Below are 127,936 nucleotides of genomic sequence, written 5' to 3'. Positions count from 1 at the left end.
CATCTGGCCTAATGATTCTTAATAGCTATCTAAAGGGCCATTTTCCTTGTTTTTTGCCCCTTGAACATGTCCACCAAAGAGTCCAGGCCAGTTGTCATGTTTTTTCAATTTTCTTGAAGGATGTGTCCCAAGTTTTATACCCTTTTGTAACAAATGGCTTACAACTCAAATGTGCACCAAAAAATAAACAATTCTCAAACAATTCTCAGTACTTGCACATGTAGCCACATGTCACACTACTGTGATAAAGACAAGAGAAGGAAGATCCATATTTGGCAGCATTAAATGTTCATCTATCGACGCTGCTCCTCTTTTTTCCCGATAAAGTTAATACCAGATTTTCGTCGCGGGTTACATGTACATTGACGTTTGCTACGGGTAAACATTCCGTCTGGACGGTCGATAAAACAGATTCAATGTTGGATGATGATTCATTGGTTGACGGGTTGTTTGGTATATCGCCGCCGGAAGACTTTTTGAAGAAGTCACTCACTTTCGTAAGGCCTTTCCTATCTTTTTTGTCAGTCTTTTGACATAATACTTCGTGTTGTGCGACTCTTGTTTACATGATCTTAAACTTTCAAGCGCTTGTCATAGCATATGTGAGACACGTGTGCGATTAAAACACTCGATCGACACAGACTTTCGCGGTGCGCTCGATTTGAAACATTGAGGAAAACGACATCGTTTCAGACACGGAAACAGAAAGCACGGGAATTTGCGTTATCGAACGCGACCAACATAGAACGAGAACACCGGCGTTGAAAATTTCTTGTGAAATACATTGTGGTCGGCATTTCTTTATACCAATTAATATGAAGGGATATTTTCTGAATGGGAAAATATGAGCAAGAAATTGGGAAAATACAACAAAATTTCTCTAGGGGAAGGGGCCGAAATTCGGCCCCAAATCGACCCTAAAAAAATCACTGCATATTGTTCGTACTAATCATCGGTCGCATCACATGTCTGATATCACACATTACTAATGTTTACATATAACAAGTCACGTGATAGCGCTTAAAGTTAAAATCTTGATAACAATACAGACTATACACACGTAGATTAGCCATTGTTTTCACCCAAAATGTTTATACCCCCCGAAGGAGTGAACGGATTCCAAAAGAACTTTTACGTGGCACAACCAAAACCTAAAGCCAAAACGGCTGTATACAAGACACCCGAAACTGATTTCCCGTGCGAAATTCATTCCACACACAAGGTTTACATTTACTGCATACTCTAAACAAAAGCTGTGTGTTAGGTGTAAGGAGGAACTGCACGTGGACCATGATGTGGAATACATCTCGGTTGCCTCCGAGAGGGAAAGGCTCAAAATGGCAGAGGTAGCTAAAAATGCCCAAGAATTCCTCGGATCTGTTGAGGAAACACTGGCTATAATGCTCACACTGAATATTCACGGATGACTTAAGAAATAACATCGCTAAAACTATCGGCGCGTGACTATGCTGAGAAAATGAAGAATGCAATTGATAAAGACGTTCTTGCATTGGGAAAGCATCTTGATTCCGAAAGAAGAGCAAGGAAGAAAAATCTGCAACAATTCGCTTTAGAAATGGACGACAAGAGGAAATCAGTCGCCAGCGTCATTCAAAAAAGCAGTGCAACTGTCAAACTGTTATGAATGAATCAGAGATCGATATACTAGATAACAGTCGTTCTGTCATGAATCGATTTCTTAGCCTCGTTCGGGAACGCATAGAATATCCTCGCGAGGAATATTCCTTCAAACCACGTGAAATACCAAATCTTGGAAGAAGGGCTATTGGTGATATGGTAAACCAATCTATGTCGGCTATAAGTGTTTCGATTTCGAAACGAGTCCTTTACGTTCCTATGTTCGAGGTTAAGGCCATATCTTCATTGAAGACCTTGAGCGGTGAGAATAAGGTGACGAGTATTGCGCCAATTTCTAGTACGCTAGCATGGATCTGTTACAATAACGGTAAAACAATTTACCTGTGCAACAAGGATGGCGTCGAAAGGAAACGAATAGCACTTCCAGGAAAAGTAGCGGATATTTCTGTCAGTCGCGAAGGAAATCTGACCATAACAAGTCACAAGTTGACAAGACATACTCGGGAATAGTTCGCGAAGACACATTTCCTCATAAACCGCGAGATACATTTGTATATGCTCGAGCACCAATGGTTTATACGCTACATTCATTGTATCTACGAATCTTTTGAACTTTGATATGAAAGCAAAACTCGTTAAGTTCGACGGAGATATGTCGAGTGAAAAAGAAATCCCCATCACAGAAAAGGATGACAGCATCCTCAAATCTCCCAGGGGGATATCCGAACATGCGAATGGAGATTTTTTGATAGCCAATTATTGTGGAAACAACTACTACGAGATCGTTGTATTTTCGCCAAGCTTGCGGATTCTTGGGAAATTTAAGTGCGAGACCTTGGAGACGACGGAGGTTTTGAAGTCGGCAGCGATTTGTTGCGACGTGTTCGGGTAAAGGTAGGGAAGTTCGGACACTTCATCCATGCCTGCATCCTTCTCGTCTGTATCGATGCCAACTTCCTCGCCATTAGTGCCCTTTCCAATGACAACTTCATCTCTTGTAGTTCCACTTGGCTGAACATCTACACAATGATTTTGTATTGTCGGAAGATTTTGTACCACCAAAATCCTACACAGCTCAGATCTTTGAGTCATCCCCTTCTACTGTCACATGTGCAGAAGAATCGGAACACGATAAAATGCAGACCAGTGCTGACCCCATGTTATCTGAAAGTATACTGAAAATATACTTTCAGATATGGATGCTGCAACCATTCTGGCTGGTTTAGTTGAAGGCGGGATAGAGTTGGACTCCTTTGTTCCATCAGCAAATGTTTGTGAAGTGCCATCCGAAACAATGGAACGAGGAATTAGACAACTTATTTCAAATACCAAGTCCTCTTCCAAAATCTACGACAAAAAAAGGAAAGCGATTAACATCGCATAGATTGCTTACCAATCATGAGATCATCAACATCAAAAGAAAGCAAAAAGAAAAGAAAGATGAAAAACTGTTGAAAAAAATGTGAGAAAAAGAGAAACCAAAAAGCAGGCAAACATACGCAAACAATAGTGTGAACAAGAAATGTGTGCAATGTCTGATATAGAATCCGAGAATATTTATTTAACATAGTTATGATTATGACTTATCATAATTATTCACGGCGTAGACTTGCTCAAGTTTACACTTAGCTTTACTACAGAGGAAATATATACATTTGAGAGGTGACGCTTATCAATACATGTATTAAGCAATTAGCAAAAAAAACACGCTAGAATTTCAGCCAATTATATCGATTGATATTGACGAAAAAACCCGATGTATGGAGCACACACACCATTCAGTATCTTGTGTCCGAACTTACCTACCACATGACCGAACTTACCTCCCCTGTCCGAAAAACGGAAAGCTCGATGTAGGTAACTTTAACTGGATATATTTCGCGTCTAAATCGAAATATTTTTAAAGAACCCTATCAAAAAGTTGGATTTAATCGACACTTTTTGATATTACTCCAATAATATTAGAGGTTTACACGACAGGAAACTTTTGACAGGCTGTCATGTGTAACCTCTAATCACCACCGCACATAAAACCTGTTGCTGTGACCCACCTAATTAAAGTCGTTTAAAAGTTACTTTACTCACATTTCATATGATCTGACCTACCTTATTCTATTTATCGATCATAAATACACAAAGTCACACAACGTGTGTCCATATCTATATCAAAGACCAGTGACTGTTAGCCTCTTTTGTCGTTTAAGCGTAGGTCCCATTTGTATATACCGCCATACTTGTTTTGATTGTGACCTCTCGAGGTTATTTCCGGTTTATCCAAATTTGGAGTTGAAATAGACGAAACAAACGAAACGCTGGGAAAATATTACGCTACGTTTTCCGTTTTATTTGCATTCCGTATTTTATAATAACCGGAACAGCAAAGTTGTTTTAGTGACCTTATATTTTAACACAGTAGCTGGTTGCAAGTGGATTTATTGTGGATATAATTATATTTAAGAGGTGTCCATCAACAGTTTGTGCATAAATGGATTGATATTTCTGTAGTCGAGTCGGGTAATAGATGTGTTTATACGTAGCTAGTTCAGGGGATTTATTACAACAGAATAGCGGTAATATGATTGTTTGATAGAACTACCAGCTTGAGAAGCGTTGTATGCAGTTTTTACGACGGCGTTCGCTGTTACAGGATAGATATAGCGCCTCTGTTATTCCGTTATCGTATTTTCTCAGGCAGCCATGTTGGAACGCGTGTCGGGATGTAAACATAGTGCGGATTTCTCATTGGCTGAGCTCAGCACCAGTAGCCAATCAAAATGGACCGCGGCTTATACATATGTAAAAGCCGGTGTTCCCGTATAGACACAGACCGGGCTGGACAGCTCGTTAACAGTAACCTATATATGTCCAGGTAAGGATGGGTTAGCTGCCACTTTAGTATAGGGCCGGATGGCTCGAGAGACCCAGTATAGGAGTATGGATAGTGTTAGCACGTGCCGACGAGTTTATGGCTTGGTAGCCAACTTATAGTACCAAAGATATTTACAGCAGAACAGTTGATTGAGGGGTGTTTACATGTTTATAAACAATAGGTCCATAGTTACCATAGTATTGAGGGAGCACAGGACTGGGTAAAGTTCATATATTTCCCCTGTGTAGAAATGTAATAGACCGTTTAACACTAGAGACAGCTAGCAGTCTCACTGTGGCTAGGTGGTAGTTTTATGGGAGAAATATATGAATATTAAATTTCTACAGTAGAATTATGTATAGCTGTGGACGCAGCTATTCGGGGAAGTTAATATATAGGAACTATTTAGGTAGTATTTACTGGTTTACTATCACATTCTGTCTAATTACAAGTTAAACACTAGTCTCTGTGATAAAGTTTTTGATACTACTGCTGTCCATATTTTACAATGGCAACAACCTTTACAATTGTTATGTTTTCAGATGATGATTTGCTATGTTATTAAATACTGGAACTGTTATTTCTTACTCAAGTTTCATTTCTCTTATCTCCCGCCTGATATAAAAGAACATTGTGGAAGAGGGATATTGAGGAATGGGTGTCTGACATATGAGATCACAAAATTAAACACAACGCGAAGTACAAAATCATACCCGCTATATCCGGGATTGACACCTATCGACAGAAATCCCTTTTCTACTACACTTCATCAACAAGTAAGCGTACACATATTTATTAACATGAATTATCGTTTTAGATGGTTTATGACACTTTCGTCGCGGCCCAGAATCAGGGCGCTGGCAGCTACAAGAAAAACACGCCGAGTGGATATGAGGTCGCAATATTTGATATATGACATACATCCCGTTTCTGAATATTTTCTCGGTTAATGACTTTATTTGTGATTTTACTGCACAAGTGTCTGAACTTCCCTACCTATACCCTACCTTCGGCCACGTGGTCGACTTTGCAACAGATGCATTTCCCTGTGAAGCCATCGCGAGACACCTGATGATAACGTTTATGCCACCGGCCCCGTTTATTAACCTAGAACGCATAGCATGAGGGTACCTGATTTCGTACACTTTTCACACATATTAGCAGTTTTTTCCTCAAATGCATCTATAAGACGATTTTATCTACATCGACCTAAAAGATGTACACAATCTGCGATATTTTTGGTAATGTGACGTCATATGCGCAGAAATGCACTGCGCAGGGGAGCTTTCCTTTACCATTCTTTACTTCCTTGTTTAGCGGCAGTTGGGAACGTGATTTCGTACACCCTTCAAATGTGTGATTCTTTGTAAATATGGCAACACAAGTATATGCAGATTTAATTCAGCGTATTTCAATAAGGTCTGCCGATTTTCAAACAACAGAAATGTTTTTTGGAAGAAATATGAACTTTTTAAAAAAACGTTTAACTTTTTTGGGATGCCATGGACCCATTCTGTGGGAATATAGCAACTACAATATAGATATTTTATAGGATTATCTGGTTGGAATTGTAATAAACAATTTTAACCTCCACACAGTTTTTAAGACCAAAAAACAAACAATTATGTCTATCATTTTCGGAATAATGAATGCTCCCTACGATTTATGCCCTGTCGATGATTGGGCTTGTTACGTCAATATACGGTGTTATTTAAATTATTGGAGGTTCTTATTAAAACAATTTTGATGAAAATGGTAAAGTATTATCTTATTTCAATTATCTCAAAATTATCATAGGTCAGCTGGCTAGATTATATTTCAAATCATGTTTTTAAGCTACCTTGGTCCCATTCTGCAGACGACAAAATGCAAATTCTAGTTTCGTTTTGAAACCGAGGTTATTCTGAAATTCTATAATTAGCATCACCGAAGAGGGACTATGGCGGTGGTTTGCTGTTGGAACGATTTCAAGCCTCTATCGCAGGCGATCGATTGAAAAATAAGAAAAAATAATTTATTGTACGAAATCACGTACCCTTACTCTATATATGTGACACTTGCAGCGGATGGTCGATCACAAGCGTACAGATTCTGTGATTTTACATACGACCCCGCAATACATAATTTATCACAATAATAACTGAAATACAACGGTATCGATTTGTTGTGGTTTCGCGCACTATTTATATTGACCAATCAAACAGCGAAGAATACTTTACTCCGTAAGCGGCCTCCGTAAGATGTAAACAAATGTTCCTTTGTAGGCTGGACCGAAAGTGTAAACATGCATGTGCGTTGTGTTTCAAAACTGTGTAGCCGCAGGCTGAAGAATGTTCTAAAATTAGAACTATGGCAGCAAAACAGATTTATGTCAGCAACTTTGAGTAACAGAGAGGCGATTTACAGTACAGAACATCTGCAGATGAAAGAATCCCTCAAAAAGGTTGGTTGTAACTTATGTGACTTACACACCAAAGTCCAAAGTTCGAGATATGGTCTCAATACAAGTGTATTATTTTCAATAAAAACTTTTTTTCGACATAGCCATCTAATTTTGTTTTGGCCCCGGATATGACGCGACAGGTGGCGTTACTGGTCAAGATGAAGTACGTGATTGGTCAATGTAGCGGTCAATGCAAAATGCAGATGGCCTCAGACCACAATTATACTTCCGGGTCGTTGTACACGAATGTGGTACATATTGAAATTTCAGGACTGTTGCTAAATATGTTTTCTTGACTTAGCTGTTACAGATATGGACATAATTTTAGCACAGATTTATAGTGCAATATTTAATCTAGTGGCAGAATTTTGCTTTGACACCATTTCCATGTTTGTAAGGCAGGACACGGGGAGTTATAAGGCTTGAGTAGTAATATTTTGTGATTTTCCGGATTTTCCTACAATATAGTAGACCTTGAACGAAAAAATATATTTTAATATGTTATTGGTGTTGATTAATAAACAAGAATGCAGAAAACCGCATCAAAATCGGCCGACCCATTACCGAGTAATTGCGATTTTCTCGAAAACACACCTGAAGCCCAAAGCCGAATACCTCGTTTTGGTGACCTCTGACCTGTGACGTCACAGGTTGAACACGATCGGAGCCGCCATATAGGAAATATATAGAAACAAACGTGAACACGTGCCTGTAATTTATGCGAATAAGACAACAAAAATGAAAGTGCTGAATAAACTCTCTTGAGTTCTATTTGTGAATTAGTTAATAACAAGTGCTACCGAAACCAGGGACATATATAATTACAATTAAGTGTCAACAAAGCAAATAGCATGGTTGGATTGATACGGAGATCATTTGTGTATTTAGATGAATCAATGTTTACATTACTATTTAAAGCACTAGTAAGGCCCCATCTTGAATATGCTGCGAGCGTCTGGAACCCTTTCAGAATTAACGATATTGATCTGATTGAAAATGTGCAGAGGAGGGCAACTAAACTCATCACAGGACTTAAAACGCTATCGTATTCGGAACGTTTGGAAAGATTAAATCTTCCAACACTTTCACATCGGAGAACTAGAGGAGATGTCATCAATGTTTTTAAAATAATGAACAATATATATGATAGTCGAGTAACGAATTTTTTTTCCAAATGGACAATAACAACAGAACTAGAGGTCACTCCCAGAAAATTTTCAAAAAACGATGTCGACGGGATGCAAGGACACACTTCTTTAGCTATCGAATTGTTGATCTCTGGAACAGTCTTCCCCAACATGTCATAAATGCAGAAACTGTTTACCAGTTTGAAATCCTGTTGGACAATTATTGGAAAAATAACCGGTTTATATATAAAGAACAATAATCTCCAAATGCTACATGTACATTGCACCGGACTGATATTATTTAATTATTATTTCTTTGTAATTTACTGGATATGGATATAGAGGCTTTGAGCCTGCGTCCATAAGGTTTCCTAATAAATCCTAATAAATAATTTTCTTTTTAAACGGGCCATTTTCCGTCATAACGAGCCATATACAACATGTAACATCTTACTAATTTTCTATTCTAACGGGCCAAATACAACGTGTATCATCTTATTTATTTTCTATTATAACAGCTGGTCGTATATATTATAACAGGTCGTATATAACATGTATATTTAAATATATATTTTTTTATTTTAACGAGTCGTTGTAACATGTATGACATTTGAATAACGGGCCGTTTAAAATGACTTACATCGATCATATAGCCTTTATTATGAGGGCATGACCGGTTTGTTACATACAAATGTACCTGTATTGATTTCGGTTATAATACTTCAAGTAATACAAGTTTAAAATGCAATTCATACAAGATGTGAAATAAATGCTAATCATTTTGAATTTTTTATTAGCCAAAACAGCAATGATACCGTTATTTGTGATTTTTGGGTAATTGTCCGCAATTGATAAAACGTGTCCATGAAAGATTATTAACTCAAAGACAAGATTCATAGAGTAAATTTTCAACATCATGGGTATATATATGAATGAGGTAACTTAGGTTAATTAATCTATAGACAAACCTTTGAGATATGAATTTTTTCGTTTGTAAGGAAAACGAAACTCACTGCATTCCAAAAATAACGTGTTTGATTTCAACAACTTGAAAATGTATTCCCTATACAGGGTTTTTGCCAGCTATTTTGGGAAAAGGTCCCTGAACAAAAATTGGGAAAATATCATCGGTATTTTCCACAAATTGGGAAAATACCATCGGTGTTTCATCAAATTTGGGAATATATTATAAAATTGGAAAAATATATGAATTATACAAGCTTAGCTGTTTCTTTTCATAATATTTGTACAAATGAATACAAGTCAGCATCTCTTTTCAGGATATTTGTTTTAATCAATCAGAGAATGTTTAATTTTCTGTCTTTAGTGTGCTTAAACTCATTAACAAGCTTGTCAAGAGGGAAATCAGTCAGGTTGGAGATCGTTTGAAGCAGCTGCCTGACTTTCAGATTGGGAATTTCCAGTATTTCGTTTGAAAAAGCTCGTAACTTTCATTAAATCTTTCGTATCTTTGAGCAAAATCTTCTTTGCGTAATATTTGGAATTGTGTGACATCGTCCCGAGTCCAGTACTTGATTTGACCTCGGTAAATAGAACGAGTCAATGTACGTAAACGCTTTGCATTAAACTCCCCTTTAAATGGGCGATTCAAACGCAGATATGATATGAATTCAATAAGACTATCCAAGCGCATGCGCGAATTGCAAAACCAACAACAACACGATGACTCACGGTAACATTTTAACGTTGACAAAATAATGACTGGAAGCTCGTATAAATCCAAATTTTTAGGTTGTCTTATGTTAACAGCGATTGGGAAAATACAGACCGGAATTGGGAAAATATAGACCGAAATTGGGAAAATACATGCCAATTTTCAATTGGGAATGGGTCCGTGTACCGGACCCAAAATATGCCTGGCAAAAACCCTGACTATATAGCATAAACGCAATTTTTAATAAAATTCAAGCTCAATTTATGTACAACCTGTAAAAGGGGGTCTTCCCCGAGGCTGATTCCCTGAACGCCTACATTTTGAAATAACACCCTACTGAGTATGTTTGTACAGTAATTATAGTCTGTTCTGGTGAAGTCAATTTCAATTTCAATTTCTTTATTGACTGTGGGCCATATTGCCCATTAGCACATATTTCAATATACAAAGTCATAATATACGTGAACAGCAATAGAAATTACAAAGTGGAGAACGAGTTCAGAGTTTGTACATATAGCCAGGATCTTATTGGCTTCGAAAATAAGATTTGCATATACAATTCACTGACATAAGTTATATTAAATATAAAAGTCTATACTTAGTCAAATCATGTACTATTGGTTACATATAATATTGATATAATAACAGTATATTAAAAGCTATGTATTTGATCCAAATGAATGATCTCAACGGTGAGGGAGATGCGAGAGTGGTTGGGGATACCCCTACCAGAAACTCGCACATCCCCCGTTGAGATCAGGCAGATCTGATTGTATGGTGAAATACTTATGTGTATCAAGTTAAAATATATGGAGCGAATGTAGGGGAAAGTGAAGAAGTTAAAGACATGCGGCTCGAATCTTATTAGCTTCGAAAATAAATTTGCCTAAACGAGTTAGCTGTTTGATATTATTTACATTCAATAGCTGTATCAATTTAAACATTGAAGGTTTCTGCCAGTAATATTTTTTAATGAGACGACGTCTTAAGTTATTGTACATGTTACATTTCAATATAAAATGGTATTCATCCTCTACTTCAGTCGTTGAATTACAAATTATACAATATCTCTTATGTCGATCAATATTCTTGTAGCGGCCGGTTTCGATTGCTAAAGAATGCGCAGACATACGAATTTTCGATAAACATATTCTGTAATTCATAGGTATATATTTTGTTAAGTAAAATTGAATGGAAAAATTGTCCACAATATACTGATATAAAAAGCATTTAGAAGACTTTTCTAAGAGATCTCTTAAATATTGCCTAGCTTGATCAAAATTCTTTGACGTATACAAGATAAAGTAGCTTTAGAATTATGTGATGATTGGCAGAGCCATACATCACCAAAACCTAAGGAGCAAAGCAGATCCTTTACACATTGTACCCAATTAAAACATGACCCAGTGTTCTTAGTTAACAAAAAGTTGTACGCAGTATTTAAAATACAATTTTTCGTGTCAAGTAGTTTGAACCAGTATTTTATTATCCTATATCTCCTTGTGTATTCTAAAGGGAAACGGCCAAGTTCCCAGTATACCATTGCATTATTTGTAGATTTTTTAACTTTAAGTAATCTCTTACAAAAATGTAAATGGACCTGTTCAATATCTAACCCTTTGGTCGACCCCCAAACTTCACATGAATAGAATAAAATGCTACTTACATAGGTGTCAAACATACTCAGCATGGTTTTACAATTTAGATTCATGTTTACACATTTAGAAAACAAAGCAAACATAGCTTTACGTCCTTGGTCAGACAATTTTTTTTGTACATTCGTGAATTTATTATTGTATCTAAAGTTTACGCCAAGATAGGAGAAATCGTCAACACAATCAAGTTTTTTCTCGCGGTAAGACCATATTTCACAGTTACGGATTTTCCCGCCTTTACGGAAAACCATAACTTTTGTTTTCTCAATATTAACTGTTAGTTTCCATTTGTCACAATAAGTTGCGAGATTATTTAATAATTCCTGTAAGCCTTCGACAGTTTCAGAGAACAAGACTAAATCGTCAGCATACAGCATCAGAAATAAGCTTAATTCGCCAAAATCGTAATTTTGGTTACATTTCGATATAAAAAAAGATTCAAAATCATTTACGTACATGGAAAATAATATCGGCGACAAAGTTTCGCCTTGCATTAAACCAATATCGTTTGAGAAAAAATCAGATAAACAACCTTTAAATTTGACACAAGATTTAACATTGTTATAAATTGATTTAATTATTTGAAGAAGCTTGCCCCTGACACCTAATTTCGAGAGTTTATACCATAAATTAATTCTGTTCACATAGTCAAACGCCTTGCGAAAGTCGACAAAGCAACAATACAAACGTTTATTTTCACTTAAGGATTTAGTAATAATAGAGTGTAAGGCAAAAATCGCATCTACAGTGCTTAATCCACTACGAAATCCAAATTGTGCATCTGTAATTGTCTCATAAGTTTCGGACCAACGTATCAATCTTAAATTCAGAATGGACGTAAATAGTTTGCCCAAACAACTTAGCAAGCTGATACCTCTAAAATTGTTGGGATCAGTTTTTACACCTTTTTTATGAACAGGAGTTATTATTGCCACAGACCACTCGGTTGGGAAGTAACCAGAGTTCAAAATTGAATTAAAAAGTGTACATAAAACAGGCATAATTATTTCTTTTCCAACTAAAAAACATTCGTTCAAAATTCCATCTATTCCATGTGACTTGCCATGATTTAAATTATTAATAGCCTTCTTAATTTCATCAATACTAATTGGACTGTCTAATTCCTCATATAATGGGACAGTATTTTCTTCAGAATCGTGATTACAAAAGGTACCAGTTTCATCACCATCATTGGTGGCTAAACCTTTGAAATGTTCAAACAACGTACTGATATTCATTTCTGGACCTGATGACTTGGAAGATGAAAACTTTTTATAGAACTGTTTTGGGTTGTACTTCCTTAGGTATTCAAGCATATCCCCTTCAAATCTAATATACATCCTTTTCTTTGTAAGTTCGGCTAATTTATATAACCTTTTCTTATCAATTAATATTTTATGATTATTTATGGATTTACATCTATTGAAAATATTCAATGCGTTTTTATAATTGTAAAACATTTTTTTTAACTCTGTGTCAAACCAGGGTTTGTCCTCGCACACGTGTGAACCTCTAGTTCGGTTCGTCTGGTCATGCCCTGTTGCACTTTTGGTGTGTGTATCGCACGTACGAGTAGTCAGAGTAAACGGGCGCATCGTCCGGGTGAATTCGTCGGTAAAGCGACTTACACAGGAATCGATTGAATGTTGAGTGACCTCACCCGAAATTACAACGGACGCGTTAATATTATCAAGATTACTAGTAAGGTTATCTAAGAACTGACCACTATGTTCCTCATTCCAGCGATAATTCGGGATTTTTTTGTGTTCGGTTGATTCCGCATACGCGGTGTCGCGCTCGTCCAATGAGAATCGTGTAGACAATTCCAGGTGCAAGGGGGCGTGGTCAGACAAAACATTGAAATTACACACTATGAATTTTTTAACTAAGTTTATAAGGCATGGGTTTAAAATCAAATAGTCAATAACACTCATACCATTATGACCACAATATGTATAATCATTAGAATAACCGTCTACATCTCTACCGTTAAATATGCGTATTCCAGTAGATTTACATAAATCAATTAACCGATTGCCAAACTGGTTAACAGTGTCGTCAGGGTTGGACCGTGTACAATATTCATCGTCAGGGATGTAGTGGAACATATTAGAGAGTTGCCTCTCTAAACTGACATGGATATTATCATTTTGAACAAAATCAGATTTTGTGCCAGTGCGGCTATTAAAGTCGCCGATTAACATAAGTTTACCTTCGCTACTATAGCGATTAATACAAGCTTCAAGCTCGAAAAATAAATCACAGTTATATTTGCTGTAAAAAATAGAATTTGCGGGTGGTATGTACACGCCCGCTAAATAGACATCCTCAGTTTCTAGTAATAAACATTTATCTATCTTCAGCCATACAATCGAATCGTGAATTATGTCACAAACAGAAATATGTTGTTTCAATTTAGAATCAATTAAGACTACAATACCGCCACCTTGAGTAGTATTGGTAAGTTTCCTAGGTACCACATGGGAGTCGAAACCATCAATATCAACTTGATAATCGTTTGGGATCCAACATTCAGTAAGGATGATTATATCATATGTTTTCAAAAATAATTGTAAACTAATAGATTGTAATTTTCTGTCCAAACCACCATTTATGTTCCATGATAACAGGCTAATACCGGTACATAATGACTGTGATATAGAGTCTGGGTTTGACTCATACTCCACGTTGTCCTATTTACGAACGTTTTTGGGGGCACCCTTGGTAGGTACACGGACGGACTGGACGGACGAATCGGGATCCTTGTAAAGGTCACCATTTATGTACAATTTGTCTTTCACAAACACTGCCCTTTTCTTTTCGCCACGTGCTTGTTTCCAGATTGGCCATAGTTTCTTCCTGGTTTCCTGGATCTCCTTGGGATACTGGTCCGATATGAAAACGTCACTCCCCTTCAATTTTTTAGAGTTTTTTTTCACTCTCTCTTTCTGCTGAAACTGATTGAATTTGGCTACTATGGGTCTGATCTTACCCGTCGTCTTAGGACCAATCCTGTGCGCCCTGTCAATGAGTAGATCTTCAGTAAAGTCCATCTTATCAACCGCTAAGGATTTGATTTTTTGGATACAATCCTCATTTGGTTCACGTACTTGAGCCCCTGTAACAACATCCGTTCGATCAACATAATCAGGACCATCTTCTTCCTTAACACCAAAAAATAGCAAGTTGTCCCTCATTGAACGACATTTAAGATCCATGATGTCATCATTTGCACGGTCAAGACTCCGTTGAATTTGGCCGAGGTCGGCATAATTTTGACGATTATCTTCAAACTGTTTGTTGATAAAAGCTTGAGAACCCTCAATGTCGTCCAATCGTACCTTAAAGTTTTTAACATCCTCGTGGAGTTCACGGAAAACTTTCTCAAGAGAGTCCAGCTTAGATAATTTGCCTGTCAATGCATCCACTTTCGATATTAAAGGTGTAATAAGAGAAAGTGCCCAAGCGGGGGGGTTGTCCATAGATGGCGGCGGGGTGTGGGGTTGACTGGCCGGAGTCATCGGTGTAGGAGACGCCATATTGTTATAAAACATGTTCTGAGGCTGGCCGTTATTCATATAGGGTTGTCCATTATACCATTGGTTACTTTGTGGTTGAAACATAGGGCCCGGGCTGGGAGCCGGAGGTGGACACGACATATTGGTATTACACGTGTACACGTTAGCACTGTTCATGCATGGATTACCACTATATGCAGTACTGCTCACCTGTGGGTCGTCACTTTCGCTGGCTTTTTTAGTATTTGTACCCTTGACACGTTTCTTCGGAGGCATAGTAATTAGTTACAGATTTATATCTACTCCAACATGGTATACAACACCAAAAAACGTTCATAACTCGTAGAATAAGACCGTGCATATCGGAGCTCCGACATGCACGTCCGCACTGTCTCACGCCGGAAGCGTTATCCACTTAAGTCACCATTTTTTTTTTTTACCTGTGTGTGTTACCTGTAGATTTTATAGTATTTCTCATCAAAATCAAAGGTCAATATTCAATGAATAAATACTGGACAAAAATATGATATTTTAGAATTACCTATAGCACATGATATTTGTCAATACTTATTTAAACAAATAAGAAATGATCAAATTATTAAATATCAATAATTATCAAATTAATATTAATTAATAATTCATTGCATAAAATATAAATTAATAATTCATTGAAATTAATATTGTAAAATGTTCATTAATAATTCTTTAATTATCAATTTCATCAAACCAAAACGTAAATCAAATACTTTGCTTTGTTCTTAATTACGAGTTATACTCAAACGGCTCTCTGGCTACGGGATGGCATAACACTTGAAGATGAATACCGAAGCTACATGTATGTATCTATATAAACTTCAAAATTATCATCAGTTTGCACTCCTCACCATCATCCCGTGGACCAACATCAAGGGATGCTTTTCCATTTCACCCAATACAACGACGACACTAGGAGACTGGTTCGCCCCGCAGCTGTATTGCCACTTGTACCACTACCCCAATGAAAAGACGTAAGGTTCCGAGCACATACGTATAGAGGGAGACAGAACCGTTTAAAACCACTACGACAACGACCAAAGACGACCAACCACTTAGAAGCCTGGCACAGGAAATTCAAAAAGATCGTACACCATGCATGTACATCCCAACATCTTCACCATTATACGGACATTAAAGGACATACAGGCTACTAATGAGATAACTAGAATTCAACGTCGCGCTGAAGGTACAGAAACATCGACACTCGCCTTGTCCTTAAACAGAGACTGGATAACCAAACTATTGATATCATATCTTACGCCGATGCAGCCTCCGAACTCCATTTAAGTAAAATGTATGTAGTGATGTAACATATGGACATTGCTTTATCGTGTATGGATCAAAGACGCTGTCAACAATATGCGATTTTCATGCACGTCGCCTCTCTGCAAGTAAATTATGCCATTGGTACAATGTGTTTTGCATCTATATCTTAATGTATTTTATTACACTGTGAAAATGTATTTGTTAATTTGTTCCAACTGCGTACATGTATATTTACATGCCTGTTACAGTTTTCTGTGTCTATTTGTTGATTTTAATTTTGTCCGTTCTGTAACGCTACATTATGTCAGAGACCTATATAGTATATAGGTCTCTGATTATGTTTCTAATAGTGTTATTCCTATCAAAATATGTTATAGTATAAAAAATGTAACATTCTAAGATTATAATAGTGATATTCCAAAATGTATTAGCATATATGTACATGTACATTTCAAGTGCTCAATATATTATTAAGACTCTCATAGTGTTGTTTTCAAAATAAGGTATAAAGATACATGTATATTAACTTGCAGAATTCTAATGCTCTTATAACTTATATATCAATGTGATTAATACTATACTATAAATTTCACAATTCTATTTAAATAAAATGTTGAAATTTATATGCTAGTGTCTTGGTTTTCTTTAGTTGTCAAGTGATTTCTACAGGTAAAATACAGGTAAAATATCTCAGGTAAATACAGAACATATATGAAACAGACTATAATTACCCTTCCTTTGATGACTCTGTCTATTGTTCTAAATATGTAGGCGTTCGGGGAACACACCTTCCCCGAACACCAACTCTGGTTAGGGTGGGGTGTTTACATAGGGGTTAAGGTGTGTTGATAGGGAGTTATAGTCTGTGACAGAAATTTCCTCAGTGTAAGAACACAGGTAAATCAACTCACCTGTTAGGTGATCAGAAAATCATTAGCTGTAACATTACTGTACACTTGTTTGACCTCTTGTTACTCACTCTCAAGTGTGTCAGAGAGTAATACAAATCTTGAAACCAAACTGTTTCAGAAAAAGTGCATAAAACTGAAGCACACTTTGGAAAATCATCATATTTTGCTTTGATATTTGAGTTATCAACATCTGGGCATACATACGTACTTACTGAATCTTGACTTGTAAAACAACTGCATCATTGAATACTTTTGAATCTTATTTTCAGTAAAAAGTTGGATCAAACTTTAATATTTTGTTAAGTTTTGTGTCATATTGCTTTAATTTGTGCTTGTTTTCAGATTTAGTGTGAATACTTACTACTAAATAATTACTTTAAAACGATTGTTTAATTTACATTGTTCTAAATTACTTCTGCAAATTCAACCTTGTATAATCTTTTATTGATAGTGTAAATATATATCTGATTATCAACATTTAAAGGTTTAATCAGTAGTGTTTTATCTTACGTAGCATAGCTATACATATATTGTATTTTTTTTTATCATATTTGTTATTAAATGTATAACACTATATAGATCAGTTACTGCAGAAGTAGTATAATATTCTTGTAAAGTTGTATCTGTTTCAGGTTAAATTATTACAGGTTTTCTTTAAATAGCGCATATATTGCTTTTTTTCCAGATTTGTTTAGATTATCATATAATTACTTTATAGATCTGTTCTTGTAGAACAATTGTAATATTCTTTTTAAGAGCGTGTATCTGTTTCAGGTTTAGTTAGTAGTAATAATTTCTTTTTTTATCTATATATTTTAATCAAATATTGTCATTATCAATTGTCAAATATATAATTAGACATAGTGCTTTGAAAATTTGATTTTCTATTTATTTTATATATATTCAATTTAGAAAACTTTATCTGATTAATATACCTGAGTTGACACTATTTTTTACCTGAGTTGGTATTCCATATTGAAACAGACTATAACTAAACTTCAAAGAACTTCCTACGAAAACACCTTCCTTTGTCTTTACCAGAGTTGGTGTTCGGGGAATGAGCCGTGACACGTGAACTCACAAGCAATTATCGGCGTGTGCCGATTAGGACACCAGAAATCACAGACACCTGTGGTGCAGTGACAGGTGTGACGAGCTTGTGGACCGTAATTTCACACCTGGTAATTGTTTAGTGGTATACTAACCCATTCAAACATGTTTATACATCTTTTAAAAGTCCCTTTTTAAGTGAAGATATGACTTGCGACACGAATGGAAAGCAAAACCACAATGAACTCGATCACTTCATAATAATGACACAATTAAAAAAATAATAGCAAAAAATACATAAAATTTGAAAAAAATCATACACGAAAATCATTGCGAGTTTTTAAGTTTTAGTATTAATAATGATTAGTCACGATGAAATAAGTTGTATGTGTTTTATCATAAAAAACGGAGCTAAAATGATGGTTTTAATAAGTACCTACATATGTATGCTTTATACCTGTGCAGAAAGTATCAATTATATTATAATTGTTGCGAATCACTTTTATCTAATTTCAATGACAACGATCGTATATCAAGCATTTAATCGTCCTTAATCCCTGAGACCATGGCATGTAAAAAAAGGGATAAAATCTGTATATGTAGAAGTTTGTTGTAGACTTCAACACTGGTATTCATACGGGAGAGATTTAGTCTATTGAAGATCATGATGATTATAATATATTACAAATGTACTTTCTAAATTAAGTGTCCTTCGTGACTAGAAGCGGGTTTTGTATAGAATATATATAACGCATGAATTTACTGTACGTGTGTTCGTCTTTTCTCACAAACCAGACTATCAAGAACTGTTGTATTGTTGGTATGTTTATTTGAATATTAATTTGCGAATGAAATGGCACATTATTTTATTTAAAAATGTTGATTCTGTGTCCTTTCTTTGGTAATGAGTAAGAAATGGTAAACACATAACTAATATACATTTATTGGTGATCGGCCGATTATTACACCAGTCTGTGTTAGCCTAACCAAGCGGTCATTTTCAGAGTCAATTTCACTGTTTATTCATATTTTTTTTTAAACTCAAACTTATATTGTTGAATTCCGACTTCTTGTCGGCTCGGCAATATTCGGCAAATTCAACAACTTCAAATCTCATGTCCAGATCGTATTCAGACATGTTTGTGCTGCTACTGGCCACCTAGTCCGAATTTTCTGACGATCTTACTATGTAGACAAGGCAGCTTTAACATCAGAACCCTTCGGATTACTGGCTACCATAACAGTCACTCCGTTCAACCTGTGACGTCATAGACCGAAGAGTTCCAAATCAGCGTGACTGATCATGACCGATACGCTGATTAGCAGTCGACCGATAGGTGCAAATCGCGTACTTCGATGTGCGATATCTCGGCACTCGCCAAACCGATTTTGATGCGGTTTGCGACATTCTTCTTTGGTGGTTACAAAGAATAACATATTTGATTATCGTTTTTCGTTCAGGGTACACTTTAGATATAAATATCTTTCTTAAATGCCGGTCATGGGGGTACTTTCCAGCTCACAGTATGTTCAGTTTGAACAGTTCTACAAGTGATGTGAAAACCAGATTTTTTGCAAAATTCTGAAATATTTTAATTTCGAAATTAATTGTGGTCTGAGGCCTGCATATACAGTTAAAAACGAAACAAAGTTAAAGGGACCTCACGGTAAACCAATATTTATTTTGTATTTTTTATCATATTATTGGGTATATCTTTTAAAAAAATAACCTTCTGAACAATAACCATTCGAATTTGATGATGTATGTACATAAAAAACATCAATTATCAATTATTAAAAGGTTATCACTCTGAATATGCAAATATTGTGACATATACGATAAACGCATGTGTACAACAAACTAAAACACATGGAAACAAAAATGGCTTCCAATGTGAATCGACTGCGGTTGAAAACGATAACAGCTTCCGCAATGAAGAGAATAATAGGAAAATGGGTCAAACACAATCCTAGAATTAAACTTGGGAAGCAGTACAATAGATTGTAACAGTTTAAACATGAAAACAGCAGTAATACGGACGACGCTCGTATTCTACTTGATTGTTTGATAGTAGGTCATGACAATCTCAGTAATATTTACACAAACTCGGTAATATTAACACAAACTCGGTAATATTAACACAAACTCGGTAATAGTTCCACAAACTCGGTAATATTTATACAGTCTGTGCCAGTACATCGCCACTGTTACTATACTATATGAACAGTGTTTACACTTATAATTTACACATAAATATGTGTGCTGTAATATATACCGAACGTGTTATTTAACATTTAAACCACTGTATAATATCGTTATCCAACTAACCCAGATGGAATATAGATATCGCCTTGTAAACTATCATGTGTTTGTGTTGCCACGATTTCAAAACAGTCACGTAATGATTTAAAAATAATTTCCGAGCTAAATTTAGGTGGGGATTCCCAACTAAATTGAGTGGTCAAGCTGGACATTGGGATTGACTGTGACCATTGGGACAGCACAGAAACATAACTGGAAAGGAAAAAAACACGTGCATTCAGTGAAAATTGCAACGTTTTTACCTTGATGTCCCTTTTAAATTGAATGCAAGCTGAATAAGTGGATGCATCTATTCAAATGACACATTTGCAGTCTTATTATCACCAAAAATGATTCAAACTGATATAATTTTGTTATCCGTGCTGAAACTGCGCATTTATTAATAACAATGTAGTTCGTTAATTTATTTCACCAGTAGTTTTACATTATAACCACCAGCATTACAACTATGCCGTTTATCTTTTTTAAAGATATTTCATGTTATCATTGTTTTAGAATGAATAGACAACTTTATATTGACTTTTCGGAAAATGCTTATAGTACAGGGGAGGTAACTCATACACGAAGTATGGTTGTTGCAGAGGTCATCCAGTTAGACCTAGCCAGATTCTAGAAGTGAAATAAATATTTTTCAGCTGAATATAGTAAGTGTGATGTGAATTACTAATGCCTATAAATTAAAGTTAAAATCATTTCCTGTCAAACGTCTTCAAAAATATATGCACAGTTCTTAATTATATAAGCTCTCCCAGCTAGGTCAAGGTCATGGTCAAGGATCCTAGCCTGTAGAGGGAGGGAAAGATTGTGGCGAAAATGAGCTGGGCTGAACCCCAGTGGCTAGGTATACAAATGGTTAGATTGATTGTCTGTCTGGAGTTATATGGGGTCCTGGTCTGAATCTGATCATTGCATTTTGCCACTCCAAATGCATTTAGCAACTGAATTTTTGTATTTCTATTTTAACTAATTACCATTGTTTGCATTAATTTACACTATATATATTTGAATCAATTTTGTTTCTGTATTGATACAGATCATTGAAAGAGACATCAATCCAAATGTTGATCAGTGGGAGGCAGATGGACAATTTCCTGCTAAACCGATTTTCAAAACTCTCGGAGATGCAGGCCTACTGGGCGTTACCAAGCCAACAGGTATTTTCTTAACATGTACATATATATATAGTGAGGCGCAAATTATAGCTTATGTCGTAATGATGCAACTAGATTTAAAATGCTAATTAAAGATATAGCTTTGTAGTATTGTATTTTGTAACCGGCCATTTTTATCGAAAACATTTGTAAGATAGCCCAACTCATTATAATCAGATAGCCCCTGCTGAAGTTGATAGGCATTTTTTAATGTTTTAAATGGTAAATTCCATGTGTAATATTACACAGTATATTATGGTTTGGTATACTTCTGACTGTGGAATCTTTGTTGACAGAGTATGGTGGGTTAGGATTGGATTTTACCTACAATGTGGCAGTGGCCGAGGAGCTAGGTTCCATCAACTGCGGAGCGATACCAATGGCGATAGGTGTACAGATCGCCATGGCTACTCCTGCCTTGGCGAGGTAAAGTATAGTGCTGGTGTAGATGTGACCGGGTGGGTGTGCTGCTGGGTGTCTTCGGCAGTATGCTTCAGTGAGGTAGCACTATAAATCGGCAAAAGTTCCGGCCTATCACAAGGAGACTTAACCTGAACATACTGCAGCCTCCCAAAACATGCATATGCACTCACCACACACTTGCACATCACACGCCCGGGAGGCTGTCCTTAAATTACCTTAGCTGTTGATAGGATGTTAAACAAATATAACCAAGCCAAACTGAGCTTCAAATAACCATCAAATCTCCAATTTTGGGCTGTACCTCCTCTTTCCCCAGAAGCATTACATTCCCGTTGTATTGACCCCTTGCCAGATATATCGGAGCTCCATCTTTCATCTGGAACTTTTTTGAATATTAAGATATAATTATAAATATAAGCTTAAAAATATTTTGTATATCTTCTATATATAGTCATATTCATGTGTTCAAATTATTTGAAATAGGGTCAGTTATAAATAATCAGAGTTTGAACAAACACTAGCTAGAAAATTGTTGTTTGTATTGAAAAAAAAACATCGTCTTTAAACTATCCGTCGATTCAAACTTACCAGAGGTTTAATGGAATTTAGCAGAGGGAAACTGTTTTTGTATGTACATGCATGAAGTTATGATGAAGGAAGACAATTTGATTATGACTCATGCCCTGACCTGGTCTCAAACTCACAATCAACAGCACCTACAAATTGTAATTGCCTAGCAAGAAATATACCTGCAGCTTATACCACTGTGCCACATCCACGTAATATAATGTATTTATATAGAGCTATGACATATACCTGACTTCACAAAACCTTTGTAGAAGATGTCTTCATCACATTAACTGACCTGTATATGTTCTACCATATATGTTTGAATACCTCTCTATCATATGTCATAGTATAAGACACTTGTAATAATGTTGATTGTAATGTCACTAATAATGATTGTAATGTCACATATAATGATTGTAATGTCACTAATATTTTATTTTCAAAAAAATGAATATATGACGTCATGACCCCATTTCTCTGTTGTGAAAAAGAAATACTGTTCAAGTCAAAATTAGCCTGTTTTATAGAAGTTAATTTGAAAATGTTTACTTCAATTCTCATGAATTGGCATTGTGATTGACAAAACACACTCTTGGCTCTATAATTATATGGAGTTTTTAATGGCATTCACCAAAAAGCTTGTAGGGTATCAAATTATTAATCTCATTTAGGAAATCCTGTAATACATATGAATCCACTCATGTAAAATCCTCTATTTATATAATAATTACTTACTGGTTTCTTCCTGACAATTTTTTGTTTTTGTTTAGATTTGGAAGTGATGAGCTAAAGAAGGAATTCCTAGCACCATCCGTGTCAGGTGACAGAGTGGCCTGTCTAGGAGTTAGTGAGGTCGGCTCCGGTTCAGATGTAGCAAGTTAGTATGATATTATGGACCTCAATGGGTCTGGCAGTTAGTGAGGTAGGTTCTGGCTCAGATGTAGCTAGTTAGTATGATATTATGAACATCCAAAGTTCGAGCAGATATATATGACGTTAGGTTGGCTCTGGTTCAGATGTAGCAAGTTAGTATGATATCATATACCTCCAAGGGTCTAGCAGATAGTGAGTGTCGGCTCTGGTTCAGATGTAGCAAGTTAGTATGATATTATGGACCTCAATGGGTCTGGCAGTTAGTGAGGTAGGTTCTGGCTCAGATGTAGCTAGTTAGTATGATATATGAACATCCAAAGTTCGAGCAGATATATATGACGTTTAGGTTGGCTCTGGTTCAGATGTAGCAAGTTAGTATGATATCATATATACCTCCAAGGGTCTAGCAGATAGTGAGTGTTGGCTCTGGTTCAGATGTAGCAAGTTAGTATGATATTATGTATCTCCAGGGACGAGCAGTTAGGGAGGTAGGTCAAGTTGTAATGGGTCAAGCAGATACATATGATGGTAGGTTAACTCTGGTTCACAGGGCTCAAAGTGGCACCAATTTTAGTGGCCATGGCACCTTAACTTCACAATTGGCGACCAGTTATTCACGTATAAGGCGCCTGCATGGCCACTAAAAAAATTGTGTAAATTTGCAATTTGGTTAATCTTTCAAAGGTTGCAGTCAATGCTAAAATGATGTTCACAATCGAAAAAAATTACAAAGAGATGTTATACTCATCTGAAGAATTAAAAGAGTTATTTTTCAAATTTAAGACAACTAGGTCAGGTGACCAACTTTTCCAATTTGCGCCTAGATTTACATGACTTGGTAGCCAAATAGGCCACCTGGGAAAAATATCCACTTTGAGCCCTGGTTCAGATGTAGCAAGTTAATATGATATTATGAACCTCCATAGGTCGAGCAGATACATATGACATTAGGTTGGCTCTGGTTCAGATGTAGCTAATTAGTATATTATGAACCCCCTGGGGTCTAGCAGATATATATGACGTTAGGTCGGCTCTGGTTCAGATGGATAGAGTGAGTGATCATTAATCATACTATTCCAGAGTCTAGCAGATACAGTATATTCATTCTAGTTCAGATTATCTTACATGTTAATGAAAGTTTTGATGTTTTCCTTTACTGATCAATAATTTATCATTTTAGAAATTGTGATAATCATGCATGACTTTTAAAGTGATTCTCAACACGAGGGAACCAAGAGAAAACTTAGTATTCATCATATAGTTAGGATATGAATTGTCTTTCCCTGAAAAGAATTCCGATATGACAAAAGTTATTCCCATTTCTTTATTTCAATATTCATTGTTGTTTTTTTTTAAAGATTGTCATATTATTCGACTGATTTCTTGAAACTTGATAGACTTTATACTCATGATATTTAGTTTTATCGCACCGCTGACAAATTTGTTGTATTTGAATGGTTAAAATTAGGTCAAATTGTGACCAACTATAACACTGCAGGGGCCAGGTCAATAAAATTTCTTAAGGGGAATATATCCTGGCTCATGCCCGTCATTTTGAAATCGCTATAAAGCATGGAAAGGTATGGGGTCACCTGCCTGACCACATGACTTTTCGCTTGTGACCCTAGCCTGGTTTCTTCCTATAGTATAAGACCCATCACGTTCAGCAAGAGTAATTAGCATAAAATGAAATAATCCTTTTTAGGTCTAATCTAATCCCCTTTTGTCCGTCGTCGTCCGTCATGCGTCCGTAAACAATTTACATTTTCGACTTTTCCCCAAAACTCCTAAACCAAATTCCCTAAAAAATTTGGCAGGAAGCTTCTATGGGTAATGGGTAAAGGTCAACCAAAATTGTAAATTATATAGTCCCCCCCCCCCCCCCCCCCCCCCCCCCCCCCCCCCCCCCCCGGGGCCTGTCATGAGGGACGGGTACCAAAATTGTGAATTTCATGACAGTTTGATGGCATGCACATGTTGGCCCTGACTGACCCCCAGAGGCTGATGGGCGGGGCTAAAAAGGGCCAAATTGACGGAAATTTCAAAAATCTTCTTCTCTACTCTCAGATATGATGGAATCAAATACTCTTCATAGATAGAAGAATCCTAAGGTGCTTTACCAAAATTGTGAATTTCATGACCCTGGGGTCTCAAGTTTGCCCCTGGGGAGGGGGTAAACTTTACTATAGTTTATATAGGGAAATCACATTTTTGACATTTATTTGTTTGATTTCTATTGGAATTCATTATAATTTGGTAAACATTATCAGCATGGGATGACAGTTTGATGGCATGCACATGTTGGCCCTGACTGACCCCCAGGGGCTGATGGGCGGGGCTAAAAAGGTTCAAATTGACTGAAATTTCAAAAATCTACTTCTCATGTCAGAAATAAGGTAGAATCAAATGCTCTTCATAGGTGGAAGGGTCTTATGGTGTTTTACTAAATTCATGAATTTCATGACCTTGGGGTCATATTTTTGCCCCTGGGGAGGGGGGGTAAATTTTACTATAGTTTATATAGGGAAATCACATTTTTGACTATGATTTGTTTGATTTCTATTGGAATTCCTTCTAACTTGGTTAACATTTTCAGCATGGGATGAAAGTTTGATAATATGCATATGTTGGCCCTGACTGACTCCTAGGGGCTGATGGACGGGGCTAAAAAGGGTCAATTAAATTAACTGAAATATTTCAAATCTCAGGTGACCGTTAAGGCCCATGGGCCTCTTGTTTGTAAAATATAAGCATAAATTGAAATAATCTTTTTTTTTGTAAAATATTAGCATAAATTGAAATAGTCTTTTAAGAATTGTTGTAAAATATGTTAAGGTTTTTAATAATGTACATCATATTAAAATATTCTTTATCATGGCAGATATTTTTGTTGTACCTAAAGCTATCAGTTTTAAATGTTTCCCTGTTGTTTCAGGTATACAAACTAAAGCTGTTAAACGTGGAGATGACCTGGTCATTAACGGGGGTAAAATGTGGATCACAAATGCATTCCAGGCAGACTGGATGTGTCTTCTGGCCAATACTTCTGAGGGACCTGTCTATGGCAACAAGTCACTCATCTGTCTCCCCATGGACTTACCAGGTAAAAAAAAAACACTCATCTGTCTCTCCATGGACTTACCATGTAAATAAACACTCATCTGTCCCCATGGACTTACCAGGTAAATAAACACTCATCTGTCTCCCCATGGACTTACCAGGTAAATAAACACTCATCTGTCTCCCCATGGACTTACCAGGTAAATAAACACTCATCTGTCTCCCCATGGACTTACCAGGTAAATAAACACTTATCTGTCCCCATGGACTTACCAGGTAAATAAACACTCGTCTGTCTCCATGGACTTACCAGGTAAATAAACACTCATCTGTCTCCCCATGGACTTACCAGGTAAATAAACACTCATCTGTCTCCCCATGGACTTACCAGGTAACTAAACACTTATCTGTCTCTCCATGGACTTACCAGGTAAATAAACACTCATCTGTCTCCCCATAGACTTACCAGGTAAATAAACACTCATCTGTCACTCCATGGACTTACCAGGTAAATAAACACTCACCTGTCACTCCATGGACTTACCATGTAAATAAACACTCGTCTGTCTCCATGGACTTACCAGGTAAATAAACACTCGTCTGTCACTCCATGGACTTACCATGTAAATAAACACTCGTCTGTCTCCATGGACTTACCAGGTAAATAAACACTCATCTGTCTCCCCATGGACTTACCAGGAAAATAAACACTCATCTCTCTCCCCATGGACTTACCAGGTAAATAAACACTCATCTGTCTCCCCATAGACTTACCAGGTAAATAAACACTCATCTGTCTCCCCATGGACTTACCAGGTAAATAAACACTCATCTGTCTCCCCATGGACTTACCAGGTAAATAAACACTCATCTATCTCCCCATGGACTTACCAGGTAAATAAACACTCGTCTGTCTCCATGGACTTACCAGGTAAATAAACACTCATCTGTCTCCCTATGAACTTACCAGGTAAATAAACACTCGTCTGTCTCCATGGACTTACCAGGTAAATAAACACTCATCTGTCTCCCCATGGACTTACCAGGTAAATAAACACTCATCTGTCCCCCCATAGACTTACCAGGTAAATAAACACTCATCTGTCTCCCCATACACTTACCAGGTAAATAAACACTTATCTGTCTCCCCATAGACTTACCAGGTAAATAAACACTCATCTGTCTCCATGGACTTACCAGGTAAATAAACACTTGTCTGTCTCCATGGACTTTCCATGTGAATAAACAAATCACTCATCTTTCTCCCCTTGAACTTAACGGGTAAATGAATCAATGCAATCAGTATTTTAGCCAAGGGTGTTGGTGTCATAACATGCATTTTTATTGCTGGTAAACTTATTACATCCCAACAAGGTCTTATGCTAGTTTGTCAGCAATAGCAGTACATGTTGTTATAGGATAATAAAACCATTTATCAAAACCATTAATTAATCAATATGCTTACATTTTAGTAAAGTGTATCATAATTGATAGTTAATCTTTGTTTGCGATATTTTAATGCCAGTTTGTGAAGTTCTGGGTACAGCAGAAATTTAATGTTGTCAAAATGAGATTGAAGATGTCATATGATACTTGTCTTTTAACCTCACAACAACCATTCCTCTATACTAACACTTGTCAAGTTTTGTCACTATTCAACATTACCAGATGTTATTGTTTACCATTCTGTCATGGAAACATTGACATTTGAACTTGAGCATGAACATGTTACAGTACAGGAACTACTTTTGTTTATAGAAATTCTCATGCAAAAAACACAGTGTTTTTTGTCTTCTAATGTCAATACAGAAAAAGTGAATATTGAGAAAAAATTTTCTTAATATCTCTTAAAGCTTGTGTTATTTTTGGTTGTTTCCCACATAAAAAAGAGATCTATTTGTCACAGCGTAAGAAAGTTTCACGTTTCATTGACTTTTCTATGTGTTGTAATTCCCCCACCAGTTACTAACTTTTATGGGCTTACGATATCACCCCCACCAGTTACTAACTTTTATGGGCTTACGATATCACCCCCACCAGTTACTAACTTTTATGGGGTTACGATATCACCCCCACCAGTTACTAACTTTTATTGGGTTACGATATCACCCCCACCAGTTACTAACTTTGATGGGGTTACGATATCACCCCCACCAGTTACTAACTTTGATGGGGTTACGATATCACCCCCACCAGTTACTAACTTTTATGGGGTTACGATATCACCCCCACCAGTTACTAACTTTTATGGGGTTACGATATCACCCCCACCAGTTACTAACTTTTATGGGGTTACGATATCACCCCCACCAGTTACTAACTTTTTATGGGGTTACGATATCACCCCCACCAGTTACTAACTTTTATGGGGTTACGATATCACCCCCACCAGTTACTAACTTTAATTGGGTTACGATATCACCCCCACCAGTTACTAACTTTTATGGGGTTACGATATCACCCCCACCAGTTACTAACTTTTATGGGGTTACGATATCACCCCCACCAGTTACTAACTTTTATGGGCTTACGATATCACCCCCACCAGTTACTAACTTTTATGGGCTTACGATATCACCCCCACCAGTTACTAACTTTTATGGGCTTACGATATCACCCCCACCAGTTACTAACTTTTATTGGGTTACGATATCACCCTCACCATTTACTAACTTTTATGGGCTTACGATATCACCCCCACCAGTTACTAACTTTTATGGGCTTACGAAATCACCTTCACCAGTTACTAACTTTTATGGGCTTACGATATCACCCCCACCAGTTACTAACTTTTATGGGGTTACGATATCACCCCCACCAGTTACTAACTTTTATGGGGTTACGATATCACCCCCACCAGTTACTAACTTTTATGGAGTTACGATATCACCCCCACCAGTTACTAACTTTCATGGGGTTACGATATCACCCCCACCAGTTACTAACTTTCATGGGGTTACGATATCACCCCCACCAGTTACTAACTTTTATGGGGTTACGATATCACCCCCACTAGTTACTTACTTTTATGGGGTTACGATATCACCCCCAACAGTTACTAACTTTTATGGGGTTACGATATCACCCCCACCAGTTACTAACTTTTATGGGGTTACGATATCACCCCCACCAGTTACTAACTTTTATGGGGTTACGATATCACCCCCACCAGTTACTAACTTTTATGGGGTTACGATATCACCCTCACCATTTACTAACTTTTATTGGGTTACGATATCACCCCCACCAATTACTAACTTTTATGGGGTTACGATATCACCCCCACCAGTTACTAACTTTTATGGAGTTACGATATCACCCCCACCAGTTACTAACTTTGATGGGCTTACGATATCACCCCCACCAGTTACTAACTTTTATGGGGTTACGATATCACCCCCACCAGTTACTAACTTTTATTGGGTTACGATATCACCCTCACCATTTACTAACTTTTATGGGCTTACGATATCACCCCCACCAGTTACTAACTTTTATGGGGTTACGATATCACCCCCACCAGTTACTAACTTTTTTGGGGTTACGATATCACCCCCACCAGTTACTAACTTTTATGGGGTTACGATATCACCCCCATCAGTTACTAACTTTTATGGAGTTACGATATCACCCCCACCAGTTACTTACTTTTATGAGGTTACGATATCACCCCCACCAGTTACTAACTTTTATGGGGTTACGATATCACCCCGACCAGTTACTAACTTTTATGGGGTTACGATATCACCCCCACCAGTTACTAACTTTGATGGGGTTACGATATCACCCCCACCAGTTACTTACTTTTATGGGGTTACGATATCACCCCCACCAGTTACTAACTTTTATGGGGTTATGATATCACCCCCACCAGTTACTAACTTTTATGGGGTTACGATATCACCCCCACCAGTTACTTACTTTTATGAGGTTATGATATCACCCCCACCAGTTACTAACTTTTATGGGGTTACGATATCACCCCGACCAGTTACTAACTTTTATGGGGTTACGATATCACCCCCACCAGTTACTAACTTTGATGGGGTTACGATATCACCCCCACCAGTTACTTACTTTTATGGGGTTACGATATCACCCCCACCAGTTACTAACTTTTATGGGGTTATGATATCACCCCCACCAGTTACTAACTTTTATGGGGTTACGATATCACCCCCACCAGTTACTAACTTTTATGGGGTTACGATATCACCCCCACCAGTTACTAACTTTTATGGGGTTACGATATCATGCATGTACACATGAGGATTGGTTTACATAAAAAAATATAATATAAAATTCACGTAAGTATTAATAATTAGATAGTGATTGGATTTCACTTTTATACTAACCATGCTTTTACGCAATTCCTCTAAGAATATATTCTAAATGGATCACTACCACAAAGCATATAATGTTTATTCCCAGAGGAATTGCTCCATAAAAGCACAGTTAACATAAAATTGGAATCCAGTCACTCATTACAATAGGAGGTTACAAAGTGAAATGTGAATGTGTTTGTATTGGGCCATTTTGAAATTTGCCATCTTCCTTTTGAAATTAAATACTTTGCCTCTAGAACTACTGACACATGTACTTGTCCTAGAGGGAATTAGTTCATATATAGGGATTGGATTTCACTTTTATGTTAACCATCCTTGTATGGAGCAATTCCTCTAAGAATATATTCTATGGGGCGCACTAGCGCCCCATTTAGAATATATTCTTAGAGGAATTGCTCCATAAAAGCATGCTTAACATAAAAGTGAAATCCAATCCCTATATTTACACTTACGGATGTTGTTTCTATAAGTCTTTGTGATTACAATATTTTTTCTTTGTAAATAAAAAAAATTATATAAAAGTCGGACACAGTGGGAGTAGTCAATTATTAGAACAGCCAATGGTGAAGCTTCACAACAAATTGAGACTTTTTTTCCGCGGTAAAAAATAGTTCTGTTTTTTATTATGATATTAACATAAAAAACAAAAACATTTTGATAGATTATCATATTTAATATTGTCAAACATGTTATTTTTATACATTTAACAATGGTAAACAAAGCGTAACTTAAATTGTAAATGTAAACAAAGCCATGTGCTTGGCGAAAGTAGTTCCCGTACCCTGTCATATTTTCATACGCAAGTTCAAAGGTCAATGTTTCCATGCAAGAATGGTAAACAAATCGGTCTGGTATTGTTATATAGTGACAAAACTTTGCAAGTGTAAATATAACTATAACACTGCATCATAAAGCTTTTCCGTCCTTCTAGGACCGGTCAGTAGTTCTTCTATCAGTGACACTTATATATATATTATTCATATCAATACTGGGCTAATCACTTGTGTATGTTTTATATAACCCTTTAAGGAGTGAAGTTAGCGAGTTAGATCTAGTATTAGTTATAATAATATATATTATTCATATCAATACTGGGCTAATCACTTGTGTACATTAAGTGAAGTTAGCGAGTTAGTTCTAGTATTAGTTATAAAAATATATATTATTTCATATACCATAGTACGCTAATCGCTTGTGTACATTTTATATAATCCTTTAAGGAGTGAAGTTAGCGAGGAAAATAGACAAGATGGGGATGAGGAGCTCAGATACCGGTCAGGTTTTCTTGCAGGATGTACGAGTACCAGCCAAGTATATCATCGGTGACGAGGGAATGGGATTCACGTACCAAATGTTGCAGTTCCAGGAGGAACGATTGTTTGCTATCGCGGCAGGTATATGTTTGTCATAAGTTAGAGCGACTATAACACTGTAAAAATCACTGTGGGAAAATGTTATCAGGCGTAGTAATTTCAAAAAGTATTTTATATAAATAAGATCTTCCCTTAATTATGAAAATTAAAAGTGTCTGCAACCATAATTTGTAAATACCTAAATCAGTAAGAAATAACAACATTACAATTTGGTAGGTTCTACAAGAATACATTCATGGCTGCTCATCGGACTTGTCATAAGCACCCACGTGACTCAATTCGGCTTCGTCCGGGTAGCATTCTTTATAAACTTCAACTGAGGTAAACGATGTTTCAAAACTTGTAAACATAATTATGATTTAAAGAACATGTTTTATCATATAGACTTGTGTATCGCTATATCTTTATCTTTAATGCTTAATCTTGCCTACACCTACCATCAAAATTTTGCTGTGGATAGAAAATTTTTATTTTAATTTCTTTGATCATCTAGACCATGCTGAGTCAAAGTTTGAAAGAAAAAAGATAATTGGTCTAATAGATTATTTTACAAAAATTCCCAAATATGCTCAAATGTGACCCTGTCTGAAAAAATATTAAAAATGGTACTTTAAAAATGTCATTGTTTGTGGCATGTTAATTCTTTACACAAAGAAAATAACACTCTCATTAGATTCCATCTAAGTGTTCAAAGAAACTTTTGTGAGTTCCATCAAGAAAGATAACTCTTTTGAAAAAGCATGTGCAGATGTAGGCAACCATCTTATACCCATTTCAGTATGAAGAAATCATCATTTAATGATATGTAAAGATAAAGTCACTGTACATAAGGAATGGAATGAAATAATATAATTAAATACTTACTGTTTTAATACCTAATTTCATGCAGTTTCTGTGTATACTGTGAGGCAGAGTGTAATATTTACAATGGATCACAGGTGCCTGACTCGTTTTATAAAATAGTAACATATAGAGTACATATAAATGAGACTTATATGTACTCTATATGTTATTATTTTATAAAACGAGTCAGGCACCTGTGAATTCATTAAGGGGTCCGTAAACAGCAAAAATGATTTTACTAGTAAGTTTTCCACACGTTGATTTGACTCCTCTGACTCAGATATTGATAGTTGATGGTAAGATGTATGACATCTCAACTTTTAAAGAATACGTCATTAACGTCATTTATGGAGCTTTCAATTATAGATCAAGTGGGAAATCATTTTTAGAAGTTTTACTTTTCCTTTTACATGAATTACAATTTCGCATAATAGAGTATTTCCTACTATTTCATTGTATAAAAAGATTGTAGTGGTGGACCATATTATAGAGTATTCTGTAAATACTTAACCTGTGCAAATATCACCATACATATTAAACTTCAGAACTCATTTGTGTGAAACATATTTTGTGGGATCCCTGTCATGCAGAAGCTGCCACAAAATGTACAACATATGTACGTGGTACACAATGTATACTGGTCTATGATATAAACGGATAAATACAATTCTTTGTTTTTTTATTTTCATAAAAGTGGCAATGTCTGGTTTTTAAATGCCTTTAGAATTACGTGCCAGGTATTTGAAACAGGATTTTTTTTTTTACTATTGAAAGGTAATCCGTGAAGACCGATCTTACTTTAAATAGTCAAACCAAAACTTAATCAGTCAAATTTCCAAAAGAAATCTTTTTCGGGAAACAAGAAAAAGTGTACCAATCATCCTACGGTCTGTGAGCGTCAGGGCCGTGGGTTACGGATGGTGAAACTTACTCAGCTAGGATTAACTGAAAGTCCATGACTGGTTTTAAAAGGACTCCACTCCCTATCAATGTGCCAGTTAATCATTGTGCTTATTGGTTTAAACAAGGTTATACACTCCAATTTGAAAGTGTCAAAATCAGCTCGTTTACTGCAGTATGTGCATGTACTGTATATGCTACAAAATGTTGGTTGAAATAAGATACAAAAAGAGTTTTTATCTCAATTTTGAATTCTTTCCTCATTTTAAGCTGTTTTGCCCCTGGAGAAGTGCATTGCTTTGACAACAGAGTATACAAGCCAAAGAAAGGCGTTTGGACAGCCCATCCTTAACAACCAGGTTGTCCACTTTCGTCTTGCTGAGCTAGCCACAGAAGTGGAGGCTCTCCGGTCAATGCTGTATCGTGCAGTTGGTAAGTATATGTTTCACAAAAATGTAAAACAAGATTATTTTTCATGAGCACAAAGTTTGAATTTTTTTTTAAAAAATCATATAAATTTTACAGTGTTCTGATAATCATTTTTATGTGCTAATTTTAACCCATCATCAGATGGTGGGCTATTCAAATTACCTTGTACATGTGTCCATAGTCTGTTGTCTGTCCGTCGGTTGTCCATTCATAACAATCGCGATTTCCCAAAGCTTTTACAGATCTTTCTCTTATTTCATAATTAGGTTCTCCTTGGTCCTTAGTTATGCATTATAAATTGTAAGACTGATTGGGAAATTAAATGGCTGACAATGGCAGATTTTTTATGATTTTGACAGTTTATGTTTCCTTATCGCTATTTCTTACAAAGTTCTTCATGGATCTTTCTCAAATTTTACCTGTTGGTTCTTCTTTTTCACTAGTTCTGAATGATACATTTTGAGACCATTTGGAAAACACGATCTCAGAAAGCTTTTCTGTATCATTGACCTTTCTCAAATTTCACAGGTAAATTCTCCATGGTTTCTAGTTGTGTTTGAATAATTTGGCCAACAGACAGTCATTTTGACTTTTGACAGCTGACGTTTGTTATGACTATAATCTCTGAAATTCTTCCTGTCTTGGGTCTTTCTCACATTTTGCATTTGGTTTCCGCTTTCCCCCGGTCAGTTGTGTATATGTTTCATATTGATACTGATTGGAAAATAAAATGCCCAACAGGTGGCCATTTTGAATTTTTGTTCAGTTTAAGTTTGTGAATGCTACATCTTAGAAAGTTATTCATGAATAATTTAATTTTGCTTGTAACAAGCATTTTCATTGGCTCAAAAAAATTATGTTATCTCATAACATAAAAAAAAAAAACTGTGACGTCAGCGGAGTTATCGTTGTTCACCCAAGTTTTTTTGTGTTATTGCTCAATAACGTAAAAAAATATATTACAGTTAACCCTTAAATATTTCTTGATTTTCATTTAGATTTCTCTTGTATAATTAGTAGGAGTTTAACTACATAACCATAACTACATATTTCTCAGAAAGTTCTTGATAGATTTTTCAGATTTGTTATGTTGACTCCACTTGTTTTCAAATGAATAAGAGAAAGAAGAGATAAGCAGAGAAAAGATCAGTCTTACATCCAATAAAAAGTCATCCAATGGTGGGAGCCAAGATCCCTCTGGAATCTCTTGTTTAAATAATTAGATTGGTTATGATCAGTCAAAGGCATTTCACTAAATGGAAGACTATCTTATCTTTGCTATAAGTTGTCAGTGATATTGTGCATTCCTTGGTTTTTCCAGGTCAATACATTGAAGGTAACGATGTGACAATGCTGGCCTCCATGTGTAAGCTGAAGAGTGGACGACTGGCCCGAGAAGTCACTGATGGGTGTCTACTGTATTGGGGAGGCATGGGCTTCACTAACGAAGTTCCAATTAGCCGATTTTTCAGGTTTGTGTCAGAATGATATTTAGCCAAATTTGTGCTCCAGAAATAAATCATACATGTATATATGTGGTAACCAAAAATAAAGAATTTCTATCCATAGTAGGTGCTGGAGAAAATACAGCTTATGCACAGTTTTGAATTAAATCACTTATCTTTGGGAGGTTCCTGTCGGACAAACCTTGATTCCTTCTATAGGGTAGATATTTTGCTGCAAAATTAAGCCCTTGACACACAAGTATATAAGCTAAATATGGTTATATTACACAGTAAGCAAGTTGATTACATAATGAGTTAAAACTTACACTAGCTTATTAAACATAAAACCAGGTTTCATTGTCACGTGTATAAGAATAGGAATTATTTAAATATGAATTAGTCCAGTCCGTCATCAGTCCTGTCCAATTTATCCTGCTTCCACTGATCAGATTTTGGGATAGGAACGTGTGCAGTGGTAAATCTGTCGATAGATTTAAAGCCTAAATTAGAATATTGTTAGTTTGGTTTTGACTTACTGACCAAAAAATGATCCTTCGACTGAAATTAATTAAGAAGTAATTAACGACGATTTGTGTATTGTTGCAGGATATACAACTACGAAGAGAATATTTTGCAATTAAATTAATAACGAAGGCCATTTGCATAGCAAACGTGGTAGAATTTGAAATAAATCTCTTAGTTTATATATATAATTATCTCTCATACACTGTGTAAGATATAAAATCTCTAAATAGTGATATCCATTGTATGTCTCATTTTAATTAATAATTAATATACATGTAATAAATAATTGATATGCTGATGTATGTTCAAGATATTTAGTGTTTATATTCTACTATGTTGTCATATAAACAGGTCGTTAATTTCACTATGTTGGTATGTAAACAGGTCGTTAATTTCACTTTGTTGTTATGTAAACAGGTCGTTAATTTCACTATGTTGTTATATAAACAGGTCGTTAATTTCACTATGTTGGTATGTCAACAGGTTGTTAATTTCACTATGTTGTTATGTAAACAGGTTGTTAATTTCACTATGTTGTATGTCAACAGGTTGTTAATTTCACTATGTTGTTATGTAAACAGGTTGTTAATTTCACTATGTTGTCATGTAAACAGGTTGTTAATTTCACTATGTTGTATGTCAACAAGTTGTTAATTTCACTATGTTGTTATGTAAACAGGTTGTTAATTTCACTATGTTGTTATGTAAACAGGTCGTTAATTTCACTATGTTATATAAACAGGTTGTTAATTTCACTATATTGTTATGTCAACAGGTTGTTAATTTCACTATGTTATGTAAACAGGTTGTTAATTTCACTATGTTGTCATGTCAACAGGTTGTTAATTTCACTATGTTGTTATGTAAACAGGTCGTTAATTTCACTATGTTATATAAACAGGTTGTTAATTTCACTATATTGTTATGTAAACAGGTTGTTAATTTCACTATGTTATGTAAACAGGTTGTTAATTTCACTATGTTGTCATGTCAACAGGTTGTTAATTTCACTATGTTATGTAAACAGGTTGTTTATTTCACTATGTTATGTAAACAGGTTGTTAATTTCACTATATTGTTATGTAAACAGGTCGTTAATTTCACTATGTTGTTATGTAAACAGGTTGTTAATTTCACTATGTTATGTAAACAGGTTGTTAATTTCACTATGTTGGTATGTAAACAGGTCGTTAATTTCACTATGTTGTCATGTAAACAGGTTGTTAATTTCACTATGTTATGTAAACAGGTCGTTAATTTCACTATGTTATGTAAACAGGTTGTTAATTTCACTATGTTGGTATGTAAACAGGTCGTTAATTTCATTATGTTGTCATGTAAACAAGTTGTTAATTTCACTATGTTATATAAACAGGTTGTTAATTTCACTATATTGTTATGTAAACAGGTTGTTAATTTCACTATGTTGTATGTCAACAGGTTGTTAATTTCACTATGTTGTTATGTAAACAGGTTGTTAATTTCACTATGTTGTTATATAAACAGGTTGTTAATTTCACTATGTTGTCATGTAAACAGGTTGTTAATTTCACTATGTTGTCATGTAAACAGGTCGTTAATTTCACTATGTTGTTATGTAAACAGGTTGTTAATTTCACTATGTTATATAAACAGGTTGTTAATTTCACTATGTTGTTATGTAAACAGGTTGTTAATTTCACTATATTGTTATGTAAACAGGTTGTTAATTTCACTGTGTTGTTATGCAAACAAGCTGTTAATTTCACTGTGTTGTCATGTAAACAGGTTGTTAATTTCACTATGTTGTATGTCAACAGGTTGTTAATTTCACTATGTTGTCATGTAAACAGGTTGTTAATTTCACTGTGTTGTTATGCAAACAAGCTGTTAATTTCACTATGTTGTTATGTAAACAGGTTGTTAATTTCACTATGTTGTTATGTAAACAGGTCGTTAATTTCACTCTGTTGTTATGTAAACAGGTTGTTAATTTCACTATGTTGTTATGTAAACAGGTTGTTAATTTCACTTTGTTGTATGTCAACAGGTTGTTAATTTTAACTATGTTGGTATGTAAACAGGTTGTTAATTTCACTATATTGTTATGTAAACAGGTTGTTAATTTCACTATGTTGTATAAACAGGTTGTTAATTTCACTATGTTGGTATGTCAACAGGTTGTTAATTTCACTATGTTGTATGTCAACAGGTTGTTAATTTCACTATGTTGTATGTCAACAGGTTGTTAATTTCACTATATTGTTATGTAAACAGGTTGTTAATTTCACTATGTTGGTATGTTAACAGGTTGTTAATTTCACTATGTTGTATGTCAACAGGCTGTTAATTTCACTTTGGTTAATTTTCATTGCAGGGATTTCCGACTGCTGTCCATCGGGGCAGGGGCCGATGAAGTAATGCTCTCAGTCATATGTAAATACATGGACACTTTACCAAAAAATCCAAGCAAGTCCAAATGATCACAATGACTGTGGATTCCATTAAAAGAAGGAATATTGGCAAACTGTGATTTATTGAGTAAGGTACTTCCTGCTGAGAAACTGTTATGTGTCTAATACATGTTTGTGTTGTTGATTTCATTCTGTTATTTGATTGTCCACAAACAAAACTCAATCTAACTTGTGATATTAAACAGTTATCAATGTCTTATTTATATAAAAACTTTAACAATTATAGAAAGTTAATGATTAATGGCGCATTTGGTTCATGCAATATTAGGTTAACATTCGTTTTCTAGCTGTCTTAACTCTTTCCGTATTTTGTGTTCTTTCTGGATTCCATACTGGAAGTAGTTATTAGGCTTGCCCCCGGAAGTTGAACCAAAATGGCAGAGACTACATGTGCATTTTTGGTGTATTGTTTTTTTCATATAGAAACTGGGCCGCGGTGGCCGAGTGGTAAGGTGTACTGATACTTTAACACTAGCCCTCCACCACTGGGTTGCGAGTTCGAAACCTACGTGGGGCAGTTGCCAAGTACTGACCGTAGGCCGGTGGTTTTTCTCCGGGTACTCCGGCTTTCCTCCACCTCCAAAACCTGGCACGTCCTTAAATGACCCTGGCCGTTAATAGGACAATAAACAAAAACAAACCAAACCAAACCAAACCAAATCATATAGAAACACAAAAAAGATAGTGTTGTCATTTAAGGATTGAATCTTGATTTTTTTGATTTTTTTCGAATAAAATGTCGGTCTAGATATTAATGTCTGGAAGCTTGTGCAAGTCAAAATGCGGAAAAGCCCGAGGAGTTCCGGATTGTGCATGTCTAGTCGGTCGAGTAAAATAGTCCGCAATATAAGGATTAAAAACAGCATTATTTTGTCAAAATAGAAGTATTAAGCATATCTGGTCTTTCATAAAATACAAGAATACATTATCAATTTGATAACTTGAATAATTATTCCATGTTGATAACAACAATGTAGAAAAGGTGAAATATTTCCGCGGAAGGATTTTAACCTTGTATTCATACGCACTGATCAGTGTTAATCTGGTCAAATTCATGAGCAAATGAAACAGATTAAGTTTGGTAGTTTCATTGAGCCCAACTTGAGTAGAAATTGAAATATTGTACTTTGAGAAATTTTTAATTGAATTAAATCCAGATGTCCCATTGACCAATATGCAATGTACTGGATAATGACTCCTGAAGTGAAAATGTAGCAAAACACCATATTGTTAACATTAACAACATATGAAGAAAATATCATCTATTACTCTGATGGAAAACAATAATGTAACCTGAATTTAATGAACACAAATTAACAACTAAAATATTTGTTTTGAAAGTCCTGAACACCTTTTATATGCACCATTGTATTGGAAAATTGTATGTGTCGGGCGCTGTTTTCAACAAATCAACTCTTAAATGACGTCAGCTTTGCCTGACAACTATAGTCAACAGTGGGGAAGAGGGAGAGAAGCAGAGCTTGAAATTATTTTGATTTTAGTTGACATCGATTAAGAGGGAGCACATTTTGCTGTTGACGTTATGGAAAGTGTTAAACATCTAATGCTTTGACAGGAAGTAAAATAGTCTTGTGTGCATTATGGGAGGTTTTTGGTAGCATGCTGTAAGTAAAATCATTGTTATTTTAAATACTCAACAATTGGCGAAATCTGAGATGACCAAATGTAATCTTATTTTTCACATAGCAGTTTGACTTATGCCTCTCCACAGTTCTTGTTCTGATTGTAGATGAAATATTGAGTAAGACTGAGTGAGATCAAATACTGTACTCAACCATATATAGAGTTATCGCCCTTTATTCTGCGATATTGGGCTGAATCCTTTTCTGTCATTCTTCCAACTGTTGTGCTCTGAGCAGTGTCTTCTGAAAAATTATAACTGGTAAAATTTGGGTCCTTAACAACAAATACATACATTGTATATCTGGGATATAGAATTTCTTTTATTATTTTAAATTTTAATGCATGATTTTGACTTACTTCCTAATTCAAAGAAGTCAAATAAGTAAAAAAAAAAGTTCAAACAGCATTATTTACTCTGTAAAACAATGAAGTCTATCCCAATTTTTCTTCAAGTTTTTCTTACCAAATTCGATTACATTTCACACAACAGTTATGGAACTGTTAAAATAAAAGTGCCAGGAAAAAAGCGCACAATCAACCATCCCAGGTGCTCTGAAATACATATATAAATAAAAATGTAGGCTGGTTATGGCTTTCATAGCAACATACATGTACACTGTCAATCCAAAATTCGGTTGTTCAGTAAGTACTTGTATAACATTTTATCATCACTTGAATTATCCATGACTAAAGGATTATTACAATGTATTTGAAACCATAAGTCCAAGAACATGATTTCTTTCATGTAATGCACGAACATCTTTGTGACAGGACAGGACTGTCCACCATTTGTACAAAATTGTAACATTGATGCATACAATCATGAAAATTGTATACAGTATTATTTATTAATATGATACCAGATAATTGTAACTATAGCCAAGAACTTTTTTAAGAAGAATGTTTTTGAGTATCACAAATCTAAGAAATAAAATACATGTGATGCATTTTAATGCATGTTGATGATGTATTTGTCAGTATGAATAAACTGTTGACAAAGAAAACGTAATTGATTACTTTCTGATATTGATGACTTCTGTTTTAAAATATCTGACCCAAAGATAAAAATAAGTTCACATGGATCAACGTTTACTCAGTCAAGAATACCGAAGAAATGGAGAATCTCGTCGCCAAATGTTTCAGTGTTGCATTTTACAGAAGACTCGCTGTGTTCTCCTGCCGTGTGAACCTTCATTCACAATTTACTTCAATAATTTTAGCTCACGTGATTCAAATGATCAAATTGAGCTCATGCCATGTCTTGGCGTAAGTCTTGTCCATCATCTATGCGTCATTAATTTCTTAAAACGGCTTTCAGTAGAAGCACCATAACAGGGAAGGGAAATCAAATTGATGCAAATAATGGGCCTGGAATGGGTTTGTATAAGTTTGAAAACTTGTGCCCAATCCATTTGTGTATATTTATATCGGGTAGATCCACAGGTACCCATTTCAAAATGAAAAGCGTTCTGGGCCATTTAATATCCTGTATGACCCCAGGCCCATGAGCCGCTGCATTGGTTGCACACTCTCTTGTACATTGCATTGATCAGGATATCGGCCCACCTTGTTGGTATATAAAATGTTTCATTCTTCATCTAGCACCAACATGAGCTGATCTCTAGTTTTGATTGAAGAGTTGGCCAACATATGCACCCTCCTATCTAGAATGAATGGTCATACGTATCCTGCCTACACTGCTCGACAATGTCAGAAACTGTTCGTCCGTCGTCCAGAGCTACGTTATCGCAGCTACCTCCTATTACTCTTTCATAAATGCTCTAGATTTACCAGGGACATGTCGGATCAACTGGAACTTATAAGACTCGATCTATGACATTTTTTTTTTATTTCCGTAAAACGGACAATTTCTTATTGCGTTTCATTTGACCTTTTCAGTTTATTCTGCTAAAATATTACTTTGTACATCTAAATACGTACATGTTCATGTATTATATGATACATCTATAAATAGTACATGTATTATATGATACATCTATATACGTACATGTTCATGTATTATATGATACATCTATAAATAGTACATGTATTATATGATACATCTATATACGTACATGTTCATGTATTATATGATACATCTATAAATAGTACATGTATTATATGATACATCTATATACGTACATGTATTATATGATACATCTATATACGTACATGTATTATAGGATACATCTATATACGTACATGTATTATATGATACATCTAAATACGTACATGTATTATATGATACATCTATATACGTACATGTATTATAGGATACATCTATATACGTACATGTATTATAGGATACATCTAAATACGTACATGTATTATAGGATACATCTAAATACGTACATGTATTATAGGATACATCTATATACGTACATGTATTATATGATACATCTATATACGTACATGTATTATATGATACATCTAAATACGTACATGTATTATAGGATACATCTAAATACCTACATGTATTATAGGATACATCTATATACGTACATGTATAATATCATACATCTAAATACGTACATGTATTATATGATACATCTAAATACGTACATGTATTATAGGATACATCTAAATATGTACATGTATTATATGATACATCTATATACGTACATGTATTATATGATACATCTAAATACGTACATGTATTATAGGATACATCTAAATACGTACATGTATTATTGGATACATCTAAATACGTACATGTATTATAGGATACATCTATATACGTACATGTATTATATGATACATCTAAATACGTACATGTATTATAGGATACATCTATATACGTACCTGTATTATATGATACATCTAAATACGTACATGTATTATAGGATACATCTATATACGTACATGTATTATATGATACATCTAAATACGTACATGTATTATATGATACATCTATATACGTACATGTATTATAGGATACATCTAAATACGTACATGTATTATATGATACATCTATATACGTACATGTATTATATGATACATCTAAATACGTACATGTATTATATGATACATCTATATACGTACGTGTATTATATGATACATCTAAATACGTACATGTATTATATGATACATCTATTTACGTACATGTATTATAGGATACATCTAAATACGTACATGTATTATAGGATACATCTAAATATGTACATGTATTATAGGATACATCTAAATACGTACATGTATTATAGGATACATCTAAATACGTACATGTATTATATGATACATCTAAATACGTACATGTATTATTGGATACATCTAAATACGTACATGTATTATAGGATACATCTAAATACGTACATGTATACATGTACATGTATTATATGATACATCAATATACGTACATGTATTATATGATACATCTAAATACGTACATGCATAATATGATAAATTATGTTCCTCTAGCAATTTTGTAGCACGTACGTGTTTTGGACGAAATTTCTTAATTGTATCTGTTCCATAAAAAGTACCCTATACCAGAGACATGTACATATATATATCTATATATGTCTCTGCCTATACCCGTATACGCGTAGTATTATCTGTAGTTGTGATCATGGCCAGCGTCATTTCAATTTGTGGGATTTACATATAAAAAGTTTTTGTAGCGTAGCAATTTACAAGTGTTTGTTTGCAGTTATTGTAACAGAGGGGACGAAGGGAGGTAACTCCGTCAAAGATTTACTCCCGGCAGATCAGAAGCACAGGCGCTTGCATAGGAAATGTGATTTAAAAAAAAAAAATGATTTGACAATGGTATGTGTAATCTGTTAACAGTACACATACCACTGATATCATTTTTTTTAATTCTCATTTTCTATGTAAGCGCCTGTGATCAGAAGGTGTAAATTATAACGCGCATTTTAATATGAAGTTACAGTGTTTAATGATACGTCGGGAACATTGGAGTGAGTGAATAATATATAAAAATGACGTTGCCTTATCTATCGGATAACATTAATTATGCCTGCAAGTAAAAAATAAAGGTAATTTTAATGAGCATAAAAGGATTCCAAGTGATTGTACAAAAAAATGCACACAATTTCAACAGATGACCGCGCAAACAGCTTCAAGCTAGTTATACTGATTTCTATGCTTGTAACTAAGCGCTTTTTATTATTTTTTATTTTTTTTTATTATTTTTTTTCCTCATTTAAATATATATGATGTATTGTATCTAGCCTTTTCGAAATTCAGCTATACAACATATATGAAGGTACTTGTGATTATTAGGAATTTATCAGGAATGTTGAACAACAGTCACTAAAATTTAGTTTCACGATCAGACACGAGAATAATACATTTTACATCGCCATGTATATCTCACCATTCTCTCGAAGTCCCTTCACAACTCGCAGTTGATCATAAACGTACTTTCTCATATTACACTTAAAACTACTGAGAGACGTTTCAGGGTTCCTGTGTATTCACCAAGATATCGTATAATTCTCATCCCATATTGGTGTTAAATACATAACATTCATGCATTTACAGCATAAACATTTGCCAAAATTCAAAATAATTAGTTTTAGATTAAATTAACACCATATTGAAGAAATCACAGGGACCTGTCAAGAATGATCAATCACGGTCTCTCTGAATAAAGTATAATTTATAATATGTATGTACATTGTAGACCGTGAGATTGGAATTCGTGCCGGCCCTTGTGATCCAAAATCAGTGAGACCCGCCGTGACCTGAATCGAGACACGTCAGTCATTTTGACAAATTACCCTTGGTCACGTGCACCTTGGCTTAACCCGGAATTGACAGAATCGAGAACATGACATGACATAAGTTTAGTTAGGGGTTTGAAATTGATGAAAGTTAAATGCAACATATTTCGCCTGTGGTCTACTGGCTAAATTGAAGGAGACCGAGTAACATATTGTTCGTACTAATCATCGGTTGCATCACATGTCCGATATCACACAATACTAATGTTTACATATAACAGGTCACGTGATAGCGCTTCAAGTTAAAATCTTGATAACAATACAGACTATACATATGTACGTAGATTAGCCATTGTTTTCACCCAAATTTATCTGTATCCTGATGGCTATTTGTGGATTTAACGCATTCAGATATCTTAAATAGGAACGTATACTTTTAAAACTAGAAATCCGAAACCGCTAGTAATCTTTCTAGACCCAAATCATCGGTGACTGTGAATGGATACAGAAATGTATCTAAACGAACTACAACCACTTCACACAAAGATCCTGGTCAACAATACAAGCGTGTGATGTATGTTAATTGGTACTGCTGCTGACAATATCATCGAGATGTCTCAACACTCGGCCACATTGGAATGTAGTATTTGTATGTCGGATTTCAACGAACCTCGATTTCTCAGTTGTTTTCACTCTTTCTGCACTCCCTGTCTGGAACCCATACTACGGAAGTGGTCTAGGAAAGGAAGCTTTCCTTGCCCAATGTGTAGAGCCGAAATAGTTATACCTCCCGAAGGAGTGAATGGATTCCAAAAGAACTTTTACGTGGCACAACCAAAACCTAAAGCCAAAACGACTGTGTACAAGACACCAGAAACTGATTTCCCGTGCGAAATTCATTCCACGCACACGGTTTACATTTACTGCATACCATGTAAACAAAAATTGTGTGTTAGGTGTAAGGAGGAACAGCACGTGGACCATGATGTGGAATATATCTCGGTTGCTTCCGAGAGGGAAAGGCTCAAAATGGCAGAGGTAACTAAAAATGCCCAGGAATTCCTCGGATCTGTTGAGGAAACACTGGCTAATGCTCACACTGAATATTCTCGGATGACTAAAGAAATAACATCGCTGAAACTATCGGCGCGTGACCATGCTGAGAAAATGAAGAATGCAATTGATAAAGACCTTCTTGCGTTAGGAAAGCATCTTGATTCCGAAAGAAGAGCAAGGAAGAAAAAACTGCAGCAATTCGCTTTAGAAATGGACGACAAGAGGAAATCAGTCGCCAGTGTCATTCAAAAAAGCAGTGCAACTGTCATGAACGAATCAGAGATCGATATTCTAGATAACAGTCGTTCTATCATGAATCGATTCCTTAGCCTCGTTCGAGAACGCATAGAATATCCTCGCGAGGAATACTCCTTCCAACCACGTGAAATACCAAATCTTGGAAGCAGGGCTATTGGTGATGTGTTAAACCAATCTATGTCGGCTATAAGTGTTTCGATTCCAAAACGAGTCCTTTACGTTCCTATGTTCGAGGTCAAGGCCATATCTTCATTTAAGACCTTGAGCGGTGAGAACAAGGTGACGAGTATTGCGCCCATTTCCAGCACGCTAGCATGGATCTGTTACAATAACGGTAAAACAATTTACCTGTGCAACAAGGATGGCGTCGAAAGGAAACGAATAGCACTTCCAGGAAAAGTAGCGGATATTTCTGTCAGTCGCGAAGGAAATCTAACGATAACTAGTCACAATGGCAACTTCATTTGGCAAGTTGACAAGACATACACGGGAATAGTTCGCGAAGACACATTTCCTCATAAACCGCGAGATATATGCTCGAGCACCAATGGTTTATACGCTACATTCATTGTATCTGCGAATCTTCTGAACTTTGATATGAAAGCAAAACTCGTAAAGTTCGACGGAGATATGTCAAGTGAAAAGGAAATCCCCATCACAGAAAAGGATGACAACATCCTCAAATCTCCCAGGGGGATATCCGAACATGCGAATGGAGATTTGTTGATAGCCAATTATTGTGGAAACAACTACTATGAGATCGTTGTATTTTCGCCTAGCTTGCAGATTCTTGGGAAATTTAAGTGCGAGACATCGGAGACGACGGATGTTTTGAAGCCGGCAGCTATTTGTTGTGACGTGTTCGGAAATACATTTGTGTCCGATTCAGATAAAGGGAGAATATTTCTAATGGACAAGCAACGAGATCGATTTCGACCATTTCTTGGACCAGAACATGGTATAACATGTCCAGGAGCAATCGCCGTTGATGGAACGGACCATCTGTGGGCGAGCAATTCCGATACGGGGACAGTAACAGTGTTTAGGTACATGAAATGACTCGATAGCAGTACATGTGTCAATAACTGTTACTTTTATGTACGGACGGTTGGACGCAGGGCTACATGTACGTGCCCAATTGGTCACTAGCTGGAGCCCTGGCACTGTGCTGTTTCCTTGAACATGGTACCTGAACTTCACTCTGTTTTGTTCCATAAAACTCAGAAGTTAGTGCATGGTAGGACAGTGCAAGAAATGTATGTTAGCTGTTGTCACCAAAAGAAATGGCAGCTCCGGCTGAGACAGTATGCACCTCAGGGAGTTGAGAAAGACATGCATTAGCTGGTTGCGAAAGGCCCAATAACCGCCGATAATAATTTGTGAACTGTTTTAAGACGGCTTTGATTCTGTGATATAGCGGTGTATGAAACCTCAAATTATTATTGATTATATTATGTCGCAGCTGACACGCTATATTTTGTACATACAAATGTAGAGAAGATCTTGCATGTATTGTGTTGTGGTGCGTGGAATAGGTTTTTGAAGTGGTTAATATATGAAGAATGGTAAACAGAATCCTGATAATTAATCACCGGTAGTAGCTTATTTTCTGCTCAATATTCAATTTTATAATCGGCTCAATTTTGGGTTTACAAAATGCTTACAGAATTGAACGGAGTTCTGAATATTAATCTTTATCATAATATTGCTGATAATTTCAGTGACAAATTTTAATTAGAAAAATAACACAGACACAATGTTTGTGTTTAAATCACCCTTGATTGATCGTCTTGAATTTGATGTGTTTTATTATTATTATTATTACAAGCTTACCGGTTATAAGTATTTATATATCAAAGTATTTAAAATGCTGAAGTATCCATCCACGTAAATATGGTATATCATATACACGTCTCTTTCAGAAGGTAGAAAGTTGTAGTAATCCAAACGAATCAGTCATGGATATATTTATTATGAAGTGTTTACAAAGGGATACGATAGTAACGTGACCCTGGGGTCAGGGTCTGCTGAGAGTAGCCAGATCACACCAGCAGACCAGTCAACTTTAAACAAAGATGCACCCTGTACATGAGAAGTGAAAATATACTTGACCGAACTATCCCGTGAAGCAATTAGACTATGGTTGAGAAGATGAATTATTTATATGACCATGCTTAGGGCCGTTCTCAAATATCGGCCCATTCTCAACTTAAAATCTGAGAATTGAGAATTAAGAAGTTTTGAGAAAGCCGAATTTTGAGCATATGCTTGAATTTAAGCATGAATTTTAAGAAGTTTCGTGAAAGCGGGGCCATATCCGTAAACTGTAAAACGAAAGTAGGTCTTGTCCAACTACATATAGATTACGATACGATAGCTATGAATTAAATCAGTGCTACTTTCCATTGTAATTTAGCACAATCGTGTCTCAAAAATTGCGAAAATAATCCGGTAATGTTCAATGGTCTTCTGTTTTTATTATCGTCGCGTTTTCTGGGTCACGTTATATTAACCGACGCCACGAAATGTCATACAGCTAATGGGCCGAAGCGTTATCCACTCCAAACCTCCACTTATCGACTATAGATGCCTGATTCTATAGCATGTGGGCTTTCTACGTCATCAAATTCATTTCCCGCGAAATTACTGAGAAATCTAAAACAATTCTTTAAATGAAATGAAGCGAAATAAATAAAAAACGTCTAAATAAAAGCATCGTGATCAGTATTGAGTACAACGTTAAAGTTCATTGTAAATAATTGCTTCTATTTGCTAACCTAAAGCATAAGTAATTTAAATCAAAATATTTTAAAATCCATATTTCGTTTCTATTATAATCTTAAAATTTGTATCACAAGATCATTTAGAGGCTTTGCAGTACTTACTCTTCCAAACGCACAAATGCTTTGATTTTAACAAAGATGGCGACCTGAAGCTGCGAGGCGGTTTGGATTGGAATTAAATTGCGTATATTTCGGCAAGTAAACATCGTACAATGTTCCCGTATGGTCAGATCATCTAATTTTGTCATTATGTATTTTGAACAGTTGTTGTTTAGTCGCTACGGTCATTAACATAAAAATTCGGATTATTATATAAATACTTATTTAATTATCATTATCGATATTTGTTTTTATTAAAGCTGACAAATTTAAACATTACACGTTTATCGGTAGTTTCTATGAAACTAGTGGTAATGATAGACGTGAATTACCCCGATTGACCTCATGTCGTCATGAAAATGAAGTCATGAACAGTGACATATACCAATTGTTATGAACTTCCGCCTCTCCACTGGTTAAATCGAGACATATATGTATTATATAGCCACCTACACTGAAGTTAACAAGTGCATTGTTCTAAGTCTAATGTGTTTGTGACTGATAAAAAGTTAGTACACACACACACATATATATACATGTTTATATACATTATCACTTACATGGCCCCGAAATAAAATGATGAATATTCTTCGCATGATTTTGTTCTGGTTATTTATTTGTTTATTTATCTACATTTATAGTATATTCAGTCATTTATTTTGTTTTATGGTTTTATTATCATTATTATCAAACGACGATGTTTAGTGAAGTCTAAATTCCACACAGTGAAATACCTCCTTATGTGTACAACGTTATATACGTATGTATGACAGATATGATAAACTATGCTAGCTACAATGTACATTGTAGTCACAAGTCACCCACACTAATATCAAGATAACACTTGAATGCACATACTAGTATAGTACTTGGAGTTTCCGTCTATCAAGAAAGAATCTAGTGCACAGGTCACTGTACCGTTGACAGACGATGAATGAAAGCCAAGAGAAGAAAATTTCGTCACCATCCGTAGGGCGTCGCAGATGGAGGGGCTATATCGTCATAGTGGGAGGTATACTGGTACACCTGTCCCTCGGAACGGTCTACACGTTTGGTAAGTGTTACAGTAAACTGTCTACCTCGGCATGTATGTCTCATCTTAAATTTCATTGGGCTTACTTACAACCGATTGGTGACTGAGGCAACTTTTATATTGAAGCGACTGTTATACACATATATTTACATTTGCTCCGCATTTCCCCATTTACACAATGCTAAGAGGCAGTTGCCACCATACGCCTATAACACCCAGTGCCTCAGGCTATAACACCCAGTGGGTCATGTGACATTAAAAAAGGCGGGATTTTTGTTTTTGTTGATTCAGTTTTTTTCAAAGTTGACGGAAATGGTAAGACAATGTAAATATAAGTATTGAACAGTGGTTTTAAAACCGCTGTTCATTGCTTAAATGGCGTTTATATGATGACTGTGTGGCATACAGAAACTCATGTGACATTTTTGCATTTTTTTGACGACCTTTGACGAATTATAAAAGATGCGTTTTTAAAGCGTATTAATGACTGCTGTCCGACAAATATTCCGACCGCGATTATTCTGTGATCCGACTTATAGGGACAAAAAGAGAATACCAGACGACTTGTTCCAACGGTCTTAGGCAAAGTCGATACGAAAATAAGCATGAATTAATTTGCTTACTAGTCTTCATAATCTTCTATTGGTTGCTATGTATTTGTCAGGCCTTCGATCGCATTTTTCAAGTCTGCTAATAAGACCTTTCAAGTGGGCTGTTGAAGACTGGCAATTGAAAAATTCTTGTTAGAGAATAGGCAAAGACCGAACATATATAATTGTGTAACAAGCTGTAAAGTTCAAATTATGAAGTCTGGCCAAGAATCGCAATGATTGGCCTTTCGGTCGTTTGGTAAGAGACCAGCTTAATGAAACTGAATGGTATGCTCATCTCAATTTACATATTTGCCATTTTGTGAATGAACCTGTAACACCAAATATTTATTTTGACTTTTTTAATCTGATCCTGAAATGAAACTTCTGATGCTTATATGATTTGATAAAATAAAACATAAGTGAAAATGAGATGTTTATGTATTTTGATTAGGTAGAATAGTTCTTATTATTCTTAGCTGTGGTTACACTTATATTGGCCAGACTTAGTTTATAAAAAGTGATGACTCTGTCTATAGGCAGGCTGATGCATCTAATGAAACTGCAAAGATATCAAACAAGAAATAATTTTAATCCTTACTTTGTTTCGGTTTTAATTACATATCTGCATTTTGCATTTACCGCTACACTGACCAATCACATACTTCATCTTGACAAAAAACGCCACCTGTCGCGTCATATCGGGGCAAAAAGAATATTATACGGCTATGCCGAAAAAAGTTCTTACGTATTCATAACCCACGATCCTTAGGAATGGATAATCGTCACTACTGTCGAAGATCTTAATAAGGAAAACTTATTCTCAGCAAACGTGTGGATGATATCATCATGACGTGTAAAGTTATTCTTTATCGCAAATCCATACTCGTGTTATCGAAAGGAGACGGCATGCTCTCCACTTTCACACTACAAAGCTATCGCGCTCACCAAAGACAACTACAACCCAGACAACTATAGCCTAGGTTATTTGTCTCCAATCTTTCAGACTCGTATAACTTACACTTCGGTGGCCATGACAACATTTTAAGTTAGAGAAATGAAAATAATTTCTGCCTGCGCTGGGGCTTGAACGAAAAACCTCTGGTTCTTTTTAGTGAGCATCATGTTGCTGAGCTAAAGGAACCACGGAACCAAATGATTTCCCATAGACGATAATGTTAACGTTTACCACTGTCCTGCCCAAATGGAGTTTCCAACGATGGTCTACTAGCCAAGACCGTCATCTCGGAAACCTGTAAATGGAATGATTTAAAATTCTACCAACTTTTTTTTATATGGGGGCCACCATCTTGTATTGAATTCAGCACCAAAACTTCACCTAAATTTACAACAAAATACACCCTTACATGTAATTTACTCCCCCTGAAAAAACAGACTAGAAAAAAATTAACTTTTTTTCTATATATTTACATCTACATGTATTGCCCAGCCCACTCATAAAACTTTGGAAACTTCTCTCACCTAAATATCCAATCAGTAGGCCCCGATGCATTCATCTTCGTATTAAATCTTCCGCCCAAACGGGGAAAACCAAGAATCTAATTTTTATTTGGTTCTGTGGTCCCTATAGGGAACATCCCACCAACCTGAAAAAGCTTACAATTGTACATACCCCGGTATAATTGTATGATAACTGCAATATGAAATTCTTTTGATCTAGGAAATATGACCCCTTACATGACGTCCTACATGAGGAAAAAGAATGTGTCTGCTGAGTTGACGTATGCGGACAGTCTATGGATTTCGGCAGTTGCCACAATGGGACAGGGAGCTAGTGTTTTCATTGGCGGGATTCTACAGAGAAAACTGGGAACAAGATTGACTACACTGCTTGGCGGATGGATATCAAGGTAAACGCCTGATATACACTTCATGATCCAAAATTAAAGTATAGTCTCTATGATAAAGACTTTAATAGGAATTTGAATATCGTTTGCTTTCAAATACCTATTTGTTTTTTTTATCTCAGTCACTGTCATGTAGGACAGGCATGTCCTGTAGAAATCACAGGTAAAATGATGCATGTGCATTTCATTAATGTTTACCTTCAGACGGCATTGGTGGCTTAGGGCTTCGATCTGACATAATCAATATTGTCATTCTGAGTAAAGCATTACAGTTTTCATTTCATTTTTATTTTACAAAGCATTGATACTTGAGGACAGCAGTTAAGCGTATAGCTTCTTTTATTCCATGATTAGTAATATTAAGGATACTGTTTAGCCAGATGAGCTTAATGTCACTTTACAGATTAAGCCATTGTCTTGCGTTTCACCGCTGACGTAATTTACGTTACATATTTTTGATACATATTTTATCCTGCAACTGCCACCGCATTGTCGGAATACATCCACCATATATATTTTTGCTGTATACGTATTCGGCAGTGACGGGAAACAGCTGTATTTCGGAATCTTAGCACGTGCATCATTTCGACTGACCTTCTTCAAGTGAAATAACATATTTGGATTATTGTTGATACCGTTTCACTTCAAAATGCTGTTTTTTTTTATTTTATTTTTTTTTGTGACTATTGGAGGATAAATAGAATACATGGCCAGTGTCTTAGAATATAAGCTGTATCATTGGCTCGGGACATGATACAGCTTATATTTTAAGACACTGACCATGTACTCTCTATAAACATGTAGCTGCTTGCTCATCCTTTCTTGCTTAGATAAGACATGCCATTCTCATAGCAGAGCCACACTGCGACGGGGCAAATGCTAGATACAGATGCATTATACCTGATGGCTCCATATGGTTGCGTCTCTTCTTTAGCTTATATATCTATACTCCTCCTTTTTTATTTCAAATTAGCGCCGGTGTGTTATTGACCTACTTTACCATAAAGTCCTCCTTTGGTCTGACGGCTCTCACATATGGCGGCCTGTTTGGCTTTGGAGTAGGCATCGCTTACGCTTCCCCTATGGGATGCGGGATGAAGGTATAGTGAAATACATTGGTTTGTGAAGATTGATTTCTCATTAGTAATTAAAGTCAAATCATCCTCCAGGGAAGACATTGTGTTTCATTGTGCCACTTGTGTATTTACGAGGGTTGATTGATATGTTGTGAGCCTTGTATTGAAGGAGGTACTCAAGGATGTTCTTTTTAAGTCCTACCATTCTCTGACCATATAGTGCCGTGTACCCAAGGACTGGTCTAATTTGGTTAGTCTATATCGACGAGGTTTCACTCTAAAGTAAACAAGACAAGCGGCTTTTGCAAAATGGAAAAAAATTGGTTAGGGTCAATCAGCCCTCGTTCTAAGTGGCTTTTGCACTGAACATCAGACGAAAATCCCATCGCATACAGTAACATTCAATGGTCATAAACTACATTGTACACGTGTAACTATGACGTAACGTATTCGTATGCGTGTGCAGTGTATATGAAATATTATACGAGTCTTCATTACATTCGGTGCATGTACTCATGAAAGAGCTAAAATAACAAAATTTAGACCAGCCTCCATGGGTTTCTTGTTTAACTTTATTTTTTGAAAAAAAAAGTCATGCAGCTGGAGAGTCGTTGCCAGGTACTGACCGTAGGCCGGTGGTTTTTCTCCGGGTACTCCGGCTTTCCTCCACCTCCAAAACCTGGCACATCCTTAAATGACCCTTGCTGTTAATATGACGTTAAACAAAATAAACTCAAACCAAACCATAAACCAAACTATTGAAAAACTCCAAAATTTTCTATTTAAATTCATTCTAAATCTGAATCTAAAATGATAAGCCGTTTATTCTGTGTCAGTGGTTGCCTGATAAAAAGGGGCTGGTGAATGGCCTGGTGGTGGCTGGGTTCGGTGGTGGAGCATTTGTATTTGATCAGGTACAGACAGCTTACCTCAATCCGTCCAACTTGGTGGCGAATAAGGCAGCTGGTCATGACAAGTGAGTATGAAAATACAGAGGAATATATTAATTGTCGCCATGTTTAAAATATGTTTTTAAATAAAGACTTAGCTATATAACATGTATAAGGGATGATTTTATAAAACTCTAAATACAAATCAAATGGTGAATGGGTAAATTATAGATGTACAATTCAATAGACCTTGTGTTAAAGTTAAAATTTGACTGAACCGTTTAAAGTGCAAAAGCACTGGTTTTTTTCTGAAACACGGAATTTAAAGAATGCGATACTTAGAGAAGACATTAAACTCATAATTGTGGAATTAAGGTATTTGTGATTCAGAAATGTAAAATTCAGAAGTGTTAGAGTCACAGAAAACATTCGATGACGAAACATTCGGAGAAAAAGATAAGAGATTTTCCGAGATGTGCATTATTACGGTTTTAGATTCAGAGATGTAGGAGTTTACCTGTTAATAGATGACTTTCTGCTGTACAGATATTTTGACCAGGACAGCATACTAGACAGGGTACCCTCAATGTTTCTAATACTGGGAGGATGTTACGCCGCCATGCAGCTTATCGGGGTCATCTTGTTAAAGGATCCACCGGAGGGAGTGAGTAATCCTTGCAGGATAAAAAAAGGGATATTGAACGGTTTCCCGTTTAATTTAACATATATTTCACGAGTATGACAGAATATCGATATTTTCACGAGTGCGAAGCCCGAGTGAAAAATATCGAAATATTCTGTCATACGAGTGAAATATATGCTATATTAAACGGGAAACCATTCAATTTTCTTTTTATTGCATTTCCTATACTTAATCAGTAATGACATCATTTTGAATGGACTGATCAACGTGATTTAAGCGTTTTATGCTGTTATCGGAGAATCCGTGCAGGATAGCGTCAAGTGAATATTTTGTCAAAAACTTGTATGAATATTTCAGAAACACAGCAAAATAACCAATTAATCTATCTTCGCTTCGATTGGAAAAATGGGCAGGTCTCAATGAGTTGAATACAAAGGTTCGCTCTGATTGGTCAAAAACGAAAAACTTATATTGTCACTGCACAATCTTATGTTTTCACTGCTCATCGCTGCAGTGAAAATATAACTTTTATTAGTTTGATAAATTTCTATATTTCACTGTCAAAAACGCAATAAATCATTATATACAAATATATACAGCTAAATTAACATTAAAGTCGTTACAAATGCATACTACTCAAAATGATTAGTAACAAACGCATTAATATCCAGGGCTGAAATCGAAACAAATGTACAATTGTATTTATATCAAAGATTAAAATTTGTTGTAAATTGCAATGACAATGAGGAATTGAACTAGTAACATTTGTATTAATATTAACCATATAAATTGGAACAAAGACATCAGTTATATTATAAATGCTTGTATTGATTTATTGATAAAATGGATAACCCTGTGTCTATTATTCATGTGATATGCATATCTTTTCATATTTAGTATTATATCTGTCTCGATTTTTTTGGTGTATTTTAAGCTTAACGAACAGATCAATCGCAACGACGAGGAAACACGACTGATATCGTCGATGTAAGTAGACTAACTGATGCAGTATAGTATAATGTGATTCAGTCATATTCTATTTAGGCTTGTCATCACCAATTAATTTTATGTATGATCTGAATACATGCAGGTGTGATAGGGAATGATACTGGTGATGGCGACATTGATGCAGTTTTACTTAAGACACCACTCACACTGTGTCAGTGTTTAACAAGAAAATATATATATATATAATAACATTACTTCTAAAATAAGATCACCAATGAAATCAGGTTACTGTTGAAATTCGGTTACCGCTTAAGTCTAAACGCAAGATAAAGTAAACGAGTGACAAAGTCACTGTTGAAGTAAAGTTACCGCTAAAATAAGATCACCACTAAATTAAGGTTACCCTTGAAATATGATTACCGTTTAAGTAAGGTTACCACTAAAATAAGGTAATCGCTAAAATGAAGTTATAACTAAATAGAATATATAGTGCTAATAACTTATAATGCGAACTTAGGATGGTAAGGTGTTAATCAGTATGTGTGTGTATTATGCGTGTGTGTGTATATATAAAGGAGATGGTGTTGCGGGGCAAGGGGACCGTGCAACAGGACAGAAGTCTACGTAGTTGTGATGGTCAGACAATCGATAATGTTCACGCGCACAGCACTAGCAAGGTTAGAGGTCGGGATGATGGCTAATTAAACTACCTATAAATACAAAGTGCTGTTTTGAACAGTTTTAGAGTTTTACAATAGTTGTATAGCTTCAGTTTGGGAGTTTACCTGTAGTTTAGAGTTTTATTCCGTGCCTAATTTGAGGATTTACATAGAATCAGATAGCTCCTAACTTGAATGGATACTGTACGTGTATTTTGTTGTGTGAATGATTTCGGACGGTTGTGTGAATTATGGAGTAAAGGACCTTGGATTTTTTACACGTTGTGGATTATCTTTATCAAGCCGTGGACATAATAGATGTGAAAACTTATTTCCTTTTTGTATGTTGTTTATCGTACCACATTTTCATCCTAACGAATCGTCACGTTCCGTCAGTACGTACGGAGAGGGCGTTACAAATGCAAGATAGGGAAACCGATAAAATTGCCGCTACAATAAGATCATCGCTAAAATATAGTTACCGCTGAAATAAGGTTTTCATTAAAATAAGATAAACTCTGTAAGAAGATAATCGCTGTTACCATTACGTTTAATCTTGAGCATTTTTTACATAGTTTGATGAGATGTACCACAAGTAGCCACGTGTCATTTCGAACTAGATATTATATTATACCAAGTTCGTTAAGTTGTGAGCGTGTGATTTTCTGATATAATCTTTGTATATATTGGTACATGTACAACAGAGCAAGTGTAGATGTGAAGAATACCGACTTGGCCCCAAGACAGGTCCTGAAGAAGAAGGCTTTCTATATGCTTTGGTTTCTCTATTTGTTCAATGGACAGGGTATCCAGTTTATATCGTCTCTGTATAAGGTGAGTATAGGGACAGGTTGTACAGTGGGGGTGCTTTATTATACAAAATAGTGATGCAGCTAAATTATTGGGAAATACTGAAATAGTTGGCTGGCTAAAGGAAGCCAAACCTTGTGATGAACGCCGTATCACTTTCACCATATCGTCTTGTTGGAATAGTATAAACCTTGTCTGGAGGTTGGTGATAAGAACAAGTCGTTATTGTAACGAATAATAATTTTGAAGGCAAAGTCTCAAAAATGTAGACTTCGATAGAAACCACCTTTAAAAATAAGTTAGGAAATAAGAAGGTATGGAGTATCCCGCTTTAACGACTACAACCGCCATACCAAATTCTTTAAATGTCACGTTCTCAAAAATAGAAGCGGGAATGGTGACAACTCATGGTTTGGTTTGATCATCACTTTACAGTGTTGTACCACAATGTCGCATATTCTTATTTTCACACCCGTATTATTGTCTATAATTATATCACTTGATTCCTTATACAATTTAATGAGAATTTGAATTTGAAATCAATTACAGCAAAGACAAGCGCTTCTTATTTTATGATGTGTTAACACATATTTCACTGTTAACATATATTTCAGTTAAAATATAGTTCAATGTTAACATATATTTCACTGTTAACATATATTTAACTGTCAACATATATTTTATTGTTAACATATATTTCACTATTAACATATTTTCACTGTTAACATATATTTCACCGTTAACATATATTTCACCGTTAACGTATATTTCACTTTTAACATATTTTTGATTTTCAACATATTAAGGTATATTTCACTCTTAACATATATTTCACAGTAATGTTTTGTAATATAGTTTTCTATGATAGTTACATTCCTTGAAATTAAAAACAAGACATTTCAAAATCATAAATCTTCAATTTCATCTGTTGGTCTGTACGGCAAACATATGATTAACGTCAAATTTATTCTTGAAATATCAAATAAATCTGCAATGATATATACATATAATCAGATTTTAGATCTATATATTGGAAAGAATTGAATTATGTAACCAGTCTTAGCGGCTTTAGTGATACGATATTTCGATATACGATATTTATCCAATGAACATATTTTACGTGACTACTGTCAATATTTCAGACATATGGACAAACGTTTATTAAGGACGACCGTTTCCTGGCCATTGTTGGTTCATTGGCTGCTGTATGTAATGGCGGAGGACGGATACTTTGGGGCTACCTGGCAGATAAGTTCTGTTTCAAGGTTAGATACTCTGCCGATACTGCATAAGTATCGAATTGTTATATTCTGTGAATATTGTCAACTATTGACGAGTTGTGTACATGGAGTGAACCACTAAGTAAACAATGATTTATGTCTCTTTATAACTTAACATTAAAAGTAGCCTCTATGACGTCCTGTGTGATGATCTATGACATTACATTACATGTAGCCTCTATGACGTCCTACATGGTGATCTATGACTTTACATTACAGGTAACATATATGACGTCATGTGTGATGATCTATGACTTTACATCACATGTAGCCTCTATGACGTCCTACATGATGATCTATGACTTTACATCACATGTAGCCTCTATGACGTCATAGATGATGATATATGACTTTACATTGCAGGTACCGTCTATGACGTCATGTGTGATGATCTATGACTTTACATTACAGGTACCTTCTATGACATTACATCACATGTAGCCTCTATGACGTCCTACATGATGATATATGACTTTACATTGCAGGTACCGTCTATGACGTCATGTGTGATGATCTATGACTTTACATTACAGGTACCTTCTATGAGATGATCTATGACTTTACATTACAGGTAGCCTCAATGATGTCCTGCGGATTATTTTGCGTTTGTATACTTACATTTTCCCTGACAGAAAGAGCTGGTTCCGCTCTATACCTTGTTTACGTATGCGTCCTTTTTCTCTCATTCTCCGGGAATTTCTCACTACTACCAACAGCCACAGCAAAATGTTTTGGACAAAAATACTACGTCATCAACTATGGATTTGTTTTCACAGCAACGGTATGTATATGTTGTTTTGTCTGTATTGAATGAGGGACACAAGGTGTTATTTTTACATATTACCCTCAATTCTAGTAAAAAGATATAAATCATTGCAAAGCATGTGCTTGACGTTCTTCGGGATTCAATGTTGTTTATTTTGACCTTTTGTGAGTTTTCTTAGTCACCTCAAATGTATTAAGACTTTAGTCCCCTAGACTGACTAGTATATTTAATTCCTTTTGGTAGTACTGTATATCACTCTCGATTTGCATTGTATTGTGCTATTATCATGTGGAGCTTTTTCTACTTCTACCATCCGTATTTTAAGGGGCATCTAAATAGCAGATCCAGAGATATTAATGATATTTTAAAAGCCTTCTATGACAGTCACTATACTTATAGATATTTCACCGTTAACATGTGAGCAAAACAGCTTGGCTATTTTCAAGGTTAGATTATTTATTTGTGTGACTGAGAATTATTACCTGCTACATCTTACCACAAAATAACTATACGGACACAATAAATATTATTCTTCTGTATAGATTACCATCAAGTTGACTGGATTAATTTCTCCATTCCCTACACTGACACGAAGCAAGCCTTTCTGTCCCTTTTGCTTTAATGTTCAAGCAAATATGAGATCATGTTGAAATGAGCCGTTAGAAATACCTGCCTATAACACGCAGAACACTTTCAGCAACTGAAAATATTTTAATTAAATAAAATAGGGTGTTATGTATTCATGATATCTATAAACTACTTTTCACTTCCAGATTGTTACTAGTCCTATTGGCGTAGTACTTACATCAAGTTTACAAACTTCATTAGGCTGGTATGGACTCTTCTTCATGGTAGCAGCATTTTCCTTCACAAGTGAGTAGAACAGTATTTTTTCAATAGAGTGCAGAAACAATTGAAGATACTTTTATTTTCGTTCTGGAAGGATGGGATACAAAGGTTTGCACAGCCTTCCCCTACGACAAAATGTGTTATTTTACACTTATAATCCAGTAATCCAATATGAATAACTATTTCTGAAACTCAATCCACCTATATCCTTCATTGTTATATTACATTATAACATTTAAAAAAAAATACAATGTATGTGTAATTTACGAATTGATTCAACAAGTACAAAAAGAGATGAGGTACTGGTAAAAGAAAATTCGAGGACAAATTTAAACTCTGAAAAAGCATGTTGGGTGGAAGAAACAGAAATAATGTCACCATTGCATAAAAGGCAAGCAGATGTCTATAATATTACATAAATATTATGTTTATTACCAGCTTCATTTGACGTGACATAAACATGCTGTACTTGCTTGGCCGTACTTTTATAACTATGCTATTAAATAAAAATATCCGTGTTTTTTTTCTAATTTTTGTGGTTACTTCGTTATCACAAAACAGATATGCCCAGGAATATGTAATATGCATGACAAGGATTTTTAGTAGTAATGGATTCCATGGACACTAATAGTTTACGGAATAAATTTTCATTTAACAGTTAATTAATCAATTTAATTATTCAGTGCTTTTAATAAAACCGGATGGTATAATTTACTTTACAGCATTCACATCACCTAATGCAATATGTCCCAGGGTTCTATGCGCAAGTTAATTAATGGAAAGGACCGTATTGCTCTCTTGGAGTGATTACACCTAATGGCTTGTTCGATCATTTTGATCACTATAATCTTCTCCATCATTTTCTTACCTTTAATATAACTGATATGTTTTTGCTATTTATAATCCTCCCAGGTCCCCATATCACTGCATTTTGATTAGTGTAATTCTTTTATAACCTTTTTGCACTTTCTTTAATCACAGTATCGCGCCCCATATCCTAATGCGTCTGTATTTCAGAATAATGTTTTGATTATTCCTAGAACATTGGAAGGTTTTACCTCACGTTGATAAAGTCAGCACGTCAATGTAAAACGAATGCATACGTGTTCTGAAACACAGACAGAATAAATCCGGTAATATATGGAGGTACCGGTGGGACAACATGTGACCTTGCATAATTCCAGACGTCTGAGCCATTTATACATCCCAGCACCTACCTCCATTATTTATAAAGCTATGGGTGGGTTCCCTACATAAAACAATTATCTTCACATGAAAAAGTCCCAGTATTGGCCAAATTGCTGATACATGACGAGGCTATAAAACTCTGGTTGAGGCCAACAAGGCACGCCAAGTGTTATTTTTTTCTCTATTTTCTCTCTCTATTTTTTTATTCATATTAGTCTACCAGTTGTATAATACATTTTTAGTATCAGCACAAAACTCTGGATATACTTGTGTTCCTTCACTTCTTATCTGATTCTCCTTGTCTGTCTGGAATTATAGCAAGTTGAGCTTTTGCACATGGATCCACATACCGGAAGCGCCGCCGATGCAAACAGGAAATTGAATCGGTGATAAAATTTTACAGACTATTCACATATATGGCTTTGAAAATAATGTTAGATTGCAATATATCAAACTCATCCGGCTAAGATCTATTTTTCATAGACATCCTAATGAATCGTACATATTTGCAATGCCAGAATGCCCAAAACCTGGATAACATGCCTTTTCGCTAATATTTAAGTCATGAACTGCATGAGTATGGAGTTTCCCAGAGTGTCCATTGTTGCTTCGGATCATTTCATTGGTCACAGTCTTAAGTAACTGGTAGCTAGTGCTCTATTGATATTCGTTTAGTTCAATATCATATGGTCCTTTCGAACAGGCCATTCTCTTTGAATGCTATGTCTTTCGAGTTGAAGTAATTGGTGCAGGGCTCAAAGACAGATATACGACCGTTGATAAGCAGCTGGATCTTGTTGACATTTACCATCTCGGATATATATTATCTCCCTGCCTGGTCCTCCAATACGTATCAACTAAAGTCTAGCTGCCATGCGAAGGTGGAGTATATATATACGTACCTGGGGCCAAAACCTTTATCCAGCACCCTTAAGTGCATCAACCGTGTCCCTACTAATAAGGACATTCGCGTCTTTATGGTAACAGGTAACAAGGGGTTCTGCGCGCTTTGTTTATCAAGTGGGGTAGTGTTCAGTAAAATCTGGTAGGGGTTTCTTCTCCGTTGTTTTGATATGCCGTTGTTTTTGACAATATAGCCCCAGCTCTTTTACAAAACTGTTGAAGAACTCTGAACAGTTGACACTGTATTGCCACTTTCACCCATATATTGGCATATATTCTGGTATAGCAGGGGCGTGGTCAGTAAAGGTCCAGCTGAGGTAGGCATGGAGCGAATTCGAAAGCATCGCGTCGTAACTGTGTTTTTTAAAGCAATACTTTTGGAGAATATCACTCATGACGCTAACTATTAAAATCCGATGTTCCCTAGGGGTGAGGTCTGTGGTGGAGCTTAAGACATAATAAAATTGGTTGGGTTTTTTGTCAGAATTTGCTTTGGCTCTGTACGAAATCATCCACCTTCCTGTGTTGTGAAAGCTCTTACAATGTAGGAGGGTTCCTGACAAGGTTTCAGGTTCATCGTAATTAGCTCGATAGCTCGAATCCTTGCTTGAGCCCTTGTGTATTTCCCCTCGGATCTGATGCGTAAGATTTGCCCACATTTTCACAATCTCATGAGCCAGACTCTAGCAGTCCGGCTTTTAGAAAATTTAAAGTGACAGAACAATTGTAAGCTCCGGCTCCGACTACAGAAGATCATATAGAATGTTCATATTGTGAAAAATATTCATTTGTCAATAATAATTATTCTTCATTCTGTATTCATAAAAAAACATATCACTGCAGATCTTACTATGATGTATATGCATAGCAATAATTTCGTCTTTTATTTATAGATGGCTGAACATGCTAAGTTCTATGTCAATTATTCCTTTCAGGTTTTCTCATTTCATTATTTTTCAACGAAAAGCGAGGAGATGGAAGAGACATATAAAGGCAAGGCTGACAGGACAGACGAATACAGAACTGACTCTGAAGTTTTTATATAACACATGTGTTGGAAATAGAAGTTTCCGAGTCTACTGTAGACGTGGTTATTTCCGTGGTGGTTTAATTTCGCGATTTCACCAAAGTAAACCTTACTGGTGGGGTTTAATTTCGTTTTACACCTGTCCCATAAATACCACATACACCACAAATAACTACGCATGGGATTTCTTTTTTTGCAACTGAATAGCCTTGGTGTATTTGGAGTAAATTCCTTCCTCTCTTTCAAACTCCCTTCCACGTTTGCAGTAATAGAGCCCTGTCCAAACCTTGTTTCGCCCTACCTGTGCATTATGTGGTGAGGGGCCGCGGTGGCCGAGTGGTTAAGGTGTACCGACACTTTATAACTAGCTCTTCACCACTTGGTTGCGAGTTCGAAACCTACGTGGAGCAGTTGCCAGGTACTGACCGAAGGCCGGTGGTGTTTCTCCGGGTACTCCGGCTTTCCCCCACCTCCAAAACCTGGCACGTCCTTAAATGACCCTGGCTGTTAATAGGATGTTAAACAAAAACAAACAAACATTATGCGGTGAAGTAGCCAAGCCATTTTGATTATGATGTGCTTTTTTGTCTGTAACATGTGCGACGGTGCCAATATTTATCAGCTATGCTTCGATGACTAGATATGAATTTAGCATTTTCTTCAGGGAGAGTGACAACTAACATTAGTTTCCAAAGTGCATCAAACACTTATATCTAGACATCGTGGTTTTCTCGCTGGGAAACATGAATTTTAATGATCAAGTTTATGACCTGTGACGTAAAACGTGTCTGTGAATTTGTCTGTCATTATGCCCTGATGTCCAGAAGAGTCCCGATGAATACATGTGCGATATGTGCGATTTTTTTTGTTCTTTGTATTTTATTGACATGCCTGTACATATTGTATCTTTAAACCTAGTTTTTATTTCAAAAATGATATTTCATTTTCTGAAACAAATATTTCTAAAGAGTCTGTGATTTTATAGTATACTTGCTTTTATTTAGCAATATTACTATGTACAGAGATGACCTCGTCATTTATGTTTTATTTATATAAATGTATTAAAACGTTATGAACTTTCTTAGGTTGCGTCATATCTTGTTTATATCTAGGTTGTCCTTGTTAACTGTAAAATGTTTGCAGTAATGCGGATGGATAGAGTTTATGCTTGGAACACTATTCCGGAATCAAGTGTTTCTCATCAACTTCCCGATTTCCTGGCTGCATAGTAAGATTTTTATATTTTTTTCCTTGTGTAACGTAACAACTGTAGCATTTACAAACTTAAGTTTGTGACTTTTGGGACATGGTGAAAATTTGTTCATAATTGCTAGAGACGGATTTTATATAAACTTCACAAACTTGTTTTCGAATTTCTCGAAATTCTCAATTTATATTGTAATTGTTATATATTGTACTTCACGAAATGAAGTTAATGTTTAGATTTTTGTTCTCCAAATTTGATTCTAATATACTCCTCCGATAGAGAATATCTATTAGTCTCGATCCGTGGCAATGTTTCGGTATATGTTCTTTCAAAAAGGAACGTTAGATTATGGAACCAAAACTAATGTTGTTCGGATGGACCATGTGTCTAGATTCTGAGGCATTTTTACAATTTATGCATTATTCCCCCGTGAAACTAAGAACCCAATGACCTATTCCTTCAAAACGTATATACCATTATCCAGCCGTTATAAAATACTTTTGCAAAACTTAACACACACGACTGTTCTTTGAATGTGAGATCGTTTGTACCTTTGCTGTTAAAAGAAGATATCCATGCACTTTGGGCAATTTCATTTGATTATCTTGTCTTTTCATTCTAATAGTACGTCCCCATAGAAAAAAAGATACTTATTTTTCAACAATAAGTTTTAAAGTCCAAGCCCCCTTTGTATCTACATGTAACCGGAGCCATAGCTTTGTTCACACAACAATTATATACCTTACTGCCTTACAGGAGATGTAATTACGAAATATATAGGTTAGAATATTCTGGTTGTTAGGGATACCGCTCACTAGGAAATATCTTACACTTTAAGTCGAAAAAGCATCGATTTTAAAAATGACTAATAAATAATAGTATATGATATATTAATATTAATTTATTTATATCATACAAATAATCATATATAATGAATAATATAACTTTAAACAAAAAAAACTATCAGTGGTTTCTATGGCTGGGCCAGTACAACATAGTGATTAAAAACAAAAGCTAATTTAAAATCAACAAAACGATAACAAATACGAACATAGAATAAAGATATGCATGTAGACCCTTGAAAAACAAGACTAAGTAAGTATCCTTCTTTTTATCACTGCGTTAATGTCTGAAGTTGAACACAGATACAAAAATAAGAATACTTCTATATCAGTACACAATACCTGGCTGCTTATGATTTTTTTTTCTTCTAAATAAAGTTTTATCAAGCATTGATATAAGATTTCGACCGATGATATGCTCCGGCCATGATATTCTCCCGGCCATGATATCCTCCCGGCCATAATATCCTCCCGGCCATGATATCCTCCCGGCATCATATCATCCCGCCGTGATATCCTCACGACATGATATCCTCCCGGTCATGATATCCTCCCGACCATGATATCATCCCGGCCATGATATCCACCCGGCATGATATCCTCCCGCCGTGATATCCTCCCGGCCATGATATCCTCCCGACCATAATATCCTCCCGGCCATGATATCCTCCCGGCCATGATATCCTCCCGGTCATGATATCCTCCCGACCATGATATCCTCCCGACCATGATATCCTCCCGGCCATGATATCCTCCCGCCATGATATCCTCCCGGGCCATGATATCCTCCCGGCCATGATATCCTCCCGCCATGATATCCTCCCGGGCCATGATATCCTCCCGGCCATGATATCCTCCCGCCATGATATCCTCCCGACCATGATATCCTCCCGGGCCAGGATATCCTCCTTGTAGTGCGAACAGTTCTCACAAGCAAACATTATGCAGTGCTATAAGGGTTGTCTCTCTTGTACCGTTTAGAAGGGTTTTCCGTCTTAACGTCAGCAACATTGTATTTGACCTCAGTCTCAGAAGTTCTCCTCAATCTAAGGAAATTCTTTAATGCGTTTATTCTCGATAGAAAAGCATTACAGAATCTAAAGAAACATCCTTAACTAAGAAATTCTCTTCGACTTTAAGGAACATTGATGAAATCGGGGTTTGGAAACTTTAAACACGGTAGTATATAATTGATCTGCAAACACGACAGGAAATGTATATCCTATATAATATTACTGTTTTAGACAGAGGGAAACCTCTTTATGGATATACCCTCCAAATATATTTTATATAGTGGATAATTACTCTTTAACCACGCAAAGATTTTAAGGATATTATTATATTTTATATAATTATTAGTAAATATTTCCTGTTGACTTATATGGTTTATTATAGAAATCAGAGCTGATTCTGTTAACCATGCTGTGTTTGATGTAATTCTGAACAGGTTACTTACCGTCTTTTATTAGGATGTCGACGTCGCTATGCCAGATGTCAAATGATCCGTTATCAATAGTTTGGGTGGGAATATTGCTCAGGGAGTTGACTTGGAGTGTGTAGTGGCAGAAGAAACAATGCTTATTTTAACAACTATCGTCACTGTCATAGAGCATTTAGGTTCTTGGGGCCTCATCTGTGTCCCGGTATGCTTGCTTCAACTCTTTAAATCAAGATACTGAAAGTTTGTGATTTATGTTTGGCTGACATTTTCCTGGTGAAGGTGTTGCATGGCTTTAAATGTCAGCGATTTTGCTGAATCAAAACGGAATGCTAGACTATACGAATGGAAGAAGGATGATTGAGATGTTTTGTGTAATAATTTTCTAAAGAAAGCAGTCGGTGTTGGATGTACATAGAGTTATATACAGTCCCTCTCAATTAGCTCATGGAGTATGCTTGATTAACTCGCCAAAGACTCCGGCTCGATTCCCGTCGGGGAAATTGGCCTGCAATGTCTTCATTTTTGCTCTTTTTTAAAGACGGAGTCCAACAAATTCCCACGATAGTGATAGAAACAGATGACAATATCCTAGAGCAGTTTTTTTTGTTTTTGTTTTTTTTTTTAATTTTTTGACTGTAACATCTATGCTAGAGTCATTTAAGGCGGACCCTGTGTGCGAGATACCCGCGTGTAAAGACGTGTCTATATGCTTTTGGAGGTTGCGATATGGACGTATTTGTCTCCATGTGATAGCGTGGAACTATTGTCGACTTTATAGTGCTACCCCAATGAAGCATACTGCCGAAGCCGCCTAACAGGACCCCGCATCCGGTAATATTACACTGCCAACAGGCGAACCAGTCGTCCCATTCCTTAAATGCTTAGCGTTTAGTAGGAGTGGCAACTACCATTTTATCGACTCTGGTATATCTCGGCTAGGGGACAGAACCCAAACCCTTCCTCACAGGGGCGATCGCTCGAATTAAGGCCTTAAGTGAGACAGCGTCAGGGGAGACATTGAAACAGTTGTTAGAAAGAAGAGAAAAGATAACAAATCATTTAGGCGCCTCTTACGATAATGCAAGTCTGGCAGCATGTACCATTCTTACGGCCTTGCAGGGCAGCAGTTGATAAAGTAGAACATACTACTTTGACTAAATGGGTTAGGTCAGGAGATTTAAATCCAAGATACTCTCCCTACCCATGTTGCTTTGCGCTTCTCGGGAAGCTGAGAAACGGATCGGTCTATGCTGTCGTCTTTGTATTCTTAGGTAAACTCTCAACCCTAAATTGCTCTGGAAGACATGCGACGGGCCTCCCATATGTTGTTTAGTAAGGTAGCAACCAACTATCAAGGATACACCGCCTCAATTGCTGTTTATTGGGTAATTTACCCAGAAAACAAACAAATAAACTAACACACAATCTGCGTGCCTCTTAAGGACTGAGATCAAAACCCCATAGTAATATTTACCATACGGAGAGACACAAGACCTGGCTCTAAATTTCAACATATCCATCAAGAGTCGGGATTAAGAACCCCGTGTATTCGCTATTTCTCCGTGTTGTATGTCCAATGTTCGGTTTAACCGGAACAATGACGTCAAGCCCTATCAATCAATCTGTAAATCTTTGCATTCATTACATCCAAGATATAAAAAATGTTCTTGCATGAAAATAACACTTCATAGATTTAATAATAGCAAGGTAGGAAATCGTATCTTATGTCTGAAAATCTAGTGAGAATATGTAAGCTGTATGTCTGATAATCTAGTGAGAATATGTAAGCTGTATGTCTGATAATCTAGTGAGAATATGTAAGATGTATGTCTGATAATCTAGTGAGAATATGTAAGCTGTATGTTTGATATCTAGTGAGAATATGTAAGCTGTATGTTTGATATCTAGTGAGAATATGTAAGATGTATGTCTGATAATCTAGTGAGAATATGTAAGCTGTATGTCTGATAATCTAGTGAGAATATGTAAGCTGTATGTTTGATATCTAGTGAGAATATGTAAGCTGTATGCCTGATAATCTAGTGAGAATATGTAAGCTGTATATTTGATATCTAGTGAGAATATATAAGATGTATATTTGATATCTAGTGAGAATATGTAAGCTGTATGCCTGATAATCTAGTGAGAATATGTAAGCTGTATGTTTGATATCTAGTGAGAATATGTAAGATGCATGTCTGATAATCTAGTGAGAATATGTAAGCTGAATGTCTGATATCTAGTGAGAATATGTAAGCTGTATGTCTGATATCTAGTGAGAATATGTAAGCTGTATGTCTGATAATCTAGTGAGAATATGTAAGCTGTATGTCTGATAATCTAGTGAGAATATGTAAGATGTATGTCTGATATCTAGTGAGAATATGTAAGCTGTATGTCTGATATCTAGTGAGAATATGTAAGATGTATGTCTGAATATCTAGTGAGAATATGTAAGATGTATGTCTGATAATCTAGTGAGAATATGTAAGCTGTATGTCTGATATCTAGTGAGAATATGTAAGATGTATGTTTGATATCTAGTGAGAATATGTAAGATGTATGTCTGATAATCTAGTGAGAATATGTAAGATGTATGTCTGATATCTAGTGAGAATATGTAAGCTGTATGTCTGATAATCTAGTGAGAATATGTAAGCTGTATGTCTGATATCTAGTGAGAATATGTAAGCTGTATGTCTGATATCTAGTGAGAATATGTAAGCTGTATGTCTGATATCTAGTGAGAATATGTAAGATGTATGTCTGATATCTAGTGAGAATATGTAAGATGTATGTTTGATATCTAGTGAAATAAGTATTTCTGCTAGTGAGAATATGTAAGATGCATGTCTGATATCTAGTGAGAATATGTAAGCTGTATGTCTGATAATCTAGTGAGAATCTGTAAGCTGTATGTCTGATATCTAGTGAGAATATGTAAGCTGTATGTCTGATATCTAGTGAGAATATGTAAGCTGTATGTCTGATATCTAGTGAGAATATGTAAGCTGTATGTTTGATATCTAGTGAGAATATGTAAGCTGTATGTCTGAAAATCTAGGTTGAACAAGTGAGCTGTGTGTCTGAAAATGTAGTAAGAATATTTAAGTTGTATTTTGAAAATCTTGGGAGAATAATTAACTCAACCAAGAGTTCCGCCTATAAAACGATATATTTATTTGTTTGAGTGGTTTGTTTGTTTGTTTTTCTTTTGTCATTCTTTTGTTTTGCTGAAGGTCTCGTTTATTGCGCAGATGAATACCTTAATATCTTGTTAGAATCCTTTTGTAAATATATCCAAAAGCACGAAGTCGACCTATACACAAAGGTCCTATGCTGGTGTGTGTGTCAAGTGACCACAGGTGTTGTGTTGAACCCCAAGAAAAACATAGATTCTTGTGTGTTTATTACTGGCTGGTATCGTGGAAATCTACATATTGGAAGTGTAAGAGACATATGCACTCATGTAAACCTTTGGAGAGATCAAAGTGACATTATTTATGTGATATTTCACCAAAAACGTATGAACAATATGCTGTGATGGCTGAACAAGTAGTGGAGGTTCCCAACGGGGATGACGAAGAAGGTGAGCTTTCATTCACAGCTTCACAAAAGCAAACAAATGAAGAAGTTTATGTTAATTTGAGAGATACTGTTGGTAATCTTGATAAGGTCAAGTTTAAACAATCGCTCTGTAGCATCTATAAAGGATCTGATGATGGGTTGACACACGTTAGACAATCGATATACGAGTATCTTGTCTCAGAAAACGAACTTACTCCGCAAGGTGTACTTATCAAACGAACAAATCATGGCAATAGTAGGGCGGAAGATAAAATATTAGAAGATATCTATACTCTATTTTCCTGTATAGAAGGAACTTATGACGTTGCAGAAATAAAAAGTATTCTTTCAAAGAAATCCCAAAGGAGCCTTGCACCCGGTGACATTACCTCAGGTAATACAGGTAACGACACAGGTATGAACGCACGCGTGTGCTTAGCGAATACAGGTGTTAGCGTAGACGTGCACGATAGGGCGGACTTGTTTACGCTAATCATAAACATGAGAGACGATATGAAATCACAACTAGAAGCTTTAACAGCGAAACAAGACAAAGAAATTAAAATTTTAAAATTGGAATTAAAGGAACTAAAAACCGAACTCTCGGAAACAAATAGCCAGCTTAGTAATACGAAAATCGAGCTGGAACGCGCAAACGGCGAAAAAATGCGCTTAAGACATGAACTTAGGATACATAATGAACAATTAAAAGGCAAGGATAATGAAATTATAGTACAAGGAGACGATCATGAAAAACACATGAAAGACATTAAAAGAGATTTAAAAGGCTTAAATGCGAAAATTGACAATATCAAAAACAACATGAAAACTCTGCCTGAAATAAAAGAGAGAAACAAGGGAGACAAAGCATATTGTATTCCATCTGTAGCTTCGTTCACAGTTACTGATAATCATGACATGGGAAATGTGACGGACGTAATCTCGAGCAACGATAACACTAAAGATTCTTCCGACGTCTTTAACGAACACCATGACACGCGTCAACAGCAACAAACTACTAATGTTATCGACAATAGCAATGCACAGCAGATGTACTCGGATGTAACGCGGAGTAAAAGCGCATATAACGACAAAAACTCTGCTGGTGTGACGTCATTCGCACAATATAAGGACGACGGCTGTGAGAATATACGACACGCGAAAGACACTTCTGATAACACGGTTTATAATATAGAAACGATCACTACTGGGTATCAATTCTCGGGTGTTAACCGCAAGCCAAGAACCAAACGAATCGTTATGTCGAGAGTAAGAGGAGACACGACAGATGAAAACGTCATTGAAAAGGTAAAGGAGTATGCACTTCACCGAGGCGTTAAACTGACTTTTGTACGCGTTTTAAAGAAATGGCCCGCCAGGAACGGAAATACGCCAACATTCACACTACGGGTGAATGTTGTAAATGATCACTATGACAAAGTAATCGGCCAAGGATTCTGGCCAAGCAATGTTCTTGTAAGGCCTTGGATTCCAAACAGCGAAAGAGAGGAACGCGGTGAAAACGGGTTTAACAGTAGATCCTACCAAACATTCGATTAATATGGTCAGTTGTTTTCTAATACTTTCCATTCTAATGTCACTTCTTCGTACAGAGACTTGGAATGCCAGAGGGATAATGTATAATACTACATACCTTTGTCAGCGTATAAAAAATCTTGATGTGATGTTTCTATGTGAAACATGGCTGTTACCAGAGCATATATCTTACCTTGATAGTGTAGATAAATCCTTTGTTTCATATGCTCGGGTTGATAGACGAATTCCTGCGGATGTGACGAGTAGAGCAAGTTCGCGAGGATGTGGCGGAACCGCGTTTATTTGGAGACGGGATATTGACGTTATACCGTTAATAAATGAAGGGAACGATCGTGTTATGATGATACGCGTCCGAACTAAGGATTCACAAGATCTGTATATGATCGGAGTGTTAATGCCGTCTACCAACTTTAGCTTGGACGCTTATCGGGACACATTAGAAATTGTAGAATCGCTCTACGATAAGTACACGGAGACTGGAACGGTCTTTATTCTAGGAGATATGAATGGGACGTTATCTACTGATTATGGCAGTAAAAACTGTGTAACTTCCAACATTAGAGGTGATATATTAGGACATTTCATGACAGAAAGACAACTAATATCAATTAATAGTCAAAATTGGGCAACAGGACCAGACTATACATTTTGTAATGGAGCCTTTAAATCATTAATTGACCATATTTTAGTTCCACATAATAAGGTCGATCTCGTAGGACAATGTTCTATCACTGACGATGAGTTGAATAATATGTCCGATCATTTGCCTGTGAGATTTGATTACAAAAGAAGACCCGTTGGCTCCTATGAACGCGAAAGTCCTTTTGCGATCTTCAACTGGAGGAAAGCTACTGACAAGCAACTTAATAAGTATAAAACAGACGTGAATCACGCGATTACCGAAATGAGAATAAATCCTGAAAACTGTACAATAGAGGAGATTAACGACTGCCTAAAGTCATGTGCAGATATCCTTATCAATGCCTCTATAAAATCTTTAACAGGAAAGACGTTCAAAAGTCAGTTAAAACCATACTGGAACTATGGTAACTTGAAGGATCTACACTCCGCCATGAGACGACATCGGAACGTGTGGCTAGTAAACGGGAAACCTCGCGATAGCCATGCTGAGTCCTATAGAAATTATAAACTATCTAAATGTGACTTCCGACGGGAACAGCGAAAAGCAAGACAGGCATACGAACAGAAACAGTTTCGCGAATTACAAGAAAACGCATGCGTAGATGTAGGCACATTCTATCGATTCGTTCGGAGACGTCGCTCTATCCGAGAGACATGTCAGGAATTACAAGTTGACGGCAATGTCATACGAGACTCAAATGAAATCCACCGTGTATGGTATAATCACTATGCTGCATTAGCGAAACCTTGCAATAACGATGCATTTGATGACGATTTCAAAGCAGACATCGAGGGTCGATTGGCACAAATTGTTGAAAATGCTGAGGAAAAAGACTGTGAACTACTGAAAGATAAAGTAACGGATGATGAAGTGAAACAAGCTATCAAAGGCATGAAAGCGGGAAAGTCTCCCGGACACGACAGTGTTGTTAGCGAACACTGCCAATACGCGGGTGAAGGACTTATTTCGTTCTTAACTACAATTTTCAACGCCATTGTAAAAGTGGAAAAATATCCAGCGTATTTTAAACAAGGAGTTGTAATCAGTCTATTTAAAGGTGGCAAGAAAAATAAAATGGATGTTAATAGTTATCGTGACATCACACTCACATCCGTATTACAGAAAGTATTTGAGAAAATACTATTTAGCCGAATTTTGCGAAGATCCGACGACATTGGATTTCCTTCGCCGCTACAACAAGGATTCAGATCTGAATGTGGTAGTTTGACAGCCGGGTTTGCAATTAAAGAAAGTATCCTTCACTATACAGATCGCGGATCAAGGGTATTGGTCGCTTTCCTCGACAACCAAAAAGCATTTAACTCCGTATGGATTGATGGATTACTCTATAAGCTATCACAACTCGGCTTTTCCGGTAAGATATGGCGTTTACTACGTGATTCATTTAGTTTGGTAACTTCGCGTGTTCTTTATAGAGGACGCCTATCAGAACCCTATGACGTCTTGCAAGGTGTCGGTCAAGGCCGAGTGATATCTGCGTGGCTATTTTTAGTAATGATTAACGACCTCGCCATAGAACTTGACCGTGGCATGAACGGTTTACGTGTAGGTGATATTCATGTACCGGGACTCTTTTTAGCTGATGATACTCTTGTTGCTGCTGCCTCTGCAAGTCACTTGCAGCGTGAACTAGACATTGTCTATGAATATTCTTTGAAATGGCGAATGACCTATAACAGCGACAAAAGTGGAATTGTTATTTTTGAAAAATCGAAGAAAAGGCAAAAATTTGTACCCAAAACCCCCTTCTACATTGGGCACAATCAGCTCCAATATAAAAATGGCGTTACCTATGCTGGACTTCTTCTGACTACAATGCTCAATAGTGACGAATGTGTGTGTCAGCAAATGGAAAAGGTTAAAAAGCTTTTTAACTCGATGATCGGTTTAGGCATACACAAAAATGGAATGTCCCCAGCGCTTAGTGTAATTATCTGGAAGAATATCCTACTACCGTCTCTAACATACGGGTGCGAACTGTGGAACAATATTTGTCGGTCAACAACATGGACAGATGTTGAAATACTACAACGGAAAGTGGCAAGGCGATGTCAAGGCTTCGAGTTCGACTCTCCCACATGTGTGACAATCAACTGCTTGGGATTATGGGAAATACAATCACATGTTGACAAATGTAAATTGCTGTTTTGGAATCGCTTAAGTAGGGGGAATCCCAATTTTATCTGGAAAAGGATCTTTAATGCCCGCTTGTGTGACTTCATAGTAGATGAAACCATTACGACAGGTTTTATTCCCGATGTCGTCAGGATACATCGCAAATATCAACTAAGTAGTTTATTTGAGGATTTTTTCTTCTATGGAGACACAATCGGTAAAACCAGCTGGAAAAAATTCATAACAAATGTTATCCACTTTCATCAAGAAACCAAATGGAAAGAAGTTCTAACTGAAAGACAAGAGCTAAGCATATATTCGGACATCCACACGAGCCTGACGTTACATCCGCTTTATATATTAGGAGAAAAACACCCAGCATATACTTGGAAACTAGCCGAGATGATTAAACTCTCATATCTCCATGTTAAAGAAATAGTTGTATGCAAATTGTGTGGACAGCGTGGCAGTAACGTTATAGCTCATTTTATTATTCAGTGCTGTAAACTACAGGAAACTAGAGATTCGCTACTAGACAACGTCGTCAATGTCCTGGGAACTGCAAACTATGTCATGTTTGCCGACCTCGACGAGAATAGCATGACAAAGGTGATCCTAGGAAGCCGGGATACTATTGAAATAGACGATGATGTGTGGGAACAATTTATGTTGCTGAATTCCATCAGTATCGCCAAAATGACCAAATATTTATTTGAAATACTATAATATATAAATGTAAATGTAAAAGAAACGCTCAACGGAATAGATTTATTAGGCTATCGCAATACTTAAGCGATGGCGGATTCAATTTCTTTCATATCAATTATTCATTTCTTAATTTATTGTTTTCCTGTTTATATGTTCTGTAATCTTCATGCAATTGGAGGAAATAAAGATATCTATCTCTATCTATACATATTGATGTTTTAAGTATCAACATAAGTTTTCGTATAACTATACATATGTGCAGCTAGAATGAAAGCTATTTCAGAAGGACTCTCCAAATCCATGCATGCACTGTACATATACATGTACTTTAATATAATTGTATGCAGATAAACTAAACACCGATTTCTGCCGTTCATTGACTTTCTCAACTTTACCCTTAAATGAGACTTAACTGCCACGGTATATCACCATAAAGAATCCGCTCCCACAATCCTGATCGGCGTGGACCCTCTGACGTACTTAAATGTGCATTTCCCCGAATGTGACGAAGTCATGCCATCTGTACTCGCATCATTTCGGACGACGATCAATCAGTCGTGGTTCCTTTAAGTCTTAGACACACAATCTTAACTACCTTCCTGAAGTGTAATAAAACACATTTTAGTGTCCGATAGGAAAACCCTATTGTGGTCTCCCACTCTCCTGGGTATATAGATATATTGTCTTATTTCAAGTTCTTTTATGCCAAAAATTGATCCGTCAACATGTATAGAAAACATTTTGAAAAGATTAAATGTTTTCGCGGTTTTCGAAAAAAAAATCTTTCGATATTATGTATCTACTGTAAATAAAATCAATACTTGGTATGTTTATCACGTGCTTGGGTCTGACTTTGTTCTGGCGTTGTCTTGGATATGAGCCAATATCCGAAGTTTTAAAACACTTCGCTCCAATTCGCACGTGCTTGGCTGAGTTTGGTGAAAACAAGTTCAGTCAGCAGATATCAATATTATCATATATATATATTCATTGGAAGACGAAAAAAAAAACAGAATACAAACGAAGCGTTTAATTAAGTGCCCTACAATCGTCGTTAGTTTATAGTACTGTAGATATCGTGATAAAAATTTGGCGAAAAAATGAACCGAATAAGTCATTATATGTAGGGTATGTAAAGAAAACATAAACTTACATCAATCTATTGTCCTATCATGGCAAAATGCCAAAATTGTTCAAGAATCTTAATATATAACCTAAATGAGATTTATTTTTCATATGATATTTCATGAAATGGGTCTTAGGTTTAAGCATTTGCGACCAAAAATTAGAACTTCGGGACGAGTTTCATCAAATGAAATGGAAACAAATTTAAGATAACATTTTTTCACGTAACTTAATAAAATTAAAACCGTACATTCTGACAAACGGGAATAACTTCTCATCTATGTACGTTTAGTAGGGCCGCGGTGGCCGAGTGGTTAAGATGTCCTAACACTTTATCACTAGCCCTCCACCTCTGGGTCGCGAATTCGAAACCTACGTGGGGCGTTTGCCAGGTGCTGACCGTAGGCCGGTGATTTTTTCTCCGGGTACTCCGGCTTTCCTCCACCTCAAAAACCTGGCACGTCCTTAAATGACCCTGGCTGTTAACAGGACGTTAACCAAACAAACCAAACCAAAGTGTAGAAATCTCGTCAAATTTCTGTTTGATCCAAGATGTACCCCTCTCAAAATGAATAGCGTTCTCGGCCGAACAATATCGATTCGAACACGCAGTAATTTTTTTCCCAATTTAATTTTTATGAGCTATCCCTATTGTTTAGATGCTTCCTATCATTCTTAGAAATCTCAGTAACTGCCGTGAATAATTGATGTCATGGGATCCAAAGTGACGCGGAAACTATCTTCCAACGGGAATATTTGCGAAAGAGACACATTGTAAATATCTGGAATAGAAGTCGTAGCACTACAAAAAAAAAAAAAAAAAAAAACGCATATGAGAAATCTAACATTGACGACGTTCTGCTAAGGAACTGGTATCTGAAATGTTTCTGACTAATCTTGACATGTGTAGAGGCCACTACACCACACTTGGATAACAATGCTGAAACGAATCAATTGTTTGGTATGACAGTGTTGTGTCGATGTGACGTGTACTTTTAGAACTATTTCGGACTGCGAAATATCATCAGATCTCCCCAATGATTTGTGATTATGACACTCCGTTCCTTATCTGAAAATTGCTTTTGGGGAAGCGTTGGAATTATTGAAACTAGACTATTTACAGAAATATGGCGTTTTTATAACCAATGACAAATATTGTAAGCTTAAAAATTTGGCCGATCAATCAGCGTTATTGTCTGTTTTTAGTGTGCTATTATTTTAATGTTTCGATCCTAGCAGAACAATCACGTGTTTTTGTTATGCAATCCTGTCCAAACTGCCGAAAATGGAACCAGCAGTTATGCTGGACTGACACTTCACCATGATGTCAACGATGCCATCCACGATCCAAACAAATCGTGAAGCTCCACAATTCAGCACAGGGAATTTCCCTTTCCTAGTCTCTCGTAGGCTCTCAATTTGTTCTATTTCTACCTGAAGCGTTTGTGGTATACGAACACGATCCTGTTCAGAATTTGTCACGATTTCCGTTATGTTTCCAAGTTCACTAAGACCCCCTACGCAAGTGCATCAAGGTCTGTTGCCCATTGTTTAGGTATTTTAAGTCCTAGAACACTCATCTACGATTACCATGCTCTCGTGAGATTTGCCATCGAAGGGGGTATAATTTTGGCAAAGGTTTTGAGAATCAAAATTTGTCGCTATTCTCACAATCACCACGATCCACTACTTTCCCTTACGCTCACCATGATTTCACCCTGCGAACCCCCACCCTTGTCACACCTTGCCATAACTCTGGGTGTACACTTTGCCACGATTCATGTATCTACTATCTCCACAATTTGAATGAAGCGTGGTAAGGGAAGTGATCGTGGGATATAATCGTGGTGATCTTGACGGACTGTAGTGAAATCGTGTTAAACATGGCAAACTGTTTGACTTACAAATATTTTGCTACGATTATTATACGATAACGAATCATATGAGAGCTTGATAGAACGTGCCAATCGTGGAGGAGTGATGAAGAGCTTATCATACCTAACGAAACACAATAGAACTTGGTGCTAATGCATGGGGGGGGGGGGGGGGGGGGGGGGGGGAGGTATTGATGAACGAGAATTACGATTTATTCAGATTTTACGAAGGTTACACCAACGTGAAAATGTATGATTATTTATGATTACTTAAAGGATAAAGGCAATACTAGGAAAATAGAAGACAATAATTATAATTAAAGACAGGACAACACGAACTGATATAAAACAAGAGGCTCGAAGGGGATGTAAGCGAAGTGTGAAAAACGCTGTTGAATAATACCTATAATAATAGCAATATATCTGGACCGAACGGCAAGGTTAAGCGTGGCCATCTTGCTATACTTAACTGTACTTGCTGATCACAAGGGATCTGTTAATATTAATGTGACTGATCTTGAACATGATCGTGTTGGCTTCGTTACATAACGCACCAGGTAGTAACGGCGTATGACAGCGTTGAAAATGGAAAATTTCACGCAATTAAATGTGGAACTCTACGGAATAAGTATTAACATCTGTCTCGTTGAGTACACGCGAACCAGCTGTCACGACCGCTGCTTCGTACTTCTAAAACGGTTATGCAACCCAATCTAAATTCGGAACAAGGCTGTATTGCCCTTTTCGTTAATACAAAACCATAACAGTTGAATTTGTTTACGAAACATCGAAATTTCTACTTTCTGACCTAGTCTGTCAAGAAGAAGCTCTTGCTCATTTCGCACCACGAGATCTTTTCCGTCTACTCCAGGTCAAGTAAGATTTAGAACCATTCGCTTGTGTCAGGAATCCACTATCTTTGTGACAATCATGTTGCTTGCTTTCTTTCTGAAAAAGCAAAAATAAAAGAATAAGTGTTGTGTCGCAATTGTTTTATTATTATTTTGAAGTATTTTTTATTTTTTGTACTTATCATTAAATGATGGTTAACTGGAGAAAGTGCATAACTTTTAGCAAACGTTCAAATGTTATCATGCATCTTATCGGTGATGAGATTGGGCCACTAGTTGGTTAGAGAAATTGTTTCCTTTTGGTTTATAGCCTTCATGGCTCTGCCTACTGATAAGGTTTGTTTCACCATTTGATGTCAATATTCTGTTGGCTTTAGTTAGTTACTGGTTTATCGCCTTCATGACTCCGCCTACTGATAAGATTCGTCTGACCGGCTCGACTGTAGTCAGTGTTCAGTAGTTACTGGTTTATCGCCTTCATGACTCCGCCTACTGATAAGATTCGTCTGACCGGCTCGACTGTAGTCAGTGTTCAGTAGTTACTGGTTTATCGCCTTCATGACTCCGCCTACTGATAAGGTTTGTTTCACCATTTGAAGTCAATATTCTGTTGGCTTTAGTTAGTTACTGGTTTATCGCCTTCATGACTCCGCCTACTGATAAGATTCGTCTGACCGGCTCGACTGTAGTCAGTGTTCAGTAGTTACTGGTTTATCGCCTTCATGACTCCGCCTACTGATACGATTCGTCTGACCGGCTCGACTGTAGTCAGTGTTCAGTAGTTACTGGTTTATCGCCTTCATGACTCCGCCTACTGATAAGATTCGTCTGACCGGCTCGACTGTAGTCAGTGTTCAGTAGTTACTGGTTTATCGCCTTCATGACTCCGCCTACTGATAAGATTCGTCTGACCGGCTCGACTGTAGTCAGTGTTCAGTAGTTACTGGTTTATCGCCTTCATGACTCCGCCTACTGATAAGATTCGTCTGACCGGCTCGACTGTAGTCAGTGTTCAGTAGTTACTGGTTTATCGCCTTCATGACTCCGCCTACTGATAAGATTCGTCTGACCGGCTCGACTGTAGTCAGTGTTCAGTAGTTACTGGTTTATCGCCTACATGACTCCGCCTGCTGATACGTTTCGTTTCGCCGACTAAGCCAGTGTTCAGCCGGTTTACTAAGTTGCTGTTTCACCTGTGTGATTGGATCTTCTCTTTAAAGATGCGACATCAGCTACAGTTGACCTACTGTTTCTAAAACAAAACAAAAAACAAAAAAACAAACAAACAAACAAACAAACAAAGTACATAAAAGGGTACAAAATGTGTAGAAATAGTTTTAATGAACTACACGTGCTACAACTAAAACAAAGTAATATCAATGTGCCTATAGTGAGTGGTCATAAGGCAGAAAGTCACAAACAAAGCAAAGATGCATGATATAATTTCTTCTCGAGGTAATTGATTATTCATCAGATTTAAAAGGTAAAATTAAAAAGCTCAAACTTTTTGAGTGTGTTATAATCTATTTAATGGTGGTATTGCATAATAATATACAACAATCTATTGCTGTCAGCATCCTTATGAGTATCTAACACCTAGGTGGTATTCTTTCACGCTATGTGTATTTATCAACGACAGCATCGGCATATACTCCGTGACAGTCAAATTAACCAGATCTATTAACAATGTACAGCTCGAATTGTTTACATGTTTACACCAGACATCAATTGTTAAATCTCCGCCTACGTCATAACACGCCATAAAACGGAAATTCGAAAAACATGTCTTCATTTGGTTTCCTTTTCAGGCAGCATTTGGCTCGTGGCCGAAGTTCAAGGCCACTAGGTCAAAAGTCAAGGGTATTTTGTAATGAAAGGAAAGAGATCAAAATATTTAATAAAATCACCTGACTTAAAAGTTCAAGGCCACTGGGTCAAAGGTAAAGGATAGTATTGTCAGATATTGGGGTCATATCTGAGAAAGATGTTTGACGTCGTAAACAAGAAGGGCTTGGATGGACTTATTGTCTCCAGAGGTTGCACTGCCGTTATGCACGTCACAATAGCCGGGCATTTACCGGAAACGCAAAAAAAAAAAAAAAAAAGAAGAAGAAAGGAATTCACGACATTCTCTTTAAAACCATATTGATCGGTGTTTTTTAACTTCGTCACTCTGTACATGTACGTAATACCCCATACAAAACAGAAATTATGTTTGTCTGAAATGAAAGTTTTGTTTAAGATATAATTAGTTTTGAGTTTGAGACCTGGTGATGGTATCCGCTGGAGAACATTTGCCTAACTCCGGTCAGGTTCCTAAATCGATTTCCCATCAAACAGCGTGTCATCGATAACGACCTCGGCTCCCGCTTAGTCAGCTAACAGTTCTGACATTTTGTTCGGAAATATTTCCGGCACCGGTGTGATGCCGAATGGTCCCCTCCGGAAACGGGATCGCCCAAATGGCGTAATGATCCTAGTTATTTTTTTCATTATCTCCGTTGAGAGGTATTTGGTAAGATCCAATGTCCCCGTAATCGGTCGCGTCGACCACCGAGGCTTGTCGTCACACTGAATGTCACGTATTCATGTTTTAAATGGCGACACCGGTTCCCAATATACCTGTACATACACATTCCTTGTTCTTTTAGAGATTTTCTAATATAGTGATTGAAGTAGGGAGTTATCATCTTCTATGTACTGTTTACGACCATTCTGGTTTTCTAATTGTCTTTCGCAGTGGATTCGCACACGTCTATCCCCAAACTTCACTGACGAAAACTATATATAGATTTTAATTTCTTGTCGTAGTTGTATTGTGTTGAATATATGTAATTTGTGTCTATTTCGCATCCATGAATATATATACATATATTGCGATCCAGGTTTTTCAGAACGTGGATGTGGTGCAATGGTACAAATTGCGGGTAATTCTGGCTAGGCAATTAGGTGTCTTAGATCGTGAGTTCAAGGCCACATTATAAAAATTGTCTTCCCTCTTCATCTGTGTTACTATCTATATATATATCTATACTGTAAATATGCATATTTTAACGGTTACCTTATTTTAACGGTTACCTTCTTTTAACGGTCACATTGTTTTAGCAATTTCTCCATTGAATGCCTTCCGCTAAATTATGATCGTTCTGCATATTGCTTTCTTTGAAAAGTACTGTTGGTGTGCATTAAGTAAAGTCTGGGGCGCTAAAATTTAAAGATTACCAAAATGATTAGGTTTACAGTATATTGTATCTATTGCTAAATACATATAACGTCAGTGACGTTTATCTTTGCTGAAACCATAATATAACGCAATGTCTCTTTTACTGTGTTTAACGTCATATTAACAGGCCAGAAGACTCGGAGAAAAACCACTAGCCTACGGTCAGTACCAAGCAACTGCTCCACGTGAGTTTCAAACTCGCAACCAAGAGGTGCCTCAGAGGGACACCTTAACCACTCAGCAACCGCGGCCCTCTTGACTGCTTACCATTCCGATGATAATTCAGCGCTATTTCTGCCAGCATGTCCTGTTTGACTTCTGCAAGTAACGAATAAGCGGCTTTTAAGGAAAATACCGACGAAATTTGCAACAATATAATTCTGAATGGTATTTTGACAAGATCACAATTTAGTAGTTGCTTTTGCTGCCTCAATTTCCTCGGTAGTGCCTAATTGCGGATGCACAACGCGTTTGCTAAATCATGCATGGAAATGGTAGAGATATATGTTCTCTTAAAACATTTTCTGGCATGTAATTTACATGTAATTTAGCTCCTTCATTCAAGCATATAACCAACACTTCCTTCACGGAATCAATCATTCATGTATGTAGCCCCTGAAACACCGCTTATATCGGCATTCGTTTGGGCATTTAAAGCTTTTTAACCCATCTCCCAACTTGCACACATAATCAAAGATAGGGTTATATTACACACGCAGATGAATTTTAGCATTTTAATCGGCCTTTGCGAAAGGCAAATGAGCTTACGAAAGTCCTCTGTCAGTCCTCTGTCCGTCGAAGTTTTCGATCCTTCGCCCGCCGCGTGTATTTTCTCGTTGAACGTCTTCTTCGCAATGCCAAAAGGGCATGCAGTCATTAAATTGGGCCAGTATATCACTGGGAGGACTGGTTATCAATATTCTTAAATTAAAAACAAAGTGGTAAACTGTGTTAAAATCTTTAAACGACACCTTGATAATCTGGATCATACATGTAATTATATGCAATAATTATGCATAAATGGCAGGTTATCAGGTCTGTTGAAATTAATGACTTTATCTCTCATTTCCAAGTCATAAAAGCCAACTGTGACGACTTGTAATTAACGACAAAATGTGTCCATGAGAAATGACAGTTGACAGGCTATATACTGAAATGAAAGATTCCCTAGTTACAGATCAAAATAAAATATTTTGGGTCGACTTTGAAAACTGCGATAATAAAATTTCCAAGCCAATCATTTCGACAGACCCATCCTGTAACGATATTGCTCAGTATATAATAAAATTTGTGGAAATAAAACGACACTTTCTCATAGAGTTCTTTATTTGATGAAATTATAGCTCTTTCCGAATAAGTAATTAAGAACAAATTCATCTGTGTTTAATATTTGTCTGCAAAAAGTCGAGGAGGCAAAGTTATGGTAATACTTTTTCGTTGGCGAAGGCGGCGTTGTTGTCTCCATTTCGCTAGTTTTGCTTTCAAATCCGTTGCTTAAATTGTTGAAGTCAAATATGTACACAGTCTTATCACATATTGGGAACACACCCATCATGTGTGGGATGTCATACAGTTTGTATTGTTAAGTGACTTTGGAAATTTAGGATGATGACAATCCTTGAAGTTTTGCGTTTATCGCAGGAAGTTCTAAATACAGAGATATTCCAATCAAATCTGGAATGTAGTAATATTAATGTAGGCACATCGCAACACACACTCTATATGAATTCATTTTTTGTTTGTTTGTATGATTTAGAGACAGTAATATTATAATTAAAAGCTTCTCCCCTTGACTGAAAGATTATTTATAGTCAAACTCAAACAGGTTCTGTAATATATAATTAATACGGAATCGATCCTTCTTTATTATAGCAATTAAGACTTGGTACGCAACACCTACAACTAGATGAGCATTACGGTTAATTGTGTACTTATCAAGATTAACTGACAAGAGAAACCCGTGAAAATCACCATGCATTATCGAAGTGGTGATACAGCTAGAAAGCCGGAGTTTCGCATCTTATTTGCATGAGGCCCCGAACGGTATATTGTTGCAGGGGACAAATTTGCTTACGATATGAAAAATAATACATGGATCAGGTTTCATTTTAAAATGCAGGATCGAAATTCTGAATAAGGTTAGTAGAAACTGGCTAATGTTTGAAATTATTGATCTTATTTTTATTTGTTAAAAATTCTAGCTTTGAATGAAATAATGACTCTTTATCGGGCGTCTTAATCACAGAAAGGTAGTGACAGGCCGGATGCAAGTCAGCATCGATGACAGCATTGTTGAATAACACGTGAAATGATATAATCATGGCATACGTTTACAATCAGTCATACAAACTTATGTAATTATTTTAATTGGTATTAATTCTGCGGTTTATGTATTCATTAACTTACATAATATCAACACTGCTTAAAAGATAAAAAGAGCCATTCGGTCAATATTTTTTCCCGGATCCTGACCGGTAAAAATGAATCATTTCTCCAAACCGAACCCTCTCAAATCCGGCTTAATTAGGGATGTTCCACTGTATATGCAAGTATACGTTGTATAGTATTGTAAATATCCATTGATTATTGCCATACCTTGTATGCCGTTCTCTGATGCAGTTTCCAAATGAAAATTTTGTTAGTTTGTTTGTTTAGGTTTTACGCCCCATCGACAGCTTTGGTCATTAAGGGCCAAACGAAATACTATCATTTTATTTTATTTCAGTTTAAAATCAGATAGAAAATTCGTTTTTAAAAGCATTCGTATTGTATATTTAAATCATTATGATAAAATAAAAAAGTGGGTCAAAATAATAAAACATATATAACGAATAGATTACGGAACTTTGTGATATAAATATAACGTCTAAAAGAGTAAAGTAAAAGATACCAAAGTCTATAATATAGATCGATTTCTTTCAAATCCATATATATATAGTGCTTTCAAATCCACGGATTTGAAAAGAGTTCCCATATCCTGGACTCAAAAGTAGTAATGCAGTAAATTATATATTAGTTATCACCAATGTGCTTGAAATCAGAACATTTTATTAGAAAACGCTACACTGTGAATTGAGTGTCACATGTATAGTGTATTGGTGGATCTTCCCGTTTCAAAAGGAACGAATGAGTAGGATATGTGTGCCCGGTACGGAGCCGAGAGAGGACATCTTCCTCTCTACGCTCTTTCCAACTTGGAATGGATGTTTTAAGTTTCGGTTGTATTTCAAAAAGATTGTTGCTCGTCTCGAGAGACCAGCGTTGACATTTACTTTCTATGGCAGTACAAATGACATGTTTGAAATGTGTATATGGTAGTTTGATATTTGTATGTTGCATATTTAAAGCATATTTTGCTTGCCGGTCAACAAGTTCGTTGCCTTTAATTCAGACACGGCTTAAAATTCCAAAGTAATGTTATTTTTCATTTTTTTCAGATATGAGATATTCGAAAGACAAGGGTTTGTACGAGTATATTTTTAGGATCTCGTCATTGTAAACTTTGATGGACAGACAAAGAGTCAAAACAAATGATCGCATTTTTAATCGAGGACCAAACCAGTCACACATTCTTCCGCAGAGAAAATAGAGACATTACCTAGCAAACGGATAGAAGAGCAATGATGATCGGTGTAGTATGCTGCTGAGACCTTTTCACCATCTTTTGAGCCATCAGTGTAGATCTGAAGATGATCGGAAAAAATATGCAATGCACTCCCAAAAGGAGGGTTTGAGTTCTTCGGGTAATGCACTCGACTTTGCCCTCTCATGCAGAGCAAGATTAATATCGGGTGTTTCAACGAGCCACGGTGGTCCATCAGTATGGGATAGTCCGTGTAAAATGTTCATTGCCTTTGGGCACTTATCCTTCAGGTATTTTATATGTGGAACAAAGAAGAGTTTGCAATCGAATATTAGTCCGAGGAATGTAGTCTTCTCGACAACTGGAATTTTACTTCAATTTAATGTTTGATCTAGATCATTATGTGGTTTTCGTTTTAACAGGATGCAGACAGTTTTCTGATCTGGAGAATTTGAAGCCGTTTCCATCTGTCCATGTTTGCAGTTAGAACCACACATATCTAATTTATGGATTTCCTTGAGAATAAGTCAAATGCTTTTATTTCTAATCTATAAATATATAATGTAGTAAATTATATATTTTGGTGAAATTAATTATGTCATAAATAAAGCCTGATATTTGTTTCCATGCATCTGTTTGATAAATGTCCGCAAAGCTGGTTTTACCACACGTGATATCGTGCCTAAAGTAGGGTTATATATATATATACATGATATTTTATAACGAAAGAAGACGGAATTTTTATGATGTGTCTGGGTTTATATAACCCTTTAACGGAACAATTGATAATCGACCAATTTTACTTTTTATACTTTATTGATCCTGCGTGTACTCCAAAATTACACATTGTCGTCAAAAACATATAACACTTTCAGGAGTAAATCCATCAGAACATGGGAGCTTTTTTATGTATCGTACTTCCAGGGCACAAGAGGTTTCGGAAAGTTTAATAAATTCTTCAAAAGTCGACGAGCTTTGGCATCTTTTAGTCATCAAACTTTTACAAAATTTTAACTACATGGTCTCTATTACTTCCTCCTGAAGCATATTTTCAATAAAGTGATCTTGCTTCAATAAAGATATTCCGTTTTGTTAAAATCAACTTTTTTTTTCTTTTCTTATTTTTTATTATTATTAAGGGTTGATCTTCGACGTGAAATTTCTTTTCTTTAAGCTAAAATTCAGCTTAAGATTTCTCTCTATTTACCTGATTTGCTTTTGATCTTATAATAGAAGTTTATTGTTCCAACAGTTTTTGTGTAGTTTTAAGCGATCATTTGTACAATTGTACGTTTTCTAAACCTCTCGTTTTCTGTAAACGTTTCACAAATTTTTCTTCTTGTTCCCTTTGTGTGCAACCTCCCGATAACCTCTTCTGTTTTTGGCGAATGGAAACATTAAAATAAAATCTGAAAAAACCTGATATATTTGATACATATTAAAACGTATTCATATTAATATAATGTTTTAAAAAACACAAAAAAAAACAACAAAAAAACGTGTGAAATCAAACTTACTGTAACTTCGTTTCGAAAGGGTTCGATATTTCATGCTGTTTATAACCATCGGTATATATGGTGCGGGATTTTGCAATATCTAAAATGATCACATTGGGCACTGACTTTACATACTCCAACAGTTTAATGTGTGTTCTTCAGTTTGGTAGGTATAGCTTTTACTTCAGTTGAAGTGAAAAAAAACATACACTAGCTAAAGTGTTCCCCTTAATCATATGAGGCCCACTATTTTCTACCTTGCTGAGCTCTGCTTTATCGACATAGAAAAAAAACACTTCTTTTTCGATAGTTAGGATTTTTAAAAACGAAAATATCATCTTTTCCAATCTAAATATGAAGCATCTTGTAAATTATCTACATAAGCTATGGTTATAGAATACAACGATTTAACAATTACTGATTATTTGGTGATAAAATCAAATAAATCTTTAAGATGTTCAACTTGAACTATCTTTTGGAGAATAATAATAAGATATATATTCCGCAAATATACATGTATCAAACACGAACCTTCTAGAACCAAGTCTCAACTCATTTTCTTCAGATGATTGCAAGGTTCTCAAATATTTACGATGAGCTACATGCATCTTTTCCCCGAAACTTATGTCCTACATGTATATATATTTCTTGATTAGTTTTACTGTACCCGTTCAACTTTTCGTCTGGAATTTTAATTTCAGAGGTGATCGGACGCATTCATAGCATATTCAACAAAGTGAATTTGATTCAATAATCATATTTTAGTATTAAGCTGCCTTCTTTCGAAAGCTATTATCCGATAATTCTCAAAAGATTGCAGACAGATTGAATAAGGCGCGTTTTTGCTTTATGATCAATTTGTCTTCAATTCTGGGAGAATTTTAGGATAATAACTTTCGAAAGAAAGCAGTTTAATGTTTATACTTCCGTTTTAAACTAAAATTTTCTGTTATATTCGACTTGTTAAAATGTTATCGCATTTCAAAGTCAAATTTAGCGCTGTCAACGAGACTTATTAATGTATCGTCAAGAGTACACGCGACCGGTCCCGGCAAAATAGAAAAAATAAATTCTTGGAAATAAATACAGAATCATAAACATAATTTCAATATTTTAATCAATATATTCGACCGAGAGGATTTTCATTTTTTATACAACATAATTACATAAATCGTTGCAAATTATTTAGATCAATCAGTTTTAAATCCGGTAGCACGAGTTATATAGTGACGTCAGGCAAAATGACGTCACATACATTACTCTTCGAGTCATTACCACCAAAAGAAATTATGTGACAATTGTGATATGATAACTTTCTATAATGTTTGGTAAGGTTATATAGTGATAATGCAAAGGAAATGAAAATATTCTATTATAAATTCCATATTCTATTGTGACGTCACCATTGAGCGTCTATTACTAGCTCGTCGCTTTCTTAGAAAGCCACGTACATGTATGGCCTTTCCTGTGCAGTTAAGCGATGGCGTTTTGGTCCAGGGAGAGCATCTAAGGTACAAACAATTGTAACGAAACACATATCGACACTGGCTTTATTGTTTCGGACGCAATTCAATTTGCAAAGATAAAGTATACATTGTATAATAACATAGGTGAAACACCTTAGCTCACTAATAATACATTGGTAAAATGATTATACTTTCTACAAAGATGGATCAAAGCTTAGGCTATAGATAGCATACAGAGTAGGTTAGGTGATAGGTGGTATGGGTCACGATCTGCAATGGTCATGCAATGTTGACAATAAACTTAGCTTTTCACTGTGTAATGAAATAGAAATTGTTAAAGCCGAAAACATTTTAACAAAAATTGATTGGATGTAGGCGTTCACGTATGCATTAATGAAATAGTAATGATTCACTGATTTTGATAATATTGAGACACAGAACCGTTATAACCACACAGAAATGGTATGTACATGCACACCGTTAAAACCACACAGAAATTGTATGTACATGCACACCGTTAAAACCACACAGAAATTGTATGTACATGCATACCCTATAACCACACAGAAATTGTATGTACATGCACACTGCTATAACCACACAGAAATTGTATGTACATGCACACCGTCATAACCACACAGAAATTGTATGTACATGCACACTGCTATAACCACACAGAAATTGTATGTACATGCACACCGTCATAACCACACGGAAATTGTATGTATATCCACACCGTTATAACCACACAGAAATTGTATGTACATACTCACCGTTATAACCACACAGAAATGGTATGTACATGTTCACCGTCATAACCACAGAAATTGTATGTACATGTTCACCGTCATAATCACACAGACATTGTATGTACATGTTCACCGTCATAACCACAGAAATTGTATGTACATGTTCACCGTTACAACCACACAGAAATTGTATGAACATGTTCACCGTCATAATCACACAGACATTGTATGTACATTTTCACCGTCATAACCACACAGAAATTGTATGTATATGTTCACCGTTACAACCAAACAGAAATTGTATGTACATGCCTCCGTTACAACCACACAGAAATTGTATGTACATGCCTCCGTTATAACTTCACACAATGCGTTTGCAGACCCCCCATAGAATCGCATGTATACCCTCATAACATAAATCGGATGTAAACTCTCATTACCACAGACAAATTATATGTACTCGCATAACCAAAGATATAATATGTATACCCTCTTAGCAACAGACATCGTATACATGCCCTCATAATCACAAGAAATCGTATAACATCACACATTTCATATGTATACCGTCATAATCATACATAAATCGTATGTATGCCCTCATATTCAAACAGAAAGAAATCGTGTGTATACCCTCATTATCAAACACAATCCGTATTTATACCCTCATAATCACACACAAATCGTACGTATACACTCAAAGAACCAAATTGTATGTATGCCCTCATAATCAGACACAAACAGTATTTATACCCTCATAATCACAAAAATCATATGTATACATCCAATCAAGCACAAATCACATGTATACCCTCATAATCAACATAAATCGTATGTTTACCCTCACATTCACACAAATCTTATGTATACCCTCATACTCATACACATATCGTATTTATACTTTAATAATCACATAGTAATCATATGTATACCCTTATAGTTCAACATGAAACATATGTATACCCCAATCACCACGGAGAAAATATGTACATCATCACCAAAACATGTTATCATTTTAAAGTAATCATTTGTGTAATGAAAATTGTAGAGAACATGTAATTTGGTATGCTATACATAAAAGAGATGCAAACAAAATATTGTAGTGCTTCAAAACGTCAGGACGTGGTTACTATGGATACAATGGATATATTCGTTTTCTTTTACCATAGATACACATATTTAAAAAAAAAAAAAAAAAAAAAGGAAAATAGCATACACTCATAAAGAGATTAAAAAATCATTCATTCTTCAGTGCCAAATTTTGGCAGTTCTAGCCTGAGTATGCGCAAAACAAACATCAATTCAGCAAGTGTTGTAAATTATGTAAATTCACCTATTGTACATATCATGACGGAAGGATTTGCGAGGAGAGGGTGAGCAGGGCATTAATGATCACTTTGGGGATTACATACCATCTTGATAGATATATTCTAAACATTGCGAATCAAACAAATAGATTAATAATACGTAATTATGCCAAATAGGAACACTTTAGCACAAGGGATTTTAAAAGAAGAATATGAAATAGAGCTATTGGAATGAGAATGATGATGCCCGTTCCCTATTTGTTTTTCATTCTTTCTCTCATTATAATAACGTGAAGCGTCAACTCGTGTTAAAAGACGATAAATTTTCCCGACTGGGGATAATGTGACAGATCACGATGTCATTACTTGTATTGAAGGTGTCATATCAAATTCGAACGACTTCTAATTATTTCCAAAAACAATAGCGAATACCGATATTATAACGAAACCGTAATTCTAGCTCAAAATCGATAAAACGTAGCGAAGGAAAAATATGAACAAAAATATCGATTTGCATGGGGACTCTCATTTAATAACAACGAGAATAAGGTATGAGGAAGCAGGGATGTTACTATCTAGAAATGCAAAAAATTAACAATCGAGAAACTGAAATCATCACTTTTATCGCACAGCTTAGTTGTAGGTGCTATTTTTTCAAACTGCAATGTAAAACTTTTTTTTCAGATAGGAAAGACATTATGTTGTTGTTTTGTTTACATCATCAAGCCATACATATATTTTCGGAGCCTATAGATGATGAAGGCGTGTGACAGTTGCTAAGGATGAAATATCGTGTCCACCACTCCATTTTGATCACGTAACCACACCTAAAAACAGTTTCAAATGAAACCCTTAAAACTAAATATGATAATCTATAATACATACTCATACAAATTAATTGTTTTTCATGCTAACTGAATACAAAAACAATTACACTATAATATGACTATCGTAAATTCATTTAAATCTATAAACAAATCAATACATATTCAATGAGACAATGCTGTAAGTAGAACTTGATAAAGTTCGTGCAGATTTAAGAAGCCGTCAAGAATGACGTGTAATGAATGGACCTTTTGTAAACAACAAGCAAGTCTGTCTGCGTGAATAAGGTAGTAATTGCATCCGTCGGCAAGTAAAAGTCTACAATCACCGGTTAGGGTTTCGGCAGTCATACTGTGGGTTCGTAATGTCTGTAAGTATACAGTCATTATGAAAATGTCATCTGGTGCTGAAGAAGACAACCACACAGCTGTTGATGAAGAGTCAAAATAGTAAAAATTCGGTTATCATCGCCACGCAAGGGACCGCTCTCAGTAAGACAATAACAATATTTAGAGATCTGATACATTACGAAGAGAATTAAGGACATAAACTTTTCACTTTTGGAAAGCTCGTCTTCTCAATGTCTTCAATGTTAATATTTTTTCCTTTTTATTTGCGGGGGGTATTCCAAAAGTAAATCTCTAAAAACTAGAAAAAACTAGTGTCGTAAATCTCATATGACAAGGTAATTATGTTAGTGTAGTTGAATTTGCAATTATGCTTTAATTTTGGTATTTAGCTATCCTCGTGAAAAGCAGTCTGATTTCCACCACTACAGAATGGTGTTTTTTCTACATAATTTTCGTTTGTGATTGATCAATAATATTATACTTTGTCAGAAAAAAAGTCCTTCAACATATAATATTGAACTGGTAGAATATTAAAATTGTTCAAAGTAGAATTATAAAATCATACGTACAAGGCCGTTGGGAACAATAACAAAAACACAATTGATAACGATTCATCATGTATTATGATGTTTACCAAGATTCTCGGCAGGGCTCTTCATTAACTGTAAAATAGAGGCGGAAAGTTTGTAACAATCTGCATATCCCAGCGAAATGATATTTTATGTACTGACCAGGTTTAGTGTATGGTGGGCTATAGATATGGATGATTGAATCAATTCATTCGTTATTACGCTCTGGTTGTTAAATGAACATTACCACGTCCATGTGTTACAATCTATCGAACCTAGTTTTAAGAGCCAATATCTTTGCAACGCTGATATTTCAGCGTCAATGTGCTTGATACCACATCGCAATTATAGAATTTTGAATTGCCCCATTATCTCTGACGAATGATGTAATATATTAATTGCAGACAACCCGCTCTTAATCACTCAAATGGGGGAAAAAAAGCTCGTACCGCACCACGGATCCCACGACAACCATATTGGTTTTTGTTGATATTGTAATTGAACACACATAATCGCGTTAACTTTATAAACGAAAAGCACGCTGTTTTGATTACCCATCTGCATGTATTTGCTCAGATTTTAATTATATATCCACAGGTGCATGATATGGATTAGAAAACGCACAAATCTAGAAATCTAGTTATCGTAATTATCTATCTTGTTTTGATTGGACATGTTTCGAGCACGTGGAACATGCCGCCTATAACTATGGGGGCGTGAGACGTAGTTTAAATTGTACCTGTTTAACTCGCGTTCCTAATCATGCATACTTTTGCAACAGAGAGCAGGATTAATTAAATTTAAATCACTGCCTCCGCTAGGGATCGAACCCGGGACCTCTGGCTTACTAGTCTTGCGCTCAACCGATCGAGCTAAAGAGAAGATCTCTCTAGCCGAGCGGTATATTGCGGCTAGTATTTACCAGGGTTACATACTCCCCCTCCAGGAAAGAACTCGTCCTCGAGTTTCCAGGGGTAACAGAGATGCTTTTGCAAGCAGCGATGAGTATCATTCCCGAGTCCCTACATGGGCGCCAATGTAACAGAGAGCAGGATTAATTAAATTTAAATCACTGCCTCCGCTAGGGATCGAACCCGGGACCTCTGGCTTACTAGTCTTGCGCTCAACCGATCGAGCTAAAGAGAAGATCTCTCTAGCCGAGCGGTATATTGCGGCTAGTATTTACCAGGGTTACACTTTATTTGAGTAAAACTGCAGGATGGGACTCTAACGAGGATCAATGATGCAAAATGTTTCATAGTTTGGTGAGTAGATTTCAGAGTGAATGACAAATATTATATTCTAAACTTTTCAATATTCATACGCTAAGACCAAAAACGAACATGCATTATTCAGCTACAGGTGCAACTTCGAATAAGTAAACATAACATGTTTTTTGTACCATACATTAAAATGCATGTTTTTGTTGTAGGAGAAACCGATAAGAAGGACAATACACCAATAGCTCGCGATCATTCATCGACTTGCAATACCACTTATCAACAGATCTTACAAGAACTATGTATTGATTAATGATGAAAAAAATGAGGAATAGATTTTCAAAATGACAAGGTGATGTTGGTGCCGAGTCGGTGAACATAAACTCACACAATGGATAAAATGATTCTTTTGTTTCTTTAAAAATACGACTTGTACATGTCGATGAATAAGTGTGTCCCTTGAAGCATAAAAGGAGAGAGACCAATGATAGGATGAGAGGACTGTGGATAAGAGAAAGGTTATGCTAATTCCTCTGGAATTTAGAAAACTTGCAGTAAGTTGTTTTGATATAAGATGTAGTAAAATAGATATAGGACAAAAATACTACTGCTATGTCAATATATACCACGTGACTGATATAAGGATACTATACATGACACCTGCCATCTGAAAGTATTCGAGGGTTTAAATTTCTCTGTCATTGACAGTTTCCCATATGTTTAGAAAAGATATGTCCAATTATTTCAAAACAAGTCGCATAAATTACGTATTTGGAGACCTTTGCATTATGCACATTTGAAACAAATAGAAATAAATGAATTTTGACCATTTGATTTTAGCTCAATATTTTCTCTCCGTAGCAAGAGGTCCATAACCTCATAATTGCATACCTCTGAACATAGAAATTGTCAGATATTTACAAAAAAAAAAAAAAAAACAATCAATCAAACAATAAACAAAACAAAAACAAAATCAATAAAAAAAAAATCAGTCAGTATCAATGAGTACGAAACAGTTACACTCACAAGGCTTCCCACTGAACGTTTTCAATTTACTTCAGCAACATTGGCTCATAATTGTCAGAAAAGCATATAATCATAAGAAGCAATAACAAAAATGCATGAATCTGCCATATCATCAAGATCCAGCTTCTTTATCAAATAACACTGAAGATGCCACGTGACCTGTAGGCACATCGAAGTACCTAATTGAAGGCTGCTTTCAAGAACTTAAATTCCAAGAGTTGCAGAGTTCATAATTCGTCCACACGATTTTGTCCTGAAATTCTATGCGGGAGAACATTAGCATTAAGGTATTTTATACAAGATAGCGTCATTATATAAGGCTCATTGTGTTGTCTACAGATAGATGAGGCTGATAAATATGATAAAATAATTGTTTAACACTATCCATCACAAAGCATTTGATTCATATGCCCAAAAATATATGTACAAAGTATCTGTTTTATTATGCAATTATACCGTATTAAAAGCAGAGCTGGCATTCACAGCACCCCGGCGATTAGCTAATCATCGTCTCGAATGTCCAGACTCAACACAAACATTCGTACCACACGCGGCGTTTAGCAGATCATCTTGCCTCGAATGTCCAGACTCAATACTCACATTCGTATCGTCACCATCTTACTAAAATAATTCTCTATGGCAACAAAACACCTATACAGCCGCGAACCAAGTCCCAGGACTCAAATATAGACGTATCGGCACCACATGCCTACGACTTTCTTTATGGTAACGCGACATCTATATTACGGAGTACAAATTCTCAACGCTCTCATATAGACGTAATGTTGCCATCTGCCTTCAATACTTTTTATGGTATCATAACACCTAAACTGCAGAGTACAAGGTCGCTATGTTATCCCTCGAGAGCAATAATTGTATTTCTCCAACACCAAGACCGTTGACAAGAAAACGATCACATTTCGTTGACAAAGTCACCTTTGTATTGTCACTTGTATTTACTTTGCATAAATCTTTTTTTTAACTTCTCCAGTATTATTTCCCAGATTCCACACGGATTCGGGTATAATACTTCACTCGGATACCAGAACAGATGCTTGCAATTTATTCAAGTCGGGGACACGTCATCGCCATCTTTTGAGCTACACATACTCTATAGTTTGTCATAGTATGCACCAACACTCTTTAATTGAATTACCCTCACTCGTACCCTCACTGAGATACACACCGATTGATTGTAAAGACTGTATTCCACTCCCACTAAGACATGCGTACGAACGTATTTTTTACGTTTCCACGACAACACGTACGACATGCGACTTGACGAACGACATAGGCTATTGTGACGTATCCACTCCACTGGCCTCTATAGACGTACGACTGAGTGTATGGTAACGTGTCCACTGGCCTCTATAGACGTAGTCTGAGTGTATGGTGACTTGTCCCAAGTGGTCTCTATAGACGTACGACTTCCACTGACATCTATAGACATACGTCTGAGTGTATGGTGACGTGTCCACTGGCCTCTATAGACGTACGTCTGAGCGCATGGTAACGTGTCCACTGACCTCTATAGACGTAGTCTGAGTGTATGGTGACTTGTCCCCCATTTTTCTAGACATACGTCTCCCTAGAGTCCTTGTTGTTATTGCCGCTACAACCGTTGCTGTCTTTCCGCGCAACCGATACAGCGGCACCGCTATGGCCGTTCTGCAGCAGGCGTTCAGAAACCTTTCGCTGAACTGTACAATTATTGCAAAATATTTTCATGAAAGTCGTTCGAAAAATCTTGCTCATGCTACAGTATAGCACAAAGTTCAAAGCTGAATTAATAGCCAAAAGTGAATCCGTTATTTCGCGTATCCCGCGAACTAAGCTGGTCTCGTCCACATATCCGAAGCCAAAGAACAAGGACATAACAGCATCTGGCATTATACACACTACAAAGCACAGAATGATGACAATAAGCATTAGAGTAATCCTGTTCCGTGACGAGAGCTTTTTGCCCGGAACACGCTGCTTCCTCAGTTCGTTAATGATCCTCGCATTGAGGAAAATGAGAACAATGAGCGGTATGATGGAGCGCAGTGAGTTTTGGACCCATGTGTAAGGAGTCATGAACTGGTCATTCTGACCAAGCGTGCTCTGCCGAATCTGATAGCAGGACACGTTTAAACGGTCGTCATACTGCAACATTGGTCTGTACCTGAGCGCGGAGGGTACAGACAACGTGATCATGGACACGAACACAACCGTGCTGACGATACGCGCACGTGCAGTGGTGCACATCTCTTTAGCCTTTGTGATGTGGCAGACTGCAATGTAACGGTCAACGGCCACAGAAACTGTCAGCCACGCAGTCACACACACCGACATGTTGAAAATGTAATGAGCATATGGGTAGAAATTAAATATGATCTTATTGTCATCGTCAAGATTTTCCAACTTAAGCAAAAGTAGAACAAAGTACATCAGATCGTTAAGAAGTTTGATGGTATCGGACACAGCGAGACTTGACAGATAAACATTTGTGGCTGTTCGCATGTCCTTGTGGCCAAGCACAATAAGCGTCAGTGTGTTACCGATGATTCCAACCACACATACTATAGGGTATATTATAAGTCCGGTTACGAATTGCGCCCACTTATAAAAGACTGCATATTCGTCAGGGGCTTCCGAACATATGTAATTGACGGCGGTGGTGTTATCCAAACCGTCCGATAGAAGAGTTGTGTTACCAAACACGGTATATGACATCCCGGGAACTGTGGTGTTAACAGTAGCCATCTAGAACTATTGTACTGCTCAGCTATGTAAGATAACACAGGGAACTACTCCGGTTTATAGCCATGCGGTTGTGAGATCAGCTGGAGATGGCATAATGACCTGAAAAATACAAAATGATACATATTATAACAATTACATCACGGTACGTATTGGTGGTTGCGTGATGATTCTGTAACCAACACAATTTATCAACTGAGTGAGAGAAAAGGAACGCGCTCTGAATAATTAACTCGCTCTGAATGAGAAACTCTGAATGAGAAACTCGCTCTGAATAAGAACCTAGCTCCAGAGTGAAGCAACCAATCCTGACTGAATTGTAACTGTAAGTCAATTTAAAGCAATACCCCTGTTACTCCACATTTGCAACCATGGCAAGCAGATGGCATCTTTCATTTTTGGAAAAAAAATGGCATTGTATCTTTCATGCATCAAAACCTATACCAATGTTCTGTTCAGCTTTATCGGACAATATTTCAATTTTTAAGCCTTCATTATGTTTCCATGCAAGTAGCAACGGTTCTGGAAACACATGAAGTCTTACGTGATAGGCTTTATGAGTGACACCATTTGATCAAGTTTGAATAAAATTGACTAATTAGCTATTGGTCATTAAACAAACATGAGTATAGTGACCTGGTTACTATGGAAACCAAAATTTATAAAATAAGAATAATAATAGAAAAAAAAAAAAAACTTGCTTGAATATCTTGAAATATTTTCTTACACTCCTGTGTAGGTTTATTGACATTGGTTTACTGTATTTGGAGGAATAAACATTTGGTTTGTTTTTGTTTAACGTCCTATTAACAGCCAGGGTCATTTAAGGACGTGCCAGGTTTTGGAGGTGGAGGAAAGCCGGAGCACCCGGAGAAAAACCACCGACCTACGGTCAGTACCTGGCAACTGCCCCACGTAGGTTTCGAACTCGCAACCCAGAGGTGGAGGGCTAGTGTTAAAGTGTCGGGACACCTTAACCACTCGGCCACCGCGGCCCCTGAGGAATAAACAGGACAGCATATGTCTTACTAAGTGGTATCAAGGGCCATAACTCCGTTAAAAATTGATGGATCTTAATCGCTTTCAGGGAGACACATAAATATGTCATTAATAAAAACAAATCTGTGTAAAGTTTCGTGTGTAATACCTATATATAATACAAGGAGGCGGTGCAAAATTGCCTCTACAGACAGACAAACATGCTGAAAGAGAATCCCGCTAGTGAGTGAGAAACCCTCCTCAGAGTTAGAAACCCTCTCCTAAGTTAAAAAGAAGAAAAAAGAAAAAGATTAACTCTCCTGGGGGAGAAACCTTCTGTTGTGTGAGAAAGCCTTTTGCGAGTGAGAAAGCCTTTTGTGAGTGAGAAACCCTCTCTTGAGTGAGAAAGTCTTTTCTGAGTGAGAAACCATTTATTGAGTGAGAAAGTTTTTTGGGAGGGAATAACCCTCTTTTGAGTGAAAAAACCTTTTTTTTTGAGAGAAACCCTCTCTTGGGTGAAAAAGCCTTTCGTGAGGGAGAAACTCTCTCCTGAGCGAGAAAGTCTTTTCTGGGAGAGAAACCCTTTCCCGGGGGAGAAGTCTTTTCTTAATAAAAACAAGGATGGATAGTATTGCAACAGCAATACAAAGTCCCCTGCCTGACCTAGGAGTGCACCTGTTCATTTCCCATTTATTTTCGACAGAATTTCAATAGATATATTAAACTAGTTTTCCCAACAGAACAACAGGAAGAATATTTCAGGTTGCGGACAACAAAAATCTAAAAAAAAAAAAAAAAAAATACATAAATATACCTAGTTAGTTAAAGGTAGGTGAAATAACACGTAAGTTATGCCTCGGACAGGCCCTAATTTTGAAAACAAAATTGACATATGACCTCAAATGACCTATGACTTTGAGCTATCACATCCAATTTTCTCATACCAGGTTATAGTGTAAATGACTATCTATATCTAAATTTGAAAAGTAAAACATGGCAAACAAGTCTCAACCAATGAGAAGTCGGCGGCCATTTTGAAAATTGGTTTTTCGAAAAAAAAAATATGTTATACTGATCATGTATACCAAGTTTCATTAAAATCGGAGTAGTACTTTAGGAGGAGTTGTCCGGACAAGTCTCAACCAATGAGAAGTCGGCGGCCATTTTGAAAATTGATTTTTCGAAAAAAAAATATGGGATGCACAACTACATGTTATACTGATCATGTATACTAAGTTTCATTAAAATCGGAGTAGTACTTTAGGAGGAGTTGTCCGGACAAGTCTCAACCAATGAGAAGTCGGCGGCCATTTTGAAAATTGATTTTTCAAAAAAAAAAATATGGGATGCACAACTACATGTTATACTGATCATGTATACTAAGTTTCATTAAAATCGGAGTAGTACTTTAGGAGAAGTTGTCCGGACAAGTCTCAACCAATGAGAAGCCGGCGGCCATTTTGAAAATTGGTTTTTCGAAAACAAAAATGTGGGATGCACAACTACATGTTATACTGATCATGTATACCAAGTTTCATTAAAATCGGAGTAGTACTTTAGGAGGAGTTGTCCGGACAAGTCTCAACCAATGAGAAGTCGGCGGCCATTTTGAAAATTGATTTTTCAAAAAAAAAAAATATGGGATGCACAACTACATGTTATACTGATCACGTATACCAAGTTTCATTAAAATCGGAGTAGTACTTTAGAAGAAGTTGTCCGGACAACAATTGCGTGACAGACAGACAGACGGACAGACAGACGGACGGACGGACGGACGGAGGGTAAACCTATAGTCCCCCCGTTTTTCAAACGGCAGGGGACTAATAATTAGTGAACGAAAAATAAATCACACATTGACGATATTTATTCTCCTTTTCAAAATAATTTTACCGTCGCTCTCCTGGTTACTGTTCTATACCTGTGCTCTCTAGCATATCTAAAATGTACAAACTACATCACTACGCGCTGTAACGCTAGGCAGATACTACATGCATTCTTAACTTTAATTTTTGGCGGAGTTAACCCTGATTTTTTATTAACAATGATGAACTAGTCACATATATTCTGAAACTGCTATGTCGTTGAAAGAAATCTTTTATGAATGTCCCCTAGTGTTCATGAGGCCATCCGTCAGAAGATAGTTCCCACTTTCCTTGTTCCGTGTTGCAGTCCTAATGATTCATCACAAGGGACATTCAATTTCCTTAAACTTTGGAACTTCCTTCCTACGGTATTTAAAAGATTATAAATTAGACATGAGTGCGTATTTCCTTCACATTTGACTGTCAGGGGTAGGTTCTAATTTGATTGCGAATAAGTAACCTATTGTCGTCAGTGTGCTCATTTAAATGGAGCTGAAATGTCGCGGTAACCTTGACAACAATTAGTTGACTCCACAACTGTTACGCCATTGATCTCAATTTAAAACCCTTTAAGTAATTCCAGCTAGTCCATACGTAGATATCTCCATGGAAATGTGATAATATCAATATATAAACATGGTTGTACATCTTTTACGCATTATCAAAATGTTGTTTTCATCAAACTTATAGCTACAAGACTTAATTAAATCATTGGGAGAGTAAGAACAAATCATCATTATTGATTTTCATTCTGATTATGGACATAAAATTATACATACATACATTTGTATCTATCTATATATAATCTTTAGATTCCTCAATCCTGATAAAAAAGCATCAGTGCATTATCATATAACGGAAATAGTGGGGAGGGCGGGGGCAAATATATATTGTTATTACAAGGCTAAATTACACCATGTTTGTATTTCTGACTGTCAATGTTAAAAGTGTTATCGGAAGTGGGGTTTTTTTTTTTTTTTTTTTTTCAAAGAAATGACAACGTATATTGCTTTGGTACTATTGAAAACCATCTTGATGAACCTTTCCTGCTAGTGTGCATTTTACTCGAATACCAGCAATGCGAGAATACTGTGATGTTTTAGCTTAAAATCGGTAAACGGAACGTACGTAATGAACAACACTAGATTACTTCATGGACCCATGGACAAGCAAAAGGTGAATAAGGGAATTCATATCTGGGCCGTATTCCAATTCTCAAGTATGAATTCTATGCTCAACTTGAATTCCTTTCAATTTGCTTTATTCCTGAAAAAGCAGAATAAAAGAAAAACTTAAACATCGAAAATAACATATTACATATATTTCGGAAATTCCTTTAAATCATTAAAAAAAATGTTAACTCACATTAAGTCAATTATCAGATTTTTCACCAAAAGTATTTGAGCCAGAGCAAAATCAGGGCTTTTGAGTATGAGTACCGTTTCCTGAATACGGACCCAGGTGTTCCAGAAGAGTCAGCACGGATTCATCGACAACACCCGTCCATTAACTTTAGCTTCAGTTTAATTTGAACGAGAGAAACATGGGTTCGTGTGATGGCCATATCTATCCAAGGCCACACGTTCGTCCCATTCAATGCTATAGCATGCAACCTGCCATGTAGCCATCTTAGTGTAAGATGCTTGACGTATGAGATGTGACGTCACATGCGATGTGGGATTTTCTTTTTATTGACTTAATTTGTCATTTCTCAAATTGACTAATCGAGCACTTTGTATATATTTCCATTTTTTGTTTTTAGATTTATACTATCTCATATCCATTTATTGAAGCTGGTCATTCTTGATTTCTATGATTGAAACGTGTTGTATGTGTGAAAATAAAATGCATGAAACTAATAAAATATATATCATTTTTTTAAATGTCAAATCATTTGAGGTGATTGTGAGGAATGATGTGATGTTTCGGCTAATCATATTTTACTGATATTATGATTGGATTGTCTGAGGAACTGATCTATTGGCCTGTCAAATTTAAATACTACAGAGAATATCAAATTGAGATATACCTCAAATTTGTTTTTATTGGGGTCCAGGGATAGGCGTCACAAAATTTCAATAAATTTGAGATATCATTGGGAAATAATCTCACCAGTGTATAAAATATGCGTGCCTCTTTTCAGATCAATTTTTCTTCGGCAGAGCTTCACGATATGACAACTTATTAAAAAGCATTCCTCTATCATATCTATTTGGTGTTCTGTTTCATCTGTCATTTTTCAATCAAATATCAAGTTTCATTAAATGTCAGTTCCATTTTAGATACAAATCCACACTCAAAATTTATATGAATATCACTGGGAATTTTTTAATTGTAAAGTTTCAATCTTTGATCTAAAAAAGACAGGTTGGATACAGAGACAAAATCTCGGTCACATATATTGTATCAAATACAGAGATTCGATCTTGGACACGTATATTGTATCAAATACAGAGATTCGATCTTGGACACGTTTATGATATCAAATACAGAGATTCGATCTTGGACACGTTTATTGTATTAAATAGATATACAATCTCGGAAACGAAAATATGTTATATACAGTGATAACATCTCGGAAACGTAAAAATACCAGATACAGAGATAACATCTCGGAAACGTAAAAATACCAGATACAGAGATAATATCTCGGAAACGTAAAAATACCAGATACAGAGATAACATCTCGGAAACGTAAAAATACCAGATACAGAGATAACATCTCGGAAACGTAAAAATACCAGATACAGAGATAATATCTCGGAAACGTAAAAATACCATATACAGAGATAATATCTCGGAAACGTAAAAATACCGGATACAGAGATAATATTTCGGAAACGTAAAAATACCAGATACAGAGATAATATCTCGGAAACGTAAAAATACCGGATACAGAGATAACATCTCGGAAACGTAAAAATACCATATACAGAGATAATATCTCGGAAACGTAAAAATACCATATACAGAGATAATATCTCGGAAACGTAAAAATACCAGATACAGAGATAATATCTCGGAAACGTAAAAATACCGGATACAGAGATAATATTTCGGAAACGTAAAAATACCAGATACAGAGATAATATCTCGGAAACGTAAAAATACCAGATACAGAGATAATATCTCGGAAACGTAAAAATACCAGATACAGAGATAATATCTCGGAAACGTAAAAATACCAGATACAGAGATAATATCTCGGAAACGTAAAAATACCAGATACAGAGATAATATCTCGGAAACGTAAAAATACCAGATACAGAGATAATATCTCGGAAACGTAAAAATACCAGATACAGAGATAATATCTCGGAAACGTAAAAATACCAGATACAGAGATAATATCTCGGAAACGTAAAAATACCAGATACAGAGATAATATCTCGGAAACGTAAAAATACCAGATACAGAGATAATATCTCGGAAACGTAAAAATACCAGATACAGAGATAATATCTCGGAAACGTAAAAATACCAGATACAGAGATAATATCTCGGAAACGTAAAAATACCAGATACAGAGATAATATCTCGGAAACGTAAAAATACCAGATACAGAGATAATATCTCGGAAACGTAAAAATACCAGATACAGAGATAATATCTCGGAAACGTAAAAATACCAGATACAGAGATAATATCTCGGAAACGTAAAAATATCAGATACAGAGATAAATCTCGGAAACGTAAAAATACCAGATACAGAGATAACATCTCGGAAACGTAAAAATACCATATACAGAGATAATATCTCGGAAACGTAAAAATACCATATACAGAGATAATATCTCGGAAACGTAAAAATACCAGATACAGAGATAATATCTCGGAAACGTAAAAATACCAGATACAGAGATAACATCTCGGAAACGTAAAAATACCGGATACAGAGATAACATCTCGGAAACGTAAAAATACCGGATACAGAGATAACATCTCGGAAACGTAAAAATACCGGATACAGAGATAACATCTCGGAAACGTAAAATACCAGATACAGAGATAACATCTCGGAAACGTAAAAATACCGGATACAGAGATAATATCTCGGAAACGTAAAAATACCGGATACAGAGATAACATCTCGGAAACGTAAAAATATCAGATACAGAGATAACATCTCGGAAACGTAAAAATACCAGATACAGAGATAACATCTCGGAAACGTAAAAATATCAGATACAGAGATAACATCTCGGAAACGTAAAAATACCAGATACAGAGATAACATCTCGGAAACGTAAAAATATCAGATACAGAGATAATATCTCGGAAACGTACAAATATCATAAATGAAGAAAACATATTCTCTGATCATTGAATCTAATTCCGAGACAGATTATACTTCCAAAAGAAATATCAACTGACCATACACGCGTTCAGGCACGTGAACATTAATGTGTTCTTTAACAGATCTTATCACCCTTATATGTATGGATGCGAATAAATACCCAACTAAAACACACGCAGATGATGAAGCAATAACTTAGAGATCGTGAGGATATCTCTTCGATCCATGGTAAACCGTAAGAACAATAGAATCCCCTTGGCGTTGAAACAATGGAATCTCAGCCCGAGGGGAAGATTCTTAAGATGTATCTAATTTTGACGTTACATCAATACAAGGAAATGTTGACGTGACGTGATTGCAATGTCGACGTGACGTCATTGTACTGTTGCTGTGACGTCATGGTATTGTTGACGAGACGAAATATAATTGTTGAGAACGTGAAAAGAGCAAGTGCAGTTTGTCTTTTCCCTAGGGTGAGATAAGATGAGAAAATCTCCCCCGGTAAAACTGTGTCCAGGGTAAGAGAAAATAGAATCATTCATCTCCTTTGGGGTGACACAGGGGAATCTCAACTACAGGGGGAAGATTCTTAAGTTACCAAACACGAGGATTGCTGAGTGGCGTCATTGTACTGTTGTCATGACGTCATTGTATTGTTGACGAGACAAAAATACCATTTTTGAACGTGAAAAGGGCACGCGTAGCTTGTCTTTTACCTAGGGTGGGATAAAACTACGGATATCCCCATCCAGGGTGAGAGAAATATATATCTTTCGTAATATCATGTATCAACATGTAACACTTATATTTCTATTGCTCTTCCATGAACGTTTATATAAATATCACAGATATTTTTAAAATGTGCAATACAACTGAAAAAAGGCAAGATTGGGATCCTTGATCTCAACATGGGAATTTTCGTTTGAGTAAAATGGCAGCAAAAGTAACTGATTGAGGTGGTTTTCGTAGTCTAGTGTGGTAGCAGTGATAATTTAAAGACTGAAGATACGTTGACAGAAATTGGTAATTTGCAGAGACCCGCATATATAATTGTTTTAAATGCTTATCAATGCAGGTTGTGGCATTTGCTCCTGAGAGTGTCAAAAATTCGATTATTTTTATTGAATTTTCGTGAAGACAACCCCGAAACTCAAAATGTGACACGTTTCGTGGTATCTTACATGGTAGAACTATAAATCAGATCTTAGACGCTGCTGTGATGTTGTTCACGGCTTCAGCAAAGCGTTTTTCTCGCTGAAACTGATGCACTGCAATATCCCGCCTCCAGTTATAGGCGATTTTTCATTACAGCTGTTGAGTTTTCAAGCAGAGCGGCGCGTCTGAAACTGTATTCCTATATAACAGTGTGATGTTTGCGCGTACATCTGTTGCTTTGATATCGGCAAATAAAATATCAAAATAAATAATTCTTGCTTATTATTTTTTAAATGCACACCTGGTGTGTATAACGGGATTCTTGTTGATATCATTTATTAAATAATGGTAATGGTACCGATAAAGGATAGATAACAGATATGATACAATACTACATAGTATTTACTTTCTATTGTCCGTAGTGGGAATATGCATTGTTGATAATACAATAACATTGGTAAATAATGTTTTGATTCAGTCTGTGAATTTTAATCGTGGAGAAAATATGATAAAATGCTAATGATAAACTTATGGTTGATTAAACTTGGTCGTATACATGCCGCAAATATGAAGGATCTTAAAAGAGATATCATGGATCGAATATAGTAACAAAAGATGTTTGTTTGTTTATTTGTTGTTGTTTATTTATTTATCTTATTATTATTTTTTTTTTAGTACTAAGATAAAAAAAAGTTGACACTTCCCTATACTCCATTCAAATGAATTTAATGTCTTTTTATCACATAACCCCAAAGAACTTATATCTTGACAGAGATTTTAAGTCGAATGTGGAGAGAAAAATCAAACAGAATCAGCCATTTTGTTGTGCCATTCCAGGTCATGATGAAACGTCAAGGTCCAAATTATCAAGCAGGAGTAGCAACTACCATTTTTAAAGACTGAGTATTATAACAATATTAGTGAGGCATTACAAAAGGAGACCTTAGGAAGAAGATTTTTTGATTTTTTTTAAAGAGTATAGATAATATCCCAAATTTAGTCACCTCTTATGATCATGCAATACAGATTTATTTAGGGAACAACACTTTCGTCTACAACTATCAAAAAACTCCTTCTTTCCTTCTACTTCAAAACTTTGGAATGACTTACATAACACTATCAGAAACTCGCCTACTTTAAGTTCCTTCAAATCTAATCTAAAACAATCTATGACAGTAAACAATATATATGACAAGCATTTTATCAGTTATGGTCCTCGAAAACTAAATATTCTACACAACAGAATAAGAAATCGAGCAAGTGCACTAAGCTATGATCTTTTTAGAGCCAATCTCGTTGATTCACCTGCTTGTCAATGTGGACATCCCTGTGAAGATTCCCATCATTTTTTCCTTAACTGTCCCCTGTACAACAACTTAAGAGGAACTCTTATTGCTGATTTAACCTGGTACGGTCCTGTTAATGTAAATATACTTTGCAATGGTGACACGAATATCTCCTCAACTGACAATATAAAAATCGCCAAAGTTGTGCAAAACTTCTTGAGTAGGTCGGGAAGATTCGACTAATCATCACTTCCTATCCCCCACCCCCTTCTTTTCATACTATTTTCCTATAATAAAAAAACTTTATCCAAAATGCTCCATTTATCCATATAATATAAAAATGTTTTTTCTTCTAATCGATTAAGTATATTTGAATTCATTCCAAACATTTATATGTCATGATCTTTCCCGATGCAGTCATTTAACTTTAAATGTACCTATCTCCTCCTCCTTCCTGCCCCCCCCCCCCTCTCTCTCTCTCTCTCTCTCTCTCTCTCTCTCTCTCTCTCTCTCTCTCTCTCTCTCTCTCTCTCTCATTATATTTTCGTTTCTTTATCGAATTTCTGAATATTTGTATATGCCATCATGTGACTATGTTATTGTTAATTATTTTGTTATTATTATGGGAGAAGTCGTCTATAAGTTGGAAAAACTTGCTGACTAATCCCTTTGTCATTATTATATGTCAATAAAATATGTTTAAACTAATCATGCAATGTGGCAGCAGGTACGATTCGTATGCCGTACCTGCAGGGCATTTTCAATGCAACCCACAGATTAAATCATCAAATTTGTTAATCCAGATAGTTTGCAGTAGCGGTAAGCCTGATAATTAAGAGCATCCATAGGTAACCAATTACATCAAACATGTCAGTAATCCAAGCAGCAAACAGAACAGGAAACGGAATGTATAGCCATGAAACTTTACACGTGACTGCAACGCTCGAATTCGGAGAAAAAAAATCGTTCTCCGAAAGCATTTGGATATTTGGGTATTGTACTCAGGCAAAAATAGTATTTACAAAAGTTTTCTGTCAACACGACGGAATGTTTGATAAGAGATATATCTATAAAACACCACTGAAAAAAGTACACTTTGTGTTACGCGATCTAAATTGCGTTTTAATATTTTTAAATGTTTTGATAAGGAACAAATGCCAACAACAACATTGTTTACTGTCTTGCCTGTGTTATACACAAACATGAGATAAGTACAGTCCGGCGTTACATTATAAACTTAATTATATAAACGCATCTAGACAATGTATATATACCACCCACCTATGTAGTACTTCCATTAATACGGCATTCGGCGGTTATTTTCAATATACATTTGTTATACTTTATTTCATTTTAGATTTATTTACCGAACTTATTTTTTTTTTTAAATGTATACATGATCGTTTATGGGAATCGTCCATTTGCAAATATCATTTTATTATTGTTTATTTGAAACTTTTCATGGCGTTATCTAAAGGGATCGTTTGCTGACAGTATTTATAAGAGATGTTTAATGACACTCATTTCTATCAGGATATATTTTGGGGGAATATCAAATGAAATTATTCGAAGGAATAACGTTATAGAATTGTGTGTAGGTGTTGTGTATACAGACTATTTATTGTTATTTTTATAAGAATTTGTCAATAAACAAAATAAAACTCGCGATAGAAATTGTTTGCATAAATTGCCTAAAATTTACAAATAATGATTCTCTTTCCATTATTTCATCATATTCGCTCAGAAATATGATTGCTCAGTTGGTACATCTACCATATGGAAAGGCTTTTAGATTTGATGTATCAAATAGCTTTAATGTTATTTAATATTAATTCAACTAAAATAACGCTAGATCTGAAACTTGCAAAACAAGAGTCTAATATGGTAAAGACACTTAAACAAATAAGAACACATTTAAAACAGAACCTCTGAAGCTTCTGGTGCTAATTATATTGTACGCATCTGTTGATTTGATACCTGTGCACGTGCGACCTACATTTCCTCAAAATTATACCGGATCTAATATTTCAAACCATGCATACTCGTATTAACAGCCCAATAGGCACCGCTTCTCTTTCGAATTATTTACTGAGCTTGCATTTCCGTAATTACATGTTCTGCTGTATAATATCAGTTTAATGGATTTTTAAATTAGATAATGGAGCAATCTACAAATAAATAATGTAAAATAAATTTTCTTTTGTTCCATAATGATTTGTCGAGTGACAGATACTGAGGAGACTTGGTTCTGTGTAAATGATGGTTTTGAATAGAGACAGTGTAATGGGAAGCTTTCATAGAACATCCAGAAGAAAAAAAATCAGCATTCTATTTACTTTTATTTCACGTGCAATACATTTATTCGTAATGTGTACTTTAATATCAAATCATGGTAAACACGTACATTTAGCCTTTGGCCATGAATAGGGGTCCATGAATTGAACTGATTGAAAGTGTCATTGTTAGAAGTTTCCTATCGGATTCAATAAAAGAAAACAGTTTATGTTATTTATTGTTGTAAAATGCTGAAGTGCATGACACAATGGTTTCTCATAGCACCACATATAAATAAAAATAAGTGTTTTATGAGTCATAGGCAATTGTATCGGAGTGGGATCTGAGATAAGGATTATTTCGGTTGTATTTGTAAATGACTCATCTGTCCTTGAAAGAGGCGGCTGTATTTACGTTACTTGACGAGATAAGAACAGTAGGTAATTGACAGTGTATGGATCAAACGTTGAAGGTTTTGTTTTCGGGAGGCGAAGTTAAGTGGGCAGAACTGCAATATTTCTCAGTTAAGGACGATAAATGGACCAATATGGGTGAATACAACACTATATTGTGTTTATGGTGACAACATATCATAAAATAATACGGATTATGGATATAACTGACATTTTGTTGAAATCATGGAAATATTTATCAGGAAATCTGAGGAATATTGAGATATCATGCGAGACATTTCGCAAACAATGCTTTGATATATCTGTACTGTCGTTATGACAGCTGTCAAGGGTGACATTTTAAATATTTTATGTTTATGGTTCACTTAATTTTTATTGTTGTTCAATAACAATAAATTTGTCTAAAAAATATTAACGTGAATAAAACGCAGACTTAATGGTGGTCTTTCAATAGGTTTGAGACATGTACATTTAAAAGTTGATGCATGCCCCGTGTTACTGAATACATCAGGAAATGGCTTACAATATACAACACTAAACTAACAAGTTCGACTACACGATGGAATAGGAAACGGGAAAAATAAGTACATTATGAATTTACTATTCAAATATCATATTGAAAATAGGAGGAAAAATCTTAATTATTAAAGCTTGTTTCTGCGACATCAAGTCAGATGTGTTTGATGCTCTTGATATGTCTTATTGTCCCTAGTTGTCATTTTGAGAACGTGAAATGATCTGATGCTACTAAGTTTGTTTTCTAGTGGTACAAATAATAAACAAAATATTTTAGCAAAAAACATTTAAATTTTATAAATATTTTGTGACTGATGCGTATTTCTCTTTTGAAAAGTAATACACTGTTTAAAACACTTTTTGAACCAAGACCAATTATTTTTGAAAAGTAACCAACTATTTGAAAACTGACAAAATATTTGGAAAAATGGCCAACTGCTTGAAAACTGATTAATTATTGGAAAACTGACATTTTTTTTTGAAAACTAACCAACTTTTTTTGAAAACTGACCAAATTTTTGAAAAACTTACCAAATATTTGAAAACTGGCCAACTATTTGAAAACTGACCAACTTTATCACCGTAGAAGGAAATGAATAAGAAGAACTACAAATGTGAAAAGTATCTTGTGTTCGTACATGTATCACGTTTCATAATTAGTAGCAACAAATATTTAAAAAAATTATTGGAGAAAAACAGTTGCTCAACTCATGTTTATTCCCACAGCAATCGAAACATTGGATTTAACAAACAAAACACATCATCATATTATTCTTAATTCACTTTTAAAATGACATTTGTCTTCGATTCTCTATAATTTCACTTTACTTAGCAAAGCGGTTTTTTTTTTTAAATCGTCATTATTGCATTTTGCTTAATGGGTAGTGACAACCCTCGAATCAGGATTCTTCCAATGAGTTTTTACACCATGTAAGAAAACTGCTTCATGTGAGGGCCTAATTGTTTGTTTGAAATGATTCGTGGAGACCTCTCAAGACTCTCAAGATAAAAACAACCCGATACAACCATTTGTAATTCACCCAATAGAACCATTGCCCGTTTTTTTTTCAGCCACATGACTTCAGGATAAACCTCAGTCACGCGACTGAACACCACAAAGCCTGTCTCCTATACGTAGGTCTGACGAAGTCTACCGAAAGCAAGCTATCTTTTTTGCTGAGTGCATTTGTAAAAACTATACAGAATAATACTATATTATTTCCTGGACTAAAGCATGAAATGTCAGCTCTGAAAAAAGAGTATATTTTAGATCATAAAATAACCCCCGCATCTGCAAAAACGTTTGAGCCATGCAAACAAGACGTCATAGTTTCAGGTGGAAGGCAATCGTTTTAATCATATTGTTCCAGATTTAAGTGTTCTGTCTAGAGAAATGAAAAATCAGCACATGCTCAAACTCCTACATGCTTCAAAAACGGATGTAGATGCCATTTAATTGTTTGAAACAATTAAGAGAGATTCTGTAAGGTACATTTTTATTTTAAAGGCTTCAAACAAAAAGAGGATGCGGGTAAGATATTAACCGGAAAGTAAGCTATCTTTGTAATTTATTAGCATCATTTATTTGTGTTATTGACCTACAGTGCCCATGTCTCTTTACCGATAATTATTTTAATTTATTTTGTCATTTTGTCAGATTATTTGAGAGATCCCTTTGGACCACAAAGAAAGTTCTGACAATGCTTCATAGAGTCAATCGGTCACTTAATCGCAAGCTTTTAGATTTATCTCTACAAAACCCTGGGAAATATATATTGGGTATTTTGAAGTACACTAGTCCCTAAACTGAACTAATTACCATATCCTAACATGATTAAGACTTATGCATGTACAAAGTGTACGTGTATGTTTCACCTCGACGAGAAATCGATCAGAGGTGTTTAAACCAGCCACATACATGGACATATTAGAACACTTTCTCACCTGGGAGAAAGATCGTGACGCAAACATGTTTTTATCAAATCAGCAATACGTAACAAGCAAGAATTAGATTAATACGCAACTCTTAATTAAATTGGATTGATATCGCCTCCATAATGAAAGGTCGTTGATGTTGGAAAAAATGGGTGTTTGTTTCTTCTTCAACGTGGCAATAGTACTCGGTGAACCCCCAACATATATAGCATGATTTACGTCACGATTTCACGTGGCATGTTATGCCGTAGGGTATTGTAGCCGTCTAAATTTATATAGGTAAAATAAACAAATTAAAGTATTGAAAGTGTATTTAACCTATGTACACCAACAAAACAGGGCGAACGTTATAATTTATGTCTGGTCTTTAGATAGCGATTATCTATATGGTTAATCTACGTTAAGCAGATATATTTCCCGTGGGGTCAAATATTTCTTATTAATTTACGAGTACGATTTATAATTGAATAATCGGAATATTCACCAAAATTTGAAATGAAATTTAAATTGTATTTCAGAAAATGAAAATAATAAAATCAGTGCTTCCTTTGCTTCACATCTTGTGTTAGTTTTGTAAACATTTTGTGCTGCGATTTTCCATTCGACCTTTGGTGATAGGTACTGTCGTCAGATGATCGTAAGAGGTGACTTATTTAAGCTCCTATCATTTCTCTTATTTCTAGGACCTTTGTTCTTCTTAATTACTCTCTTGACACTGACTCACGTGTCTGTGAAAAAGAGCTTGAGTATTGTTCTCTGATCAAGATATACTAATTAAATCTCTTAAAAGATGGTAATTTCAACTCTTTTTTAATGCTCAGCATTTTAGGAGTGGGAAGACTGGCGTAAGCTGTGTCATCTGGTAGGGTGTCTCGCTGTGTGTTTTCGGCAGTATGTTTCAGTGAGGTAACACTATAAAGTGAACATCAGTTCTGCGATTTCACAAGGAGACAAACACGGAATGGATATACCGCAGTCTCCCAAAACGCACACACTTACCGCACGCGTGTACTTTCGCACAAAGGGGGCGCCATCAAACCACACAGCTTTATTTGTAGGCTGAGGACGATGTTACCAGAATGTGACGCTTTTCGGACATCCTCTAGATGTAATCTGCTGTAGTGTGTACTTTTTGGCTGTGTGTTGATAAGCCGGTCTCGTTGTATTTATTGATTTTTGTAAATCGGAATATCTTCATACTTCTAACATCTGATGAAATGGGTGCTGTCGAACTGAACATAGCAAAACAACCTTAGTTTGTTATGGGACACATGATGAACAGATAATTGATATGGGGTTTTGTTTATCATATTTTATCACACATTAGAAACAAAATGCCGAATGTTCTTAATAAGTGTGAATGTTCAACCATCAGATAACAGCGTATCGTGGAGTTTAAATTTCAGGTTTGTATATTTTTTCAGATATTGGTACCAGTCACGATTAGGGCATTAATGCTTCCTATCCGCGAGTAAATTTCGTAGGAAATGGCTACACAGCGCATGCGTAAATAAGTATTTACACCTTCAATAACAGTCTGAGTGGTGACAGAGACAACATTTAGCACTGATAAGTTTAGGTTCATTTGTCCTGATTTTCCACAACGAACTGGCATTATATTATATGGTGACAGGAAAAGTATCCGATCACGCTAGGCAGACTGCATAATCAAGTCAGCAAGTGATGGACGGCGTTTAAAGTTATTGTACAATTAATACCACAAACATGCGATTGCTGAGCTGTAATGGATTTTGCCACTTTAAACTGCAAATGCAATGTTATCAAACCTACGCAATAATTACTTAGATTTAAATATGTGATAATGAAAGCGTATGAAGAGTACACCGGTACTTCCGCAGCGGTTTCCTCACAGGGGGCGCTGGTGATCCAGCTACGGATTCGAATGACTCAATCTACCTTAAGAACAAAGCCAGTTGTTCCAATGTGCAACAATGGCTATCCATACTGTCTAATCATTACAGTTATATGGTGGCTGCATCATGATCTAGTGATCACACTTATCCAGTAGTCCCAGCGCCTGGTCATCACATATCCGGTTACCCTGTAATAAGCCGTAACTGATCTTGTTTTCGAAAACTCTTGATATCATGTACATGAATCCTGTCACCAGCTAGTCTTTTAAGGGGCAAAATCAATTAAAGCGATGTCAGAACCAATTAATTTATGTCAGAACCAATTAAAGCTATGTCAGAACCAATTAATTTATGTCAGAACCAATTAAAACTATATCAGGACCAATCAACACTATGTCAGAACCAATTAAAACTACGTCAGCGCCAATTAAAACTATGTCAGAGCCAATCAAAACTATGTCGGAAGCAATCAAAACTTGTCAGAACAAATTAAAACTATGTCAGAGCCAATCAAATCTATGTCAGAGCCAATCAAAACTATGTCAGAACCAATAAACTTTATGTCAAAAACAAATTAAAATTTGTATCGGAACCGATCACAGACTGTATCTTGACCAATCAAAATATTATCTCGACTACCCAAAATATGTCTCTGGACCAAACAAAAACGGTATCGGTACAAATCAAATTATTCATCACGGCCGATCCGAAATATATAGAATTTATCCGGACCAATTTAAGACTGTATCAAAACAAGACAATGACTCTCTCGGGACCAATTAAATATGTATCGGGTCCGATGACAATGTTTTATCTGAACTAATCAAAATATGTCTTCAGACATATCAAAGACAGTATTGGGAAGAATCAGTATCAGTATCGAGACCAATTGCAAACTGCATAGTCGGCATCAAATAAACCTAATATAAATCATTATCCGGATCGGTTCATTTTAGCATCGGGCAGTTAAAGTCAGTTCTAGGAGATTTATTGTCTATACAAGTAAACGCCAAGACGCCTCCTTTACTATCAATTGCATGTAAACCCGTAGTTATGTTCAAGTCATTAAATGTATTGTTGTCGTATGAAGTCAGATTAGATGCAAAAGTATTCGGTAACGAACTATAACCGTCACAGGCCTGTGCACTAAAGAATACATGAAACAATCTGATGAAAGACACAAATTTACTGAAGACAACACGTGCACAACAGGGTGTTTTAATTACGGTTTGATAATAAACTGGCATCCATATGCCCTATCGGTCATATCCGTGCATGTCAACTCTCTAGCGGAGACTGCAAATAACATACATGTATCGCCTCGCAAGATAAAACCAACGCATGATGTGTTGGTTGCATAGACACTAATACAATATATGGAGGTAGTGTATGTTGGGATGTTGTATTGCTATTAGAAGGACGCGTATACATTACTTACTGTATAACGTATAAAATTCGCGGAGGATTTATTATAAACGCACTTACTTTTGCGGTTACCATTTTTAGCGATTTCTGCGATACAAAAAGTCCACGAAAACAAACTGACCAAACCAGTCTAATTCACCATGCTTCTGAGTCATCAGTTAACTTTGATTATGTACATGTTTTATTTCACTGCCGTTTATTTGCGTGATATTTGTTTTGTTTTGCTTGCTTGTTTGCTTTTGTGTTTTTCCGTGACGCTTAAATCGCGTAAATCCCACAGTTAGGCAGATTGTTTACATAAGCTATGCTTTAAGGTCTAAAGTCTGTATACATGTCTTCAGAAATGCAAAGTCCTGACAATAGGCATGCTTTACGGCCGTTCGTTGTCAGAAAGGATCAGTTGATGTTGAGCGGGAATTCTTGCAATATTGGACGGTATCTAGGCCTCCAAAATAAATCTCAGAAACAAAAACAACGCGAGGATGTTAAACACTCGTCTCTAAAAATCTAAATATTGCCCCGGTCTCGTTATTTCCACAAATTAAACACGACGAGCGTCAATTTTGATCAGTTTACGCTGATGTGCGATGTTGGCAGAGTGAATAAGTTTCTTAAAATATATGCTACTAAGGCTAAGTACTGACCGCCGCGTGTGGTCTCACGTGCGCACCGACCGTATGGTCAATTCCATATCACAGAGGGATGACGGAGATATATGTCTTCCTTAATGAGAAACAACATGTACGTGAAAACATGCGAAAGGCACATCAAAACATGCGCCACAGATATGTGTTTCGTTGAACAAATTTTTCAGATGTAGATAAGCTGGGACGATAATAGTGTCTAGTTAGCTTGTTAAAGCTTCGTCTTTTTACTCAAGCAACACCGCCCAATTAAACCTACCAATAGATCATGCTACAGCTGAATTATTTACAAAAATGATACATAAAACTACTTTTCATCCAAGACAAGTTAGGTGATATCATATCAACACTACCGGCCTTATATTCACAATGCTTAAACTAACATGGCGTTCTCAAGTAAGCATAATCGTGGACGACATGGTACCTTTTAGATGTATATTAGCATAATAGACAGGAATGTCTGGGCTGTAGCTATGCAAATGCATCACCCATTCTTTGATGTACAGACGTCCCAGATAGCCATTGGCGTGAAGGTATAATGTCATTATAGCGGCTATCATTTAAAGTACATAGACAATAATTAATTTCTTTACTCTTGAGAAACCTAATTTCCTTTCTGCTTCAATTGTACAGAATAAACTGTGTTATACTTAAACTATGTCGTTTTTTATATATATATTTTTTCTGTTTTTGTTTTTTATCTGTTTGAACATTAGAGATTCATGCATGTTTTACTCCCATGTTGTAGATACGGTTTCGAAGGCTAGCACTCGAACTGTTGTAAGGGCTACAGACTTATCGCCTGGAGACCTGCATGGTGATTGTCATCGTCAATGAATCTCACCTTCTGGTGAGTTCAATCGGGGGCTAACATATCTAGTAAGAACTTTGAACCTTTGAAATCTAACAAATAAATAGCTCTGTTATTAGATACAAAGAAGGCATGTCGGCGCCACACGTATGATACATATATATTCAGACAGACACTAATTGTTAGTGACAGACGCTAGCTAGTTTATATCTAAGCTCCCTGCTTGAACTATTTTTATAAAGACCGCATGTTGCAGAACCACATTCTGAAATGTGGCATGTGTTTGTGCGCATTATCTTAATTGACGAAGAATATGGAATTTATGATACAATATAAATATCACTGGTGTAACTACACCAGTTGGAACTTTCTGAACTCATTGTATCTCAGCGATATGACTTAAGACACTAAAACATTTATGCCCTTTGGCACTGATTTGACCTTTCAAACTTTTATGTCATTTCATAAACCGTAGTTTCGGTCTCGCGACCATGATTATGTAGGTCGTTTATTTGAAACTAGCTTAAAAACTAAACGCATTACAAACCAAATAATGTTTAAACTCAAATTTTAGAAACATGTTGTCGCTATGGTATTGGTTTACTGCCATGTTCAGACTAACAGACGGTCCAACGACTTACGAGGTAAGGGTGGACTTTATGGGGTTACAGTGCATTATGCGTTGGACAGATAGCCGGGAGCTCAAGATGGCGGCACACATTTCGAGACTTAAACAAACTGCAAACTCACTTATTTTAGTGAATTGAAACATTAGCACATGAGTGCAATGTTAAACTAGCGAAATCATAAATTAGCGCAGTCATAAATTAACACAATCAAACTTCTTGATGTAAAAAATATATATAAAGAAATTGCAATAAGCGTAATCATAAGTAAGCGGAATTATTCCAACGCAAAAATCGCTAGAATAGTATTTCCCCTAAAAGTTGTATGTTTAAAGTATTTAACTGCTGCTCTTTATGTATAAATAAAACACATGCAAATGAATATTAAATATGAAAATAAAATCAAAGTGAACAGCAGAAATCATAAGTGCAGGTATGTTTGAAGTACACATAGGAAGAAAAAAGGGAAAACAAGATACGAGAAAGAACAAATGTCTACACGTGTATTAGCTCTAAAGATTGATTGCACAAAATGCAAACTATGTATTAGCACATTTTAAAATAGATTCAGGTTTAGTTACACTGGCGTCAAAATTAACAAGACTCCACTATACAGCTGTTTTGACCTTCTAGGATTCGCTAAAAGTTTAAAGTGCTACTGCTGATGATAGGAATCAACCAAAAACAAAACTCGAAAGAGATCAAAAGAAATGTCGAAATTTGGATGAGGAGATGCGAAATGCATGTAATCAAATAAATTTGATAATTTGCAATGATATTCTTTCCTTTTCTTTTAATTTTTTTTCGTTTTTTTTTTTTTTTTTTTATTTCCTTCCAAAGAAATAATAAGTATATGTAAATAAAATGAAACATGTCACAATTCAAATCTGACCAGCAGTTTGCGGTAAACCTCGGGGACTGAAATATCTACCAACAGTACATATCACCTGCAATCTCAAAGGATTGTACAAAGGACACACAATATATTAAAATATCAAATATTATAATTTAATTCCATATGAAAATAATCAAAGCTTATTGAAAATAATGCATGTTTTGATTACCATTAATTGTTAATTAATACGGCATTATACTTCATTGAGGTAGCATATGTACATAATTTGGCGTACAGAGTATGCAAGAACCAGCAAAACACGCTTTGCTTTGTAAAATCAAAGTGATTAAACACGGTCCCTTTAAATATTTATGTTTTGTAAACAAGTGTGAACTACATGTACATGTATATGCCGACCACGTTGACCTTTTGTATCCTGATTCCAGAAAGAGCTTGGGCCTTGCACTTGGATTTGGGCTCAAGGGTGAACACGTCCTGGGACATATCATAATTGGGACAATTATGGGACATGTGCTAGTTCTAACGACTAATTTGCTTCACGCGCCACCTTAATGACCCCTGGTGTCAGTTTCATCAACATTCTGTAACTAAAGGAAATCCCTTTCCATGTGAAATAATCACAGATTTCAAGGAAAGTTGCATAAATTCGAAATGTCTTGCTGAGTGTCTTCGGCAGTATGATTCAGTGAGATAGCACTATAAAGTTGGGATCAGTTCCGCACTATCACAAGGAGTCAAGCACGAACATACCACAGCCTCTGAAAAGTACATACGTTCACCAAACATGCATACAGCTTGCACACAAGTGAAGCCGCTCTTAAATGAATGGAGCTTGTTGAAAGGACGTTAAATAATGTTTAAACGTTGAAAAAAAACAAGTATTCATAAATCGATTGTCAACTGTTTTCATTAGTTCCCGTCTTATCTTAAGCTCTAATTTAGCATAGCCACTGTTACTTGAAGTATAGATAGCGGCATAATATTACATACATAATAGAGTATGAAATTATCGTATTTGAAATAGCCTTGTCATTTCTATACACGTACATGTAAGTAATACCATCTAATGTATAGCTGGTTTTTTTTCTCAAATGGTGATGTCACAGCTTCAGAGTTGTGATGCCACCGAAGTATGAACCAGGGAATGAAAGATTACATTTTCAGAGCGGTCTGAAAAAAAAATCGCGAATTTTGCCAAACATATCTTAGGTATAACTATTCTGATCAACAAAAGTTTTCTTATATACATACGTACATATAACATATAAATATCGCCACTAATTTTTATCTAAAATAGAAAATCGTTCATGATTTAAGCAGAACACATTCTAATGAGGATTGCATTAATTTGGTGTTTACATTTTCTGATAATGCTACTTTATATCATATTTGTGCAATAATGACGCAAACACTGTATACCATTGAAGATCAGACATCAAACTTCAAACTTCGGACTTCAAATGTTATGCTTCAAAGTTCATGTTTCAACTCTCAGACTTCAGAGTTCAAACATCAATCTTCAGACTTGAAAGTTCATACTTTAACAATCAGAATTCAAAGTTCAGACTTCAGAGTTCATACTTCAACAATCAGACTTCAAAGTTCATACTTAAGTAATAAGACTTCAAAGTTCATACTTAAGTAATAAGACTTCAAAGTTCATACTTCAACAATCAGACGTCAACGTTCATACTTCGACTATCACATTTCAAAGATCATACTTCGACCATCACATTTCAGAGTTCATACTTCAACCATCATACTTTAAAACTCATACTTCAGCAATCAGATTTAAGGCTTTCTGTACCGACCGTATAGACAATGTCAAATGGTAAACATGTTTTAGCTAGTTATCGGTCTGTTCCGGATTTCTTGTTGTCGTTACCTACCCTGTATATACACACAATGTTGGTTCCTATGTGTGTTCTCGTTCTGTCAACACATGTTACTGAGATATTCTTCATTTCTAAAGATGACAATTTCTAACTCCGAGTCCCACTGATAATATCTCAATTGTTAGCAATATCACGTAAATGTTTAAACAAATAAAGGAATATTTCGAATGTTTCAATATCAGAAACAATTTAAGGAGACAGCTCTACATGTATATCTACGCCTTGAATGGAAACCCATCACGTGTTTCAAGTTATTTATATATTTATTTCATTACAAAAATATGAAGAAAAACGAACTGTTTATACATTCAAGACAACCTTGTTGATATATATCGCCACGGAATATCATCATATCACAGAGACGTCTCAACTAAACTTAAATCTTCGAATGATTCTTTAATGGTGTTTTAAACGCTTCATTCGCGTGCCACTCAATAGTTCAGACAAGAAATACGTTTCTATTTACTCATTGTTTTCTCCCATTGTTTTCACCCATTGTTTTAAACTTTAAACTATTGTTTTCACCCATTGTTTTCACCCATTGTTTTCACTCATTGTTTTCGCCTATTTTTTTTCACCCATTGTTTTCACCCATTGTTTTCACCTATAGTTTTCACCCATTGTTTTCACCCATTGTTTTCACCTATTGTTTTCACCAATTCTTTTTCACTAATTGTTTTCACCTATAGTTTTCACCCATTGTTTTCACCCATTGTTTTCACCCATTGTTTTCACCCATTGTTTTCTATGAAACGATGAAAAAAAGTGTTTTTCTTTTCATTATCCTATGTTACATAATGATATCGACTATCACGTGGTCTACATTTAGGCTTCGTGTAAATAAAATAATAATTGCTAGGTCGAACGTATGCTTTCTCGTTTTTCCGAAATCATAATACATGTAAATTGTAAAAGTTCAACCAAACTCCACTGTAAATGTAGCTAAATCGGTTGTTTTCGTGTTTTTATTGGTCGGAAATCAAACTAGCGAGTTTTTTTGTTTTTTGTTTTTTTCTTTCTCATCGTGTTTCTGAAATCGAAATACATGTAAATTCGGATTGGACAGAATCCAGTTTGAACAAGTCCACCGTACATAACGTAGCTAATCTGGTTGGTTTTGTGTTTATATTGGTCGAAAATCAAAATAGTGAGATTAGCGGTTCGCCTTTCTTTATCTGAACCTATAATACATGTATCTAAAGTGATATGACTGTTTTAGTGTGTCGATCGAATGGTGAGAATACCGACTTGTAGACAAACGCAATAACAGTTGAAAAACGAGGACAAATATAAGCAAAATAGAGACGTTCCTAACGACCCCCTAAAACTATAAGGGGAATTGGACCAGATGCTCGGGTAAAGTAAGCGTCTTCTGGCTGATCGACGACGCTATGGAAATCTATGTCAACTCCACATCATCAATTGTACATAATTAAATAACAATCATTGTGGCGATAAGGAAAACAAAAGAACTATCAAAGACCAAGAGCTTTCCCAATGTCTTCCATCAGCCTACATCTCTCGAAGCCCCGTGTTGCTAGCTTTGTTTGTTTGTTTGTTTGTTTTTTAAGCGGTCAACATATGTCACGGAAATCGTCACCGTAGGATTACATCCTGGTAACAATTTAAGTATATTAAGATCGAGGTAAGCTGCTGAAACTGAAGAGTCTATAGTGTCCTTTAAATCACGTTCTAATGGGTATATTCCATATATATGACCAATAGAATATTTGATATTCAAAGACAACACATCGGCAATGCATCCATACGTGGAGTTCGAGGACATGGTAAGTGTTACAAGCTCTGATAAGATCTTTAATATAATCAGTCTCGTATGTAATTAGACACATGTGGGTCTGGAAAGGGATACAGTTCGTTCTAATGGGTATGTCAGTAGTCTCTAAGAATATTTTGTCACCATTATCAACAAAAATGTTGTGAACCATTGTTTCGATCATCTTGCAATTTCCTCTTCGATCGCATGCCTTATTGATATGGCTAACGCAATACGCTCCGGCACATTTCACAACCATTTACCTGTAATGCCAATCGCCTTTCATGGGAAAGAAAGATCTCAAAACGTTGATAACGGAGACCTTCCTTAAGTTAAGACGTTTGAAGGAAAATAAAATAAAAACGAAATATTCTGAAGTGTGATATTTGAATTCCAACAGGATTGTTAGCGTGCACCATCATGATTTGTTAAGGTTGCTTCTCAGCTGACAAGTACATTCAGCTCAATCGTGTTCTTTGTATTTCAGAAACAAAGGTTTAAATAAACGATATGAGGATGGTCCGTCGCGAGTAATGAAAACATATTAGATAAAAACGAGCATGCGTGTTAAAAAGGCACGTAAAAATAGGTAAATAACACTTATCAACATATATGTAGTATATGAAGTAAATAAGTAAATATCTATGATAAGAATATTCGTCAGTAGTGTTAGAGACCCAACGTGTGCAAATCTTGAACTGTAACCCGGCAAATCAAAATGGGTTAAAATGGATATTTAAAACATACAATAGTTGGTACCCACCAAGATATACAATATGATGTACCAAATCATCAAACTGTAAAATATGAGGTACCTTAATATCAAAATATACAATAGGGGATACCATAACATCTAAATATACAATAGGGGGTACCTTAACATCTAAATATACAATAAGGGGTACCTTAACATCTAAATATACAATAAGGGGTACCTTAACATCTAAATATACAATAGGGGGGTACCTTAACATCTAAATATACAATAGGGGGTACCTTAACATCTAAATATACAATAAGGGGTACCTTAACATCTAAATATACAATAAGGGGTACCTTAACATCTAAATATACAATAGGGGGTACCTTAACATCTAAATATACAATAAGGGGGTACCTTAACATCTAAATATACAATAGGGGGTACCTTAACATCTAAATATACAATAGGGGGTACCTTAACATCTAAATATACAATAGGGGGTACCTTAACATCTAAATATACAATAGGGGGGTACCTTAACATCTAAATATACAATAGGGGGTACCTTAACATCTAAATATACAATAGGGGGGTACCTTAACATCTAAATATACAATAGGGGTACCTTAACATCTAAATATACAATAGGGGGTACCTTAACATCTAAATATACAATAGGGGGTACCTTAACATCTAAATATACAATAGGGGGTACCTTAACATCTAAATATACAATAGGGGGGTACCTTAACATCTAAATATACAATAGGGGGTACCTTAACATCTAAATATACAATAGGGGGTACCTTAACATCTAAATATACAATAGGGGGTACCTTAACATCTAAATATACAATAGGGGGTACCTTAACATCTAAATATACAATAGGGGGTACCTTAACATCTAAATATACAATAGGGGGTACCTTAACATCTAAATATACAATAGGGGGTACCTTAACATCTAAATATACAATAGGGGGTACCTTAACATCTAAATATACAATAGGGGGTACCTTAACATCTAAATATACAATAGGGGGTACCTTAACATCTAAATATACAATAGGGGTACCTTAACATCTAAATATACAATAGGGGGTACCTTAACATCTAAATATACAATAGGGGGTACCTTAACATCTAAATATACAATAGGGGGTACCTTAACATCTAAATATACAATAGGGGGTACCTTAACATCTAAATATACAATAGGGGGTACCTTAACATCTAAATATACAATAGGGGGTACCTTAACATCTAAATATACAATAGGGGGTACCTTAACATCTAAATATACAATAGGGGGTACCTTAACATCTAAATATACAATAGGGGGTACCTTAACATCTAAATATACAATAGGGGGTACCTTAACATCTAAATATACAATAGGGGGTACCTTAACATCTAAATATACAATAGGGGGTACCTTAACATCTAAATATACAATAGGGGGTACCTTAACATCTAAATATACAATAGGGGGGTACCTTAACATCTAAATATACAATAGGGGGTACCTTAACATCTAAATATACAATAGGGGGTACCTTAACATCTAAATATACAATAGGGGGGTACCTTAACATCTAAATATACAATAGGGGGTACCTTAACATCTAAATATACAATAGGGGGTACCTTAACATCTAAATATACAATAGGGGGGTACCTTAACATCTAAATATACAATAGGGGGTACCTTAACATCTAAATATACAATAAGGGGTACCTTAACATCTAAATATACAATAGGGGGTACCTTAACATCTAAATATACAATAGGGGGTACCTTAACATCTAAATATACAATAGGGGGTACCTTAACATCTAAATATACAATAGGGGGTACCTTAACATCTAAATATACAATAGGGGGTACCTTAACATCTAAATATACAATAGGGGGTACCTTAACATCTAAATATACAATAGGGGGTACCTTAACATCTAAATATACAATAGGGGGTACCTTAACATCTAAATATACAATAGGGGGTACCTTAACATCTAAATATACAATAGGGGGTACCTTAACATCTAAATATACAATAGGGGGTACCTTAACATCTAAATATACAATAGGGGGTACCTTAACATCTAAATATACAATAGGGGGTACCTTAACATCTAAATATACAATAGGGGGTACCTTAACATCTAAATATACAATAGGGGGTACCTTAACATCTAAATATACAATAAGGGGTACCTTAACATCTAAATATACAATAAGGGGTACCTTAACATCTAAATATACAATAGGGGGGTACCTTAATATCTAAATATACAATAAGGGGTACCTTAACATCTAAATATACAATAGGGGGTACCTTAACATCTAAATATACAATAGGGGGTACCTTAACATCTAAATATACAATAGGGGGTACCTTAACATCTAAATATACAATAGGGGGTACCTTAACATCTAAATATACAATAGGGGGTACCTTAACATCTAAATATACAATAGGGGGTACCTTAACATCTAAATATACAATAGGGGGTACCTTAATATCTAAATATACAATAGGGGGTACCTTAACATCTAAATATACAATAGGGGGTACCTTAACATCTAAATATACAATAGGGGGTACCTTAACATCTAAATATACAATAAGGGGTACCTTAACATCTAAATATACAATAGGGGGTACCTTAACATCTAAATATACAATAGGGGGTACCTTAACATCTAAATATACAATAGGGGGTACCTTAACATCTAAATATACAATAGGGGGTACCTTAACATCTAAATATACAATAGGGGGTACCTTAACATCTAAATATACAATAGGGGGTACCTTAACATCTAAATATACAATAGGGGGTACCTTAACATCTAAATATACAATAGGGGGTACCTTAACATCTAAATATACAATAGGGGGTACCTTAACATCTAAATATACAATAGGGGGTACCTTAACATCTAAATATACAATAGGGGGTACCTTAACATCTAAATATACAATAGGGGGTACCTTAACATCTAAATATACAATAGGGGGTACCTTAACATCTAAATATACAATAGGGGGTACCTTAACATCTAAATATACAATAGGGGGTACCTTAACATCTAAATATACAATAGGGGGTACCTTAACATCTAAATATACAATAGGGGGTACCTTAACATCTAAATATACAATAGGGGGGTACCTTAACATCTAAATATACAATAGGGGGTACCTTAACATCTAAATATACAATAGGGGGGTACCTTAACATCTAAATATACAATAGGGGGTACCTTAACATCTAAATATACAATAGGGGGTACCTTAACATCTAAATATACAATAGGGGGTACCTTAACATCTAAATATACAATAGGGGGTACCTTAACATCTAAATATACAATAGGGGGTACCTTAACATCTAAATATACAATAGGGGGTACCTTAACATCTAAATATACAATAGGGGGTACCTTAACATCTAAATATACAATAGGGGTACCTTAACATCTAAATATACAATAGGGGGTACCTTAACATCTAAATATACAATAGGGGGTACCTTAACATCTAAATATACAATAGGGGGTACCTTAACATCTAAATATACAATAGGGGGGTACCTTAACATCTAAATATACAATAGGGGGTACCTTAACATCTAAATATACAATAGGGGGTACCTTAACATCTAAATATACAATAGGGGGTACCTTAACATCTAAATATACAATAGGGGGTACCTTAACATCTAAATATACAATAGGGGGTACCTTAACATCTAAATATACAATAGGGGGGTACCTTAACATCTAAATATACAATAGGGGGGTACCTTAACATCTAAATATACAATAGGGGGGTACCTTAACATCTAAATATACAATAGGGGGTACCTTAACATCTAAATATACAATAGGGGGTACCTTAACATCTAAATATACAATAGGGGGGTACCTTAACATCTAAATATACAATAGGGGGTACCTTAACATCTAAATATACAATAGGGGGGTACCTTAACATCTAAATATACAATAGGGGGTACCTTAACATCTAAATATACAATAGGGGGTACCTTAACATCTAAATATACAATAGGGGGTACCTTAACATCTAAATATACAATATGGGGTACCTTAACATCTAAATATACAATAGGGGGTACCTTAACATCTAAATATACAATAGGGGGTACCTTAA

General features: G+C 35.9%; 4 protein-coding genes across 5 annotated transcripts; 3 read left to right on the top strand and 1 right to left on the bottom strand.

Moving 5' to 3' along the window:
- Positions 1-6,726: 6,726 nt before the first annotated feature.
- Positions 6,727-39,233, top strand: LOC117322315 (probable acyl-CoA dehydrogenase 6). The gene is made up of 9 exons (XM_033877169.1): positions 6,727-6,911; positions 21,506-21,626; positions 21,920-22,049; positions 23,387-23,493; positions 26,425-26,592; positions 32,116-32,289; positions 34,282-34,443; positions 35,762-35,912; positions 38,767-39,233. Exons 1-9 carry the CDS (start codon positions 6,753-6,755, stop codon positions 38,870-38,872), a joined length of 1,278 nt encoding a protein of 425 aa, XP_033733060.1. The 5' UTR covers positions 6,727-6,752; the 3' UTR covers positions 38,873-39,233.
- A 6,360-nt stretch (positions 39,234-45,593) lies between these two features.
- LOC117322313 (tripartite motif-containing protein 2-like) lies at positions 45,594-48,327 on the top strand. Its single transcript, XM_033877167.1, has one exon. It carries the CDS (start codon positions 45,772-45,774, stop codon positions 47,566-47,568), a length of 1,797 nt encoding a protein of 598 aa, XP_033733058.1. The 5' UTR covers positions 45,594-45,771; the 3' UTR covers positions 47,569-48,327.
- Positions 48,328-50,194: 1,867 nt separating this feature from the next.
- On the top strand, positions 50,195-83,377 carry LOC117322312 (oxalate:formate antiporter-like). Of its 2 annotated transcripts, none has more exons than XM_033877165.1 (11): positions 50,195-50,445; positions 52,696-52,885; positions 53,856-53,982; positions 54,795-54,934; positions 55,395-55,512; positions 56,426-56,478; positions 57,803-57,932; positions 59,051-59,173; positions 59,760-59,969; positions 60,728-60,827; positions 83,223-83,377. In XM_033877165.1, exons 1-11 carry the CDS (start codon positions 50,322-50,324, stop codon positions 83,282-83,284), a joined length of 1,377 nt encoding a protein of 458 aa, XP_033733056.1. In that variant the 5' UTR covers positions 50,195-50,321; the 3' UTR covers positions 83,285-83,377. The 2 variants fall into 2 exon arrangements, with proteins under 2 accessions (XP_033733056.1, XP_033733057.1); XM_033877166.1 differs by lacking the exon at positions 83,223-83,377 and adding an exon at positions 63,830-65,002 and having other exon boundaries at positions 50,199-50,445.
- A 12,235-nt stretch (positions 83,378-95,612) lies between these two features.
- On the bottom strand, positions 95,613-98,492 carry LOC117322311 (nociceptin receptor-like). Its single transcript, XM_033877163.1, has one exon. The coding sequence runs from the start codon at positions 98,429-98,431 to the stop codon at positions 97,259-97,261; it is 1,173 nt and encodes a 390-aa protein (XP_033733054.1). The 5' UTR covers positions 98,432-98,492; the 3' UTR covers positions 95,613-97,258.
- Between the last annotated feature and the right edge of the window lie 29,444 nt (positions 98,493-127,936).

This window comes from Pecten maximus, chromosome 2, assembly GCF_902652985.1.
Source record: "Pecten maximus chromosome 2, xPecMax1.1, whole genome shotgun sequence".
NCBI lineage: Eukaryota > Metazoa > Mollusca > Bivalvia > Pectinida > Pectinidae > Pecten > Pecten maximus.
Note: the sequence above shows the minus strand (reverse complement) of the source record. Positions and strands in the feature narration are given on the sequence as shown.

Excerpts from the sequence above, each read along its gene's own strand:
- LOC117322311 (XM_033877163.1), bottom strand. The coding sequence starts at position 98,431 with ATGGCTACTGTTAACACCACAGTTCCCGGGATGTCATATACCGTGTTT.
- LOC117322315 (XM_033877169.1), top strand. The coding sequence starts at position 6,753 with ATGCATGTGCGTTGTGTTTCAAAACTGTGTAGCCGCAGGCTGAAGAAT. Across the intron at positions 26,593-32,115 it reads TCTCCCCATGGACTTACCAG|GAGTGAAGTTAGCGAGGAAA; the intron begins GTAAAAAAAAAA and ends TAATCCTTTAAG. Across the intron at positions 35,913-38,766 it reads CCAATTAGCCGATTTTTCAG|GGATTTCCGACTGCTGTCCA; the intron begins GTTTGTGTCAGA and ends TTTTCATTGCAG.
- LOC117322312 (XM_033877165.1), top strand. The coding sequence starts at position 50,322 with ATGAATGAAAGCCAAGAGAAGAAAATTTCGTCACCATCCGTAGGGCGT. Across the intron at positions 55,513-56,425 it reads TAAAGGATCCACCGGAGGGA|CTTAACGAACAGATCAATCG; the intron begins GTGAGTAATCCT and ends GTGTATTTTAAG. Across the intron at positions 57,933-59,050 it reads TTATATCGTCTCTGTATAAG|ACATATGGACAAACGTTTAT; the intron begins GTGAGTATAGGG and ends TCAATATTTCAG.
- LOC117322313 (XM_033877167.1), top strand. The coding sequence starts at position 45,772 with ATGTTAATTGGTACTGCTGCTGACAATATCATCGAGATGTCTCAACAC.